The 108,448-nt window shown below is 42.9% G+C and overlaps 5 protein-coding genes and 1 pseudogene across 7 annotated transcripts; 2 read left to right on the forward strand and 4 right to left on the reverse strand.

Moving 5' to 3' along the window:
- LOC111954103 (nuclear receptor coactivator 1-like) overlaps positions 1-27,044 on the reverse strand; it is a 109,776-nt pseudogene extending 82,732 nt beyond the window's left edge.
- Positions 27,045-39,676: 12,632 nt separating this feature from the next.
- LOC111954504 (ribosomal protein L7-like 1) lies at positions 39,677-42,151 on the forward strand. Its single transcript, XM_023974287.1, has 6 exons — positions 39,677-39,783; positions 40,310-40,418; positions 40,535-40,698; positions 40,903-41,040; positions 41,185-41,294; positions 41,469-42,151. The coding sequence occupies exons 1-6, from the start codon at positions 39,764-39,766 to the stop codon at positions 41,675-41,677; spliced, it is 750 nt and encodes a 249-aa protein (XP_023830055.1). The 5' UTR covers positions 39,677-39,763; the 3' UTR covers positions 41,678-42,151.
- A 1,434-nt stretch (positions 42,152-43,585) lies between these two features.
- On the forward strand, positions 43,586-79,502 carry slc5a6a (solute carrier family 5 member 6a). Of its 3 annotated transcripts, none has more exons than XM_023973872.2 (16): positions 43,586-43,676; positions 65,885-65,979; positions 66,716-67,185; positions 67,572-67,637; positions 67,768-67,819; positions 68,004-68,071; positions 68,189-68,343; positions 68,480-68,620; positions 68,740-68,869; positions 72,309-72,397; positions 72,582-72,694; positions 72,967-73,034; positions 73,242-73,328; positions 73,517-73,704; positions 73,887-74,112; positions 74,241-79,502. In XM_023973872.2, exons 3-16 carry the CDS (start codon positions 66,838-66,840, stop codon positions 74,406-74,408), a joined length of 1,899 nt encoding a protein of 632 aa, XP_023829640.1. In that variant the 5' UTR covers positions 43,586-43,676; positions 65,885-65,979; positions 66,716-66,837; the 3' UTR covers positions 74,409-79,502. The 3 variants fall into 3 exon arrangements, with proteins under 3 accessions (XP_023829640.1, XP_023829638.1, XP_023829639.1); XM_023973870.2 differs by having other exon boundaries at positions 43,616-43,897; XM_023973871.3 differs by lacking the exon at positions 43,586-43,676 and adding an exon at positions 64,384-65,551.
- Positions 79,503-81,687: 2,185 nt separating this feature from the next.
- LOC111954633 (transcription factor 24) lies at positions 81,688-83,228 on the reverse strand. Its single transcript, XM_023974501.2, has 3 exons — positions 82,888-83,228; positions 82,184-82,474; positions 81,688-81,908 (listed from the first exon to the last, which is right to left on the reverse strand). The coding sequence occupies exons 1-3, from the start codon at positions 83,020-83,022 to the stop codon at positions 81,771-81,773; spliced, it is 564 nt and encodes a 187-aa protein (XP_023830269.1). The 5' UTR covers positions 83,023-83,228; the 3' UTR covers positions 81,688-81,770.
- Positions 83,229-84,050: 822 nt separating this feature from the next.
- On the reverse strand, positions 84,051-92,233 carry ephx1 (epoxide hydrolase 1, microsomal (xenobiotic)). Its single transcript, XM_023974101.2, has 9 exons — positions 91,665-92,233; positions 88,828-89,018; positions 88,528-88,708; positions 88,098-88,316; positions 87,825-87,954; positions 85,838-86,052; positions 85,017-85,125; positions 84,760-84,882; positions 84,051-84,538 (listed from the first exon to the last, which is right to left on the reverse strand). Exons 1-9 carry the CDS (start codon positions 91,747-91,749, stop codon positions 84,331-84,333), a joined length of 1,461 nt encoding a protein of 486 aa, XP_023829869.1. The 5' UTR covers positions 91,750-92,233; the 3' UTR covers positions 84,051-84,330.
- A 160-nt stretch (positions 92,234-92,393) lies between these two features.
- On the reverse strand, positions 92,394-94,188 carry srp9 (signal recognition particle 9). Its single transcript, XM_023974103.2, has 3 exons — positions 94,021-94,188; positions 93,511-93,579; positions 92,394-92,952 (listed from the first exon to the last, which is right to left on the reverse strand). The coding sequence occupies exons 1-3, from the start codon at positions 94,090-94,092 to the stop codon at positions 92,839-92,841; spliced, it is 255 nt and encodes an 84-aa protein (XP_023829871.1). The 5' UTR covers positions 94,093-94,188; the 3' UTR covers positions 92,394-92,838.
- Positions 94,189-108,448: the final 14,260 nt, after the last annotated feature.

Consider the following 108,448-nt stretch of genomic DNA (forward strand, 5'->3'; position numbering starts at 1 on the left):
CGTACAGTACTGTATCCTGTGCATGTTCTTACCCTACAGTACTGTATCTCTGTGCAGTGTCTCTGTGCCTACAGTACTGTATCCTGTGCAGTGTTCTTACTACAGTACTGTTATCCCTGGCAGTGTTCTACTACAGTAAGTATTCTGTGCAGTGTTCTTACCTACAGTACTGTATCCCTGTGCAGTGTTCTTACCTACAGTACTGTATCCCTGTGCAGTGTTCTTGCCTACAGTACTGTATCCCTGTGCAGTGTTCTAACCTACAGTACTGGATCCTGTGCAGTGTTCTTACCTACAGTACTGTATCCCTGTGCATGTTCTTGCCTACGTACTGTATCCCGTGCAGTGTTCTTACCTACAGTACTGTATCTCTGTGCAGTGTTCTACCTACAGTACTGTATCTCTGTGCAGTGTCCTTGCCTACAGTTACTGTATCCCTGTGCAGTGTTTTACCTACAGTACTGTATCCCTGTGCAGTGTTCTTACCTACAGAATGTATTCTGTGCAGTGTTCTTACCTACAGTACTGTATCCCTGTGCAGTGTTCTTACCTACAGCACTGTATCCTGTGCAGTGGTCTTACCTACAGTACTGTATCCCTGTGCAGTGTTCTTACCTACAGTACTGTATCCCTGTGCAGTGTTCTTACCTACAGTACTGTATCCTGTGCGTGTTCTTACTACAGGAATGTATCCTGTGCAGTGTTCTTACCTACAGTACTGTATCCCTGTGCAGTTTCTTACCTACAGTACTGTATCCCTGTGCAGTGTTCTTGCCTACAGTCTGTATCCTGTGCAGGTTCTTGCTACAGTACTGTATCCCTGTGCCATGTTCTTGCCTACAGTACTGTATCCCGTGCAGTGTTCTTAACTACAGTACTGTATCTCTGTGCAGTGTCTTACCTACATACTGTATCCCTGTGCAGTGTTCTTACCTACAGTATGTATCCCTGTGCAGTGTTCTTACCTACAGTACTGTATCCCTGTGCAGTGTCTACCTCGTGTACCATGTATCCCTGTGCAGTGTTCTTACCTACAGTACTGTATCCCTGTGCAGTGTTCTTACCTACAGTACTGTATCCCTGTGCAGTGTTCTTGCCTACAGTACTGTATCCCTGTGCAGTGTCTTGCCTACAGTACTGTATCCCTGTGCCATGTTCTTGCCTACAGTACTGTATCCCCGTGCAGTGTTCTTAACTACAGTACTGTATCTCTGTGCAGTGTCTTACCTACAGTACTGTATCTCTGTGCAGTGTCTTGCTACAGTACTGTATCATGTGCAGTGTTCTTACTACAGTACTGTATCCCTGTGCAGTGTTTTACTACAGTAATGTATTTCTGTGCAGTGTCTTACCTACAGTACTGTATCCTGTGCATTGTTCTTTACCTCAGTTACAGTTATCCCTGTGCAGTGTTCTTACCTACAGTACTGTATCCTGTGCAGTGGTCTTACCTACAGTACTGTATCCCTGTGCAGTGTTCTTACCTACAGTACTGTATCCTGTGCAGTGTTCTTACTAGTACTGTTCCCTGTGCAGTGTTTCTTACCTACAGTAATGTATCCCTGTGCATGTGTTTACCTACAGTACTGTATCCCTGTGCAGTGTTCTTACCTACAGTAATGTATCCCTGTGCAGTGTTCTTACCTACAGTAATGTATTTATGTGCAGTGTTCTTACCTACAGTACTGTATCCCTGTGCAGTGTGTTACCTACAGTACTGTATCTCTATTCTGTGTTCCTACCTACATTACTGTATCCCTGTGCAGTGTTCTTACCTACAGTAATGTATCTCTATTCTGTGTTCCTACCTACATTACTGTATCTCTGTGCAGGTCCTTGCCTACAGTACTGCTATCCCTGTGCAGTGTTCTTACCTACAGTACTGTATCCCTGTGCAGTGTTCTTACCTACAGTACTGTATCCCTGTGCAGTGTTCTTACCTACAGTACCTCTATTCTGTGTTCCTACCTACAGTACTGTATCCCTGTGCTGTGTTCTTACCTACAGTACCTCTATTCTGTGTCCCTATCTACAGTACTGTATCCCTGTGCTGTGTTCTTACCTACAGTACCTCTATTCTGTGTTCCTATCTACATTACTGTATCCCTGTGCTGTGTTCTTACCTACAGTACTGTATCTCTATTCTGTGTTCCTACCTACAGTACTGCTTCGGTGCCTGCATGCATCCAACTCACTGAGTCCACTAGCAGCATGCTCTCTCAGCCAAGGTAAATAATGAATGGTAGTGCCAGTCAACGATCTGATCTACAAACAAATAATGATTATCACTATGAAAGCAATCACCCAGGACTAACATCCATGAGGCAAATCATGAATCAACTGTGATGTATGTCACTTTCATCTTCACTTTCATGCCAGGTTCAGCCGTTCCAGCTCTATTGTGTATTTATGACTAGTGTAAATTGTGTCAAATAATTCTGCATTAGCTGCCATTAATACTATGTAATGTCACCTTATTATTGAAGTTAAAATAAACCATTCCCTCTCTCTGATTCTAGATCTGTGGTTTGGGGCAACGTTCCGTTCAGGCTCAGCTTTGCTCCTGTCCCCTCTAGCATGGCTAGTTACCTGGGACTGTGATAGCTGCTGTCCGGGTCTGGAATGTGGGTGGGTTGCTCAGGCTGGTCCTTGAAGGAAGACAGTCAGCAACACCTTTGCACTGCACTAGGCTAGGCCTTATGGCTTGGTTTCGCTCACCTATAGATGCGGTAGAGTTCAATGGAATTCGACACAAACAATGGAAATGCCATGCAAACGTGTGGGGGAAAGATCCCGAATCTCCTCATCCCCAGCAAAAAACAACTTTGACTTCTGTATGCTAGCTATGCAACCAGCTTATATGATTGGGAGTTAGCATTTAGCAGTCACTTCTTCTAAACCTGAAAAGGAACAACTAAGTGTTATGCAGTGAAAACAGCCAAATATATCCAAATGAGCCAATTATTAACAACAGCCTGCCATAAAATGAACCGTATGCAGTCCTGCTTGACTAACAGTGTTCTGGTACTATGCTTGAATTGCTTATTCATCTCACCAAAAACAAAATCACACATTGCTGTTGGGAATCCATTACTACACTTTTTAATAGGTTTACTCTGTTTAACACCAGAACCGTGTATGTTCTCTTTGATTAATGATAAGTGAACTATTGCCAGCTTGAGGTGGAGGGTCAGGGTCTCTACTAAAGGAAGACTGACAGTCCTAGCTCTCTCATAAACACAATCCCATATTGAACTCACTGATTGAACTGAAAACAGGCAAATACAGGCGAGGGCCGAGGCAAATATACTGTTCTGTATGTAAACAGCCACACAGGCTACAACAACATATTATTTTCACAATGGAGAGCAACCATGTAGACTGGACTTGGGACGCACGAACACACAAACACATAGCTAAGCAACCTACGAAATGGTATTAATGGGTGATTTTGTTTAGATAAAAACATAAAAGTGAGATCCAGACAGTTAGGACTTTGTTGGCCAATGTAAATGTGGGCCTATACATTTGTGAAATCCTGATAATCTGATATTAAGGTGACATTTAGCTAAAGTTATCTTGCTGGCTAGCTAGTCATTTAGCATAAACATTTTTTTTTTTTTTCACACTTATTAAAGGATAAATGTATCCAAAATCCAGAAACTCCCAAGTGATTCCATACATTAAAACTAGTTTGCCCTCTCCCTCCCTGTAGTGCTGTACTGAAACAGCTGCAAAAAAACAGGTCACTGGACTCATGACGTTGCTGGATGCAGGCCTCGCTCTGCTCCGTTGCCAGTGAATTCATTATTCAGTGTGGACAAATTTGATGTTTATTGAAAGTGTTCGGCCGAATTACTTATTAACTATCGGTTTAGAATTAACTATCGGTTTAGAGTCAGGAAATGTCTACTTTTCCACCTCAAACATTTGCGATTATTTTATATAATTATTTTTTGTAGCCGACTGTCACAGCAGCAGAGATGGGTAACAACTGCAGATGTGCACTTGGGGGAATCCCTGAAATGTAGAAACTTCATAATATGCCCATATAAGGACCTTAATGTCACAGACAAAACACATTTTGACGGACAAGGGGCTGGTGCGAAAGTTGATAAGGGTTAGGCATATCGCAAGTAAAGTGAGTTACGCGAAGTGGATAAAGAGTTGGCAGCAAGAGCAAGCTGGTGTTCGGTCCCTATCTGCACTTTATACAGGAAAGCAAGGGAAGAAGGCACCAAATTTTACAGTTTTCCGATAAAAGATACGAGAGACGAAGATGGTTGGTAGCAATTTGAAATAGTACTTATGATGTACACTACCGGCCAAAAGTTTTAGAACACCTACTCATTCAAGGGTTTTTCTTTATTGTTTTACTATTTTCTACATTGTAGAATAACAGTGAAGACATCAAAACTATGAAATAAAACATAAGGAATCATGAAGTATCCAAAACACTGTTAAAGAAATCAAAATATATATTTTTTTGAGATTCTTCAAATAGACACCCGTCACCTTGATGACAGCTTTGCACACTCTTAGCATTCTCTCAACCAGCTTCATGAGGTAGTCACCAGGAAAGTATTTTATTAACACGTGTGCCTTGTTAAAAGTTAATTTGTGGAATTACTTTCCTTCTTAATGCGTTTGAACCAATCAGTTGTGTTGTGACAAGGTAAGGGGGTATACCCGAAGATAGCCCTATTTGGAAAAAGTCCATATTATGGCAAGAACAGATCAAATAAGCAAAGAGAAACAACCAGAGGTTTGGACTCGAGTCACAAATATGCTGACTTGCAACTGGACTTTGACTTTAACACCAATGACTCGTAACTTGACTTGGACTTGAGCCTTATGACTTGACCTGACTTAATACCCTCCAAGCCCAAATATWAAAAAATTTGCTAATAAAAAAAAATGTGCAGCGCATCAACTCTTCATTTAACGGATTACAGTTTGAATCGGACAGCAGCCAATCAAATTGTGCCAGCTGAGAAAAAGTTGTCTGAAGCATTCCACAGGAACGTCGGCGGGTGAATTCAGATGGAGCCCTTGGAAAGATGATACCCCAAAATGTTATTTTGGGATATAAAGACTACGCTGTATCAACAAAAAACAGACTGCAACTTGCAATACATGCGGGAAGAAAATTACAGAGGCGGAACAATTTCCAACTTTGTTCGACATTTGAAGCTGCACAAAGAACGGTAAGTCGTGGCTAATATAGCCAACAGCTATATATTTTATTACTTTACTAGTGTAGGCTAACATAACGTTAAATCAATGAGCCTCCACACAGTCAGTCAGTGAGGGAACGTGATCATTGCACACAAGATTGAGCTACAACTGGCTAGGCAGTTGGTAGCCTAAATCCTGCCTGATGTTACTGCTGTTCCTAAAACTATTGACAAACGTTAGCCTACTGTAACCACACAGAGAGAGTGTGTGTGTGTGTGTTAAGATTGGGCGATTGTGTACAAGCATACATTGCCCGATTGCGCCCCATAGCGATCCTCGATAGTCGATCACTATTGGGGGGGGGGTGTCTTTCTCATGGCTACCCATGTATTTCCATGGAAATATAAAGTTTATTTGGAAAGTAAAAAATATATAGATATTTTAAAAGCATTCATGATTTACATAAATGTAATATACTAACTTACTCCTGTTAAAAATATGAAATGTTATTACATTTGGTGAAGAGCACATTATYACTTGTTTAGGACTCGAAACTCAAAGTTTAGGACTTGAGACTTGACTTGAGACTTGACTTGGACTTGCCTGTCTTGACTTGGGACTTGAGTGCTAAGACTTAGACTTACTTGTGACTTGTAAAACAATGACTTGGTCCCACCTCTGGAAACGACAATCCATCATTACTTTAAGACATGAAGGTCATTCAATACGGAAAATGTCATGAACTTTGAAAGTTTCTTCAAGTGCAGTCGCAAAAACCATCAAGTGCTATGATGAAACTGGCTCTCATGAGGACCGCCACAGTAAAGGAAGACCCAGAGTTACCTCTGCTGCAGAGGATAAGTTCATTACAGTTACCAGCCTCAGAAATTGCTGCCCAAATAAATGCTTCACTGAGTTCAAGTAACAGACATATGTCAACATCAACTGTTCAGAGGAGACTGTGTGAACCAGGCCTTCAAGGTCAAATTTCTGCAAAGAAACCACTACTAAAGGACACCAGTAAGAAGAAGTGACTTGCTTGGGCCAAGAAGCACGAGCAATGGACATTAGACCGGTGGAAATCTGTCCTTTGGTCTGATGAGTCCAAATTTGCGATTTTTGGTTCCAACCGCCGTGTCTTTGAGAGACGCAGAGTAAGTGAACAGATGATCTCCGCATGTGTATTTCCCACCGTAAAGCATGGAGGAGGTGGTGTGATGGTGCATTGCTGGTGACACTGTCTGTGATTTAGAATTCAAGGCACACTTAACCAGCATAGCTACCACAGCATTCTGCAGCGATACGCCATCCCATCTGGTTTGGTCTTAGTGGGACTATGATTTGTTTTTCGACAGGACAATGACCCAACACACCTCCAGGCTGTGTAAGAGCCATTTGACCAAGGAGAGTGATGGAGTGCTGCATCAGATGACCTGGCCTCCACAATCACCCGACCTCAACCCAATTGAGATGGTTTGGGATGAGTCGGACCGCAGAGTGAAGGATAAACAGCCAATAAGTGCTCAGCATATGTGGGAAATTCAAGACTGTTGGAAAAGCATTCTAGGTGAAGCTGGTTGAGAGAATGCCAAGAGTGTGCAAAGCTGTAATCAAGGCAAAGGGTAGCTTTTTGAAGAAACTTAAATATAAAATGTATTTTGATTTGTTTAACACTTTTTTGCTTACTACATGATTCCATGTGTTATTTCATAGTTTCGATGTCTTCACTATTATTCTAATGTAAAAAATAGTAAAAATAAAGAAAAACCCTTGAATGAGTAGGTGTTCTAAAACTTTTGACCGGTAGTGTAAATACTCCTGAAGCTGCGTGTAGCAAATGCTTCAGTGATAAAGGCACTTTTGAAAAGACAAAGCGCACGTGCGGAGGTATTTAACCTGATCCTTGAAGTTCCCGGCGTTCTTGTGTTATTGCCATTGCACCATATCATGTAGACATATAGGCCTAGGGTCTCTACAGGTTAGCATATCTGCCTTATGTATTTATGAAAAAGGGGGTTGGAGAGACAATAATTTTACCTTACATTGCAGAATCGAATAAAATTGAAAGTGTTTAAGCATTCTGCTCGCTTTCTTTCATAAAATCAGGTTTGCGTCTCCAATTCCTTTTTTGAGAGACGGAAAAATGTTTCAAGGACAAGGGAATTTGTGTGGGCCGCAAAATCCCCATGGTCGCAAAAGAAAACAAACTGTTTCTCATCATCATTACGTTCCTCCATTTCTGTGTAGTCATGTATTAGAATTCTCTGCAGCAAAAACGCAATTGCCACAACTGCGCCACCAGTCTGTGTTGATCCTGGGGATGGGTTATGGCTGTGGCCCAGCTGCTGCAGCAGCTAGAGCAGCGGTGACCATCTGAAGCTCCATTTGCTTAAATTCTTCGTACGAATACTCAGGCTCAAAATGAATATGGTTAGATGACACCATTGTCAAAAGACAAATTTGTAGGTTGTTTGCTTTGTATAACTAATGTTTACCGCTGTCTTCACTTCACTGCTGAAAAAATAAGAGCGTGATGTGCCGTTACTAAATAAGGATTCCTCTTGTTACCAATCTCCGCTGCTGTGGCAGTCGGCTACATAAAATAATTATGTTACCAGTCAAAAATTTGGACACACATACTCATTCAAAGGTTTTTCTTTTTACTATTATCTACATTGTAGAATAATAGTTAAGATGTCAAAACTATGAAATAACACATATGGAATCATGTAGTAAGCAAAAAAGTGTTAAACAAATCAAAATATATTTTATATTTGAGGTTCTTCAAAGTAGCCACCCTTTGCCTTGATAACAGCTTTGCACATGCTTGGTATTCTCTCAACCAGCTTCGTGAGGCAGTCATCTGGAATGCATTTCAATTAACAGGTGTGCCTTGTTAAAACCTCTACCGCTTCTCTCTCCCGGATCCGGGATCCTCCTCATCAAAAAAGCTGACTAGCATAGCCTAGCCTAARGGGACAGGGATATCATATAATATAATTTTCATGAAATCACAAGTCCAATACAGCAAATGAAAGATAAACATCTTGTGAATCCAGCCATCATTTCCGATTTTTAAAATGTTTTACAGCGAAAACACAATATGTATTTCTATTAGCTAACCACAATAGCCAAACACACAACCGCATATTTTCACCATGTTTCCACCGCATAGGTAGCTTTCACAAAACTGACAAAATAGAGATAAAATTAGTCTATTTAGATTTGTTTAACACGGTTTTGGTTACTACATGATTCCATATGTGTTATTTAATAGTTTTGATGTTTTCACTATTATTCTACAATGTAGAAAATAGTAAAAATAAAGTAAAACCCTGGAATGAGTAGGTGTCCAAACTTTTGACTGGTACTGTATATAAAATAATCACAAATATTTTGGTGAAAAAGTGCATATTTCTTGACTCAAAACCGATAGTACTTAACAAAAATAGCTAATTTAGCCAATACGCTTTCAATAAAACAATGAATTTGTCCACGCTCCGCTGACTTTTGAATCCTTAATTCACTGGCAACAGAGCAGAGCGAGGCCTGCATCCAGCAACGTCACGAGTCACGTGACCTCTTTTCAAACTATCAGTTACAGTAATGATCCCATGTTCTAGCACTTCCAGGTTTGTGGCTTTGCTACCACTTCTCTCTCTGCATCATTTCCCATGGGCCTTTCTCTCTTTCACTGGGTTCCATATCTGCTTTCCCCGAACCTGGCTATCGCCTACTGTTTGTTTTTGTTAACTGTCCCTTGCCATCGCCACAACAGGCCCTAACACGGAACCCAAACCGGCTGTGCGCGTGCGCCATCGTGCGCCATCTTGCATAAATGTATTTTGTCCCCACACACCAAACGCGATCACGACACGCAGGTTAAAATATCAAAACAAACTCTGAACTAATTACATTCATTTGGGGACAGGTTGAAAAGCATTAAACCTTTATGGCAATATAGCTAGCTAGCTAGCTTGCACTTGCTAGCTAATTTGTCCTATTTAGCTAGCTTTCTGTTGCTAGCTAATTTGTCCTGGGATATAAACATTAAGTTGTTATTTTACCTGAAATGCACAAGGTCCTCTACTCCGACAATTAAGCCACACATAAAACGGTCAACCGAATCGGTCAACCGAAGTTTCTAGTCATCTCTCCTCCTTCTAGGCTTTTTCTTCTCTTAACTTTATATTGCGATTGGCAACTTTCATAAATTAGGTGCATTAGCATCACCGACCTTGTTCGTCTTTCAGTCACCCACGTGGGTATAACCAATGAGGAGATGGCACGTGGGTACCTGCTTCTATAAACCAATGAGGAGATGGGAGAGGCAGGACTTGCAGCGCGGTCTGCGTCAGAAATAGAACTGACTTCTATTTTAGCCCTTGGCAACGCAGACGCTCGTTGGCGCGCGAGCAGTGTGGGTGCAATAATTGAATAATATAGATTTCTAAATTTATTTTGTGACGCGAGCGGTGTAGTCAGCCTGTAAGCCCTACTTCCTGTAAGCGAGCCCAGAAAACACATACGCAGTGGCGAACTCACTCAGTCACTGGGTTATCTCCTGGCCTGGCGACAATGGGCAAATTACACTGCTCTATTGCCACTTTGTCACCACAACACATTAAAGGAAAAGGTGATGTGCATGAAAATTGTGGCTGAGCGGAGCCACTTCACCAAAACGAGGTTGAGATAGATGGTATACAGCTACAGACAAATTTACCATTGAACTACCGCGAAAGTTTTGACCTTTTGAAGCCAGAGGAGAGGATAAGTCGGATTTCACTGTTAGTTTTCCACACTATTTAAAAAAATAAATACTGACACAGTTTCCGTTAATAAAACAGACCATTGTGTATTTTTTCTGAAAGTACTGATGAGTGTACTGTTGCTTGTATGCATTGTATGCGTGCTTACTGTGACTGTCACCCCCTGATAGTGGCTACTAGCTACTTCCAAAGCCATTGCGAAACAATAGTGCTTGGCAAGCGAGTGTGTGGGACACTGTGTCCCGGTGTTGTTGCTGTTCATGCTCTCCCCATTAGTAGACTATCACGGTGACATCGAGATGGTTACAAATATTAGTTTTTCACGTGTAGGCTACATTAAATAAAATCCTGATAATGCCGGTGACACCATGATACAGCTTCCTAGTGGGAAGCACCTCACGTCGGGAAGCACAACGGTGCACTGGTCATTCGCACCGGCTTGCCTTGTCGTCGTGTTAACAGAGGGCAGAAACATTAGCTAAGTGACATGTCACTGGACATCCATATAAACACTAAAGTAGCTGTCATCACATATGAATGGGGAAACCAGTTAGTTAAAGTATATTTGTGGTCATCGCCTAGGGACTCTAGCTAGCTAACTAACTTAACTCGCTAGCTATCTGTTGCCATAACAACGAGAGAATGACTTCTGTCCAGAGCTGTATACCATCTAGTCATAACCCCAGAACAGCCCTTCCTGTCTGTGTATTGGTCTGCCCATACGGCCACAGCTGAAGTGCTCTCTCAGTCACACAACATAGAGCATGATGGCACCTGTCACAAACCACTAAGCTCGCATATATGTGTTTTTCTCTCACAAACACAAGGCTAGGCTGCTTTTGAATGGCCACATAAAGCCTTGTTCTTCACYTGAGTAAATTACAATAATTTTGTACTGGTATGCAGGCTCTGTGTACTATTTAGGATTTTTCTTAAAAAGATATGTCAACATGGTCTACAACTTCATAGACTATAAGCACATTTCAAGCTGTGTCCTCAAAATTTGAGGACACAGCTTGAAAGGTCCTTCCCATATTCCTCCTAAATTATCCTTTTAATTCGAATTGGTTTTAACACTCCCTAATGAAATCTAAGCCACTTTCCGAATCAGTTCCCCCTTGCATTACAATTTGCCATTGTCAAGTTCAGCTTTACAGCGTAAAATCCCTCTCGCAATCAATAATCGCCAGTGTGACGATGATGTACGTAAGTCACAATGTAGCCCAAAGATATAGTCCAGTACAATAATACATAGCACTATAATAGATAGGTTAGCTGAACGTCACGAAAAAAGATGTGCATAATTCAATGGGGCAGAAGACTGAGTTGTTGTGATTCTGGATGGCCAGATAGCTACCAATAATGACAACAAACTGCCATCGTAAGTGACTCGTTTCAGCTAGTTTCATCTTAATCTTGATACCATGTCTTGTTTTGAGGTGTTTTGACTGATTTCACGTCAATGCTAATATGGCTAAAATTCGCTAGCTAGCTAACCAACAAATGTAAGAGACAATAAGTGCTCATTTGTGCAAATGTATTTATGTTTTCAATAAACATTGGAGACAAAATATAGTTTACATGTCAATCTATGCCAACCAGTCTGTTTTGCACACATCGGTTTTGTTGCTAAACAACTAACCCATCTATTAGGTGGATGAGTCATAAGTATGTAATACATAGGCTAGTATGAGCTAACTGAATAACATTTAGACATCTGAATTACATGACAAAAATGCAGCCCATGTGACGGCCCCTGAAACCACATGGTCAGGGGTAGAGCTGAGCACAAACTCAACATGCTGTGGAGTGGGGGAAAAAAGAAAAGCTAAATCCAAGGTGGGTTTAAAGACACACACACACACATAGATATTGGAGTAACCTTTGCAAGTCTCACAAATCCCTCTCTCCCCACCTAAAGCTCAATGCTGGCTGAGAAAAACTAAAACACACCTCCAACGACACACTGCAAAACATGTAGCTACCTACTCACTAGTTCCGAAACACAAATAGCAAGAGGCCCTTTGCCCCACCCCCCCTACTCATTATTCAGAAGAACACACACACACACACACACACACACAAAAACAACAGACCACATACACTGTAACTTAAAGGTAAACAACCAGCTCAAGCCAAAAGTAAAGAGAGAAAGTGAGAGAAGAGAAAATAGGAGCAATCCAGTAAGAGATCCACGCACCTGAAGCCCAGCTCAGCTAAGCTCGGCCTAGCGTTGGCCTATATGTGTATGTGTGTGTGACGTAGAGGAGCCCGGCAGTCAGTCAGTCAGAGGAGGAACAAGCAGGTGCCAGGCAGCAGCCTCACGGAGTGGGCTGAGAGCAAAAGAAGAAGCTGCAGTCCACGACCAGAGCACTAACTCGTCCAACAGCATGGGCTTTGGGAGAGGCAGAACACCGCCACAAGCTCTCCATTCCACAGGCTGGCTGCTATCTCCATGTCTCCTCTCTTTAACTGAGCTCTCCAGGCCTCACTCGTTCGCTCACACCAGGGTACTCTAATCACCTCCCTCACAGACAGAACAGCAATGTATGGCAATAAGAGAGAAGGACAGCCCACCACGGAGAGAAAAAGAGGGGGAGGTGGTTATGAACTCAGTCCCCAAGCACTGTGAATGGAGTGAGGGAGACTCTGTGGCAGCGAGAGGACAGTTCACAAGGAGAGACCCCTCGTGGAGGAGCCTTGGGGAGCTTAACCGCGCACGCTTTAGGAACGGACTTATCCCCCATGCTTTACTGCACACAGGGCTCCCCCCCCCTCCCCCTCACCCTGGCTGAAATGGTTTGCTCCATGAGAAGCTGCTCAGTCACTGTTGCCGAGTCCCTCCTCCCTGAAATATAGGACACAGCAGGAGAATGTATACGGTTTGCCTGAATGCAGTAACACAGGCCTAGCTGGGCCTGTATGTATGACTCAAAGCACCGCTTTATCTCCACTCCACTGTATCCTGAATGGTTTGCAAACAACTTGTTTCAAATTACAGCAGTAATCAAAACGGAGGCATTTGTAGAATTAAGGCCCATCCACATACGTTGTGTGAATTTTTTAAGGGACCTCAAAACGTGGGTCAGCACTGTAAGACAGAGACACAGATCATGTCAATTTAAAATAGCAACAGTAAACACAGAATTTCAACCATTCTGTGTATGTTTCATGCCTCATTTGGCCACGTCTCCATAGAAAGACACACTTCCCCCGGGGTGTCACGTTACCAACCTGATCCTCCTCATCGTCGCTAGAGCTGCACCCCGGTCTCTCGCGTTTGTTTCTGTCTGAAAGGCCGGATTGGACCAGAGCCCTTCACCACCCAACAGACCCCCAGGTCTCATGTCTCCCTCTAACAGGCCCTCATTCTTCAGCTAGTCCCCCTCATTAATCAGCCTGCCTGGCTGTCACACACACACACACAGTACCTGCTCACACTCACAGACCTGCCCTTCTTCAGACCCCAGTCTGAGACATCCTAGTTCCTGATTTAAAATTAGGAGAAGTCAATTCTCCACACCACTAATATTCTCACCCGCTCTCTCTCGCTCTCATACTTAAATAATTACTCAATGCCTGGCGTACCGCAATCTCCTACTTAATGCGAGCATATGTTATTTTCCAAATCACGTAAACATTTATCTGATGATTTTTGCATACATACATACATTGGATGGTAACCTCATTGATTGTGTCCCAGCTTATAAATGTCTAGGCATCTGGATTGATGATAGGCTTTCCCTCAAAAAGCATGTTGATGAGTTACTTAAGAAATAAAAATGTGATTTATAGGAATAGGTCATCCCTTTCATTAAATAGCAGAAAACAAATAATTCAGTCGACATTCATTCCGGACGTAGACTATGGCGATATCATCTATAAGAATGCAGCTACCACTGTATTGAAGCCACTGGACGCAGTTTATCTTACTGCATTACACTTTATCACGGGCGATAGTTTCAGCACACCTCACTGCATCAGAAAGTAGGCTGATCCTCTTGGAAGTCTCGTAGATTGATGCATTGCACGTTTCTTTTGTTTATAGAGTCCTTTGTATAAACTACCACCGTACCCCACTTCTCTGTTAACCTACAGAAATACAAGATATCAGACACCGTCTCAGGCTAACTCTGGAGATCCCTTTGATCTCAACAGAGTTAGGTAAATCTGCCTTTAGCTATTTTGTACCTTGCTTGTGGGACAGTCTACAGAGTTGGCTGAAATGGGAGAAACTGGTGCCTCTGAGACAGTTCAGCTGTGTGAGGACCTTTTTAACTAAGAATGATTCTTATTAGTCTATGCTTTTTTTTTTGTGTGTTTGTGTTTTTTGCTTGCTTATACATTTTGTAGGCTAACTACGTAATTAAAAAWWWWWWWTTTATAACTTTCCCCAGGTTGTTGTTGTAAATGGGAATGTATTTTCAGCCAACTCGCTTGGTAAAATAAGGGATACAAATAGTAATGAGTCATGGATATAGTGCCATGTTGCTCTGTGCAGCAACACGTGTGTATGAACATAGCGGTGGATCATAAAGCATTCCCTGCGGGCTACAGCTAAGTGAGGGGTCAGACAGGTGGCAGCTAGGCCTATGTGATGGCCCCTACCTGCAGGACAGGCCTAGCACCTGGGGCGGGGATGGAGACAGCCCGGGGGACAGGGAGCCCAGACTGGCCCTCTACCCTCCCTGCCCCTCAAAGTATTGCTCCACACTCTCGCCGTTTACACGATTTTGGATGTTTACCCAGAGGAGGAAATGGCCTGGTGCAGTCAGAGTTCCTCAACACTGCTACAGTACAGCAGCAGTCCTCTCCTCAAGCTCCTAGGTGTCAGGCCCAGCCCAGCATAGGATACTACAGCAGCCTGCCTGCCAGAATGTCTAGGGGACACAGCCAGTTATGGCTACAGTTCTGGTTGGCTGAAGCTTATGGCCGGGGATGATGCAACACATTATACTTGGCTAAAGCTTATGGATAATGGTACTGATTATGGCTATGGTAACTGTTGTGGCTGTGGCGTGGGCATGGGTTTGGGCTAAAGGAAATGGTCATGGCGTGATTGGACACTTATGGCACCACTTAAAACTGCCGTTTTGGCTTTACATACACTTTAGGCAACAGTTATGACCATTGTTATGGCAACAGCTAGTATGGCTAAAATATGGTAGAGCTCTGACTGCGCCAGGCTGAGGAAATGAATACGGTGTGGCGATTTCTAAACTTTGACAGCCCTGGTCTAAAGGTATGGCTTTTTACATCACAGGATCCCTGCAGTACAGAACAAGTACATCAGTGGCATATATCCTGCATCTAAACCCACACTCACTCTGCATGATAACAAGCCAGGTATATAAGCAGCATTGCTCAGTCCCACTGACTCCCAATACTGGAATTCAGGCTTAGCTTAATGATGAGACTGAGGAGCAGATAAGAAAGTAGCTCATCAATACAACGCTCAGATCCTTGTCAGACACCTGGTGAGCTGTGAGTGTGACCCGCCTAGGTGATTAGAGTAGATCATTCTGCTGTGTTGTGAGACTCGGAGCAGTTTTGGACACACACACACGCACACGTGCAGAGCAGCAGGACGAGGGTGAGAAGTCACAGGCCCGAGATGCAAATGGTGGCAGTGTGTAAGTGTGTTTGTGTATGTGCACCATGTTGTGTTTGTGTGTGTGTGTGCGACATATCACACTGTTTCATTAGTGCTTTAGCCCTCAGAGAAAACACAAATCGTTTGGGCTGAACTAATAGGCTCTCTTAAAATTAGATTGAAGACCCATTAAATGCAGAAAGAGACAGACCCATCTTATGGTGAGGTAGTGAAGCCGTTAATTCAGCCACTTTTCTAAGCAACCCATCCACCCTGCAACATCTTGAAAGAAGACTGTATTGATTCATTGAGTCACTTTAAATGGGAATGGCTAATCATATAGCCATGAATAGCCATGAATGTGTAGATAGTACTCTTTAGTTCAGGGATGGGCAACTTTAAATGGGGGGTGGGGGCCACAAAAGATATGAACACATCATGAGGGGCCTCAGTGGCTCATGGGTCTGCGTACCCACCTCCACACATACAGTCAGAGCCAGCCCTAGCCTTTTGGGGAACCTAAGTGAAAATGTTTTGCACCTTGGGTATTATGCTATTTTAACCATCAACAGTAGCCTAAGTTGGGACCCTGACTGATTTGAAGTCATCAGCGTAAGGGCATTGTCTTTTTTCTCTTAACTTCTTTGGAACTGGGGGGCAGTATTGAGTAGCTTGGATGAATAAGGTGCCCAGAGTAAACTGCCTCCTACTCAGTCCTAAAAGCTAGAATATGCTTATTATTAGGATATTTGGATAGAAAACACTCTGAAGTTTCTAAAACTGTTTGAATGATGTCTGTGAGTATAACAGAACTCATATGGCAGGCAAAAACATGAGGAAAAAATCCAACCAGGAAGTGGGAATTCTGAGGTTTGTAGTTTTTCAAGTAATTGCCTATCGAATATACAGTGTCTATGGGGTCATATTGCATTTCCTAAGGCTTCCACTAGATGTCAACAGTCTTTAGAACCTTGTTTGATGCTTCTACTGTGAAGGAGGGGTGAATGAGAGCTGATTGAGTCAGGGGTCTGGCAGAGTGCCACGAGCTCAGTCTCGTGCGCTCCCGTGAGAGTTAGCTGTGTTCCATTGCATTTCTACAGACAAAGGAATTCTCCGGTTGAAACATTATTGAAGATTTATGATAAAAACATCCTAAAGATTGATTCTATACTTCGTTTGACATGTTTCTACGYACTGTAATATGACTTTTCGTCTGAACTTTCGCCTGGACTTGCCCGCGCCTCCCGAGTTTAGATTTATGTACTAAACGCGCGAACAAAAAGGAGGTATTTGGACATAAATTATGGACTTTATCGAACAAAACAAACATTTATTGTGGAACTGGGACTCCTGGGAGTGCATTCTGATGAAGATCATCAAAGGTAAGTGAATATATATAATGCTATTTCTGACTTCTGTTGACTCCACAACATGGCGGGTATCTGTATGGCTTGTTTTTGTGTCTGAGCGCCGTACTCAGATTATTGCATGGTGTGCTTTTTCCGAAAAGTTTTTTTGAAATCTGACACAGCGGTTGCATTAAGGAGAAGTTCATCTATAGTTCCATGCATAACAATTGAATCTTTTAGCAATGTTTATTATGAGTATTTCTGTAAATTGATGTGGCTCTCTGCAAAATCACCAGATGTTTTGAAGGCAAAACATTACTGAACATAATGCGCCAATGTAAACTAAGATTTTTGGATATAAATATGAACTTTATCGAACAAAACATACATGTATTGTGTAACATGAAGTCCTATGAGTGTCATCTGATGAAGATCATCAAAGGTTAGTGATTCATTTTATCTCCATTTCTGCTTTTTGTGACTCCTCTCTTTGGCTGGAAAAATGGCTGTGTTTTTCTGTGACTAGGTGCTGACCTAACATAATCGTTTGGTGTGCCTTCGTCGTAAAGCCTTTTTGAAATTGGACACCGTGGCTGGATTTACAACAAGTTTATCTTTAAAATGGTGTAAAATACTTGTATGTTTGAGGAATTTTAATTATGGGATTTCTGTTGTTTTGAATTTGGCGCCCTGCAATTTCACTGGCTGTTGTTGAGGTGGGCTATAATAAATCCAATGACATGGTGACATTTTGGTGTTCATTTCACGTTGAATTCACATTAGTTGACAACTCAACCAAATGTAAAACCAAACTAYACATTGAACGGACATGTGTGCCCAGTGGGTTAATTCATGATGAACCAGTTTTCTAACAGGACTGTGTTTGCTATACTAAAAGTGGACCTTCAAGATTTAAGGTATAAAGGAAACCCAAAGAAAATACAAGACTGCACTTAAAACTTTTTTATGTTATCCACTTTAAACATGTGTTACATAATCACTGTTAATGTTAGTGTCATATGATGAAACTTGACTTGGTGTTATTCTAAAGGAAAAATACTAAACCTTTGCCAAAGGAAATATACAATATCATGGAATCAATTTAAATGTACATTTGTACAAATGATTCAGTCATGCACCGACATACTGTAAATGATTCAGTAGATTTCATTGCGTAGTGCAATACAGTAGATAAGAGCAGGCTGGGTCAGATTTCATGTTTCCATGGCAACAGCTGAGGAGCTGTTATTAACTACCGAAACACAGCTAATCTTTAAGCACAGACAGGTGAGGGGGGAGGGAGGGTGACGCCTTGTAAAGGGAGGGGGGGTTAAGTCAGTGTGTTTGTGGGGGGTTTTTAATACCAGTTTTGATGAATCTTCTGTTGAGAAAGAACTATGCAGTTCAAACTCCATGTATAATCCCTTTCGGGAGGAATTGGTGCCTCAGTCTAGGGCATTTCAGACAGTTGTTAGGGCACCTTTTTACTGAAGAATGTGTCTGTTTTTATGATTGTGTTTTGCTTTTCATGTATTGTTGTGTATAATAAATGTATATTTGAATGTGCATATGAATGTGTAGTTTAATGTGTTTATTGTATTTTGATGTTTATTGTGGTGCTATACAGGGCTCATCTGGAAAAGAGACCTTGGTCTCAGCATTGACTCCCTGTCAAAAAGGTTAAATAAAAATAAAATGGAAGAAGCAGTATTCTCCAAACGGAAACAAATGTCACAATGCTGGTTTGGTTTCCCAGTGCCAGAGTATGTTATGGAGCATATGACTCCTATCAGTATATCATGGGTTTCTGATGCCTTGCTACAGTAATGTGATTACATGTGACAGGCAGCAGCATATAGATAGATATATGCTGCAGAGACCTAGCAGTGTTGTGCAAGGACAACAACCCCTCCCTCAACTTGGGCAAGACAAAGGAGCTTATCGTGGACTACAGGAAATGGAGGACCGTACATGCCCCCATTCACATCGACGGGGCTGTAGTTCAGCGGGTCGAGAGCTTCAAGTTCCTCGGTGTCCACATGGCTAGGGACCTATCATGGTCCAAACACACCAACACAGTCAGGAAGAGGGCAAGACAACGCATCTTTCCCCTCAGGAGGCTGAAAACATTTGTCATGGGCATTTAGATCCTCAATGTTCTACAGCTGCACCATTGAGAACATCTTGACTGGCTGCATCACCGCTTGCTATGGCAACTGCTCGGCATCCAGCCGCAAGGTGCTACAGAGGGTAGGGCCAGTTAGGGCTGTGGCAGTCATGACATTTTGTCAGCCGGTTATTGTCATGCCAAAGACTGCCGGTCTCACAGTAATTGACCGTTAATTAACATAAACACGTTTAGCATCTCCAGGCCTCCACATATACAAGCCGCTGATGTGAACCTTTGGAACATCTACATTTAAAAATGGCTAACAAATAATTTAATATACACCATCACAATAAACCCATTCTTTATTTTAGGCAGGTATAAAGAAACATTATGTAATGAAGAAAAAGTATTTCAGGAGTATGAGTTGACCTACTATATGCCTATGTTATCTGGCTATGCTCCATGCTATAGGCTCTAGACTTGTTCATTTAGCTGACAAGATATGCTTATAAGTACCGTATCATTATTTTATATGATTTTATAGTAAGAAAAATATAATTGAACTTACCTGAATGAAATAGAAAGGATATTTTTCCCATTACAGAACGAGTGCACATATGAAGTGGCTGTTGAGCGTAAAAGTGATCATTTGAAATAGGTCCAATATGCTAGATTTAGAGTTATTTGGCAACTTTAGTTGTGAATGATACAAACCTTAGAATGTCTGAGAAATCAAAACATATATGGGCTGCATGATGTGACTATAGGCTATTGATGATTCCTTGCCTCAGGCTGCACAGCTGTTCTCTCATCAAGTGACTATTCTCAATTTAATCTCGTCTTTACTAATATGTAAACATTTGTTTCGACTTAGAAGAATGGACCATTATCAAATGGGCAGGAACAGGGGCAAAAACAGGGGCAGGAGAAAAAAAAACATGTAATCTATATGCACTCGAATAGCGAACACACGCTTTCGGTTTTATACTGGAACATGTGCTTGATATGAGCAGCTGAGCACTTACTCCACTCCACACATCAACCACTGTATGAYGAGCATGCTCTCGCTCCGACAGGTGGTATTCCGCCCAAACTCTGTATGTCATTGGCCCTCCAACCTTGTTCCTGCAGCTACCCAGTGCTTATTTTAGAAAAACAAGTGAAATCTGTTGGGGAACATTGATAGTAACATGTTTTCGCAACAAAACATATTTCACTAAACGGTTGACAGCCCATCTGCGTGCTCGTTAAAGGACTGAAGGAGAGAGAGAAGATGGAAACACATGGTGGTGAGATATTCTATATAGCTAATGTGTCACCAAATTAATTATGAAAATATTTTTTAAATCCCTATTCAAAATCAAATACAAATTCACTAATTGTAGGCTATCAATAAACCAACAGCATCGCCTAGGGCTATACATTCTCTCCCAGATTCATGGATAGATATTTTGGAGTGTCGCATAAGGTAACCAAGTCCATTATGCATAATACAGTCCACACTCAAAGACAATTACTCTAACTTGTTTAATTTTGGAGTATAGGCGAAGACCAATTATGTACCAAAGACATCTTAAATTAGTTTTAGTTTGATGTTTTTCTGCCAAGTGTAATATGCGGCAGGCTATGCATTGTATAATGGCACAACCACAATTTTATTCAGGGTTGATTTCTGGGCTTGGGCTCATAAGCCTATGCATAAACTCGAATGTGTGTATGGGTGCTTTGAAACAACATCCACAACAACCATGCTTTACACTGTTTCAACCTGTTGCTGAACTTCTTTCTTCAAATTGATCAGTCACAGTGAGGTGAGTTTTAAAAGCGTGATTTACGATCGCATTTACATTGCTGTCAGGGTGGTTGAGGGACAATAGATCCCTGAGTACCAGAACATTAGGACCTGATGGAGGGACAATAGAGCCCTGAGTACCAGGCCATTAGGACCTGATGGAGGGACAATAGAACCCTGAGTACCAGGTCATTAGGACCTGATGGAGTGACAATAGAAGCCTGAGTACCAGGCCATTAGGACCTAATGGTCGTTAGCAAGTTGGCTACTACCAACGCATGTCCAGAGTGCATAAGAGGAGATTACCGTGACTCATCGGTCACATGGAAATTTACTGCGGTCATGACTCATGACTGCCAATGTGGCAGTAATACGGTCAACGCAACAGCCCTAGGTACATCACTGGGGTCAACCTCCCTGCCTTCCAGAACCTCTATACCAGGCGGTGTCAGAGGAAGGCCCTAAGAATTGTCAAAGACTCCAGCCACCCAAGTCATAGACTGTTCTTTCTGCTACCGCACAGCAAACGGTACCGGAGTGCTAAGTCTGGGACCAAAAAGCCAAAAGACAGCTAAATAGTTCACCAAATAGCTACCGGAACTCTCTGCATTGACCCTTTTAGCACAAACTCTTTTTGACTATGCACACACACTGGATTCTACCCACACACTCACACATATTGACACTCCAACACACAAACACGCTGCTGCTACTGTCTATCCTGTTGCCTAGTCACTTTACCCATACCTACAGTGGGGAGAACAAGTATTTGATACACTGCCGATTTTGCAGGTTTTCCTACTTACAAAGCATGTAGAGGTCTGTACTTTTTATCATAGGTACACTTCAACTGTGAGAGACGGAATCTAAAACAAAAATCCAGAAAATCACATTGTATGATTTTTAAGTAATTAATTTGCATTTTATTGCATGACATAAGTATTTGATACATCAGAAAAGCAGAACTTCATATTTGGTACAGAAACCTTTGTTTGCAATTACAGAGATCATACGTTTCCTGTAGTTCTTGACCAGGTTTGCACACACTGCAGCAGGGATTTTGGCCCACTCCTCCATACAGACCTTCTCCAGATCCTTCAGGTTTCGGGTGTGCAATACGGACTTTCAGCTCCCTCCAAAGATGTTCTATTGGGTTCAGGTCTGGAGACTGGCTAGGCCACTCCAGGACCTTGAGATGCTTCTTACGGAGCCACTCCTTAGTTGCGCTGGCTGTGTGTTTTAGGTCGTTGTCATGCTGGAAGACCCAGCCACGACCCATCTTCAATGCTCTTACTGAGGGAAGGAGGTTGTTGGCCAAGATCTCACGATACATGGCCCCATCCATCTCTCCCCTCAATACGGTGCAGTCGTCCTGTCCTCTTTGCAGAAAAGCATCCCCAAAGAATGATGTTTCCACCTCCATGCTTCACGGTTGGGATGGTGTTGTTGGGTTGTACTCATCCTTCTTCTTCCTCCAAACACAGCGAGTGGAGTTAGACCAAAAGCTCTATTTTTGTCTCATCAGACCACATGACCTTCTCCCATTCCTCCTCTGGATCATCCAGATGGTCATTGGCAAACTTCAGACGGGCCTGGACATGCGCTGGCTTGAGCAGGGGGACCTTGCGTGCGCTGCAGGATTTTAATCCATGACGGCGTAGTGTGTTACTAATGGTTTTCTTTGAGACTGTGGTCCCAGCTCTCTTCAGGTCATTGACCAGGTCCTGCCGTGTAGTTCTGGGCTGATCCTCACCTTCCTCATGATCATTGATGCCCCACGAGGTGAGATCTTGCATGGAGCCCCAGACCGAGGGTGATTGACCGTCATCTTGAACTTCTTCCATTTTCTAATAATTGTGCCAACAGTTTGTTGCCTTCCTCAAAGCTGCTTCCTATTGTCCTGTAGCCCATCCCAGCCGTGTGCAGGTCTACAATTTTATCCCTGATGTCCTTACACAGCTCTCTGGTCTTGGCCATTGTGGAGAGGTTGGAGTCTGTTTGATTGAGTGTGTGGACAGGTGTCTTTTATACAGGTACGAGTTCAAACAGGTGCAGTTAATACAGGTAATGAGTGGAGAACAGGAGGGTTTTTAAAGAAAACTAACAGGTCTGTGAGAGCCGGAATTCTTACTGGTTGGTAGGTGATCAAATACTTATGTCATGCAATAAAATGCAAATTAATTACTTAAAAATCATACAATGTGATTTTCTGGATTTTTGTTTTAGATTCCGTCTCTCACAGTTGTAGTGTACCTATGATAAAAAAATTACAGACCTCTACATGCTTTGTAAGTAGGAAAACCTGCAAAATCGGCAGTGTATCAAATACTTGTTCTCCTCACTGTATATGCACATATCTACCTCAATTTACTCGTACCCCTGCACCTGGTACCTCGTGTATATAGCCAAGCTATCATTGCTCATTGTGTATTTATTCCTTGTGTTTCTACACTGAACAATAATATAAAACGCATGCAACAGTTCATATAAGGAATTCAGTCCATTGAAATAAATTCATTATGGATTTAACATGACTGGGAATACAGATATTCCTCTGTTGGTCACATAACTTTTTCAAAAGGTAGGAGCGTGTGACCATCTGCCTCATGCAGCGTGACATATCTCCGTCGCAAAGAGTTGATCAGCCTGTGGAATGTTGTCCCACTCCTCTTCAATGGCTGTGCGAAGCTGTTGGATATTGCAGGAAACTGGAACACGCTGTTGTACATGTCGATCCAGAGCATCCCAAACAAGCTCAACGGGTGACATGTCTGGTGAGTATGCAGGCCATGGAAGAACTAGGAACATTTTCAGCATCCAGGAATTGTGTACAGATCCTTGCAACATGGGGCAGTGCATTATAGACGTTGACCGATTAATTGGTATGTACGATTAATTAGGGCCGATTTCAAGTTTTCATAAGAATTGGTCATCGGCATTTTTGGATGCCGACTATGGCCGATTATATTGCACTCCACGAAGAAACTGCGTGGCAAGCTGACCACCTGTTACGCGAGTGCAGCAAGGAGCCAAGGTAAGTTGCTAGCTAGCATTAAACTTATCTTATAAAAAACAATCAATCTTAACATAAATCACAAGTTAACTACACATGGTTGATGATATTACTAGTTTAACTAGCTTGTCCTGCATTGCAAATAATCAATGTGGTGCCTGTTAATTTATCATCGAATCCCAGCCTACTTCGCCAAACGGGTGATGATTTAACAAGCGCATTCGCGAAAAAAGCACCGTCATTGCACCAATGTACCTAACCATAAACATCAATGCCTTTCTTAAAATAAATACACAAGTATAATTTTTTTAAACCTGCATATTTAGTTTGGAAAAAAATCATGTTAGCAGGCAATATTAACTAGGGAAATTGTGTCACTTCTCTTGCGTTCTGTGCAAGCAGTCAGGGTATATGCAGCAGTTTGGGCCGCCTGGCTCGTTGCGAACTGTGTGAAGACCATTTCTTCCTAACAAAGACCGTAATCAATTTGCCAGAATTTTACATTACTATGTCATAACATTGAAGGTTGTGCAATGTAACAGCAATATTTAGACTTATGGATGCCACCCGTTAGATAAAATACGGAACGGTTCCGTATTTCACTGAAAGAATAAACGTTTTGTTTTCGAAATGATAGTTTCCGGATTTGGCCATATTAATGACCTAATGCTCGTATTTCTGTGTGTTATTATATTATAATTAAGTCTATGATTTGATAGAGCAGTCTGACTGAGCGGTGGTAGGCAGCAGCAGGCTCGTAAGTATTCATTCAAACAACARGTTCCTGTGTTTGCCAGCAGCTCTTCGCAAAGCTTGAAGCACAGCGCTGTTTATGACTTCAAGCCTATCAACTCCCGAGATTAGTCTGGCAATACTATAGTGCCTATAAGAACATCCAATAGTCAAAGGTATATGAAATACAAATGGTATAGAGAGAAATAGTCCTATAGTTCCTATAATAACTACAACCTAAAACTTCTTAACTGGGAATATTGGAGACTCATGTTAAAAGGAACCACCAGCTTTCATGTTCTGAGCAAGGAACTTAAACGTTAGCTTTTTTACATGGCACATATTGCACTTTAACTTTCTTCTCCAACACTGTGTTTTTGCATTATTTAAACCAACTTGAACATGTTTCATTATTTATTTGAGATTAAATTGATTTTTATCTATGTATTATATTACGTTAAAATAAAAGTCTTCATTCAGTATTGTTGTAATTGTCATTATTACAAATAAATAAATAAATAAAAATCTGCTTTTTTGGTCCTCCAATAATCAGTATCGGCGTAAAAAAAATAAAAATAACGATTTTTCAAATCGGTCGTCCTCTAGTGCATTATCATGCTGAAACATGACGTGATGGCGGTGGATGAAGGGCACGACAATGGGCCTCAGGATCTCGTCACGGTATCTCTGTGCATTCAAATTGCCATCGATAAAATGTAATTGTGTTCGTTGTAGGTACCTTATGCCTTCCCATACATAACACCACCGCCACCATGGGGCACTCAGTTCATAAAGGTGCAAACGATCCCACAGCTGAAGAAGCCAGATGTGGAGGTCCTGGGCTGCCGTGGTTACACATGGTCTGCGGTTGTGAGGCCGGTTGGATGCACTGACAAATTCTCTAAAACTACATTGGAGGCAGCTTATGGTAGAGAAATTAGCATTAAATTGTCAAGCAAAAGCTCTGGTGGACATTCCTGCAGTCAGCATGCCAACTGCACGTTCCCTCAAAACTTGAGACATCTGTGGCATTGGGCTGTGTGACAACTGCACATTGTAGAGTGGCCTTTTATTGTTCCCATCACAAGGTGCACCTGTGTAAAGATGATGCTGTTCAATCAGCTTTTTGATATGCCACACCTGTCAGGTGGATGGATTATTTTGGCAAAGGAGAAAAGCTCACTAACAGGGATGCAAACAAATTTGTGCCCAACATTTGAGAAATAAGCTTTTTGTCCATAAGGAACATTTCTGGGATCTTTTATTTCAGCTCATGAAACATGAGACCAACACTTTACATGTTGCATTTGTATTGTATTATTGTTCAGTATATTTTTATACTGTAATAAAATTACTGTTTTTATTGTATTCTGCATTGTTGGGAAGGGCCTTAAGTAAGCGTTTCACTGTTAGCCTACACCTGTTCTTTATGCAGCATGTGACAATTAAAATGTTATTGATCGATTGATTTGACCGGTCTCTGTGTCCCCCTCACTGATCTGAAAGGACTGTCTACCAAGGTGTAATATAATATAATAGTGACTAAGTCAATGTAAAGTCAAGTTTCTGCCATATTATTCTATCAACTTTCTGATGATCAGTGACAGAAAAAACAGATCATAGCGATGGCATTTTGAAGTATTGATATTTACTCTTTCACGGCACTGTAGGGGGGAAGAGTTTGAAGAGGAGAGGTAATTGAGCAATCAATCCAATTTCCTTCTTATATATTTACGAATGAACCTGGCCTATAGGGCCCTTTTCAGTACACGACACAGTGACGTCACTCACGGATGTGCGCGACTTTTGGATGCAGAAAGCAGGAAGTTACCCATCGTCAGTGAGCACCACGAAGAAACATTAATAGGTTGTTGTAACCGGAGCCATATATTTGAGTCGTCATACAATACACTTGCAGTGTTGTTTTGAACAGTCGCTAAGATTATTTTGGTCGTGATCTTTGCAAAATACCTATTTTGGATGCAGCGGTCGTTAGCTAGAATGCTAACGCTCATTGACATGGGCTAATAGCAAAGCTAGTCAAAGAGCCATTTTACTGGTTGAAGTTTTTTTTTWAAGTATAATGCAGTTGATTTGTGATGACAAACATACTAAGCAGGACATTCATATGAGCTTTAAAATCCAATTACAATCCAAAAGTAGTGTGAAATGCACTCATTAGCAACCTGTAAATGGAGGCTTTTTTTTTGAGAACTCCCCCGTGTCCAGTTGCCAATGGAGGCTTTTTTTGAGAACACCCCTGTGTCCAGCAACCAAATTGTGCGCATCGCAAGTTAAGGGGACAGGCAAGGAACCCCACCTATGAAGCAAGAAACATAGACAGCAACCAGGGGATGCACTTGAGGTAAGTACAGTATATATAAAAGGGGAAGACAGGGTCCACACATACTTGATCTAGGGCTCCACAGGGTGACATGGGGGGGGCTGCTGTGGCAGTGGTCCTCTGCTCTGAGGGGGGTGGTGGTGTGGCTGGCAGGATCCAGGAAAGGGGGCTACGGCGCCATGGCCTCCCCGTCATGTAGCACCATCCCACTTGGGGAGGGGCGAGCGAGCTGGACCTGAAAGAGAGAAACTTTAGTGTTTACTGGAGGCCAATCTGGGACACCAAAATGTACATTTAAGCTATATCAGTTCATTATAAACAGGGCAAAAGAGAAGCTATATCAATTTAAACACCATTAGAATGTTGTTCAGACTTATTACAGCTTGAGTGTCAAAAGATGTTAGGTTCACCTCAATACTATGCAATTAGGCCTACTAAATTACCAAGTAACAACTTAATATAATGTTGTTACTAGAGTAACACAGTGTAACAGTAACTTTATGATAAATATGAGAACTATGGTTTCAAATCGATCTCTAAAGTCGAGCCCTCGCGTCATGGCGCTGTTGAGCAAGATGAAACATAATTGAGTAAGCGCAGAGGATGGGTCCCGCAAGCACACAAGCCAGTAGATAGCGCATAATGTGGTGGAGCAAGCATAGGATGGGTCCCGCGAACGCAGAGGCAGCAGGGGACACGCAAATAAAACTTTTAAACTTGAGTTGAAAGTGTGACTTTGAGCGAGCAGAACATCATTACCGCACGCAAAATATGAATTAGAGAGCAGAGATTTTTGTTTTATTGAGATACTTACTACATGTCAAGACTTTGAAGTTACTGCGCTCACAAATACACAGCATCCCCACATGTATTTCTGCTCACTGGCAAGTCTACTCCCGCTCCGGCGCTCAACGTTGCCAGTCTACTAACCACCGGTCCTGACAACCCACATTACGCACACCTGCTCCCCATCGTTAAGCACACCTGGACTTCATCACCACCCTGATTACTCTCCCTTCATAAAGACCTCTGTAGCCTCAGTAATAAGGCAGTATTTGTTTTGGTTATGTTCAGTACACTTCTCCTGTTTTGTATTATCTTCATGATTATTATTAAACTCACCTTCTGCACCTGTTTCCTGACTCGCTGCATATACGTTACAGAATACTGCCTCTTCAAAAATGGAAGCAGCAGAAGATAAGGACATCTCCCAGACGGTCGACGAACAAGGACACCATGATCAGCTGGCACAACTATGAATGAGGGCTATGGCCATCTGGGAGAGAGGAGAGGAATGGATGGGTTCCTACGAGAGGTTCATGGCTCTGTTCAGGGCGGTCTTCGACCATCCACCGGAGGGCAGACATGGAGGTTAGCGACTACTCCAACTCCGGCAGGGTGCCCAGACCGTTGCGGAGTATGCCCTCACCTTCCGGACCATGGCAGCCTCCAGCGGATGGAATGAGCCGGCGTTCCGCACCCTATTTCGAAGAGGACTGCACGAGGAGGTCCAGACAGAGTTGGCGTGCCGAGACGACAACCTTTCCCTGGCCGCACTCATCGCGGTGGCCATTCGTCTGTACAACCTTCTTCGGGAGCACCGACGCTCCCCTCGCCCTCTTTTGGACGTCCTGGGGCAAATCCTGAACCCATGAAGATAGGGGTCACACACCTCTCCGCCGCAGAGCGATGTCGCCGGTGTCCCTATTGCGGCCAGGAGGGGCCCCCGACTCCAGGGGTGTTGTGTACGTCCCATCCCGAAGTCCACTGGGGCAGAGGGACGGCCCGTGATCATCAGTCTCCCAGAGTAACATCATCGTTTTCCGCCAAACCCTTCCTGATTTCCATTTCACTTGCTGGCTGTCCCTCAGATGTTGTTTTATTGTTTTATTATTATTTATTATTTATTTTATTGACCAGGCCTTCGTCTGCGTACCTGCAGTGTACCCTCTCTCCTCTCCTTTTCCAGTCCAAGCCCTGGATAAACTACCATTGGGATCGAGCCCRATCACACACATCACAGCACCACTCACCCTCACCGTGGGACCCATGCACCAAGAAATCCTTCCCTTCCTCATCATCACTGCTCCTGTACACAAAGTCATCCTCGGCTTTCCGTGGCTCCAAAGTCATGACCCCACCATCTCCCGGTCGAGGATGAAAATCACTGCCTCGGCATGCAGATGTTGGAGGACCTGCTTTCCCTTACCTTGTGGTTCCATGTCACTTGAGAGTCCTGTGAGTGTCCTCCAGACTATCATTCCATCCTCCCATATCACTGGCCACGTGTTTTTGGACGTAGATGTGGACATCCACCAGGCTCTTGAGAGGGAACCCGTGCCTGCTACCTGCCCTCTTGAGCGCACCTACATCCCCACGGAGATGAGGGATCGGCTGTTGTATCACCCGCACTATTCAATCCATCGCCGAAAAGTACTGGTAGCCCACTTTTGTCAATTCATGCTCTGCATGTGTCCAAACAAAATCTCCCCAGCATGGAAACTCCTTCCCGTACCTCAGAGGCCTTGGTCCCATCTGTCCATAGATTTCGTGACTGATCTCCCTCCATCTGATGGTTTCACCACTATTATGGTGGTGGACAGATTCTATTATGGTGGTGAACAGATGCTGTGGACATATTCTCTAAATCCTGCTGTTTTATCCCTCTCTCTGGTCTCCCTACCACTCTCCAGGTCACTGAGGCACTATCTCAGCAGGTCTTCCGGCCCTATGGCCTTCCGGAGGACATCGTCTCTGACCATGGCCCCCAATTCACGTCACAGGTATGGAGAACCTTCACGGAGAAGTTGGGGGTCACGGTCAGCCTCACATCCAGGTACCGGCCTCAGTCTAACGGGGAGGTGGAGAGGACCAACCAGGAGCTGGCGAGGTTCCTAAGGAGTCATTGCCAYGACCAGCAGGGGGAATGGGCCCAGTTCCTTRCCTGGGCGGAATACACCCAGAACTCACTCTTCCACCGGGTTGACTCCCTTCCAGTGCGTCCTGGGATTTCAGCCGGACCTGGCTCCGTGGACTCCGAGCCAGYCCGAGGCCCCTGCAGTGGACGAGTTGTTCCATTGCGTAGAGGAGTTGTGGAACGCTGCCAACGTGAGGCTTCAGCGTGCTGTCTGCCATCAGAAGGATCAGGTGGACCGTCACTGCAGTCCATGCTGATGCTTGCGTCTAGCTCTCCACCGGGAACCTCCCGCTCTGTCTGACGGAAGCTGAGCCCCCAGGTTTGTGGGGCCCTTCAAGGTCCTCTGGAGGGTCAACGAGGTGACATATAGATTACAGCTCCCCACTAACTACCGGATCTCACCTTCTTTTCATGTTTCCCTCCTCAGGCCGGTGGTTTCTCGTCCCCTGGCTGATGCCGTTCCCCACGACACCCCTCCGCCTCCCCTGGACATCGAGGAAAGCCCCGCCTATGCCGTCAGATCCCCCCTGGACTCCCAACGTTGTGGGGGTCGGCTCCAGTACCTGGTGGACTGGTACGGTCCCGAGGAGCGGAGTTGGGTTCCGGTGGACGACATTCTAGATCCCAACATCATCCGAGATTTCCACCTTCGCCGTCCGGTCCGGCCTGCTCCTCGCCCTCGAGGCCGTCCCCCTGGCTGGCATCGTCCTGCGGCTGAAGCTGCGCATCGGGGGGCACTGCCACTTCTACTCCCGTGACGTCGCCGGTCTAACCAACCACTGGTACTGGCAACCATCATTGAGGACACCTGATCCCCATCGTTAAGCACACCTGGACTTCATCACCACCCTGATTACTCTCCCTTCATATCAGRAAGCCTCAGTCATCAGGCAGTATTGGTTTTGGTTACGTTCAGTACACTTCTCCTGTTTTGTATTATCTTCATGATTGTTATTAAACTCACCTTCTGCACCCGTTTCCTGACTCCCTGCGTATACTTTACACACACCAAAAAAATTGTGCTCTCCCAACTGCAATCTTTTACTATAATTTTATTACAGGTGAAAGTTCTAGCCAATGAACATAGCCTGTAACATTCTACTGAAACGCAAAGCGTTCATTAGACAAACTAGCTAATCAACTACGATTTCAATATTGAAATAGGTAGTTATTTGGTCTTCTGTTATTAAAGCAGGCTATTGAATTGGCAAGGTTGGTTAGCGTCAGCTACCAGCTAACGAGCTAGTTAGTTAGCATGCTAGTTAACGTTTAACCACATTTAAAAAGTTACCAGTATTTTTGGGTCAACCAAGAGCATTGTAGCTAGCTAAGATAACAAGGGGTTAGTAGAGAAGGACTTGTAAGACCAGCATGACTGGGAGGGAGTGGCGGAGGAGGCAGATGCAGGGAGAGAAAAGACAGTGAAGGGCTTCACTGAGGAAAAGGCCCTTGATTGAGTTGGGGTGAGGGGTAGCCGTGAGAGATCAAACTCCAAACTAAACAGACAATGTGGGTGAAAACGCACGTTGGTGACGAAATGTAACCAAGACAAATATGATTATTACTGTTCTGAATTGTTCATAGGGGTCTTTCTAACATCATTAACATTATATTCAAAAAGTCAGATTTCGTAATAAGCACAGAGCTCTGTTGACATAGCAGTGTAGTTCTCATAACGTTTGAGGATTTTACATTTTGTTGTTATCTTCAAAGTTGTTCCCCTGGTTGAAAAAAGCTAAATTAGCATGACACGAGCTGAAATACATGTAAAAGGCTTTGAAAATAAAAAGCTTGGTATACGCTCAGTGCTCCGTTGACATTTCACAGATASGCTTGTTTTTGTGATAAATCTTCTGATAAGAATTTCAAATTAATATGAAAGGCGTATCATAAAATATGAAAATACTACATCATGTCTCAAAATCGATATTCATCTTACCTCTATATTAAAATATGTGCCGAATACAACAAGTGTGGACGTTACCGTGAAATGCTTACTTACAAGCCCTTAACCAACAATGCAGTTAAGAAAATAGAAGAAAATATTTAGTAAATTAACAAACGTTTAAAAAAAGTAACACAATAAAATAACAAGGCTATATACAGGGGGTACCGGTACCGAGTCAATGTGCAGGTGTACAGGTTAGTCGAGGTAATCTAGGTAATTTGTACATGTACACTACCGTTCAAAAGTTTGGGGTCACTTAGAAGTTTCCTTGTTTTTGAAAGAAACGCAATTTTTTTGTCAATTAAAATAACATCTAATTGATCAGAAATACAGTGTAGACATTAATGTTCTAAACAACTACTGTAGCTGGAAACGGCAGATTTTTTATGGAATATCTATATAGGCGTACAGAGGCCCATTATCAGCAACCATCACTCCTGTGTTCCAAAACACCAGTCTCAACATCAGCAGTGAGGAGGCGACTCCAGGATGCTGGCCTTCTAGGCAGAGTTGCAAAGAAAAAGACATATCTCAGACAAACTAATAAAAAGAAAAGATTAAGATGGGCAAAAGAACAAAGACACTGGACAGAGGAACTCTGCCTAGAAGGCCAGCATCCCGGAATCGCCTCTTCGCTGTTGATGTTGAGACTGGTGTTTTGCGGGTACCTGTCAAATACAGGTAGCCTAGTCAAATAATTAACATCGAATCACATTAACCGTTAGTCTTCACTCTTGCACAGACATTTAGAAACGAAACATGACAGTTTGAAAAATAAGCCACAGGACTTTTTTGAGCAAGAATAAAGACGACTTTCGAGTAGTAAGACATGTATAAAAGCAACAGATAAGAGGCTAGAAGCGTCTTATATGGTGAGCTACCGAGTGGCTAGGACAGGCAAGCCCCATACCATTGTGGAGGACTTAATTCTTCCACCTGCCGCAGATATGGCTGGGACAATGCTGGGGGCAAAGGACAAAAAAAACTATACAGACAATGCCTTCATCAAACAACACTGTTCCACGACCCATCAGTGACATGGCAGGAGATGTTTTGAAACAATTACTGCTTTGCATACAAACCAGTGAAATATATGCGTTACAGCTGGATGAGCCAACAGACGTGGCGGGACTGGCACAGCTCCTGGTATATGTCCGTTATGATAATGGGGAGTCAATTAAGGAAGACATCCTCTCCTGCAAACCAGTACAACATGAGAGGATATTTTTTAAGTACTGGACAGCTTTGTGAAATCAAATGGACTTTGGTGGTCAAGATGTGTTGGTATCTGTACTGATGGCGCAAAAGCCATGACAGGGGGACATAGTGGTGTGGTAACGCGCGTGCAAGCATTTGCTCCCAACGCACTGCAGAATCCACCGAGAGGCTCTTGCTGCCAAGGGAATGCCTGACTTAAAAGACGTTTTGGACACTACAGTGTATATATACACTGCTCAAAAAAATAAAGGGAACACTTAAACAACACAATGTAACTCCAAGTCAATCACACTTCTGTGAAATCAAACTGTCCAATTAGGAAGCAACACTGATTGACAATAAATTTCACATGCGGTTGTGCGAATGGAATAGACAAAAGGTGGAAATTATAGGCAATTAGCAAGACACCCCCAAAAAAAGAGTGATTCTGCAGGTGGTGACCACAGACAACTTCTCAATTCCTATGCTTCCTGGCTGATGTTTTGGTCACTTTTGAATGCTGGCGGTACTCTCACTCTAGTGGTAGCATGAGACGGAGTCTACAACCCACACAAGTGGCTCAGGTAGTGCAGTTCATCCAGGATGGCACATCAATGCGAGCTGTGGCAAAAAGGTTTGCTGTGTCTGTCAGCGTAGTGTRCAGAGCATGGAGGCGCTACCAGGAGACAGGCCAGTACATCAGGAGACGTGGAGGAGGCRGTAGGAGGGCAACAACCCAGCAGCAGGACCGCTACCTCCACCTTTGTGCCAGGAGGTGCACTGCCAGAGCCCTGCAAAATGACCTCCAGCAGGCCACAAATGTGCATCTATAATTTAGCCCAAACAACTACCTCTCCCCCTACTGTATTTATTTATTTATTTAGCTCCTTTGCACCCAATTATTTCTATCTCTACTTTGCACATTCTTCCACTACAAATCTACCATTCCAGTGTTTTACTTGCTATATTGTATTTACTTCGCCACCATGGCCTTTTTTTTTGCCTTTACCTCCCTTATCTCACCTCATTTGCTCAAAAGGTGGCCAAATGAAGAATAAGTATGTAGACTTATTTTTCTACTGTATTAATGACTGTATGTTTGTTTTACTCCATGTGTAACTCTGTGTTGTTGTATGTGTCGAACTGCTTTGCTTTATCTTGGCCAGGTCGCAATTGGTTAAATAAAGGTGAAATAAATAAAAATGTGAACATGGCGGACCATTCACTAAGGACAGCATCATCAATGACACCTCCATAGAGTGAGGAGGGTTTGTTTGTGTGAGAGAGATTATGAACTCGGTTGTCGCCATAAAAAGTCAATGACACTGAGGGGGCTAGCGTGCCAGGGTGAGATAATTCCTTTGTACTGCTTCCAAACCAGTTTTTCCTTGAGATTTATAGCCTGCCAAGTGCACCCAGGCACTTACGGTATTGGCAAAACAATTTGAGTGCTTGAGTAACCACACTTTAGTCACCTGCATTTCTGCTGAACAAAGACAGGTGTAGGGCTCTAGGTGAAATGAAGACCAGGTTAAAGTTACTAATTGGAGGTGAGAAATAGTGGCAAATAATTGATTTTATATTTTACCTCTCAAAATAGGCTCAACTCGCTTGTTGATGCAAATTATGGCTTCCTTATAATCACCATCAATCCCAAATTATTAGAAATGTATTTCATACACAGAGAGCGCTGTCCAATATGCTTTATTACGAGCTGCTATGACCTCTTTCTTGATTTATAGTCGCTGGACCAAATCCAAAGAGGCATGACGTTATGGAAAACTAAATTCAATTCGTTATAAAGTGAATCTAAGACACTTGTATGTTTCTGTAAACTTACAGTTCTTGCATAAAACATGGTTGAACTTTAGAGACTAGRATGACACAGCCCAGATGGGTCAGTGGCAGGTTATTTCAGGATTAAGTGCATGCTAAACTCATTTGTCGTAGTTTGTTTATGTCAAATATTTCTCTCTTGACCAATCTCTTCTTGTTTAACCTATCCAAGGCAGCCTACTCCAACTAACACACTAGTTTTACAGTCAAAAATAAACATAATGGGGATTAATGTGTAGACCTAGGAATATGTAGTCCATATGGTAGTCTAGCCCTGGAGAGGTGCAAGAGTTTAGCCATGACACCTCTAGTGACCAAAACTCAACCTAAAATGTAAAAATACACCAACCTCACTGACGTAACTGAACGCTAGCCAGTTAAAAAAAACATGACTTAGAACATTGCAAAACAGTTTAAACTCCATCTTAATCATGCAGCTCCATATTCAAGGTCATGGTTATCGGAGAAGAGAACAGCCGAGGGAGGGGGGAGGGGGCAATAACTCCTTTAACCTCAGCCTGGGGTGACAGTTGTAGGGGAATACTCTCGGAGAAATCAGCAACCAAAAATATCCAACAGGTACAGAGAACACAAGACAGGCACCGTTATGCGATAGCAGCCAATAGCCTAAAGCTCATCTCTCCATTGTGAGGAAATATTATATAACTGACAGGCCATACATTGATCCCCATCTGGGGAGCTGAACAAAAAACAACAAGCCTTATCTTGTTCCTCTCAAACTGAACCGGTTACAACATCCTGTACTTTAAACTTTGGGGTTGAGATTTTCACTACCGTTTCTCAAATCTGTTAAAATGACTCCTGAGGGCACGGATCCAGTCAGCAGATGCTACTGTAGTAGAGAAAAGTCCCCCCCCCCTCTTCACCACAACAAGTTGAAGGGAGGGCCATGGGAGTCAGTCACACTGCCTGCCAAACCCCAGGCAAGCAGCTCCCTCCCACAGCTCAGTCCCACTGTACAAACTGTTGTCTCAGTTCTCTTCCTAGCGTGCACCGATAAGAAATGGGACACTGGGATCTGGTTCCTCAGCTTGCTCTGTGTGTGCCACAACACTCTCTTCCTTCATTCTCTCTCTCGCTCCCTATATTTCCTTCCCTACCCCCACAAATTCAGTCTGCTGCACAAGCTTTCTTTCCAGGGAGAGGAAAATGTAGGTCAGCTCTCTGACGGCTGGGGGGGCACAGCTGAGCGCCCCACTCCGTTCTTTTCGCTCGCAGCAGCGGCGGAAGTGTGTGTGTGCCTCGCGCCGAAACAGGGCGAGAGAGAGTTGAGGGACACAGCACAACACACACCCACAAATCTGATCACCCTCACAAGGGTTTGGATCATGCATTAAAAATATTAATGCAATATCAATGGTACCATTTAATCATAAAGGCCAATTTTCACTATAATATTGACTAAATAATTTATCCTAACTTCTTAGGCTATTACATTCACTGGATATTGTCATTCACAATATGAACCACTTTGCTAAATGCACACCTGAAATCCTTAGCCTACTGCATGCGCCTCAGGGTTAAAAAACAAATTACTCACTAAGCTTGTGAAAAGGAATGCTTTAAACATGACAACTCTGAAAGGGCTGTTGAGAATGGTTGTGCTTACATTTTAGGCAAATCTTAAAAGATCTGGTCTGACATAGCTCCCCCCACATCTTCTCCCCCTTTATGAGCATACTGTAATATCGAATGCTCCTACAAGTAAAAATAATGTCACAAAAAAGTATTCATTAATTAAAGGGGGATACGTAGTCAGTTGCGCAACTGAATGCATCCCACATGTAACCCAACCCATCTGAATCTAATAGGTAGGGGGCTGCCTTAACCGTCGTCATCCGCGCCCAGGGAGCAGTTGTTGTGGGGGTTAACTGCTTTGCTCAAGGGCAGAACGGCAGATTTGTCCACCATGCCGGCTCTGGGATTCAAACAAGAAACCTTTTGGTTACTCTAACCTTGACCATCTTCCTCCTCTTTGCGACACAGGAAAACACAATAACTGTGTCCAACAGTCATATCTCCCTCTCCTGATGAATGCTCAAATCAATGCATCTGCTACTATATTGGAATGTTCCTGGTAACACAAGGGTGTGGATTCTTGCTTCATATTGTTCATTTCACAAACCCACCCGCCGTCATAATTCTTCCAGTGTGATACATATCTTACTTTCCCTTTGCATGCAGAAAGAAAATCAGCGAGGGAGAAGAAACGGTATTAATGTAACGGATGTGAAATGGCTAGCTAGTTAGCGGGTACGCGCTAATAGCATTTCAATCGGTTACGTCACTTGCTCTGAGACCTGAAGTAGGGTTTCCCCTTGCTCTGCAAGGGCCGCGGCTTTTGTGGAGCGATGGGTAACGACGCTTCGTGGGCAACTGTTGTTGACGTGTGCAGAGGGTCCCTGGTTCGCGCCCGTGTCGGGGCGAGGGACGGTTTAAAGTTATACTGTTACATTATCATGTGATTAAGTTGGGCAAACTGGTCGTCAAATATGAACTTTTTGTTCCGTAGCTTGATAGTTGTGCGACAGCCGATAGCAAATACAAAATGCTTGTGAAGTGATTACTAACTTTGACCTGCATTGCTGAGGCCTGATTGCATTGACTTCCGTCCTTGAGGTCTAGGCTCGTAGCCTATAGCCTATACACAATACACTTTTCGCTAGGCCTAGTCTACTTGCACTGCACTTACAACCAAAAACGCACATAAAGAAACAAGATTTTAAATGGATTCATAAATCCTCCCCCACAAAGCTAATAACAATTCAATAAAAGTACAATGCTGTAAAGTGCAATAAAAGACAGTCTACAACTTTTAGGTTAACATGACTACTGGTGTTTGAGCTGAACGAAATGCCTCACTCACTGGTGGTGTGGCCAACGCAATAATTTCATAATTGAGCCTCACCCTCCATTCCAATCACGCCATTGGTGCAAACCTATCAATCAATTTATCGTCYTCATAAATGTATCCCTAATTGATTACCTAGCTAGACCTATAAAAATATGCCCAATTCAACTGGCACAGGTGGCTAGCAAAACATTTGAACTTTCCAGCGTGGTACTGAACAAGATACAATACAATTTTGATTAACCAAAGAGGGTTAGTTGCACTAATGAAAACAACGAATTGTATCGATAGAATATGGCCTTACTGCCAAAATGCACACATCCACTAGTTTAAGAAGGATTAAAATGCCTAAATCAAAATACCTGGAGCGGATGTTAAGATCCTCAAACAAAAACTTGTTTGCAATCTCACATGTTATATCAAATACATTGCTGTAATTGAATGTGATATTGATTGGCTGGCTAATGTTCTCTGGGTAACTTGTCCGCTTTATCCTCCGCTACTAGTTACTAGCTGGCTAGCTCGCCATCAGCGGCCAAATAGGGTATTTTAGTCCAAACTATTTTGCTGCAATTTTGCAAGGTGTTGTGCTTAGTTAGCTAACTTACCTGTTTCTCAGGCCCCTTATAAGTTGATTGGTGATTCTCTTCTGTATTTATTCGATTTCAATGCAATCTAGCTATCAGAGTTGTCACGTTAGATGCGCAATTACTATGCATTAGGTGGCTAATTTAATGTAAATATTTGTCAGCTAAAGCCGTGAGTTAGCCAACCAGCTAACATTAGTTCGGTTGCCTTGATTTTCTGATCCGCCGCTCCGTAAAAGTCTCTTCCACACGCTATGGACAATGTGATCTGGTGCTGTAGTTTGGCACTGGTAAGGGAAAAGTTGGTTGGTGGCTAAACGTCATCTAATGTTGACAAACAAACCTGCGATAAAAAAAAAAAAATCACACTATTGAAACTAGCGAGATTAGCAACGCTAGCTAATTCAAAGCCAGTTTCAAAACCAATTCGATGTGTTCAACTATACTCCATGTCTCTCCTTAAATTAAGTTATTCCGAAATAGAACTTGCGTTTGTTTTGAAATTGTCATTCACGGTTAACTAATATTTTAATTGTCGCGTTGGTCTCTATACTCCGCCATTTTCAACATCTCGCTACGCAAACAGTTTAGCTCGTGCACGTACAATGACAGAAGTTCAGTACGATGCTCGTTCATGGGGAGAGGGCAAAGAAGCAAGCTGTGCTTTGCCTCTGTCTGCCCAGTGTGCTATAAACTTGCAATATCACCATATATCTGAAAAGCGGTTGCACGAACAGGCTCTTGTGAATGGTTTATTTTTCAAGCATGCGTATTGAAGGCTACCTCGGAAATCAAGTTCACATAGCTAGTTAGTGGGATAGCCTTGTATTAGTGGCACTGGCACCAGTATATAGATGTTTGCATCAGTGTGAGAGAAAATTGTCTGTTTTACCAAGAAGTCAGGGTCCACAGTTCAAAGAACACATTGTACTATACATAAACATCACAAGAGGCTGCCGAGGGGGCGACAGCTGATAATAATGGCTGGAATGGAATGATATCAAACACATGGAAAACATATGGTCTTAATGGCCATGTACTCATCTCTACCTAGCACAGCCAGAAGAGGAATGGCCATCCCTCGGAGCCTGGTTCCTCTCTAGGTTTATTCCTAGGTTCCTGCCTTTCTAGGGAGTTTTTCCTAGCCACTATGCTTCTAAGTCTGCATTGCTTGCTGTTTGGGGTTTTAGGCTTGATTTCTGTATCAGCACTCTGTGACATCTGCTGATGTAAAAAGGGCTTTATAAATACATTTGATTATTTAATGTGTTCCATCCATTACTATGAGCCTGTCCTCCCCAATTAAGGTGCCACCAGCCACCCGTGATAAACATTGTCACGTAGGAAATATATTCAAGACTGACTGCACAAAATACATATATTTATTTTTTGAGGAAGAGAGCGGTTATTGTTTTTCGCTTCGTACTCCACTCCACAAGGTGGCAGATTGAGCAAGGCTGGGGAGTCTTTTATGACGTCATTTGTCTGCGCCGGCGCACGTTTTCACTCACACGTCGGGATTCGTGATGGCAGAGCAGGAGTCTGAGTACGTATTTGTTTACATGTTCATCTAAGTCCATCCTTTGCTAAATTTATAATTTTCCAAAAATGTCTATAGCATAAATGTGAAATTAGACTAATAGGTTTCCGTCAAGCCATGTATTTCTATGATTTGTCTGAAAGATGCTCATTATAGAGAGCTAGAAAATTGCGTCTGTTTCACAGAGGCATGATATTCCATTAGCCATAACGCAACGCCAACTTAAATAATGACATTTTAATGTTTCGACACAAGTAACACGAAACAAAATCTGCTATCAAATAATTATGTAATGTGGCCAGAATGCCAGAGCTAAATTTGTGTTATTTTGGTTTGCCTTCAAAGGTAATTTATAATAACCAAGTTTGCTAGCTACTGTTAGCTGGGTAACTTCATTTAACTCAGATCCGTGTCATGGTTTTTGTTGCAGATGGATATGGGAATAATCTTGTCGATAGTTCTGTAGACTTTGTCCTTATCTCACCATTGTATTCTCTGTATGATATGAGTGTTTATTCAATTTTGTGCTAAGAGTGAAGAGGGTGATAAAGTTGGTTCCTGAGAACCTTCTGAAGAAGAGGAAAGCATACCAAGCCATCAAAGCCACTGAGGCCAAACGTGCACTTCTTGAGAAGAGAAAGGTAACAAACTGGAGGGGTCAATGTTTTACCATGGTGGCCTTTTAATCACTTACCTATGATTGTTTTGATTTTTATAAAGTTGTAGGCCATCAACAAGTGTAAATGTTTTCATTTAGGTATCTAAAGGGAAACCCTTGAAGTTCAAGCGCTTGGAGGACTTCCTGAAGGATAGCCATAGAAAGCATCGCGATGAGACCCGTATCAGGAGAGCAGATCACAGACCAGCTCCAGCCATGCCCCCTGCAAAGAACAGACTGGCCTTCGCTGTCCGCATCAGAGAGTGAGTGACTGAAATCTGTAGTAACATGATGTGATTCTAAAAGTGGTGCAAATAAAGCTTAGCGAATCTTGCCTGACTATTCTATACTCACAGTAAGTGGCTATGCAGTCACAATCATCTGGAATTACAGTATTCCTTCAGCTCCTCTTTAGTGGTCTGGCTGAAAACTGGGGTAACATTTGCATCTGTTGTCTCTCTGTGCAGGATCAAAGGAGTCAGTCCCAGAGTTCAGAAGGTGATCCAGATGTTACGCCTGAGAAAGATCTTCAGCGGTGCCTTTGTCAAAGTTAACAAGACTTCTATGGCCATGTTGAAAATGGTTGAGCCCTATGTAGCATGGGGGTAAGTGAGAATGGGGGTCAGACTTTGGGGACCTAGGGACTGAACAGCAAATCTACTTATTGAGATGAATCCACCCTGACGTGTAGAATCAACTAGTTGTACAATGTATTGTAATAACAGTGGCAAATAATTCAAATTAAACAGGTTTCCCAACTTGAAGTCAGTTCGTGAGCTGATCTTGAAAAGAGGACAGGCCAAGATTGCCAAGCGAAGGGTCGCTCTCACAGACAACACACTCATTGAGCAGCATATGGGTGAGGATCACAATTTATAATGTGTATTTGTTTATCAGCGTGTGGAGTTACAAGTCTTGTATGTGCATGTCAAATTAGTAGTGTAGCAAAGTTGTCATGCAGATAATTTACCACCGTGATTTTCATTGAGATACATGTACATTACAATGTTTACATCATACCCTCTCCTCTCAGGCAAGTATGGTATCATCTGTCTGGAGGACTTGATCCATGAGATCTACTCTGTGGGGAAGAACTTCCGGGTGGTCAGCAACTTCATATGGCCGTTCAAGCTGTCTGTGGCTCGACACGCTGCCAGGGACAAGGCAGGTCTTCTGAAGGACATAGGCAACCCAGGACCCAGAGGAACGGACATAAACTCGATAATCAGGCAGCTCAACTGAGGCTGCACGAGACAATTTCACGTCAGACCTTTTCTTGGGGCCAATGATGAACTTTTTTCTTTCGTCATAGCCTACTCATTGGTTGTAATTGAATTCCTTCCTTTAATATCAATACTCTGAGTTACCCGGTCTGGCATGAGAGAAGAGATCCCTTACAGATTCATAAGGATTTAATTCATCTTAGGACCCCTGGGTCCCAGCTGGCACAATTCATATTAGACCTGATTAAAATTGAACACCTAGTCAGACAGTGCCTTTCTGGATTATGTTGTGATTAGACGGCAGTAATTTACCCTCCCTTTTTTGAAATATTGGTATTCTCAGTATGTTGCCACCTCTCTAGTTGCAATAAGGCCATTCTATGGAGATGCTAATTGCATCACTACTTACTTTGTCCCTGTGGTGTTCAGAGGGATGTCATTATGCTTACTATGTATGTTTGTTTATGAAATAATAAACTGAAACAAGAACTTGTTTTGTACTTCGGGGTGCATCAAATGTTGCCACATGATTTGTAATGTCAAAAAAGTCTAGCGATGATAAACTGAAGCAAATATTTTCTTGCGGCCAGTCTGCAGGATTAAAGGAGTCAGTCCCAGAGTTCAGAAGGTGATCCAGATGTTACGACTGAGAAAGTGTACATGGTTAGGCCTGATGTGATTGGCCATTGCCTGTCCAATCACTTAGCACCAAGTGTAGTAATTGAGGGGGTGTCTGCTATTTCTGTAGCAGTTGCATTAGTGTATATCATTTTTTCCTTCCGGTTTTCCTGCTACTGGCTGTGCAGAATAACAATCAATTTAGCTAGATGTGACTCATCCAGCCCAGTGGAGGGGGAGAGACCTGGGAAACTGCAACCCAGGGTGCTGCAATGGAGGGACACGACACAAGCTATTTGTGGCAGCAACATTTATACTGAACAAAAATATAAACAACATGCAACAATTTCAACGATTTTACGGAGTTACAGTTCGTATAAGGAAATCAGTCAATTGAAATTAATAAATTTTTCCCAAATCTATGGATTTCACGTGACTAGGCAGTCTGGGGGGAGCCAAGCCCAGCAAATCAGAATGAGTTTTGTCCACAAAAGGGCTTTATTACAGACAGATATACTCCTCAGTTTCATTAGCTGTCCGGGTGGCTGGTCTCAAGACAATCCCGCAGGTGAATAAGCTGGATGTGGAGGTCCTGGGCTGACGTGGTTACACATGGTCTGGTTGTGAGGCCGGTTGGACGTGCTGCCAAATTCTCTAAAATMATGCTGGAGGCAGTTTATGGAAGAGAAAGGGTCATTAAATTATCTGGCAACAGCTCTGGTGGACATTTCTTTGGTCAGCATGCCAATTACACACCTTCAAATCATGAGACATCTATGGCATTGTGTTGTGTGACAAAACTGCATCTTTTAGTGGCCTTTTATTGTCCCCAGCACAAGGTGCACCTATGTAATGATAATGGAGTTTAATCAGCTTCTTGATATGCCGCACCTGCCAGGTYMATGGATTATCTTGGCAAACAGTCCAGCTGGTTTGCATCATATCAGGGTGGTCTGGTCCGATATTTGCATATCAAAGGGGCAAGGAAATCAATCACTGTCTGAGAAATGAAGATTGCATCACACATTGGGCATAATGACAGACAGATCAGTCTGTGCAACACTGTCTGGCGTGATATACAGTGTTGATGCTGGACTAAAATAAATGTATATATTTGGTCAATTCCTGTGTGTCCTGTATGATCCATGATTTTTAAGGTAAATATGGAATTGGTGGTAACTGGTAAACATTTGTGGACCTCCAAATAAGCCTTTTCTGCTATTATTCAAGATGATGCACATAATTTGTGACGGAAGACTATTATTAGCAGTAGTAGTCGCATGTTAGCAGTGTGTGAAGAAAGCGAGCTGTCAAGGAAAATGGGCGGTTCGTATGGCGAGCATGACCTCGGTCTCCTCCATAGTTAGCCGAATGAAAAGAGACGCACGCGTCTGATCACGGTGAGATGTTTATTTACTCCCTTCGAAACAGAAAAGTACAAGAAAATAGAAGCCGATGTGTGTTGATTTGACATTTAACAAGCCATTGGGATCATGACACGCTCTTGAATCTACATTAGTACATTTCCATTGGTTCAATGTAACCTCGCGCGGTAGCTTTTCTGATGAACCGCAGCACGACGATTTGAACATTCGCTTCGTGGAAGGAGGACCACGCGGACGTAAGCTCATTAATTATATAGTTTGTTAACATACTAGCGAGGGAGAAGGTATTTTGCTGTCATTGATATTTATTTATGAAATACAGCTTGCTTGTTAGTTAGCAAGCTAATGTAACACATTTAGCCAGCGAGTGCTATGTAAAAATCGCTGATGACGGTGATGTCTATAATTTATCTAAATATTCATTGTTTCAAATGTTGAACCAAACGTTTCGGTTGCTAACATTTAACTTGATTTTTTTTTAAACATTGTACACTGTTCAAAAATAAACGCAACATGCGACAATTTTAAATATTTGACTGGGTTACAGGTCATAAAGGGAAATAAATTCATTGAAATAAATTCATTAGGCCCTAATCTATCGATTTCACATGACTGGGAATACAGCTATGCATCTGTTTGTCACAGATGCTGTACCTTAAAAAAAAGTAGGGGGTGTGTATCAGAAAACCAGTCCGTATGGTGTGACAACCAGGGCCGGTCCTTGCAGTTCTGCCACCCTAGGTAAGACGAAAAAATGCCGCCCCCTGTAAAACTAGAATAGTCCCATTAAGCAAAAGGATGTTGAAAATAGGTATTTTCCAGATGTTGATATGTATTTTCTGGATGTTAAAATAAGGCACATTTTCTGGTTCTGAATGAAAGTTGTAAATATGTAATTTATGGATGTCTATATTTGGGCTAAATGAAGTCTGGACAAAATCTGAACCAAACAAACGTATATGATTGGTTCAGATTTGGTCCGGACTGGATCAAAAACCAATGTCTGTGGATGTGGAAATCAAGGCAGGTCTGGACTGCGCCAAATAAAGGCGTAGGCCCGTGCCTAATGAAGTGTTGCCTGAAATTGAATTTTATTAATGTTCATCTATGTGGGAAGCCTACTGTTTAGTAAAACACCAACAACAACAAAAAAGACATTTGGACAGGACCAAAATAAGACGTCCAAACGATGTTGGCTCATGCTTACTGGGGTGTAGCCTACGACCTCAGCCCACAATGGAATTTTGTGAATGCCCATCCAGGTCATAGGCCCACCATTTGTAAAGCAGGCATTGGCTTTATTAGTCCTGATTCCTGTGACTAATCAATTTGGCTGTTTAAGCTCAATGTCAGCTCTACCAACTTTATCAGGAGTTATCGTGAGTCTGTTTGCAATGTGTTTACACAGCAGGAAATGCAAAAGTATTTTATTTTTCGCTATTATTAGCTTGTCTAAAATGTACAGATACAAACTTGAAACCACTGATCATTACAATGGGGTGAAACTCCTGGACAACAGTTGTGATTGTCCATTTTACTTTGACCTGTCCTGTTTTTAGAATATGTTAACATGACAATGCATGTTTTATTTCATTGGGCATCATTTAGGTTAGGKTATTTGATCGGAGAAACCTGCATGATTTTAAAGTGTCCATCTCATGACATTGTCATACATTTTATCTCCAGCCTGTAGGCTACAGAAAAGACCACATACTCTTTTTACCGTATCCTATATCTGCTACATGATTTGTTAGATAATGTTTTTTGACGGAATGTTGGTGGAGCGCTGCAGCTATGCGTCTCCAACAGAACCCTGTAGAGGCGCGCTGGGAATGGACAAGATAAATATTTTCGGGGACAAAGTGGGCACRGCTGATCACAGGGCGGCATCAACGCTCACCTAAAAAGCAGTGGTTGAGAGAGATTGTCATTGTTTAGGGGGCAGAATTATGTGAGGTTTAATGTGTTGTTGGCGGTGCATCTTGGTCAGTTTAGCTTAGAAAGGTCGCCTTCGTCAATCTGTCGCCATAGGTGGCTACCTAATCCTGCCTAATAAGCAGGCCGGCCGTAGTGACCACCATTTGCCTCATGTAGCACAAAACAGCTCCTTTTGCATAGAATTGATCAGGCTGTTGATTGTGGCCTGTGGAATGGTGTCCCACTCTTCAATGGCTGTGCGAAGTTGCTAGATATTAACAGGAACTGGAACACGTTGTAGTACACCTCGATCCAGAGCATCCTAAACAAGCTCAATGGGTGACATTTCTGAGTATGCAGGCCAAGGAAGAACTGGGACAATTTCAGCATCCAGGAATTGTGTACAGATCCTTGCGATATGGGGTCGTGGATTATCATGCTGAAACATGAGGCGATAGCGGCGGATGAATGGCACGATAATGGGCCTCAGGATCTCGCCACGGTATCTCTCAATTTAAATTGCCATCGATAAAATGCAGTTGTTTGTTCTCCGTAGCTTATGCCTGCCCATATCATAACCCTACCACCACCATTAGGCAACCTCTTCACAACGTTGACACCAGCAAACTGCTCACTCGCACGACGCCATACAAACTGTCTGCCATCGGCCCGGTACAGTTGAAACCGGGATTCATCCYTGAAGAGCACACTTCTCCAGCATGCCAGTGGCCATCAAAGGTGAGCATTTCCCAACTGAAGTTGGTTACAACGCAGAACTCCAGTAAGGRCAAGACCCTGGTGAGGACAACAAGCATGCAGATGAGCTTCCCTGAGATGGTTTCTGACAGTTTGAAGAAATTCTTTGGTTGTGCAAACCCACTTTCTTTTTTAATCAGCTGTCCGGGTGCCTGGTCTCAGACGATTCCGCAGGTGAAGAAGCCGGATGTGGAGGTCCTGGGCTGGCGTAGGCACACATGGTCTGTGGTTGTGAGGCCTGTTGGACTTACTGCCAAATTTTCTAAAATGACAAGGTGGTTTATGCTAGAGAAATGAACATTCAATTCTCTTGCAACAGCTCTGGGGGATGTTCCTGCAGTCCTTCAAAACTTGAGACGTCTGTGGCATTGTGTTGTGATAACTACACATTTTAGGTTGTGTCTAGTTCATGCAGCTTTTGTATTCTGATAATGAAGTTCTGATCATGGAATTCCGATCACGTCAGGCGTTTACATTTAAATGTGTCTACCATGTCCACATTGTGTCCTTTTCCGCGCTATATTAAAATGCCAGTAAGCATTCTACAAACGATGAATAGGAAAAATATAGCACAACAGCTGATGACTGTAGCTAACTACTGTAGCTACAGTTGACGTCGGAAGTTTACATACACCTTAGCCAAATATATTTAAACTTAGTATTTCACAATTCTTGACATTTAATCCTAGTAAAAATTCCCTGTCTTAGGTCAGTTAGGATCACCACGTTATTTTAAGAATGTGTAATGTCAGAATAATAGTACAGAGAATTATTTATATCAGATTTTATTTTTTTCATCACATTTCCAGTGGGTCAGAAGTTTACATTGACCCAAGTTAAACAATTTAAAGGCAAACGTTTTGGATAGCCTTCCACAAGCTTCCCACAATAAGTTGGGTGAATTTTGGCCTATTCCTCCTGACCGAGCTGGTGTAATGGAGTCAAGTTTGTAGGCCTCCTTGCTCACACACACCTTTTCAGTTCTGCCCACATTTTCTGTAAGATTGAGGTCAGGGCTTTGTGATGGCCACTCCAATCCCTTGACTTTGTTGTCCTTAAGCCATTTTGCCACAACTTTGGAAGTATGCTTGGGGTCATTGTCCATTTGGAAGACCCATTTACGACCAAGCTGTAACTTCCAGACTGATGTCTTGAAATGTTGCTTCAATATATCCACATAATTTTCCTGCCTCATGATGCCATCTATTTTGTGAAGTGCACCATTCCCTCCTACAGCAAAGCACCCACACGACATGATGCTGCCACCCCCGTGCTTCAAGGTTAGGATGGTGTTCTTCGGCTTGAAAGCCTCCCCCTTTATCCTCCAAACACAACGATGGTCATTATGGCCAAACAGTTCTATTTTTGTTTCATCAGACCAGAGAACATTTCTCCAAACAGTACGATCTTTGTCCTCATGTGTAGTTGCAAACCTTAGTATGACTTTTTTTATGGTGGTTTTGGAGCAGTGGCTTCTTCCTTGCTGAGCGGCCTTTCAGGTTATGTCGATATAGGACTCGTTTTACTGTGGCTATAGATAGTTTTGTACCTGTTTCCTCCAGCATCTTCACAAGGTCCTTTGCTGCTGTTCTGGGATTGATTTGCACTTTACGCACCAAAGTACGTTCATCTCTAGGAGACAGAACGCATCTCCTTCCTGAGCGGTATGACGGATGCGTGGTCCCATGGTGTTTATACTTGCGTACTATTGTTTGTACAGATGAACGTGGTACCTTCAGGCATTTGGAAATTGCTCCCAAGGATGAACCAGACTTGTGAAGGTCTATAATTTTTTTTCTGAAGTCTTGGCTGATTTCTTTTGATTTTCCCATGATGTCAAGCAAAGAGGCACTGAGTTTGAAGGTAGGCCTTGAAATACATCCACAGGTACACCTCCAATTGACTCAAATGATGTCAATTAGCCTATCAGAAGCTTCAAAAGCCATGACATAATTTTCTGTAATTTTCCAAGCTGTTTAAAGGCACAGTCAACTTAGTGTACAGTATGTTAACTTGTGACCCACTGGAATTGTGATATAGTGAAATAATCTGTCTGTAAATAATTGTTGGGAAAATTACTTGTGTTTTGCACAAAGTAGATGTCCTAACTGACTTACCAAGACTATAGTTTGTTAACAAGAAATTTGTGGAGTGGTTGAAAGACGAGTTTTAAGGACTCCAACCTAAGTGTATGTAAACTTCCGACTTCAACTGTAAGTAGCTAGCCAGCACGCTAACATAGCAAGCAACGCTAAGGGATTGCAAAGGAGTTACCATAACTCTAGTCAAACACTTTTTATTCAAAATTAGCTAGCTGGCATTTGAGGCGTGTTTACTGTACATGCTAGGCACATATTTCCTCCAACGTTATAATGAAAAGGTGCCTCTTCGTCCCAAAACACAAGTTTGCTGGAGACTTGTGGGAGGAGTGCTGATAACGTCGCCCGCTGTATGCGCTTTCAGTAGCCTGATTGCTTCCAGACTAAGGAGAAATCCGCACACAATGCGTCCATGACCACCACCACCTGAAGTGGTCAGACCGATCTCAACACAATCAGACCACAAAGCGTCTTTTGTGTGTCTAGACCCGTCTTTTCAATGCGAGCTTKGTTTTCTGATAGCAGAAGTCGCATGTAAGTGTCAAGTGTACACACAACCTTAGTGACCTTTTATTGTACCCAACACAAAGTGCACCTGTGTAATGATCATGCTGTTTAAGCAGCTTCTTGATATTTCACACCTGTCAGGTGGATAGATTAACTTTGCAAAGGAGAAATGCTCACTAACAGGGATATAAACAAACTTGTGCCCAAAATTTGACAGCAATATGATTTTTGTGCGCATGGAAAGGTCTGGAATCTTTTATTTCAGCTCATAAAACATGGGATCAACACTTTTTACATGTTGCGTTTTATAATTTTGTTCAGTATATTTAGATTGTTATTTGCAACCTTTGCATTTCTGTAGTGTTTTATGTATCAAGCTCTTATGGGCAGGTTACAACGTTCCAAATCTCTAGACTGATTCCATGTTTCGAGGTTCACCTGTCAAACAGCACGTGCCATCATAGACGATTCGATTTCAATGGGTGCCTGACCATTTCAGAGGCCACATTCTTTCTAGCCATTGACCAGAAGAATTGTGTAGATCAGGGCTCCCCAACTGGCGGGCCAAATTGGCCCCCAAGTTTTCTGAGCKAAAACAAAAAGTTGGGGAGAGAAAATGTGTTTAATTTTCATTGCTGGACATAAAAAGACTGTTAAAAAAACAACAGGAAATCAGTTCCAAGCATTTTAATTTAGGAAATCTGTTCCCAAGTATTCCCACACATAATAGAGAGACGACGTGATCGTGTACAAATGTAAGCAAGGTTTGAAATTATTWTYTTTTAGTCAAACATATCTGTTTGGGCTTCTTGCTGTCTACAAATTACTGCAGTTCTACAAATGTCTTTACTACAAATGATTTGTAATTATGTTCTGGCCTCCCAACTATCCGCTCAATAAAAAAATCGGCCTGTGGCTGAATCTAGTTGATGATCGCTGGTGTAGATAATTATTGACTAGCGTATCTTTATCATTCTTCCACTATCTTTTATTGATTTGTCAGCTTTCTCCATGTGGTAGTGTAATGAAATTATCATGGCTCATGGCCACCTTATCACAGAACTCCTTCAGTAGATAAAAACCCTCAACTCTTTTGGAAAGCCAATAACCTTGGAACCTTGGTACTCAAAAGAACTTCAGGATTTGTGCTACACAAATCTTTGCCAACTGTGGTTATAGTGACAGCTCACTGCTACTATATCTCACACACTATGATTCAGAATATTTGTATACCCCTCCCAGTCTTACTATAATCAGGGAGGGTTTAATGATTACTCAGATTCTTGCACTTTTGGGTAGCCGTGATTAAATTGTCTGAGGCACATGATGGTGTGAACGGGTTTACCACTGTATGCCATGACTAGGTGAGGAGTCTTGAGATGCTACCTTGAGAAGATTCGGTGCCTGTAGAGGTGTATGTTTCTTACAATTTGAGACTGATTTGTCCGCACAGCTGAACGGTTGTCTCTGTTGAAGATTACGTGACCTGACCCAAAACATTATTTGTTCTCCTGAAATTAATAATGTTTGAATGTATGTCTAAACTGTTAATTGTATAGGCCTTCTAATCTTTCCTATGGTGTATACTAGCACTAAACAGGTCTGATACTGCAGGGTCGGTCGGTTTCAGCTGCATCCCTTCCCATTATTATGTTCTACTCCCCCTGCCAATGTTGAAGGTAAAATGGATTTCTATTTTACACAAATTACACTGAAGGGGGTTACGTCAAAGCAGGGCAGGCTGCGTTTCCCAAGAGCATGTACAATGTTCGGCCCAGTTGCCAGGCAACAGTGGCTTTCCATCCTGGTCTTTAGCGTGTGAAAGCGGCACTGATGTCTGTCTAGATGTCCTTCCTTCCCATGCCCTCTCTTGACGCATCCTAAAACTAGGACTTTGGATTGGGCATAGTCAGAATAGTCATTAGTACTACTGTAGCTAAATGTTTTTATATCGTCAGACTCTTTAGACATCACATAGAAGGCAATCAAGATGTAGGCCTAACTTCGTCACACCGTACTGGTGCAGAAAAAGGTTTTTGCGTTAGGACACTTTTGTTGTAACGGGCAGGCTAATTAAGATATTCCTATCTCCTCCAGGGCTTCCTCCCACTAGTGAGTTAATAGTTCCCCCCTCCGTGGCGTGTCTACACTGCATGGCTGGTGTCAAGTTTCCATCCATGAAATTTGATTTAAGTGATCCCAAAGTTGTAAGCAGAGGGAGTCTAGCAAAGAGCCAGAGGACACTGTAACTGGCCGTTGACCTTTGGGTATGATCTTATTTACCACGTGGATTAAGTTCATGCGCCCCCACCTCAGTCACGGGAGGGTAGTTGACAGCCAGCTTATGGGAGTTCCTCATAGGAAAGATTATTGTATATGTATACTATATATATTATTTATCATATTACCATCATGTTGTCATCATATTACCACAAGAATATCCCTCAAAGGTCACTTAGATTTCTGCTCTATATGGTCTGTTCTTGCACCGCATGCATTCAAGAACACTCCAAAAATGACCCATGTAGTCAAATCATATTTTATTGGTCACATACACATGGTTAGCAGATGTAAATGCGAGTGTAGCGAAATGCAAAAGTAATTAACAATTTCACAACAACTACCTTATACACACAAGTGTAAAGGAATGAATAAGAATATGTACATATAAATATATGGATGCGCGATGGTCGTGCGGCATAGGCAAGATGCAGTAGATGGTATAGAGTACAGTATATACATATGAGATGAGTAAACGTTTACATACCCTACATTAAAGTGACTAGTGATACATTTATCACATCCAATTGTTTATTATTAAAGTGGCTAGAGATCTGAGTCAGTATGTTGGCAGTAGCCACTCAATGTTAGTGATGGCTGTTTAACAGTCTGATGGCCTTGAGAGAATGAAAAACAGCTTCTATCTGTCTCAGCTTTGTTGCACCTGTACTGACCTCGCCTTCTGGATGATAGCGGGGTGAACAGGCAGTGGCTCGTGTGGTTGTTGTCCTTGATGATATTTTTGGCCTTCCTGCGACATCGGGTGGTGTAGGTGTCCTGGAGGGCAGGTAGTTTGCCCCAGGTGATGCGTTGTGCAGACCTCACTACCCTCTGGGGAGCCTTACGGGTGTGGACGGAGCAGTTGCCGTACCAGGCGGTGATACAGCCCGACAGGATGCTCTCAATTGTGCATCTGTAAAACTTTGAGTGTTTTCGGTGACAAGCCAAATTTCTTCAGCCTCCTGAGGTTGAAGAGGCACTGTTGTGCCTTCTTCACCACACTGTCTGTGTGGGTGGACCATTTCAGTTTGTCCGTGATGTTTACACCGAGGAACTTACAACTTTCCACCTTCTCCACTACTGTCCCATCGATGTGAATGGGGGGGTGCACCKTCTGCTGTTTCCTGAAGTCCAGGATCATCTCCTTTGTTTTGTTGACGTTGAGTGTGAGGTTATTTTCTGAACACCACACTCTTGAGGGCCCTCACCTCCTGCCTGTACGCCGTCTCGTCGTTGTTGGTAATCAAGCCTACCACTATCTCTGTAGTATCGTCTGCAAACCTGATAATAGTAGTGAAACCAGATAATAGTAGATAATTACATTTGTGCGGTGCCTTTAGGCCCGTCTAAAATACATTTTATTGCGGTACAACTGAGTTGATCTATATTGTAAGAAGGCAATATAGATCAACTCAGTTGTACCGCAATAAAATTTATTTTAGACTGGCCTAAAGGCACTGCACAAATGTAATCTCTACTATTTTTTTGAAGTAGCTTTCCCTCTTTCCATAAATACCTCTGTCTGTACTGTAGCTCTTGTTCTACCCTGTTGGAGACACCCACAACACTGACCCATGCTGTAGCCTTAATGCCTTGTCACCAGACCAGCAGGTTCTCTCAGTAAAGGCAGCCATGTAAAGCAACCCTCTGATTAATCTGTCGCGACACTGGGCAGTGGGCACAGTGTTTGTCTCTCTGTGCCTGCCTACTGTATTCTAGTCATGGCTCATTCTATATAACTACTGCTATTCACCTTTTCTATTCACATACCGTCAATCCTATACACACCACACCATTCACATGCATATATATATTATTTATATTATGAACTCTGGTCCGGAAGCCAATTTCCTTCAATTCTATCCATTTTGCTATGTGGTTTTGTACTATGTATTTATATACTGTATTCTCTACATAGCTCATTCTAATATTTCTACTACTGTATATTGCATTTTAGTTATACTGTTTATACACACCACATTTATTTTATTTATACTGGATTCTTGAAATGGCTCATTATCTACTGCTGTACATATCATTTCTAGTATATCTTGTGTAAATTCATCTGGTGTAGATGCGTATAGATTTGGATTACTGTTAGTGCTATTTGTGTTGTTAATTGGATTCATTCCGCCATTTAATTTCTTTCTCTTTACTTTATGTATGTATTGCTAGGTATTAGTACTGCACTGTTGGAGCTAGAAACGCAAGCATTTCGCTGCACTTGCGATAACATCTGCAACTCAGTGTACGCGACTGTTGTGCTAAATTATTGTTTTTGATTTAGAGGTTGGTTATGTTTGGGTGTGGCTTGCCCTGATTGGAATCATCCTCGTTGGTCAGGATGTTGCACCTGTCACCTCGTTCGTTAGTCAGTCGTTAGTTTCACCTGTGCTGGCACAGGTGATATTTAAGAGCGGCTGGCCCACTGGTCCAGTTAGCGTGAGAAATGTTTGAAGTGCTTAACTGCGGTTTAGCGCTACCTCTGAGGTGTGATTAAAGCATTTGTGGGGAACCCTACTTGGGAGATACTGGATATATGTACGAAGGCTAATCTGATCATTGCAAAGCATTTTGACATCAGAGTAACCTCTGCCCAGTCAAAAGCAGTAGTTAATTGCTCGATGCTGCTTTGGTGGTGAAGGGAATCCCCCGGAAAGGGAGGATGATGAAAAGGGTCCTATGGGTGGTAGAGTACACCCTGTAGATGTGCAACTGCAAGAGGTAGAACTAAATTCCAAATGGAAGCAACAGAAATTAGAGTTTAAGCACAAGGAAAGGGAATAAGAATGTGTGGAGTAGAGGTTGACCAATTAATCGGAATGGCCGATTTTAATTAGGGCCGAATTCAAGTTTTCATAACAATCGGTAATCGGCATTTTTGGACACCGACTATGGCCGATTACATTGCACTCCACGAGGAGACTGCGTGGCAGGCTGACTACCTGTTATGCGCGTGCAGCAAGGAGCCAAGGTAAGGTGCTAGCTAGCATTAAACATATCTTATAAAAAACAATCAATCTTAACATAATCACTAGTTAATTAACTACACATGGTTGATGATATTACTAGTTTATCTAGCTTGTCCTGCGTTGCATATAATCGATGTGGTGCCTGTTAATTTATCATTGAATCACAGCCTACTTCGCCAAATAAGTGATTTAACAAGCGCATTCGCGAAAAAAACACTGTCGTTGCACCAATGTGTACCTAACCATAAACATCAACGCCTTTCTTAAAATCAATACACACGTACAGTGGGGAGAACAAGTATTTGATACACTGCCGATTTTGCAGGTTTTCCTACTTACAAAGCATGTAGAGGTCTGTAATTTTTTATCATAGGTACACTTCAACTGTGAGAGACGGAATCTAAAACAATAATCCAGAAAATCACATTGTATGATTTTTAAGTAATTAATATGCATTTTATTGCATGACATAAGTATTTGATACATCAGAAAAGCAGAACTTCATATTTGGTACAGAAACCTTTGTTTGCAATTACAGAGATCATACGTTTCCTGTAGTTCTTGACCAGGTTTGCACACACTGCAGCAGGGATTTTGGCCCACTCCTCCATACAGACCTTCTCCAGATCCTTCAGGTTTCGGGTGTGCAATACGGACTTTCAGCTCCCTCCAAAGATMTTCTATTGGGTTCAGGTCTGGAGACTGGCTAGGCCACTCCAGGACCTTGAGATGCTTCTTACGGAGCCACTCCTTAGTTGCCCTGGCTGTGTGTTTTAGGTCGTTGTCATGCTGGAAGACCCAGCCACGACCCATCTTCAATGCTCTTACTGAGGGAAGGAGGTTGTTGGCCAAGATCTCGCGATACATGTGATACATATATATGACAAAAAATGTGCTTTAATTTAAAAAACAAGGACATTTCTAAGTGACCCCATACTTTTGAACGGTAGTGTGTGTGTATATGTACATTAGTACCAGTGAAGTTTGGACAACTATTCATTCACAATTTTTTTTCTACATTGTCGAATAATAGTGAAGACATCAAAACTATGAAATAACACATATGGAGTCATGTAGTAACCAAAAATGTGTTACACAAGTAAAAATAGATTTTAGATTCTTCAAAGTAGCCACTCTTTGCCTTGGCGACAGCGTTGCACATCTTAGCATTCTCTCAACCAGCTTCACCTAGAATGTTGGAAAAGCAGTCTTGAAGAGGTCCCACATATGCTGAGCACTTGTTGGCTGATTTTCTTTCACTCTGCGGTCCAACTCATCCCAAACCATCTCAATTGGGTTGAGGTCGGGTGATTGTGGAGGCCAGGTCATCTGATGCAGCACTCCGTCACTCTCCTTCTTGGTCGAATAGCCCTTACACAGCCTGGAGGTGTGTTGGGTCATTCTCCTGTTGAAAATCAAATGATAGTCCCAATAAGTGCAAACCAGATGGGATGGCACATCGCTGCAGAATACTGTGGTAGCCATGCTGGTTAAGTGTGCCTTGAATTCTAAGTAATCACAGACCGTGTCACCAGCAAAGCACCCCCACACCATCACACAACCTCCATGTTTTCATGGTGGGAACCACACATGCGGAGGTAATCCGTTCACCTACTATGCGTCTCACAAAGACACGGCGGTTGGAACCAAAAATCGCACATTTGGAGTCATCAGACCAAAGGACAGATTTCCTTCGGTCTAATGTCCATTGCTTGTTTTTCTTGGCCCAAGCAAGTCTCTTCTTCTTATTGGTGTCCTTTAGTAGTGGTTTCTTTGCAGCAATTTGACCATGAAGGCCTGATTTTCATGCAGTATCTTCTGAACAGTTGATGATGAGATGTGTCTGTTACTTGAACTCTGTGAAGCAGTTATTTGGGCTGCAATTTCTGAGGCTGGTAACTCTAATGAACTTATCCTCTGCAGCAGAGGTAACTGGGTCTTCCTTTCCTGTTGCGGACCTCATGAGAGCCAGTTTCATCATAGTGCTTGATGGTTTTTGCGACTGCACTTGAAGAAACTTTCAAAGTTCTTCAAATTTTCCTAATTGACTGACCTTCATGTCTTAAAGTAATGATGGACTGTCGTTTCTCTTCGCTTATTTGAGCTGTTCTTAATATACTATGGACTTGGTTTTTTACCAAATAGGGCTATCTAATGTATACCATCCCTACCTTGTCACAACACAACTGATTGGCTCAAACGCATTAAGAAGGAGGAAAATTCCACAAATTAACTTCTAACAAGGCACACCTGTTCATTTTAAACCCATTCCAGGTGATTACCTCATGAAGCTGGTTGAGAAAATGTCAAGGGTGTTTAAGTTGTCATCAAGGCAAAGGGTGGCTACTTTGACAAATATAAAATGTATTTTGATTGGTTAAACACTTTTCTGGTTACTACATGATTCCATATGTGTTATTTCATAGTTTTGATGTCTCCACTATTATTCTACATTGTAGAAAATAGTCAAAATGAAGAAAAACCCTGGAATGAGTAGGTGTCAACTTTTGACTGGTAATGTGTGTGTGGTGTGTGTGAAATGTATAAACTCAGCAAAGAAGAAACGTCCCTTTTTCAGGACCCTGTCTTTAAAAGATAATTCGTAAAATCCAAATGACTTCACAGATCTTCCTTGTAAAGGGTTTAAACACTGTTTCCCATGCTTGTTCAATGAACCATAAACAATTAATGAACATGCACCTGTGGAACGGTCATTAAGACACTAACAGCTTACAGACGGTAGGCAATTGTCACAGTTATTACAACTTAGGACACTTTCTACTGACTCTGGAAAAACACCAAAAGAAAGATCCCCAGGGTCCCTGCTCATCTGCTTGAACGTGCCTTAGGCAGGCTGCAAGGAGGCATGAGGACTGCAGATGTGGCCAGGGCAATCAATTGCAATGTCCGTACTGTGAGACGCCTAAGACAGCGCTACAGGGAGACAGGACGGACAGCTGATCGTCCTCGCAGTGGCAGACCACGTGTAACAACACCTGCACAGGATCGGTACATCTGAACATCACACCTGCGGGACAGGTACAGGATGGCAACAACAACTGCTCGAGTTACACCAGGAACGCACAATCCCTCTGTCAGTGCTCAGACTGTACGCAATAGGCTGAGAGAGGCTGGACTGAGGGCTGGTAGGCCTGTTGTAAAGCAGGTCCTCAACAGACAACACTGGCTAAAATGTCGCCTATGGGCACAAACCCACCGTCGCTGGACCAGACAGGACTGGCAGAAAGTGCTCTTCACTGACGAGTTGTGGTTTTGTCTCACCACGGGTGATGGTCGGAATCACGTTRATCGTCAAAGGAATGAGCGTTACACCGAGGCCTGTACTCTGGAGCGGGGTCGATTTTGGAGGTGGAGGGTCCGTCATGGCCTCGGGCGGTGTGTCACAGCATCATCGGACTGCGCTTGTCTTTGCAGGCAATCTCAACACTTTCCGTTACAGGGAAGACATCCTCCTCCCTCGTGGTACCCTTCCTGCAGGCTCATCCTGACATGACCCTCCAGCATGACAATTCCACCAGCCTTACTGCTCGTTCTGTGTGTGATTTCCTGCAAGACAGGAATGTCAGTGTCCTGCCATGGCCAGCAAAGAGCCCGGATCTCAATCCCATTAAGCACGTCTGGGACCTCTTGGATCAGAGGGTGAGGCCTAGGGCCATTCTCCCCAGAAATGTCTGGGATCTTGCAGGTGCCTTGGTTGAAGAGTGGGGTAACATCTCACAGCAAGAACTGGCAAATCTGGTGCAGTCCATGAGGAGGAGATGCGCTGCAGTACTTAATGCAGCTGGTGGCCACAGCAGATACTGACTGTTACTTTTGATTTTGACCCCCCCCCCTTTGTTTAGGGACACATTCCATTTCTGTTAGTCACGTCTGTGGAACTTGTTCAGTGTTTCTCAGTTGTTGAATCTTATGTTCATACAAATAGTTACACATGTTAAGTTTGCTGAAAATAAATGCAGTTGACAGTGAAAGGATGTTATTTTTTTTGATGAGTTTATATACACACACAGAGTGTCTGTCTTGTATGCGAGAATGACAGTTAACACCATGTTTATATTGGAGAAGGCGATGCATTTAAGTTGATCGTGATGTGAAATGGGTGTTGTTGGTTGTGAGCAAACTTGTCAAACAAAAATATGGGTTATATTGTTATCTTGGCTTGCCCTGGAATCATCCTCGTTGGTCAGGATGTGTTGCACCTGTCGCCTCGTTAGTTTCACCTTTGTTGGCATGAGAGATGTTGAATGTGATTTAGCTCTTTCTCTTTGTTTTGATTTAAAAACAAGCCTTTTATTTTGTGTTCCCCACTCTTTGGGTTTGTTCCACATTATAAGTTGGTGTGTGTTTTTAGTTTGGTTTTCCTTTTCTAAGGCAAATTTAGTTGGAATTTATAGTGGATGTCTTTTAGGACCCAGATTGTTGTTGCTTGTCCACTTTCAGTGGACACCCCCTGTTGAGCGAAAATATGAGGTTTTCTTATTGGGTAATGTAACAGTGACCAATAAAGGTTGATTTGATTTGTCACAGGGCCAGTGAAGCCCCATTAAGACACCACTGCTGTTTCAACAGCTGTACAACATCTTTAATAAAATCAAACATGACTGCAAGTGAGTAGGTTGATTTCAATATGCCCTAGACCTGTTAACCAATTACTGTACCTAGCCTTTTTGTTGATTCTGGACTAGTCTCAGTTGACCTTATTTTCCTAACTGCTGGTGCTCAATGCGTGTGTTTTGATTTTACTGTAGAGGTGACGCTGTGGCATAGGCTGCTCTTGCTAGTAGTCTGTACCTCAGGTGATGACTCGTAAGATGTGATAATGGGTCAGACGCATTTGGGTTTGATCACACAGGCTCAGGAGAATCAGACAGTCATGGCAGGCTTCCACCGTTTTGATCAGCAGAGGCCCTATGACTGGCAGAGATAATTAATTCAACAAACCACTGTTTTGAGAGATTACAGTCCTGGTAAACCTGACTTCTCACTTAAATCATTCTCTCGTTTATAGACTCTGACTCAGCTTTTTCCCATCTTGTAGCCTACTTGTTGAAATGGACAGGTATGGTATATGTTCGCAAGTTAACTATTTCACCACAGTGCAGTGGGCTCTAAGCATTTAGCTTGTCAGAAATTGTCAAGCTATGGTAGACATTTTTGTACTCTTTTACCTTACAGAAAGGGTAAATGCTCATGTTTAAGTGCATACTTTAAGGACTCWATCAGGAAGAAACCCAAGGTGTTGAAATTGGATTTAGACACTGTAAAGACAACATTCATAACCTTGTTTATCCTTTAGCAGATAAGAAAACGTCCCCCTCAACTCTTTTGGAAATGCTAGTAACCTTCCCCATTCAGTATGATACAGTATCTCTGTATAGCAAGTCTGGTTTTTCTTAATGTTCCTGTACCTTTCACAATAATACAGTATCTCTCTCTTTCGCCCGCCTGGTTTTTCACAGGAACAGAACATATCTGAACCTCTTGATCCACAATCTTTACACTGATCATCCCCTGAGAGGGTACTTATTTTCATTACCTATAATATGAGCCCATTAAGAACAGCTCAGTATTGTCAGGCATGAGGAAATCAAATTAGCTGCCATAATTATCCATAATTATAATTGGCACAGCCTAGGCCTATACGTTAAAGTCAGTCACGATGACTGCTATGAAATGCAGTCACATGGTTTAAGTAATACTGCAAAAAAATGTAATGGATTTGGGTTGTGACRCAGTGCCTGTAAAGGACAATGCTGTGTTTTATAATGCTCTGGAGATGAGTCAGTTAGAGCCCCTCCCCCCAGTCTATCTGTCGCTCCCCATCTATCAGAGGAATGGATGCCGTCTGAGCTGGTCACAGCTATTGTGCTCCAGCTGGTAGCCTTTGGACATTTCCATGTAAAAGGACCAACATGTGAAGTTCATAGGAGCATGTCAAATGAAAGCTAAGAGTCTATATTTTTAAGAAATTATGTACATGTTTTCAACCATTTTCCATCCTAAAAATGAGTAAAGGCGTCTTTAGAAAACATCTACCAGAAAGTCTTAAGGTATTAGAAACGCATCAAAACACAGTGTTGGTCCATTGTTGTTGTTTTTTACATCCCTGTTAGGGAGAATTTTTCCAAAGTAATCATCCACCTGACAGGTGTGGCATATCATGAAGCTGCTTAAACAGCATGGTCATTACACAGGTGCAGCTTGTGCTGGGGACAATAAAAGGCCACTCTAAAATGTGCAGTTTTGTCACACAATGCCACAGATATCTCACGTTTTGAGGGAGCGTGCAATTGGCATGCTGACTGCAGGAATGTACACCAGAGCAGTTGCCAGAGAATGTCAAGTTAATTTCTCTACCATATGCCGCCTCCAGCGTTGTTTTAGAGAATTTGGCAGTATGTCTAACCGGCCTCACAAGCGCAGACCATGTGTATTGCATTGTGTGGGCGAAGGCTTTGCTGGCATCACGTTGTGAACAGAGTGCCCCATGGTGGCGGTGGGGTTATGGTATGGGCAGGCATAAGCTATGGACAGCGAACATAATTGCATTTTATTGATAGCAATTTGAATGCGCAGAGATCCTGTGACGAGATCCTGAGGCCCATTGTCGTGCCGTTCATCCGCCGCCATCAACTCATGTTTCAGCAAGGTTCTGTACACAATTCCTGGAAGCGGAAAATGTCCCAGTTAGTCCTTGGTCTGTATAATCAGACATGTCACCCATTTCAGCATTTTTGGGATGCTCTGGATCGACGTGTACGACAGTGTGCCAGTTCCTGACAATATATCCTGTAACTTCGTACAGCAATTGAAGAGGAGTGGGACAACATTCCACAGGCCACAATCAACAGCCTGATCAACTCTATGCTGCACACTGCCCCAACCACACTGCCACTGCCCTAACCCAAATGGACAAGAGGAATACCTATGTGAGAATGCTGTTCATCGACTACAGCTCAGCATTTAACACCATAGTACCCTCCAAACTCGTCATTAAGCTCGAGACCCTGGGTCTCGACCCCGCCCTGTGCAACTGGGTACTGGACTTCCTGACGGGCCGCCCCCAGGTGGTAAGGATAGGTAACATCTCCACCCTGCTGATCCTCAACACTGGGGCCCCACAAGGGTGTGTTCTGAGCCCTCTCCTGTACTTCCTGTTCACCCACGACTGCGTGGCCATGCACGCCTCCAACTCAATCATCAAGTTTGCGGACGACACTACAGTGGTAGGCTTGATTACCAACAACGACGAGGCGGCCTACAGGGAGGAGGTGAGGGCCCTCAGAGTGTGGTGTTCAGAAAATAACCTCACACTCAACGTCAACAAAACAAAGGAGATGATCCTGGACTTCAGGAAACTGCAGAGGGAGCAGCCCCCTATCCACATTGACGGGACAGTAGTGGAGAGGGTAGTAAGTTTTAAGTTCCTCGGCGTACACATCACGGACAAACTGAATTGGTCCACCCACACAGACAGTGTGGTGAAGAAGGCGCAGCAGCGCCTCTTCAACCTCAGGAGGCTGAAGAAATTCTGCTTGTCACCAAAAGCACTCACAAACTTCTACAGATGCACAATCGAGAGCATCCTGTCGGGCTGTATCACGCGCCTGGTACGGCAACTGCTCCGCCCACAACCGTAAGGCTCTCCAGAGGGTATGAGGTCTTGCACAACGCATCACCGGGGAAAACTACCTGCCCTCCAGGACACCTACACCACCCGATGTCGCAGGAAGGCCATAAAGATCATCAAGGACAACAACCACCCGAGCCACTGCCTGTTCACCCCCGCATATCATCCAGAAGGCGAGGTCAGTACAGGTGCATCAAAGCAGGGACCGAGAGACTGAAAAACAGCTTCTATCTCAAGGCCATCAGACTGTTAAACAGCCACCACTAACATCGAGTGGCTGCTGCCAACATACTGACTCAACTCCAGCTCACTTTAATAATGGAAATTGATCAAAAATGTATCACTAGCCACTTTAAACAATGCCACTTAATATAATGTATATGTATATACTGTACTCTATCATCTACTGCATCTTGCCATCTTTATGTAATACATGTATCACTAGTCACTTTAAACTATGTACTTTTATGTTTACATACCCTACATTACTCATCTCATATGTGTATATACTGTACTCTACCATCTACTGCATCTTGCCTATGGCGTTCTGTACCATCACTCATTCATATATCTCTATGTACATATTCTTTATCCCTTTACACTTGTGTGTGTATAAGGTAGTAGTTGTGGAATTGTTAGGTTAGATTACTCGTTGGTTATTACTGCATTGTCGGAACTAGAAGCACAAGCATTTCGCTACACTCGCATTAACATCTGCTAACCATGTGTATGTGACAAATAAAATATGATTTGATATGCGAAGGAGATGTCGCGCTGCATGAGGCAAATGGTTTTCTGATCCACACCCCTACCCAAAAAAACAACCGATGCATATCTGCATTCCCAGTCATGTGAAATCCATGGATTAAGGCCCAATGAAATGTATTTAAGTTGATTGATTTCCTTATATGAACTGTAACTCTGTAAAATCTTAAATTGTTCCATGTTGCGTTTTTATATTTTTGCCCAGTATATTATCAACACATATTTAGTTCTGGAGAAATGATTTGCCATGTGTAAGTTTAAGAAACATTGCCCTGTGCTTTGAAATTTCATTACCAAAACCCCACAAGATCATTTCAAATTTCTCTTCCTCATGAGGAAGGAGGATAATGAAAGTTTACAGAAGTAACAACTGAAGGTAGACCTACCAATTAGTTTGTATTTTACTGATATCTATTTGGTTTCTGAATTATTAAGTGATTAACTCAAATTACTGAAATTGAATTGTCTACAATGGGAATTCAATAGTAGTCACAAACCACAGTTGGGTCACGCTTCAGTTCTCCCACTGGCATGCTGCATAATGTTAATCTCAACTGTTTTCTTTCTCATTCTGTCGTCTGGTGGTCAAAGCAAGTGCGAAAACAGCATGGACAACCCCTCCCTCTCGCTCTTTGCCTCCTCTCTCACTCCAGTTGTCACCTCTCCCGGCTCTTGCTGCCACCTACCCATGAGTCCCCTCTTTCCATTTACTGTGACCATAGAAATGTATAGAGATCGCAACATTGTATCTGTCCCATTATGGTGTCGTAAGTGCACAGGCAACGCTGTTGAGGCCGTCTCCATTTTGAAGTAGTCAATCTTCTTTTTCTGCTACATCTCAGTTGGTACACAAACTGAAAGGGTTTATACTGCCACCTGGTGTGTTTGAACAGGTATTATTAAGCCAAGATTGTCTATTTACTGCCTGCCACCTGCAGTTATGGAATCGCTTATCTCCTGATGACCTGGATGGAATTTTGTGATCTTTCCTTAACCCATAGGAAGTCTCATCCAGTTGACTACWTCAAAATGGTGAAAGACCTCAATGGTGCTGCCCATGCTAAAACAGGCTTTTGGGCACTAAAGGCCTCTATATACCCACTGAGCACGAACCGACACACACCAGACGTCCATGGATGTTGAAATTTGGTCGGTCTGCCCTTGCTGTGAGATTTCAACATCCACAGATGTCGTTTTTTGGTACAGTCCAGACTTTAATTTCAGCGTTCACAGACAGATTTTTGGTCCTGACCGGCCTTGAATTTGCCCAAACATAGAAGTGGATGATTGGTTCAGATTTGGTCCAGTAGAGTACAGTAAAATAACAGTTCAGTAAAGTACTGTAAAATAGTGTAGGAGAGTTTAGTACGGTAGAGCACACTAGAGTGGAGTACAGTATAATGTGCTATACTGAGCTCTACTGTACTTTGATGTCCAAACTCGCAAAACATAATGTCGTCTGTTATTGGTTCAGATTTGGTCCGGACCAACCAAACATGGTCTTGTTTGGGGGTGGAGCTCATTAAAATAATAGCCAGTGTAAATAATTCCCAAATATGCTGTTCGGTTCTAATTCTCAGAGTAAAAAACTCAACCAAGTTTATTATTCTGAGAGGATCAATACAGCTGCATTAGTCTTCTCCTACACATCTGTACAAACATTGTCTTTACTGCTAGGCAGGACACAAAGTGATACCGACCATAAACTTTTATTTCTCCCTTAACGTGACCTGATCTCGACCCCCCCCTCATCACTAATCAATGGCTCTCTCCCCTTATCAATGCCTGCCATGTGATCGCTTCCCTGCACTAAATATTTCAATAGGATACCTGATATAATGTAAATGTTATACATTACCCTCTCTCCCTCAGTGACATGAATAAGTATATTTCATATTCTCAGAACCCAACAATGCAAAAGAGGATAATGCATAATTGTACCTTTTTTGTGTACCTATTCAGGCTCTAACGCTATGAAGAGAATGATATTCATATCCAGAATGATGCATTTCTGTATAGTACAGATCCAAATCTAAATCCACTTCATTTACTGTAGCTCAATAACCAACAGATTTTTTTCAAAGTCAAGGTGTCATGTCATTGCTGACACCCCATTCTTTCATCTTTGAATTTTAATTTGTAGTAGATATTTGGAAAATGCGAAATTCTGTTACCAAACTTTGCATCTACACAGTTTTTCCAGTAAATGTGTTTTTGTAAAATGTTCAGTGTAAATTGTTAAAAGTAGTCCTTGTGCGTAGTTGTAAGGTTTGTTAAATTGAATTGTGTAATCTATTGTATGGTCATATAGAATAACTTTGGTATGTTTTAGATTTTTATATTGGTCATTGCTGAAACCAAAGCTGAAGAATGCAGCAGCAAATGGCCATTATTTTTGGATAGAGGTTACAGTTTACTCCTCACCTGTCATTGTATTGTATCATTGACAGTGAAGTTGTTGCAAGACACTTGGCTACTCATACACAAGTGTCATATACCCAACCCATAAACATGCAGTAGGCATGTGTGTAATCTAACCCTGAAACCTTGGAACGGCATGCACTGATCGTAGTGTTGGAAACGTGAGAGGATTTATTTGTCAGTCATTCTGTGTCGTCCTACTTTGAAGTGTAACCTGGAGTGAATGAGTTGAAGTCGGGTAGTTCATTGCTTGCACACAGCCAGAGTTTTAAACCTCTGCACCCCTGGAATGAAGGTATTTGTTTATATAGTTGCACAATGTAAGGTCTAAAGTTTGCATGCCATGGCACCTCCATGACCCCTCACGTGCACTAGCTCACTCTCTCAGACACTCACACATTCGCGTAAACACATGACCGCTGGCTTTGAGGACTAATCGAAATGGAGCGCTGTGTCTCACAAAGCTGCTCTGCAGGAAGCTGCCAGTTACCAAGGCATGACAGTTCAGATCAGCTGCAGTTGGTGTGTTGTCAAAACAAAAGAGAGATGGATAGTATTACATGTTTTAAATGGTAGAGGAGTGAAAGTGATGAAGAGTGCAGTGGGGAGTTCAGATGTGTTTTGACACTTAATAGTACAAATATTGCAAGTAATTGGAGACTGTAAATGATAGTTTGCTTAGCGGCAGTACAAATGATGAAGTATAGGATGATGTTTGTTTTTATGATGTGCACTTATACTTTTAAAACAAGAACCTAGTTGTATTAGATTTAAATTATTTATTTGGTAAGTGTTATTAAAAACGTTTTGTATTATTTTTGCATTTCTTCCCTTTGCCTTCCACGGTGGTTTAAGATGGGTGCCTATGAGGAAGACACTCCCACTGCTTGACTATTTAAGTCCTAGGTTCCCTGGACCACCATTCACCAGCCAGCCCAACCACTGGCACGGTAAGACCTGCTTGACACTTATTGATTCTCTCTGTCTTTCTGTCTGTCTCTCTCTCTTCAAGGCCTCTTACTTCTTTTGCAATCAATGTTCTCCCAGCCCTGCTGATTTCAAGGGTCACCGGTATCACAATAGGACGGTGTCCTTGCATCAGTGAGGTGATGTAAACTGCATACTGTAGGTGTGCCCCACTTTAGTGACTGTCTGCTCGCTGAGGGTGTGAGACAGGCTGTGAAGACCTCGGACACTCCTGGTAAATTCACTGCCAGCCATGTTGTGAGGTGAATTTATCGTCATCTGATTAACCTCTAACTATCTGGCTGTTGTGATGTTTAGGCGTTAGGTCAGTCTGCCCTGGCTCACACTCACTGTGGTATATGTCAATAGACCAACGTCCAGGAGCCTTGAACTAATGCCAATTCGATTAGCACTATTATCAGGACCGGCAGACATGCCTACTGTGGAGTTATGTTGTGGTTTCAATGTTTAATTAACTTCTAGCATTGCGCTTACTGAGACCTCTCAATGCTCTGAAATGGTAGAATAACCAAATAGAAAATGATTAGGTGTGAATGAAATTTTAAGCAATTTGGTTCTAGTGGTGTAAAATGTTTCCATCTAAGCACCTATTGTGTTCATTACATGTATCTAGCTCCTCATGCTTGAAGAGAAACTAAGGTAGCCAGTGATGAAGATAACTAACTAGTCTCTCCCTCTCCCCTCTTTCTCTCACTACAGCATTTTATCCATCCCCTTCAGTGTCTAATTAGACATCGTCTTGATCCACCTGGGCTGCGCCACCTACGGCTACCGTCCCCCCCAACCCCGCCTCCGTTCCGAGCCTCTCACCCACTGACATCATGGGGGACGTAGTACAGATGCACTTCACCACGCCGGACTATGTGATCTTCGCCCTGCTGCTGGTGGCGTCCACGTGCATCGGCCTGTTCTACGCCCTGTCCGGCGGGCGCCAGCGCACCACACAGGAGTTCCTATTGGCCGACCGTTCTATGAGCTGCCTGCCCGTGTCGCTGTCACTGCTCGCCACCTTCCAGTCAGCCGTGGCCATCCTGGGAGCGCCCTCGGAGATCTACACCTATGGAACGCAGTACTGGTTCCTGGGAGTCTCCTACTTCCTCGGTCTGCTTATCCCCGCCCACGTCTTCATACCTGTCTTCTACAGGCTCCGCCTCACCAGCGCTTATGAGGTGAGCTATAAGCCATTACCTTACCTAGAGAGAGAACAGTGTCTGTGGATTATGAGGAGGAGTTTGTGCACCTGAGTATCTCTGTGCGTCTGTCTTGCTAGAACCCTGGTAAGGAAGTCTAGTTGAATGCAAAAAAATTACGTTCTCATCATGTCTGTTAATTTTGAAACGATAGCTAAGTGTAAACCAGAGTCCGTCTCTCCATTGAGCATCATTGTACAGCAGATGAGTGTCGCTAACAAAAGGAATGTGCACCAAGTCTTCACTTGTATTGTCTTGAGAATAGACACATTCACAGATGACTCTTGCTTTATGATCTGCGATGGGCTTTAACATCCCTTTCCTTCTCCTCTCTCTAACCTTTTCTGTCTTTTCTTCCTCTATAGTATTTGGAGCTGCGCTTCAATAAGACGGTGCGCATTATGGGGACCGTGACCTTTATCTTTCAGATGGTGTGTGTCCTTTACACTGGTGTAGTTATGTCTGTGTATATGCTTGTGTAATGTGTGTGTATTTTAATCAACCCCCTATGTTACCTCTGTTTGCTTCCCTCTGAATGTTGAAAATGTTTTGTCTCCGCAGGTGATCTATATGGGGGTGGTCCTCTATGCCCCAGCACTCGCACTCAATGCAGGTAAAGGGATCTGTCACATGTATTTACTACGTCATATTTTATCAAGTGGTAGAATAATAGTTGTACGGATTACATTCAGTGAGGGCTTTAGTACCTTTTCTGGCTTTATAGACGGTCAATGACCGGTGTGCTGTCATTGTGACATCTGTTGGTGATGTGTGCTGTTGATACTGTCCACCTGCAGTGACTGGATTTGACCTCTGGGGGGCAGTGCTGGCCATGGGACTGGTGTGCACCCTGTACACAACACTGGTGAGTGTCTCTTTTCATCAGTGAGTTTTCAATTCAGTCATCTATCTCCCTACAACTCTGAAGGCAATTATGATATATATGTCTGGATTTACAGTATGTATCTCTTGTGTTGGTCAGGGAGGGCTAAAGGCAGTCATCTGGACAGATGTGTTCCAGACCATTGTGATGTTTGCTGGCCAGCTGGCGGTCATCATAGTGGGGGCCCACCAGGCAGGGGGCATGGGAGAAGTTTGGCGGAAGGCCATGAACGGCAGCCGCATCGCTAGCCTGGAGTGAGTCTTCTCTAGTTCACCTAAAGAGACTTTACGGTCCCTGGACCAGTTACGGACGATATTGGAACTGGTCAATGGCTCTGTGTGTAGGAAAAGTGTTGTAACCCTCCTCTCCTTTGACCTGCGCTCTGTGCAGCCTGAACCCTGACCCGACGGAGAGGCACACGTTCTGGACGCTGGGGGTGGGCGGGGTGTTCCTCATGCTGGCGCTGTACGGGGTCAACCAGGCCCAGGTTCAGAGGTACCTCAGCTCCCGTACTGAGAGGGAGGCGGTCATGTAAGCATCAACACTAACACCTGGTTGAACTGGATTCACATTAAAGAGCATGTTAAAAATTAACAATTGCTTAGGTGTGTAATGGTAATGTTAATATATGTTGTGGTGTGTGTCTCCAGGTCGTGCTACGTGGTGTTTCCCTGCCAGCAGGTGGTGTTGTGTCTAGGTTGTCTGATGGGCCTGGTGATGTTTGCTCGCTATGGTGAGGAAAGCCCGCTTGATAAGGGCTACGTCAAAACCAATGACCAGGCAAGTAGGACTACTTCCTCCACAACAACTTTAGGATTTACTACCTTCACAACAACCTTAGGACTAGCTACCTCCATAACCACCTTAGGACTAGCTACCTCCATAACAACCTTAGGACTAGCTACCTCCATAACCACCTTAGGACTAGCTACCTCCATAACCACCTTAGGAACTAGCCTACCTCCATAAAACCAACCTTAGGACTAGACTACCTCCAAAACAACCTTAGGACTAGCTACCTCCATTAACAACCTTAGGACTAGCTACCTCCATGAACCCCTTAGGACTAGCTACCTCCATAACGCCTTAGGACTAGCTACCTCCATAACCGCCTTAGGACTAGCTACCTCCATAACAACTTAGGACTAGCTACCTCCATAACAACCTTAGGATTAGCTACCTCCATAACAACCTTAGGACTAGCTACCTCCATAACAACCTTAGGACTAGCTACGTCCATAACAACCTTAGGATAGCTACTCCATAACCGCCTTAGGACTAGCTACCTCCATAACAACCTTAGGACTAGCTACCTCCATAACCGCCTTAGGACTAGCTACCTTCATAACCGCCTTAGGACTAGCTACCTCCATAACAACCTTAGGACTAGCTACCTCCATAACAACCTTAGACTAGCTACCTCCATAACCGCCTTAGGACTAGCTACCTCCATAACAACCTTAGGACTAGCTACCTCCATAACAACCTTAGGACTAGCTACCTCCATAACACCTTAGGCTAGCTACCTCCATAACCGCCTTAGGACTAGCTACCTCCATAACAACCTTAGGACTAGCTACGTCCATAACAACCTTAGGACTAGCTACGTCCATAACAACCTTAGGATTAGCTACCTCCATTATTTATATAGCCCTTCTTACATCAGCTGATATCTCAAAGTGCTGTACAGAAACCCAGCCTAAAAACCCCAAACAGCAAGCAATGCAGGTGTAGACGCACGGTGGCTAGGAAAAAACTCCCTAGAAAGGCCAAAACCTAGGAAGAAACCTAGAGAGGAACCAGGCTATGAGGGTGGCCAGTCCTATTCTTGCTGTGCCGGGTGGAGATTATAACAGAACATGCCAAGATGTTCAAATGTTCATAAATGACCAGCATGGTCAAATAATAATAATCACAGTAGTTGTCGAGGGTGCAACAAGTCAGAACCTCAGGAGTAAATGTCAGTTGGCTTTTCATAGCCGATCATTGAGAGTATCTCTACCGCTCCTGCTGTCTCTGGAGAGTTGAAAAGAGCAGGTCTGGGACAGGTAGCACGTTGGTGAACAGGTCAGGTTCCATAGCCGCAGGCAGAACAGTTGAAACTGGAGAGCAGCAGCACGGTCAGGTGAACTGGGGACAGCAAGGAGTCATCATGCCAGGTAGTCCTGAGGCACGGTCCTAGGGCTCAGGTCCTCCGAGAGAGAAAGAGAGAATTAGAGAGGAGCATACTTAATTTCACACAGGACCACCGGAATAAGACAGGAGAAGTACTCCAGATATAACAGACTGACCCTAGCCCCCCGACACACAAACTACTGCAGCATAAATACTGGAGGCTGAGACAGGAGGGGTCAGGAGACACTGTGGCACCATCCGATGATACCCCCGGACAGGGCCAAACAGGCAGGATATTACCCCACCCACTTTGCCAAAGCACAGCCCCCACACCACTAGAGGGATATCTTCAACCACCAACTTACCATCCTGAGACAGGGCCGAGTATAGCCCACAAAGATCTCCGCCACGGCACAACCCAAACAGGAAGATCACGTCAGCGACTCAACCCACTTAAGTGACGCATCCCTCCTAGAGACGGCATGGAAGAGCACCAGTAAGCCAGTGACTCAGCCCCTGTAATAGGGTTAGAGGCATAGAATCCCAGTGGAGAGAGGGGAACCGGCCAGGCAGAGACAGCAAGGGCGGTTCGTTGCTCCAGAGCCTTTCCATTCACCTTCACACTCCTGGGCCAGACTACACTCAATCATATGACCCACTGAAGAGATGAGTCTTCAGTAAAGACTTAAAGGTTGAGACCGAGTCTGCGTCTCTCACATGGGTAGGCAGACCATTCCATAAAAATGGAGCTCTATAGGAGAAAGCCCTGCCTCCAGCTGACAATTAGGAGGCCTGCGTCTTGTGACCGTAGCGTACGTGTAGGTATGTACGGCAAGTTTAGGACTAGCTGCCTCCATAACAAGCTTAAGACTAGCTGCATCCATAACAAGCTTAGGACTAGTTGCCCACATAACAACCTGAGGATTTACTAACTTCATAACAACACACTTAGTGGACCCTCATATATTTAGTCATTTCCTGCACTCATTTGAGATTTCCACACTGCCACATAGGGCTACACGATATAGGCAAACAATCTTTATTTTTAACCAAATGTTGCAATTGCGATTTCACTTGCGATTTAGAGCAAAACACTTGGGTGAACTGTTGGAATCATGGAAATATAATGATTATTCTAATTGTAATGTTAGAATATAATAGGGGGCTCTTTGAACACAGTCTAGTTTGACAACGAATGAAAATGCCAGGGAGGAGTTAGTGTGACAGGGTAGGAACCAAAAGTGTTGATAAGTGTTTCCTAGGGGACCCTATAATCTTTGGCGACATTTTAATGTCTTCTCTTAGCTACTTCATGTAGCTAACATATTCTTGCTTTGCGTATTCCTTTGATTTAGAAGATACTGTTGCACAAACAAGATGCTGATTTAAGTCTAAACCAGGCTGTATAGCTAATTACGTTTGCTCTGACTCCGTACGTTTATTAGCTAGTTAGCAATTAGCAGCTAACAATTATCGCCTAACAAGATTTAGTAACAGCTTGCTATAAAAAGACAAGCTAGCTATTTGCAGATGCAAGAAACACAAAATAATAGTGTAATTATAGAAAGCTAATGCATTTATAATAAGAAGCTAAGTGCAAACAGCATTGTTGTCATGAACCCTGTTGCATGTGCTGCATTGACCATATAGACTGAATGCAAGTGTCTCTTTTGAGGAACAACAAATTAGTTCCTTGAGTGACAGGGGGCAGGGCTAGGTCTGTGGAAAGCGGCATGGGGAGAGCGTAGAGCGATGACTCAAGGAGCGACGTGAACTATACAAATGGACGTTACACATGGCGTATTACATTTCACAAACCAAACTTTCAAATACCGTTACAGAAGGTCAAGTAAAAACACAAACCAGTCCGTGCATCAATACCGGTATATCGTAAAATAGGGTATACCGCCAAGCCCTACCTCACTGCACTGGCGTCCTGATGTGACTGGCTATGTTAATGTCTCTCTTCAGATCATTGCCAATCAAAGGCTTGATGTTTGAGTTGAGGCCATTGTTTGGTTAAGCTCTCCCATAACTGTAATTTGTGAGGCTTCATTTTGGCGCTGTTGATCCAGTCTAAGTGGCAGTTTCTTCCTGTCTGCAGATGGTGCTGTACTTTGTGATGGATGTGTTCAGGGACCTGCCAGGCCTCCCAGGGCTGTTTGTAGCCTGCCTGTTCAGCGGAGCTCTCAGGTACTTTACTTAACTGCCTCTGGCTCTCATGTTCGGTCTGTAGTACTAGTCAGACCTGTTTCTCTGCTACATTAATGTCATAGTGTTGTGGTACACCACTTGAGGTTGTATTATGAATGCACTACACCATGCAATTTAGCCACAGGACATTACTCACTCAGCTTCCCTCCCTCTTGCGTTGCAGTACCATCTCATCAGCGTTTAACTCCCTAGCGACGGTAACCATGGAGGACCTGATCAAGCCCTACTGCCCGGCCATGACGGAGGCCAAAGCAACGCTGCTCTCAAAGGGCCTGGGTGAGCTGCTGTTCCCTGAGTGGCCACACAGTGGCAGTTTTTCTAAACAGTGGCAGCAGTCTTCATGATTGATGACAGTAATGATGATTTTAGAGCTTTTTGTTAAGTAACGTTGCTGGAGTGTAGAGCCCACAAATCAATTTTGTCTTCACCATCCAAATACTGTGGAGTGTTTTTTTTCTRTRTTTTTTTTGTAACTTGTGGAGCACATTGAATCAGGACTGTACTGCTATGGTCCTGACCTGTGTTTCTCTTCCCCTCTGTTTTCCCAGCGTTGGCCTACGGTCTGGTATGTCTGACCATGGCCTACGTCGCCTCTCTCATGGGCTCAGTGCTGCAGGTGAGGGACTCACACATTTCCCCTGCTGACTTTTGCTTTAGTTAATGGGTACTCCTATACCCCACTGAATTACATTTAGCAACTTGCACTCATACACCCCCCAACCCCCCCCCCCCCCTTACACCTACTACTATCATTCAGTGGCTTCATAGGAGTTATTCAAGAATTATAAACCTCTTTTTCATTCACTTCCTCACTCTCCTCCAGGCAGCATTCAGTATCTTTGGGATGGTGGGTGGTCCTCTCCTCGGCCTCTTCTGTCTTGGAATGTTCTTCCCTTGGGCTAACTCCACTGTAAGTCAAAATGCAGCCTTGTTAACACGGGGGTCAAGTTGGCTAGCATTGAGGGATATTAAATCAGAGGACACCGTTTTTTTTGTTTTTACTGCACAATAAAATATATAAACTTTTATCATATCTGTGGTGAATTGGAGACATCTGTCTGATTTGATCGAGCTGTTCCCGTCTCTCTCTGTCCACAGGGTGCAATAGTAGGGTTGGTGGCAGGCCTGGCTATGGCGTTCTGGATTGGCATTGGTAATTTTGTGTCTCGTATGGCCGTGCCCACCCCTCTGCTCCCCATCATCAACGCCACCACTATGCCCCTCCACGGCAACATGACTACTGCTGTCATGACAACCCTGATTACTTCAATCACCGCTAAACCAAAGTACATTCATTTTTTTTCTCCTCGTTAAAATGATGCCATTTGAACCATTACAGCACTATCAAACATAAAGTGCTTGATTTGTATCCCATTCTATCCCACCAAATATTGTAAATGTTTTAAGGATGACTGCATAAGAATGATGATATGAATCTGACCAAGTATCTGTGTTTTCCTCTCTCCAGGCCTACAGGTGTGCAGGCCCTGTACAATCTGTCCTATTTGTGGTACAGTGCTCATAACTCCACCACTGTGGTGATAGTGGGACTGATAGTCAGCCTGTTGACTGGTCCTATGAAGGAGAAAGACCTGACCCCAGGGACTGTGTACCCTGTCCTGGGCAACCTGCTCTTCTTCCTGCCTGAACGCTACAGGGAGAAGCTGTGCTGTGTCACTCCACTGTCACACAAGGTAGCCCTCAGATCTATCCAGTGAATTATTTTGTTAGCCACACTCTGTTTTTAATATAATTGTAACAATGTTTACTTTGATTACTTAATTACCATGTTTTTTTGTATGTGTGTGGGAATGTTGTGCAGCCCAATGCTATCAACACGCAGCCGTACCAGATGGCTCAGGAGAGCAACGGCGTTGCCCAACACAAAGAGGAGGAGAAAACAGAGGAGAAGGATAAGAAGGACGAGGAGAGGGCCACCCCTCGGCCTTCCTGCCGACTGGCTCACACAGTGCAGGAGACGGCCTTGTAACAGACCCCCCACCCCCCCCSCKCACATGCCCCACCACTTCCACAACCCCCCCCCCCCAGCTATCTCAACTCTTGGGGAGAGGACCCATGTGGGGCCGGAGAGGCAGCGGAGATCCAGTGTGCCTGGACATGACCATCAAGAACCACAGGGTCAATGTGGAGAAACAGGGAGATTCACCCCTGACCCTTACTCCCTGGAAAAAACTGATACACCACAAATATATGGTGTTTTTTAAGAGTGCCAGAGTCCTCTGCTATAATGAAGAATAGTGCACTTACACACGATTTGTGGCTGGGGGGGGTCCAGTTGTATCTTCAAATCATTTAACGATGGCACTGGTCACAGTTTCCCTAAACTGAAGTAACTACTTATGAGCCTGGAGTTTTGAGAAGAGCCAAAATGTCTGAATTGAGGTGGATTCCTGGATGGAGAAATACTAGCACAACACAAGTGGCAATCATGCTCCGTGCTGAGGAGAAGTCTCATTGTTGTCCAGTTAGTAGATCTAAGAGCCTGGACTGAACAAAAGGGCTGTGATTGTCATTCTGTTATTTTGTTAAATTTATGATTGAAAGATTGTGGACATACACACGCACTAAGTTGTTCAAATGACTGTGAAAATGGACCTAAGTATTTTGTTTCTCAGAGAATCGGGTAGAGAGCAGGTAGCCTAGTGATTAAGAGCATTAGGCCAGTAACCGAAAGGTCTCTGGTTTTTATCCCCGAGCCGATTAGGTAAAAAATCGTTCTGTGTTCTTGAGTTAGGCACTTAACCCTACTTGCTCTTGTAAGTCGCTTGGGATAAGAGTGTCCGCTAAATGACTAAAATGTCAAATAAGCAGGCGGAGAAGAGGTACTTTAGATTTAACTGTCATTGCATATTATTTTTATAGAAAAGATTAAGCCGGTACGTCAGATGAACTATAAGAATTTTAAAAACAGAGTGGCTGCGGTCCGAGTTCTCTTGAACGCTTTTCCCAACAGCTAAAGGTTTGAAGCTGCGCATGTGTGTGATTTTCTACTTCACGCACAGTCTGTATTACTCCTTCGGCTGCCCACGGTGCCCAGAGAACAGGCTACTCTAGTGAATTGGTGCTTGTTTAATAAAGTTAGATCAAAGCTGAATCAATGTCTGCAAGACCACATAATGATAGTATTCTACATAACAGAACCAAATATAATGGCATAGTGTAACATTATAATGCTGTAAGACAAACAACCTCATTTTTAGGACGATTGTGCGACGGGTCGCATTTTTCTCTCAAGTGGCCGAATCTCAACAACATGCTCCACTAGGCAAAATATGTGCTTGATTGAAACCAAACACAAGCATGCTACAGCTTGTTAGCACCATCTACTAAATAATTAGCTCACTACATCGTTCAAAACAACACTTTAGAGATCTAAATGCATAACCCTATTAAACTGAGATCAAATGGTTAGCATGCAGATGCTGCATTTACGTTTACCAATAAAACTTCCACAATTACCATTAATGATTGACTGTGAGAAATGTGACGGGAGGTTGACCACAATGTGCGTAAGGTAGATTGTGATCTTACAGAGATTGATTCCACTTTGATCCAACTTTATTAAACCAGCACCATTCACCAGTGTAGCCTGTTCTCTGGGCAGCTGAACGAGTAGAACATAGACTGTGTGAAGTACAGAATCCCACACATGCGCAGAATCTTCAATCCTTTAGCTATCGGAAAGAGGGTTCCAGAGAACTTTGCCTTATAAAAAACAAATCCTTTATGTCCCTGTAGAAGGTTCCCAAAGCTCCGTATGTCTGTTTGCTTTACATGGCCTTATTTGGCTTGCTATAGTAAATTAATAAAGAGGTAGATATCCTTAAACACTCTTAACATGCCATACAGTTATATATTCAAGATGGAGCTCAAGACATCACCTCATTTGCCATTAACTGGGATCACATTTTCAGGTCATTGAGTCGGCTCTACTGCTTTGAGAACCAGGTAACCTGCTGGTTAGCTAGTGACATTAATGCATGTAGAATACCTTATCCTCGCAGTCCATTCACACTGTAGATCCCATAGTTACTTAAGGTGCCTCATTAGTAGGCAGTGTGTGAATGTAGTTTTAATTTTGATTACTGATCAGTGTGTAATTAGGATTGTGATACAGTATACTTATACTGCATAGTACATGTATAATTATTCTCCATATGTGTCTTCGATGTTTGTTAGCTTTACATGTATGACCTGTGTCTCGTCCACCCCACTGCTCTAACAGAGCATATTTACAGTGAAGGGAACATCTCTGGTTCAAACTGGAAAACTGCAGCCATTTTGATGGCTCAACAGAGTTCAGTACTCAGAAATCTTAGGGTAGACTAATATATGTGATGTTCTTTGGTTGTATCTTTGAAGGACTTGGTTTCCTTTTGGCACTTCACTGTTTATTGATGTTCAATGTACCAGGGGGAAAATTCCAATCATTTTAAAACGAAAGAAGTGCAATGTTTTATAGCGTGTTTTTGTAAGTGGCCACTTTATCTAATGATGTAAATGTTTTTCCATAACAGTATCGGCGGTTGATTTAACATTGTTATTATGAAGACATTTTTTTTTTTTTTGGTCATTCGATGAGTATGAAACCTGCAGGGCAGATGTTGAATTTTAATTGTCATTTGTCAAATGTTTCATATTCATGTTTCAAGGTCCTTTTTGCAATCTGAAGAATTCTCATGTCATTCTCTGTTCAAAATCTTCATTTTGTACTCCTCCCATCCACTGGAATACCTAACCACACTACAGAATTCAAGTCAGGGTAATGTGGTAGTACTCTGTTGAGATTATCTGGTTTGTGGTGACCTTGTGATTCCATATGGCCTGTTTGTCCCTCAAACAGGGAGTCTACTTGTGTGTGTTTGTCTCTGCGGTTGTTTCTGTAGTTGGGGACTCGAGTGACATGCCTGTCCATCTGTCTTACTGTGGTTTGGGTTGGGATAACTTTTGATTGGTATGGGCTGAATGAGTCACTATGTAGTCAATCTGCTTTACTTGTTTCCAAAGAGTTTTTACATAAAAATTCTGTAGAGCCACTTTCTACCTGTCTTTTTACCCTGTCTACCTTTATGGGGAATAAAGAAACTCTGGCTATGGATGGGCAGATAAATACAAATATATCTATTTATTGTGGGGCCCAATGTTGTGACACTACTGACTGAATGCCATGCTATTAGGCTACTGACACCATTGTTATCAATGACATACAGGCAAGTTTTGCATTGGATCCTATGGCTACAGTCCGATACGAGCAAGGAATGTTGTTCATTCATCCCCACTGAAAAATACCTCTTCTCATTCAAAGCATATAGAAAATGATGTCATCGCTTTGTTTTGATAGTTTTATTACCAAAAGAGAGAATATATTTCCATTGACTTCATTACCATTTGTAGCAAATGGAACTATGTTGTGGAATTTTTGAGTGGCGGCAGGTAGCCTGGCGGGTTGGAGCGTTGGGCCAGTAACCCGAAAGGTAGCTGGATCGAATCCCCGAGCTGACAAGGTAAAAATCTTTCGCTCTGCCCCTGAGCAAGGCAGTTAACCCACTGTTCCCTGGGCGCCGATGACGTGGATGTCGGTTAAGGCAGCCCCCCCGCACCTCTGATTTAGAGGGGTTGGGTTAAATGCGGAAGACACATTTCAGTTGAATACATTCAGTTTGTACAACTGACGAGGTATCCCCCTTTTCTATGTGCAAGTACCATTAAAATTTTTGTGAATGGAGGGCAGAAGTGGTCAAGTAGTTATTGTTATACTATTTCTGTGTGTGCACAACAAAGCAACTTCAAACTAGCGTTTTCTGTATGTTAGTACGTAATGAAATTGTTAGGGCTATCCCTTGTTGTAACATTCACAAACATTTCTATCGTTCTTAGAGGTTTTTTAGTCCTTTTTTAATTGACATCCTGTGACTGACAAAGTTGATATTTTGTTGATAAAGTTGATTTGATAGTCTGATAAGATATGACTGAATTGATTCCTTTTTCATCATACCTGAAATTACTTGAATTGTTTATCTGTAACGCTAAACTTTAAATTAAGTGAAAACCACCCCTTTCCAGGACATGTTTTGGATGAATTTACAGTCCGCAGTGCTGAGATATTGTTATTCAAGATGTCAATTTACCCAATGTGAGTTTAGGACTGTGTTTTAGTAATGCTGACATCTACGCAGAGCACAATCGAGACCTATTCTGTTATCTTATTTTGAAGTTGGCAGGGACAACTATCTAGAAAAGATGAGTTGTAGAGTGACACGTGAATATGAAGGGCTAAACGGTTGTATTGAGTTGCTTGCACCAGCTAAATCATAGATTGGACTAAGACAATTTACAGCCTGAACCGTAAAGTAGAAGATCTGTAAACCATTGCCTCCTAAAAATGATCAATCCTGAATAGCTTCTATCCATACCAATTTACTATGAGATGTGTTTAGTTTAGAGTTCATTTAAAATGCACTTGGCCGTGAGAGAGAAGCATGGCACTTGGTAATTTCAAAAGATAATAAATATTCTGACTCAATATTTATTATCAATATTTGTTCTCCCATTTGTATGAATTCTTCCTAGTATGCATTCCAAAAAACCATAAGCAGTGGTGTTTGGTCAACTACACTGCTTTGGCTGTGCCTTCATATGATCTCTGTATCGTGATTATTTTTTCATATTGTTGGATGTCATGGAAGTTGATTAGCTCGTACTAGGAGCACACTACAAAYGGGCAGCTGTGATAGGGTGGAGTTGAACTCTCATTTACCAAGTAGAATGAGATCTGTGTCCTGATCATTATGTCAATGGGAGCCAAGGTTTTGAAAAACAATGGAATTTAGCTTCCCTTTTGGAAAAGCTCAAGTGGTACCTTTTTTCAGTTTGCAAACATTTTCTGTTTTGGACATTACTGAACACTCCCTAGGTCTGTGAGCGAAGTCTTCAGTAGTGGCTGTATCTGTGTCTGACCACCCTGGTGGGCATGATTTCTCAAGGTTAAATGTTTGTAAGTGAATGAATTGCGGTAACATAATTGTTCTTGCTCTGTTTTTTTTAAATAAAACGTTGGATTGGACATGTGCTTTGTCAGATGTTTTGTCTTGTGTCCTGTCCTCCGGTAAGTATGCATATGGACACTGGATATGTCTACTAAACCCATTATTGAGGAAATATCTTGTAGGTCAATTTGATAAAACAAACATTTGAGGGCTTGATCAGCTTTCATTTTGAGGTTGAGGGAGTGAGAGCCTTCCACTGTGTCATTCCTTTCCTATCCCAAGGGAGGGCTGTTATCACTGCAGTATCCTTTAGCCTTCATTCTCCCTACTACTCCTAGCTCTTCTCTCTGGTGGGTCATTGTGACTGTGTCACCGGGTCACATGCCACTCCTGTGGCGTCTCTCCGCATGATGTTGGAACACTTACCATCCCAGCTTTGTGCCAAGGACCACAAACCCTCTGTTGCCACAACAACCTCTGCTGCTGCCACACCAAGCCCCTCATTCAGCCCAACTACAGCTCTTCCTTCTGGTTATATACTAATTCAAGTGGTAGACTCACAGAAGGAACGCTAACTTTTGCCAAGTATGGTTGTCTTTCAGACTGGAACCTCGACAGACTTTGGGTTTTACTCATTAGGAACCTGTCTTGGGCATCTCTCTGGACCGAGCCATCAACCAGTCTCGTACATTAAATACTATTTTTCTTATTGACAAAGTTGTTGAGTTGTGTCTTCCTCCCTACTTTTCTTCCCTTCCTCCTTGTCCTCCCTCTCTCCTCTATTCCTCTGGTTAGTTCCAGCTAGGCCAGGCCAACGAGGGGAGGCTGGACAGAAAGCTTAATAAATTCACTCAGCAATCAGTGTGTACTGGATATAATGAGCTGGAGATACAGAAACTATGTTGATTATCTCCTAACATGAAGGGAGATCAGGGTTATATGGGTTTATTGGCACAAACATCCACATTCAGACACACCTAGAGATCTATTTGCAGTTCAAGCCAAAAGGGCCTTTAAATCAAGTTTTGTTTAGTTGATGACCCTCACTTTGAGGTCACTTGGTACAGAAATAATGCCATTGGAAAATCCATGTCCTGGCATACAGTATGGGCTTGCCATTAAAATGAGAATGTGATTGTTTAAATATATGCACATACATTATATTGACCAGTGCAACAGAGCCTCTATTGGCCAATATGCTTTATCCTCTGTGATCTAGACTAGAACGTAAACTCAGTGGGAATGCTGGAATGTTGTGCACCACTGTCTGTCTCACATTGTTTCACCAACATTTCTGCCCTCTCCTTTCCCTCTGTAACCCCTGCCTCAGTAGCACGTCTCTGGCATGTCCAAATTAGCCATTAATATGAGAGGGGGGTTTATCAGACCCCCCCCGACAGATTTATAGAGCTAGCCTTGAACGCTGTACCGTTTCTCGTGGACCTGAGCCCATGTTGCTCAAGGGGTTCTGTGGTCTCGTCCACGTTACAGCCAACAAGATCTGTCTCTGTCTGCCTGAGCACAAATACTTTAAGCAGCTTAGCAATACAGTCTGTTAAAGTGTGTTTCTTGGTTAATATCAGAATATGAAATGTGTGTCTACCAAAGTCACATGACTTATGTCATGGTAATGTATATTTTCTGGAAGATAACTTTTGCTAGGAGACAAGAAATGATACGCACACACACCAAAATACTGTAATATGAAGTAAAGTCTTTAAGATCACTCAACAGTGCAAGTATGTCAGATAGCACATACAAAGCCATAATGTGTAATTTACATCAACTTAGCAAAGTTTGCTGTGTGAATAAATGTTTACTCGCAAGCGAGCATTATTACACAGATATGGACTAGTACTCAGGGCTCCACAGCTGAATACATGGTTGCCAAGTGTTCTCACAACAATCCTCCCCTTCTGTTAATCTGTCCATCCTTTCACTCCCACCCCAAACACAACTACAACACTAAAAATAAAACAAATCCAGGAGACAGGGATAAAGATCAACTTTAATTAATCTTAAAGCTAAAAACACAATAAGTCACTGAAATGGTCAACATTGCTTTGAGACCCTCAACAAAAAAAAACATTGCACTCTTTGATCATAACAAATTATTTTACACACTTTTAGTGATTTATGTTTTATGCAGTGTAATAAATAAGTGGTACAATGTGCTAAGCAAAGCGATCCTTTGGTTTTGTATTTTATATCTTAATCACTGTATCTAATCCCCTGGACATTGTAGGAGTTTCTGTGTTCAGCAAGTACATTACATGTACGTTGCAATTCACTGCAGTTTCATAAGCAGCACAGTTGGATATATTGGTATTTCATCGCTCCTAATACTAAATGGATCTGTCCATGTTGACCTCTGGGTTAGAGGTCAGTGGATGTGTCTCCTTCTCTCCTGACACTGGCGTCTGATTGGCTGACAGCAGTCCTCCCACACTCCCACAGTACAGCAAGGAGCGCATCGGCCACTTCTGTCAGGACAGGAGACATGTTCAACTGTAGTTAGTTTGTATGCTTATAATAAATCCTAACAAATTTTAGATTATAGTCATAGAAATAATCTAAGTATTGATCCCTACTATATTCCTAATATTACGCTACAATTCACGTCTGATATTAACTGAACGTCTGGACAGGAATTTATGACATGAAACACAAAGAGATAATGAGGAACAGATAAGGGTTATAAGCTATGATGACCAAGAAACTAAAACGATAAGCACCCAGCTAGTTTGATGTCACCAACCTTGACTGGGTGGAGGTAGCCCCCTGCCCTGGGGGGTAGTGGGAGTTCAGACAGAGGCCCTCCCTGATCCAGGGTCTCAGTAAGGTGGGCGATGTAGTCGGTGGCCAGGACCAGCACGTCCAGCTTGGAGAGCTTGGTGTCACGGGGGACGGAGGGCAGGGCTGCCTGCAGGCTGTGGAAGGCCTGACGGAGGTTACGCACACGGCTCCTCTCCCTGGCCGCGTTCTCTGGGGAGTGATGGGACTTCATGGCCCTGCTAGGCTGCACCCCATTAACACACCCAGACCTCACCTGGACCACGCAGGAGGGGCAGAGACACATATACGATAACATGGTAAATAAGCCGTCTTTAGATGGAGATAGGAAATGAGAAAATAATGTTATAACAATGAATTTCAAATGACAGATTTAAGTTTGTAAACAACATCAGAGTGCACGATAACATCTGTTTCCATACCACAAGATCTGATGTGTGAAGTTGATTTAGCAAATATTTAACATGAAGGGTCTAAATATTGTGTAAATATTGACAGTGAAGGAGTTTGTTATTCAGAAATAATAATTGTAGAGCTAATTAACATAAATAGAAGCAAGTACAGCTGAGATGACCTGTCTACTTTTCAATTACTTTTTCAATTACTATGTCCCTGAAGTGCCCACTGCTCTACTTTATTCCCTCCAGATTATGTAGAGGTTTTACTTACCCACTTCTTAGGATCCCTACGTGTGGACTGTCTGTGTCCAGGCTGCGGTGTTCTCAGACTGAACTGGTTCTGTGAATACATCTTGGTCTGCTCTGCTGGGATGGACTTAGGATCCTCCAGCTGCTTTTCAGCCATGAATACTTCAGGACCCCCAGCCACCTAACTGAAGACCAACCAGCCCCAAACAGATACCCAGCCACCCTAACGAAGACCAACAGAGACCCAGAGCTCGACTGCTCTTGACCGCAGCTCCTCTAACAATCTCCAATCACAGCTTCTCCGCTGCGCATCGTGGTCCTACGTCCTCCCTCTCCAACCATCCCTCTTTCTCAGTCTCTCTTTCCCTCCCCTTGACTTAACTGGTGAGGTAATGCGGGGATCTTCAAGCAGCCCTCATCTCCCCCGCCGCCCCCACGCCTCCCCCGGGTGTGCTCTGCCAAGGGAAGCAGCCTCAGAGAGGTGGTGGGGTGTCCCAGGGCAGGATTCAGAGCTTGGGAAACACCAGGACCTGGCAGCAGCTGGAGGTACCTCTGGCCCCACAATGATGGACAACTAGAAGGATGGTACTGCACCTGGTACCATCATCATACTATTTTTGTCATAAAACCTGGAATGTCCCATATATTGCAGGTGTGCCCAAGACATTAGCAGAAAAACAGTACACTAATTTAATTTAAATGTTTATTAATATGTATAGATCAGGATATTAGTGTTTGAAATACAAAGTGCTATTCATGTAATGCTATAACATTGTAAATAACTTTGAGTAAATAACAACAGAACAGGTGTTCAAAGTAAAATACATATCACCTGATATTTTATGCATCATTTGATAACCACTCGGGCCTAGACTATACCAGTAATCTGAACGAAGAACTGCCTGTGCTCTCCTCTTCAAAATTCAAGAACAACCTAAACAAAATGATCTTCTATTCACTCATCCATTGATCCATTCATAATTTCCTAACTAGAGAGTACGTTTTCTACTCCACCTCATTTGCAGTAGGCATTGAGAGGCTTTACCAGGGTTGGGGTCAATTCTATTTCAATTCAGGAAGTACACTGAAATTCAAACTCGAATTCCAATTCTCTTCAATGCTTTTCAATGAGTAAAATATGGAATTTGATTTACTTTCTGAATTGACTGGAATTGAAATGGAATTGACCCCAACCCTGAGCTTCACTGTATTATATTAGCCTGGTCACAGACCAGACTGCACTGTTTGTGGTTGTCATGCCAAAACAGCACAAACTGATCTGGGAGCTGGCTAGTATTATATGCTCATGGGTGTAAAACAGCCAGCTATGGCAGAGGTCTCTCTCTATGCGTTTATCAGTAAGTAACTTCTGGCACATTTCAGTGCTATCATAACACCAGTGCTAGCTGATCTAGCAACTGGTGCTGTTTGGTAAACAAGGAAGGCTGACGTGCGGACTAGAGGATCACTTCATCCTCTTCTCCTGCATCTTGGTGAAGTTCTGGATGTCCTGGGCCATGAGTTCTGGCTCCTCCATGGCGGCGAAGTGTCCTCCTCGGGCCATGGGCGTGAAGGTCTTCAGCTTGCAGTACTTCTGCTGCACCCACAGCTTGGGGGTGTGCATCAGCTCGTTGGGGAAGCAGGCAAAACCGGTGGGCACGTGCACTGGCATCCTGGGTAAAGAGGAAGCGAAGAAGTGTATTAGTTTACTGAAACATAAAATTGGTTTGAGTCCTTTCCACTTTAACAGCATGACTTATCAGGACAACGTTTTTTATGTTCTGAATGTGGAGTGCCTCATGCTAGCTAGACTATTACATCACATACATACAGTAGATATTACAGCACATGCAGTAGATGTTACATAGCTATTCCATAGCAACAGTCCTCTCACTTTGAGTGTGGCTGGTCAAGACCCTTGCTAAAGTTCTCCTTGTAGAAGCGCATGGAGGAGATGATGCAGCCAGATGTCCAGTAGATCATCACGTTGGTCAGCAGGTCGTCCAGACTGAACTTCCTGCAAGGAAAGATAGGTGCTAAAAAACAGAAGCCATAAACATGGCCATGGTCATTTGACAAAGAAGCCTTTGAATACTAATTAACTATGCTATTTTAGACCAAAGGCTGTGGTTCAGGTCTAAGACGTTCTACCTCGTAAGTCCTCCGTCATCCAGGTTCCTGAAGTCATGGTCAGTCCAGGTGGAAAACTTCTCCAAGATATAAGCAGCAAGACCTACTGGAGAATCATTCAACCCTCGACCTGCAGGAAGAGAGCAGACACATATAGAACCAGATAAATATTACAACACAGATACTTATTCCTGGTCCTGGTCTATACAGAAGCAGCAATTAAAGCTGTGTGTAGCCCAGAACGCTTCCCCTTCAAAACTGGTTCCTCTCTTACCTCTCTTACTCAGTGGTGTAAAGTAAAAATACTAGAAAGTACTACTTAAGTCGTTTTTGGGGTACCTGTACTTTACTTTACTATTTATATTTTTGACAACTTTTACATTTACTCCTCTATATGCCTAAAGAAAATAATGTACTTTTTACTCCATACATTTTCCCTGGCACCCAAAAGAACCCGTTACATTTTGAATGCTTAGCAGGACAGGAAAATGGTCTAATTCACACACTTAAAGAGAAAATTCCTGGTCATCCCTACTGCATCTGATCTGAAGGACACTGCTTTGTTGCAGTGTGCCTCTGGCTATCAGTAAATTTAAAAAACAAAAAATCGTGCTATTTGGTTTGCTTAATATAAGGAATTTGAAATGATTTTMGATACTGAAGTACATTTTAGCAATTACATTTACGTTTGATACTTAAGTATATTTAAAACCAAATACTTTTTGACTTTTACTCACGTAGTATTTTACTGGGTGACTTTCATTTTTACTTCAGTCATTTTAAGGTATCTTGACTTTTACTCAAGTATGAAAATGGGATACTTTTTCCACCACTGCTCTTACCCACAGTGTCAGGCTTGGTGGCCTGGATGTGCATGTATCCTGACTCCTTGACAGACTCCACCACTAGGTTCTGCACAACGGGGTAGATGCGCTGGATGTCGTGCTCATTGAAGCCAAACATCTTGGGGAAATGGCGGCCCAGCATTATAGACAGAACCATGGGCAGGCCCGGTTTGGAGGGGGGAGCAAAGTTGAGATGCAAGCCTTTGATTATTCTGGGGTGACAAAACCAGAGAGCCGAGATGTAGTACAACACAGAATCTGAATCAAACTGCGAGGCTTTCTGACTTCATATCATTCACAGATGACAACATCTGAATTAATAACAGTAGATAATACAGTGCCTTCAGAAAGTATTCACACCCCATGACTTTTTCCACATTTTGTTATGTTACAAAGTGGGATAAAAATTTATTTAATTGTCATTTTTGGTCAACGATCTAAAAATAGTGGTCAAAGTGGTAGAAAAATTCTAACATTTATAAAAATATTATGAAAAATAAAACGCCCATATATCTTGATTAGATAAGTATTCACACCCCTGAGACAAAACATGTTAGAAACACCATTGGCAGCGATTACAGCTGTGAGTCGTTTTGGGTAAGTCTCTAAAAACTTTGCACGCCTGGATTGTACAATATTTGCCCATTATTCTTAAAATAAATTATAAACCTCTGTCATGTTGTTTCTTGATAATTACTAGAAAGCCATTTTCAAGTCTTGCCATAGATTTTCAAGCAGATGTAAGTCAAAACTGTAATCAGGCCACTCAGGAACATTCAATGTCGTCATGGTAAGGAACTCTAATGTAGTTATTGTCCTGCTGAAAGGTGAATCGTCTCCCAGTGTCTGTTGGAAAGCAGACTGAGCCAGGTTTTCCTCTAGGATTTTGCTGGTACATAGCCATATTCCATTTATTTTTATCCTAAAAAAACTCCCTAGTCCCTGCCGATGACAAGCATACCCACTCATAACATGATGCTGCCACCACTATGCTTGAAAATATGTGGTACTCAGTGAGTGGTACTCAGTGATGTGTTGTGTTGGATTTGCCCCAAACGTAACAACTTGTATTCAGGACAAAAAGTTTATTTCTTTGCCACATTTTTTGCAGTATTACTTAAGTTCCTTGTTGCAAACAGGATGCATGTTTTGGAATATTGTATTCTGTACCGGCTTCCTTCTTTTCACTCTGTCATTTAGGTTAGTATTGTGGAGTAACTACAATTCTATTGATCCATCCTCAGTTCTAATATAACAACCATTAAACTCTGTAACTGTTTTAAAATCACCGTTGGCCTCATGTTGAAATCCCTGAGCAGTTTTCTTCCTCCCCGGCAACTGAGTTTGGAAGGACGCCTGTATCTTTGTAGTGATCCAAACCCTAATTAATAACTTCACCATGCTCAAAGGGATATGAAGTGTCTATTTTCACCCATTTACCAATAGGTGCCCTTCTTTGCAAGTCATTGAAAAACCTCCCTGATTTTGTGCTTGAATTTGTGCTTGAAATTCACTACTTAATTGAGGGACCTTACAGATAATTATGTGTGTGGTACAGAGATGGGTTAGTCATTAAAAATCACGTTAACCACTATTATTGAACACTGAATGAGTCCATGAAACTTAAAATGTTATTTGTTAAGCACATTTTACTCCTGAAATGATTTGCCATAACAAAGACATTGAATATTTATCGACAAGACATTTCAGCTTTTTATTTTTCTACAAACAAAATTCCACTTTGACATTATGGGGTATTGTGTGTAGACACAATCTGAATTTAATCAATTTTAAATTCAGGCTATAACACAATGAAATGTGGAAAAAGTGAAATGGTGAGAATACTTTCTGAAGGCACTGTAACTCATAAAACATGCCCACGCATTCTAAATACCCGAAATGAGGGATCAAACATAATATTGGCTATGTCTCCCATGGCCTAGGCTAAGATCTGGCCATATCTCTGTGTGTTTGTCTGTCTTACTTGGGCTCCAGCTGGGCCATGTTGGTGGTGATGATCCATCCCCAGTCTCCTCCATGAGCATAGAACTGTTGGAAACCTAGTCTCTTCATCAGCTTGTGGAACACACGGGCCGCACACACCGAGTCAAAACCTGAAACATCAAAATAATCATTAATTAGGGAAAATAAATACTAAGTCACCTGATATAAAGCTCATCTTGCAGACACTCTTTTCTAGATTCAAAGGGCTAGGCATTTGTGACCCTTGACCCCAGCCAGGCTTCTAACCACTTACCTTTCTTATGTGGAGCCTCAGAGAAGCAGTACCCAGGGATGGAGGGACAGACCACCTCAAACACGATGTCGTCTGGGTTGGAGGGTTGAGTCAGGAGGGGTATCATCCTGTAGAACTCGTAGAAAGAGCCTGGCCAGCCATGCACCATGAGCAGAGGCACAGCAGTCACGCCCTCAGGGAGGTTCTTGGGCCGCACATGGACGTAGTGGACGTCAATGCCTGATACATGGGTCAGAGAATGCTTGAATGAACCATGAACCAAGTGCTTTCCTGGACTCAAATTATTTTTAATTTTTTATGCAAAGTTTGACGTTGACTTAAAGTTACGTAGTATTTACTGGCAGCCAATACATCTGCTTGCTCAGTTTCATCTTGTTCTAAATGACAGCTGATTGGCACATCATTGATCAATCTCTACACACTATCTCACCTTCGATGTTGGTTTTGTAATGTGGGTATTTGTTCAGTTTCTCCACCTGTCTCCTCCAGTCAAAATCATGTCTCCAGTAGGAGACCACGTTCTGCAGATACTGGGAGTTGAAGCCGTAGGTGAACTGGCTGTCCTCTAGAGAAGGGAAGGATCTGGTCTGGTCTAGTCTCCTGTACAGGTCCTGGGGGGAGCAATATGAGGTTCAACTAATCAACAACTAAACACTGTTGCATAAGCCTTAAATCTCTAAGAGCAAGTTCGGCTCTCCTCTAGGCCCATAATCCCTCCGCGCAATCTCACCTCCAACTCCTCCTTATCCGTCCGGACTGTGTACGGGCGAATGCTGACATCTTCTTCCCTGTCCGGGGGAGTCCCCTCTCCCCACCAGCCATCCTCACTCTTCAGCTGATGCCTCTTACTCTTCTGTACCAGAAAGTAGATCACTCCTCCTACCACCAGGGCTAACAGAACCTCTGTAAACATGGTGCTTTCTGGGTGAACAGGAGAAACAAATCAGGGATAGCAGACATGTTACAATCGATGCCCTTTATAATGGCATTCATGGTTCTTATACAGTCAAAAGTTTGGACACACCTACTCATTCCAGGGTTTTTCTTCATTTTACTATTTTCTACATTGTATAATAATATTGAAGACATCAAAACTATGAAATAATACATATGGAATCATGTAGTAATCAACAAAGTGTTAAACAGATTCTTCAAAGTAGCCACCCTTGACAGCTTTGCACACTCTTGGKATTCTCTCAACCAGCTTCATGAGGTAGTCACCTGGAATGCATTTCATTTAACAGGTGTGTCTTGTTCAAAGTTCATTTGTGGAATTTATTTCCTTCTTAAATTCCTTCTTAATGTTTGAGCCAATCAGTTGTGTTGTGACGAGGTAGGGGTGGTATACAGAAGTGGTAAAAGACCAAGTCCATATTATGGCAAGAACAGCTCAAGTAAGCAAAGAGAAACAACAGTTCATTATTAATTTAAGACATGAATGTCAGTCAATCCAAAAAAATGTAAGAACTTTGAAAGTTTCTTCAAGTGCAGTCACAAAAACCATCAAGCACTATGATGAAACTGGCTCTCATGAGGTCTGCCACAGGAAAGGAAGACCCAGAGTTACCTCTGCTGCAGAGGATATGTTCATTAGAGTTTCCAGCCTCAGAAATTGCAGCCCAAATAAATGCTTCACAGAGTTCAAGTAACAGACACCTCTCATCATCAACTGTTCCAAGGAGACTGCGTGAATCAGGCCTTCATGGTCGAATTGCTGCAATGAAACCATGACTAAAGGACACCAATAATAAGAAGAGACTTGCTTGGGCCAAGAAACACGAGCAATGGACATTAGACCAGTGGAAATCTGTCTTTTGGTCTGATGACTCCAAATTTGAGATTTTTTGGTTCCAACCATTGTGTATTTGTGAGACGCAGAGTAGGTGAACGGATTATCTCCGCATGTGTGGTTCCCACCGTGAAGCATGAAGGAGGACCTGTGATGGTGTGGGGGTGCATTGCTGGTGACACGGCCAGTGATTAATTTAAAATTCAAGGCACACTTAACCAGCATGGCTACCACAGCATTCTGCAGCGATATGCCATCCCATCTYTTTTGCGCTTAGTTGGACTATCATTTGTTTATCAACAGGACAATGACCCAACACACCTCCAGGCTGTGGAAGGGCTATTTGACCAGAAGGACCAGAAGGAGAGTGATGGAGTTCTGCATCAGATGACTTGGCCTCCACAATCACCCGGCCTTAACCCAATTGAGATGGTTTGGGATGAGTTGGACTGAAGAGTGAAGATAAAGCAGCTAACAAGTGCTCAGCATATGTGGGAACTCCTTCAAGACTGTTGGAAATGCATTCTAGGTGAAGCTGGTTAAGAGAATGCCAAGAGTGTGCAAAGCTGACATCAAGGCAAAAGGTGGCTATTTGAAGAATCTAAAATCTAAAATAGATTTTGATTCATTAAACACCTTTTTGGTTATTACATGATTCCATATGTGTTATTTCATAGTTTTGATGTCTTCACTATTATTCTACAATGTAGAAAATAGTCAAACTAAAGAAAAACCCTTGAATGAGTAGGTGTGTCCAAACTTTTGACTGGTACTGTATGTAAATACTTAGTGAGTGAATTAATAGTTTTTGTTTGTAGGATACATGCGTTGCATGTGGTTTACAGTAGAAAAAGAATCGTCAATACCTGAAATGTATGGTTACAAGCACTACAGATTTACACAGACACACATAAGTCTACTTGACTGTTTTGCAGAATTTTTTGGCAGAAAATGTGATAAATAGAACAAAGTAGCACTGTTGTTGCACAGCATTCCTTTCTGAAAGGATTAGGTAAAGAATGGAGTGGACAAGGCCCCATAGTCACAATTCATGGTGGCCAAAATGCATGACAAAGCATTTCTCTGGCCGGCCTTTGATACCACAACAACTTTCATCAAGAATTTAGAAACACATCAATCCGATTTCTTTGTGAGTATCTCTTTATTGATATACTTACAACTGACTTAATTTTCTGTCAGGTGAAAAACAAGTTATCCATATTTATCCATACAGCAATTCTGTTTCCCTTTGGATCTTGTGTTTACAAACTATAAAATGAAAGTACTGAGCCCTGGAATTTCCCTCTATGAGGACAAAACAAGCTTTTTTTTCTGGAACAAGCAGATGGCAACCCGCAAAAACAGGCCTGGCATGACATATCACATCAGTCCTGACATTTAATTTGATGTTTCTATATTTCAGATAACAGTTATATAAACCTACAATGGATAGGCTACAAAGTTTTAACCTACTTGAAATATAGATGGCTGCTGCTTTTCCAAAATTGTTATCAAATCACCCAAAAATGTACAATTATTATTTTATGAAAAATATTCTAGCCTTCCAGTTCTATTGATAGACCTGACCGTTATCTCATCACAACAATCCAAAATTCACAGCTTTCAATTGGATCAACTTGCAACAATGTTTTATTAACCTACAATCCGTAGGTATGAGGAAATATCGATTAATACATTATCGATAAGAAATATTGACCAACAATACTTTTGGAGCTATTATTTTGGATTGTATTACTTGCTAGAGGAGTTCATCTCACCTGCTGRTGGTTCGTTGTTCCACAATATGCAATGACAATTCTGCCCTCTGCCACAGTTGTGTCGAAATGGAGACCAGTGATTCATGGGAAATGTAGTTCTTGTCTAGCTGTTAAAGATGTCCTCTAGTGATTTTTTTACTTTTCCTGTTGAAAAGTGATATCCCAACTATAAATACAGTAAAGTACATGCACTAAAMTTTTTTTTTTTTTTTTTGGCAAAATAATGTTTATTTAGACACAACTGCAAACTTTGAGTAGTGCATGCAAGGAGTTGGTTTGATAGAAAGTCTCGATGCCATCGGCCTCTCCCCTTGCTTGAGGAACAATAGAGGCGCAATAAAGAACACGAGTAAAGTCCCGTCCCCCACCCCGTGCCATGTCTGACTTACCTGGACCACCTATTGAGATGTTAAGTAAATCAGGCGTTAAATGTGGTGAAAAGGAGACTGGAGTGCTACTTTAAGACGCAACTGTGCAAACGCATAAGAGAATGAACAGATGCTTCTCCAAGCGTGGTACTGACCTGGTTTGAGGAGAAGTTATTTTCAAATCAATGGAGGGTGTCAGAAAATCAGGCATTCTTGATTATTAATAGGGAACATTTGAAAACATTCAGCCACTGTGTGCTTATTAGTATGGTAGCTTGAACAAAAGCAATATGGGGAGATATTGAAATGGAATCATACAATGCTTTAAATCAAAATCTTTGAGTTATTGAGAGATGTTGGCTGTTATGGGGGTATATAAACATTTATTGAGTAACGCAATTATTTTTTAGAGTTGACTAAATTACATTGGAGGCATGTTTCTTCTTTCACTAAAATAGCATGTGCTAATATCAAAAAGGTCATGCTTCATTCATGTTCACTTAAACATGTTCATGAACGTTTCCAGATGTGAAAAAAAACAAAAAACATACATAAATAGACATGCGTCTCTCCATCTGTTTTTAGTCCATCTTAAAACTGAAAATAAATAAAAGCTCTTTAAAAGAGCTTCAGCAAATCCCTCTTTAGAGCAGCGAAGGTTATGCTCTCCATTTTCATTTATGATTTCCCCTCCCTTCCCTCTCATGATCCAATGTCGTCATTCCAGCTCCGTTCTCTTCCGTTTGTGCTATTGACACCACAGTCTAGACTCAAAGAAGAGTTAATACAACTGTGTGTAAGGCTGTTCAGTCCATTTCCATGGCACCACTTTCCTTGGACACCATAAGCCTCATCAGTTTGCCATGGAGTTTCTCTATCTTCTTCACGTCCTGGGCCTGGTCCGTCTTGTATTGTAAACACTGCAATGGAATATGAGAAGGATTTGTGGATTAGGTAGAGGGAAACAGAAGAATAGTTCACAACATGAGGCCAAAATTGGTTGTAAAAAAAAAATCTACACGTCAACAAAGTCTTGCAAGCAACAGATTAGTGTAGCTATGTAGGATATGACAATAGTATCTTCTGACTGGGGGAGTTTTATTAAGAGCCTCGATGCTTGCTCTAAACATGTTTAAAAGTAAGACTGACACCACAAACGTGTTGTCACTGAAAAATACTGTCAGCTGTAACTGTGTTAAAAACAGTTAACAGTGTACAGTAAAGTGTGTATTTTGCATTTGTGAAATTATGTTGATGTGATATGAAAGTATAGCGATTCATGTTTTTAGAACCATACCACAATTGAGAATCGATTCAGGTTTAGGTGGGAGTATTTGGATGTTTTGGCTCCAGAGCATGTAAGGTCCCTGGACTAGGAGTTACATCAGCCTCCTTTAGTCCATTATTGGGCTATGTACGATACAAACAGATGTGCAAAATCTGAGCAAAGGGAGCAGACAGTCTTCTCTTGAACTTACCACTGCATCATCGGTGACTTTGATGCAAAGGTTACCATCACAGTGTCTGTATTTGAGAACCACCCTGACCTGTATCAAAAGGAGAGAGAAGAAAGCACAAACATAACTGAAAACGCTTAGCCTATTTATTGAAATAGGCAACAGCCATCGCTGCATGCATGCATGTATTACACCATGGTTGATTATCTTCATGATGCTCACACATATTTCAAAAGTTGACTAGCATTAGTTAGGCAGTCGTTTTCCTTCCAATTCACATTTGCCAGCATATTTAACGTTAACTACTGTTAGCTAACAGCTGGCTGCATTGCTTTTAAAAACGGCTAACAGACTAGCTAGCTATCCTGCACCTAGACTCCATCCCTCTAACAATGATAGTTATTATTGGCTATCACATCTATTTGTGCTGTAAAATAACAATTTCTAAATACATTTTGCTCGCTAGCTAACGTTAGCTATCAAGATTTCAAGCTTGCTCTCAACAGAAAAATGTCGTAGTTAGCTAGCTACCTTCATTGGATCTGTCAAATATAGTTTTTCTGCTGCACGAGCGAACTCTTCCCATGTTTGATAATAAGGCATAATCCGTGTGAATAAGAACTAAAATATAAGAGACAAACTGGTTAAATTGGCCTGTTAGGTTTACAAGCTAACTTCTTAAAAACCACATCAGCGAACCACCAGACAGAAAAGACCGATGTATACAAACGTCTGTGATTGGACGAGTGCTGTGCTGACCAATCACAGAGCACAATACTGTGGAGTTCACGGTATGTCGTAATTATAGCAAAGATTCTACTTAGCTACGAGACATAATACTCCTCCAGAGTGAAACCCACAATCTTTGGTATTCAACCATGGCGGCCTTCACACATCAGCCAGTAGGTGGCAGAAAGAAAGAGTTTACGGTATGTTTTTCAAGAGCGCAAGAGAGAGAGCTTTCATTAGAAGAAAGTGAACGGAACAGAAATTAATAGAATTAGGTTTCATTCTTCTTGACAAAATTCTTATTCTCAACAGAATAAAACATACAGTATAAGAAATTCGACTCAATATTTCAATATTTATTTCCACTTTTAATTAAATAATGGGGGGGTTAATGACAACAAACCAAAGAGATTTGACAAACAAGAGCAGTCCATAGACCTATATGATTATTGATTTAAAAAAATCATATATARATAATATAATATAGAAATATATTAATAATATAAATAATATAACCATATGAATTTTACAAACAACTTCCATTTCCACCTCTGAATTTAGTGAAGCAGACCTGGACATGAATGTACATTTAATTTGACAAACATGAGTTTTAGCTAGTGTTCATCCTCCTCTTTTTAGGGAACATTGAACAACTGGTATTATGCACTTTACATTTGATACATATTTGAAAGATTCACTCATATTCTATTTATCTGTATCATAATCATCACCCTTGTTACATAGGCTACTAACATGTTAATATGTCACTAGTGGTCCGTTTTAGTGATGGTGACATCAGTGTGGCATATTTGTTTCACACAGTGATTTATAGATTAGATTGATGGATGACAGTGAAAGGGCTGTCTCCCTGATTTAACCCAGCCACAAGTCACAAGGTCAGGCCACCTGTGGCAGGACATCATGTAGAAATAGGCTCCTCACTGACCTCTGTCACTGTAACAGCCACATAGGCCTATAATACACCCTTAAAGTCATTGGAATTCTGGGTGTATAGTAGGAGGATTGGATATGGAGTAATTTTTTTCTCTAGAGTAAACATTTGGCAACGCCCCGGACATATAACACACTTTATTTGTTTTATATAATAATTAGTTTAAATAGCTATTTATGATTTAACTACATTAATTGTTGCTGCACAGACCAGGTGAAAATGAACTTGAATAAGAAATCAAATAGCCCACTGAATCTCAAGGCCAGTATCATAGGTCTATATCAGCTTTCATCTCAGTCTCTGAGATGCTCTGACTCTCCTTCCTGTTCCAGGAAGGGCAAAAAAGAGCATAATGTATAGTTTTCATGTAGCCTATAATTAATCCTCAATATGAAACAAGTATTGGTGGATTTACCATTAGGCAGAAGATGCCATTGCCTCAGGCCACACATCATCAAGGAGCCTTATGAGCTGGGCATAATAATTTTTTTTAACAAAATGTATCTGCTTGAGGCCCCCCCATGCTCCACTCGAGTCATAGTAAATAAATAAATCCCCATCAAAGTCTGTCTGTTTAAGGTAAATATATCTGTTTTTCATGGGTTGCGTCTCAATCCACCACGTCCGCCGATGTCAGCTTTCCGCATCTGCGGTAGAATGTGGCAGAGCTACAGCGGGGTTTGTCAGACCATATGACATCTCTAAAGTGTCACGGGACTCGTCTGAAGGTAACCCAGTACCAGGCCGAAAAATGAATGGAAGTGATAGGGCATTTCCACGTCAAAGGTATAAAGGGAATTCCACATAATTCCGCACAATCTTTTCATTTTCCTGAGCTTTCTTATATCTTTCAGATATAGGACAGACCCTTCAAAAAACATACTTGCTTTCGATAACAGTTTTGCATTTTTGACCGTTTTTTACATGTATGAATCTGTTATTCAATGCGTTTCTATGGGCTAATAGCAGTAAGGCCAAATTCATTTTTTTTTACCTACAGAGGACCTAAAACTCCAAATCAAATAGCTAAATTATCGTTGGTATGACCATCTTAAAACAATTCCATATGTTAGCTTAGTAGAAGTCTTGTGCTGCCATACTTCCATAATCATGTCGCTGTTACTCCTCCCTTGGAGGTCTGGAGAATTTTGTATTGGCTGGCTCCAAGACGCAAGATTTTGATTAGATGTTACATTTCAAGAWCCCTCCCCCCACATGCCTGTTGGTGCTAGTGTTATGTTCCTCACAGTTTTGTTGACCAGGATGGACACATTTTGCAGGGAGTTGTTAAATATGCTATTTTGCAACATTGCAAAAAATGAAAGATAACCTGGATGAAAAACTGAATTCTGTTTTGTCAGAAGTGTGCTCTATACACAAAATCAACATATTTTGATGGGGTTTTAATCTGCGATTAAGAATGGTCACGCACTGTTGCACCTACGACACTAATCTAGTGAGTACTATTGGAGCTCATGTAAACATGCTTCCATTGGCAATAAAGCCCATTGAATTGAATGGTGMAGAGGGGGAGGGCCGGCGGGGTGTGTGAGCAGTGCTGCAGCAGAGGCAGCTGAGTCACGGAGACAGAGCAGCACGCGCGCACGTCGTGACAACTTTTTACCAGTTGTAGGTAGGCTAGATAGTTTGGTTATTATCGAGACACCCTTTTTCCATAAAACACATTAACGCGCTAGAACTGATATAATGGCGACAAAGCATTGGAAAATGACTTTAGGCGGACTAGAGGTATTTATATCAATTCGCTCAGAGGTGGTTTAAAGTAAACTGCATTCTAATGTCAACTTGTATCAATCGAAGGGTTTTGCGGGCTGCGCGAGTGGAAATTTGAAATGGAAGTTGTGGAACTCCCTCGCGAGCTTGTGTTATGGGAAAAAGTCCCCAATGAAAATTACACTAAATGTGAAGATGATAAGCTAAATTTGCATATGGTGGCCATCAAGTCACCTATTAATTTATATGCCATTGCAGGATACTGTAGCCTACCATTTGATACAATAAATATATAATGAAATGAAGATGTCACTGGAGTCATTGCAAATCAAAATGTGCCACTTGTGTATCCTACCTGGAGCTGGCAAACATATTTAATAAATAGCTTATAACTCAGTTTGTTGCTGTAGCCTTGTGTTATTATACAATAATTAAATTGGAAGTTATCAATTGTGATCATGGTCACAGCTCTTTCGCAAATGTATCATTCTCCACATTTAATGTCAGTTTCATTGTGGACTTCTCCCTGAAATGAGATGTTGGCATGTTGGCCTGTCAGGGGTTATAGGCTACCTGCATCTTGCTCAGCAAACAATGGCTAKATTTAATTGCAATTATAAACCTAGATTTTAGTCAGTAGCCTATGCATATTGAAAAAACAAGTCAATCTCCCAAATAGGCCATTTAAACCGGGTTGTAGTCTTAACATCTGGCACATAATGCCAGAAAATAGCCTAACATTCGGTTTTTGAAGTTTGTCCAAGTGTTTCATATTATATTTATTTATTTATCTTGCTCCTTTGCACCCCAGTATCTCTACTTGCACATTCATCTTCTGCACATCTACCATTCCAGTGTTTAATTGCTATATTGTAATTACTTCACCACCATGGCCTATTTATTGCCTTACCTCCCTTATCCTACCTCATTTGCGCATACTGTATATAGACTTTTTCTACTGTATTTGTCACGGCCATTGAATGAAGAGGACCAAGGTGCAGCGTGGTAGGCGTACATATTACTTTATTTATATGACGCTGACAAAAACAATAAACAATCCCCAAAAAACGTGAAGCTAAAGGCTATAGTGCCAACAAACAAAGACAACCTCCCACAAAGACAGGTGGGAAAAAGGGCTACCTAAGTATGGTTCTCAATCAGAGACAACGATAGACAGCTGTCCCTGATTGAGAACCCTAACCGGCCAAAACATAGAAATACAAATAATAGAACATAGAATACCCACCCCAAATCACACCCTGACCAAACCAAATAGAGACATAAAAAGGATCTCTAAGGTCAGGGCGTGACAGTATTATTGACTGTATGTTTGTTTATTCCATGTGTAACTCTGTGTTGTTGTATGTGTCGAACTGCTTTGCTTTCTCTTGGCCAGGTCGCAGTTGCAAATGAGAACTTGTTCTCAACTAGCCTACCTGGTTAAATAAAAGTTAAATAAAAATGAATAAAAAATCMAATCAAATGTTATTTGTCACGTGCGCCGAATACAACAGGTGTAGACCTTACAGTGAAATGCTTACTTACAAGCCCTTAACCAACAATGCAGTTAAGAAAATACCCCCCCCCCTCAAAAAAGAAAGTAAGAGATAAAAAGTAAAAAATAATTAAAGAGCAGCAGTAAATAACAGTAGTGGGGCTATATACAGGGTGTACCGGTACAGAGTCAATGTGCGGGGGCACCAGTGTCGAGGTAATTGAGGTATTATGTATATGTAGGTAGAGTTATTAAAGTGACTATGCATCGATAATAACAGAGAGTAGCAGCAGCGTAGAAGAGGGGGTGGGGAAATGCAAATAGTCTGGGTAGCCATTTGATTAGCCGTTCAAGAYTCTCATGGCTTGGGGGTAGAAGCTGTTTAGAAGCTTCTCGGACCTAGACTTAGCGCTCCGGTACCGCTTGCCGTGCGGTAGCAGAGAGAACAGTCTATGACTAGGGTGGCTGGAGTCTTTGAKAATTTTTAGGGCCTTCCTCTGATACCGCCTGGTATAGAGGTCCTGGATGGCAGGACGCTTGGCCCTGGTGATGTACTGGGCCGTACGCACTACCCTCTGTAGTGCCTTTCGGTCGGAGGCCGAGCAGTTGCCATACCAGGTAGTGATGCAACCCGTCAGGATGCTCTCGATGGTGCAGCTTTAGAATATTTTGAGGATCTGAGGACCCATACCAAATCTTTTCAGTCTCCTGATGGGGAATAGGTTTTGTCGTGCCCTTTTCAGACTGTCTAGGTGTGCTTGGACCATAGTTTGTTGGTGATGTGGACGCCAAGGAACTTGAATCTCTCAACCTGCTCCACTACAGCCCTGCCGATGAGAATGGGGGTGTGCTCATTCCTCCTTTTCCTGTAGTCCACAATCATCTCCTTTGTCTTGATCACATTGAGGGAGAGGTTGTTGTCCTTGCACCACACGGTCAGGTCTCTGACCTCCTCCCTATAGGCTGTCTCATCGTTGTAGGTGATCAGGCCTACCACTGTTGTGTCGTCAGCAAACTTAATGATGGTGTTGGAGTCGTGCCTGGCCATGCAGTCATGAGTGATCCGGGAGTACAGGAGGGGACTGAGCACACACCCCTGAGGGGCCCCCGTGTTGAGGATCAGCGTGGCGGATGTGTTGTTACCTACCCTTACCACCTGGGGGTGGCCCGTCAGGAAGTCCAGGATCCAGTTGCAGAGGGAGGTGTTTAGTCCTAGGGTCCTTAGCTTAGTGATGAGCTTTGAGTGCACTATGGTGTTGAACGGTGAGCTGTAGTCAATGAATAGCATTCTCAAATAGGTGTTCCTTTTGTCCAGGTGTGAAAGGGCAATGTTGAGTGCAATAGAGATTGCATCATCTGTGGATCTGTTGGTGCGGTATGCAAATTGGAGTGGGTCTAGGGTTTCTGGGATAATGGTGTTGATGTGAGCCATGACCAGCCTTTCAAAGCATTTCATGGCTACAGACGTGAGTGCTACAGGTCAGTAGTCATTTTAGGCAGGTTACCTTAGTGTTCTTGGGCACAGGGACTATGGTGTTCTGCTTGAAACATGTTGGTATTACAGACTCAGGCAGGGAGAGGTTGAAAATGTCAGTGAAGACACTTGCCAGTTGGTCAGCGCATGCTCGGAGTACATGTCCTAGTAATCTGTCTGGCCCTGGGGCCTTGTGAATGTTTACCTGTTTAAAGGTCTTACTCACATCGGCCGCAGAGAGCGTGATCACACAACCGTCCGGAACAGCTGATGCTCTCATGCATGTTTCAGTGTTACTTGCCTCGAAGCGAGCATAGAAGTTATTTAGCTCATCTGGTATGCTCGTGTCACTGGGCAGCTCTCGGCTTTGCTTCCCTTTGTAGTCTGTAATAGTTTGCAAGCCCTGCCACATCCGATGAGTGTCGGAGCCGGTGCAGTACGATTTGATCTTAGTCCTGTATTGATGCTTTGCCTGTCTGWTGSTTCGTCGGAGGGCATAMCGGGATTTCTTATAAGCTTCCGGGTTAGAGTCCRTCTRCTTGAAAGCGGAAGCTTTCCGGAAGAATCCCGTGACATATTCCAGTCTGTGCTAGCAAAACAGTCCTGTAGTTTAGCATCTTCTTCATCTGACCACTTTTTTATAGACCTTGTCACTGGTGCTTCCTGCATAATTTTTTTGCTTGTAAGCAGGAATCAGGAGGATGGAATTGTGGTCAGATTTGCCAAATGGAGGGCTTTGTATGCGTCTCTMTGTGTGGAGTAAAGGTGGTCAATCATTTTTTTCCCTCTGGTTGCACATTTAACATGCTGATAAAAATGAGGTAAAACTGATTTAAGTTGCCTTGCATTAAAGTCCCCGGCCACTAGGAGCACCGCCTCTGGATGAGCGTTTTCCTGTTTGCTTATGGCGGTACACAGCTCACTGAGTGCGGTTTTAGTGCCAGCATCGGTCTGTGGTGGTATGTAGACAGCTATGAAAAATACAGATGAAAACTCTCTAGGTAGATAGCGTGGTTTACAGCTTATCATGGAATACTCTACCTCAGGCGAGCAAAACCTCGAGACTTCCTTAGTGCACCAGCTGTTGTTTACATATATGCATAGGCCTCCGCCCCGTGTCTTACCAGATGCTGCTGTTCTATCCTGCCGATAGAGTGTATAACCCGCCAGCTGTATGTTCTTAATGTCGTCGTTCAGCCACGACTCTGTGAAACATAAGATATTACAGTTTTTAATGTCCCGTTGGTAGGATATATGTGCTTTCAGTTCGTCCCATTTATTTTTCAGTGATTAAATGTTAAATGTCGTTAAATGTCTTTGTGAATTGTTTTGGGATTCTCCTGGCTCCAGCGACACAACCCACTTATCAACTGGTCTACGGTGCCATCATGGTCTGGAGTCCGTTCTGCCCGTTCTGAAGTRGGCGAAACCTGCTCCGAGACATCTTCCTGCGTCCTCGGAGGTGGTTCCGGATCTCTCCGCCATTCCCGCGGAGAACCAGGATCTCCGAGAGGTGTTCTGCAAGTCCCGGGCCACTTCCCTTCCYCTGCACCGCCCCTATGACTGCGGGATTGACCTTCTCCCTAGCACCACGCCACCCCGGGGGCGTCTGTACTCGTTGTCGGGACCTGAAACCAAGGTAATGGAGGACTACATTMGGGACTCCCTAGCTACTGGATTTATCCATCCCTCCTCCTCTCCAGCTGGTGCAGGGTTCTTCGTATTGGAGACGGACAAGACCCTGTGCCCGTGCATTGACTAACGGGGACTCAACGACATCATGGTAAAGAAACGTTATCCGCTACCACTAATTTCCTTTGCATTCGAGCCTCTCCAGGGGGCTACGYTGTTCTCCAAGCTGGATCTATGCAAGCCTACCACCTGGTGCGGATACAAGTGGAAGACCGCCTTCAACACGGCCAGCAGCCACTACGAATATCTGGTCATGCCCTTTGGCCTTACCAACGCCCCTGCCGTGTTTCAGCCTCTGGTGAATGACGTCCTCTGCGACATGCTGAACCGGTCCGTCTTCGTCTACATTGATAACATCCTCGTCTTCTCCCGCTCCCCCCAAGAACACGTGCTCCATGTCCGGCAGGTTCTCCAGGACTGGAGAACAACCAGTGAACGGTGACCGGTGAATGCTGACCGGTGAACTGGTTCTCCAGGACTGGAGAAGGTTATGGTCTCCAGGACTGGAGAACCAGTTATTCATTAAGGCAGAAAAGTGRGAGTTCCATCGCTCCACCATTCCCTTTCTGGGCTACATAATGTCTGCTGGGAGCATCYAGATGGATCCCGAGAAGGTGAAAGRGGTGGTGGATTGGCCCCAGCCTACGTCCAGGGTGCAGCTGCAACGATTCCTGGGTTTCGCCAACTTCTATCGCCGCTTTATCCGGGGTTACAGCACCCTGGCCTGCCCCCTGTCTGCCCTCACCTCTACCAAGGTTCCGTTCACGTGGTCCACAGCCGCTGACCAGGCATTCCGGGACCTTAAACACCGCTTCCGGACCCTTCCCGTTAGTTCGTGGTGGAGGTCGATGCTTCGGATGTCGGAGTCAGGGCTGTTCTGTCCAACATTCTGCCCTGGACCTTAAGCTGCATCCCTGCGCCTTCTTCTCCCACCGCCTCACCGCCACAGAGAGAAATTACGATGTGGGGAATCGGGAGCTTCTCGCGGTGAAAATGGCAATGGAGGCACTGGCTCGAAGGGGCGGAACATCTGTTCATTGTGTGGACTAACCACAAAAACCTGGAGAATCTCCGCACCGCCAAGCGCCTCAATTCCAGGCAGGCAAGATGGGCCCTGCTGTTTACCTGGTTCAACTTCTTCCTCTCCTACCGGCCGGGGTCCAAGAACGTCAAGCCGGATGCCGTGTCTTGCAGCTATAACCCTACGGCTACCACCCGGAGCCCAAGACRATCCTTCCCACCTCGTGCCTGGTGACGGCACTCAGGTGAGGTGTCGGGAAACAGGTCCTGGAGGTGCAGCGGTCTCAGCCGAACCCTGGGGGGGGGCAGATAACCAGATGTCCGTGCCTGACGCTGTCCGCTCCGCTTGCCTGCAACCTGGGCTCACGGCGGACCCTGGCGTTTGTGCTACGACGCTTTTGGTGGCCCACCATGGTTCCTGACGTCACCGCATTCATCGCCGCTTGCACCGTGTGTGCTCAGAACAAGACTTCTTGGCAAGCTCCGGCTGGCCTTCTGCAACCTCTGCCTTTCCCTCACCGTTCATGGTCCCACATATACCTGGATTTCGTCACGGGTCTCCCCCCGTCTGAGGGCAACACTGCCATCCTGACGATCATRGACCGGTTTTCCAAGGCTGCCCACTTCATTCCTCTCCCCAAACTAACCTCGACCAAGGAGATGGCCCAGGTTATGGTGCAGTACGTCTTCCGGAACCATGGACTGCCCATGGACATGGTCTCCGACCGGGGCCCTCAGTTCTCGTCCCAGTTCTGGAAGGCATTCTGCGCCCTCATTGGGTCATCGGCCAGCCTGTCTTCTGGGTTTCACCCCTAGTCCAATGGCCAGTCGGAGTGAGCCAACTCTTCGCTGCCTGGTCTCCGCCAACCCCACCACCTGGACCCAGCAGCTTGTCTGGGTGGAATAGGCACGCTACACTCTTCCCTGGTCTGCCACGGGCCTTTCGCTTTTTGAATGTTCCCTGGGGTATCAGCCCCCGCTCTTCCCCYAGCAGGCGGAAGAGGCCGGCGTATCTTCTGCCCAGATGATTGTCCGCCACTGTCGTTGTACCTGGAGGAGAGCCCGGTCGGCCCTCAAGACCACCTCCAGGTATCGATGACAAGCGGATCAGACCCCGGCTCCCCGGTATCATCTGGGCAGAAGGTATGGCTATCCACCCAGGATCTGCCCCTACGGGTTGAATCCCGCAAACTGTCCCCCAGTTTATTGGCCCGTTTCATCTCTAAAATTATTAGTCCCTCTGCTATTTGTCTTCTGCTGCCCCGACCCTTCGTATACACCCCACCTTTTTTCATGTTTTCCGAGTTAAACCTACAGTTGAAGTCGGATAAGTTACAGACACCGAGCCAAATATACATTTAACTCCGTTTTTCACACATTCCTGACATTTAATCCAGTAAAAATACCCTGTGCTTAGGTCAGTTAACGATCACCACTTATTTTAAGAATGTGAAATGTAGAATAATGGTAGAGAGAATGATTTATTTCAGCTTTTATTCTTTCATCACATTCCCAGTGGGTCAGAAATGTACATACACTCAATTATATTTGGTAGCATTGCCTTTAAATTGTTTAACTTGGGTCAAACATTTTGTGTAGCCTTCCACAAGCTTCCCACAATAAGTTGGGTGAATTTTGGCCCATTCCTCCGACAGAGCTGTGTAACTGAGTCAGGTTTGTAGGACTCCTTGCTCGCACATGCTTTTTCAGTTCTGCCCACAAATGTTCTTATGAGATTGAGGTCAGGGCTTTGTGATGGCCACTCCAATACCTTGACTTGTTGTCCTTAAGCCATTTTTCCACAACTTTGGAAGTATGCGGGTCATTGTCCTTTGGAAGACCCATTTGCGACCAACTCCTGACTGATGTCTTGAGATGTTGCTTCAATATGTCAAGATATTCCTACTCATGATGCCATCTATCTTGTGAAGTCCCCAGTCCCTCTCGCAGCAAAGCACCCCCGTGCGTCATGGTGTGGGATGGTGTTCTTCGCTTGCAGGCCTCCCACTTTTTCCCTCAAACATATGATGGTCATTATGCCAAACAGTTTATTTTGTTTCATCAGACCAGAGGACATGTCTCCAAAAAGTACAATCTTTGTCCCCATGTGCAGTTGCAAACTGTAGTCTGGCTTTTTTATGGCGGTTTTGGAGACAGTGGTCTTCTCCTTACTGAGCGGCCTTTCAGGTTATGTCGATATAGACTTGTTTACTGTGGATATTGATACTTATGTACCTGCTTCTCCAGCATCTGCTGTTGTTCTGTGATTGATTTGGACTTTTCACACCAAGTACATTCATCTCTAGGACAGAACGCATCTCCTTCCTGAGCGTATGAGCATGACGGCTGCTTGGTCCCATGGTGTTATACTTGTGTACTATTGTTTGTACAGATAAACGTGGTACCTTCAGGCATTTGGAAATTGCTCCCGAGGATGAACCAGACTTGTGGGTCTACAATTTTTTTTTCTGAGGTCTTGGCTGATTTCTTTTTGATTCCCATGATGTCAAGGAAAGAGGCATGAGTTTGAATGTAGGCCTTGAAATACATCCCACAGTACACCTCCAATTGACTCCAAATAGATCGCCTATCAGAAGCTTCTAAAGCCATGACGTCATTTTCTGGAATTTTAAACTGTTTAAAGCACAGTCAACTTAGTGTATGTAAACTTGACCCACTGGAATGTGTACAGTGATTATAAGTGAAATAATCTGTCTATAAACAATTGTTGGAAAAATTACTTGTGTCATGCACAAAGTAGATGTCCTAACCGACTTGCCAAAACTATAGTTTGTTAACAAGAAATGTGTGGAGAGGTTGAAAAACTAGTTTTAATGACTCCAACCTAAGTGTATGTAAACTTCAGACTTCAACTGTATGTCTCACAGCCCTTTTTCTCTTCTTTCCAGACCCACCCCTCTCGCCTATCTCATCGTCAGCCAACCGGCTTACACGGTGAGGCGTCTCCTGAAGGTATGACCTCGGGGCAGGGGGTTCCAGTACCTGGTTGACTGGGAGGGTTATGGCCCGGAGGAGAGATGCTGGGTCCCCGCAAGGGACATCCTGGACCCAGGCCTCATCGCGGATTTTCAACGCCGACACCCCGGTCAACCAGGTATGCGCTCAGGTAGGACGCCAGGTGGCACCCCTAGAGAGGGGGGGTACCGTCACACCCTGATCTTTTTCACCTGTCTTTGTGATTGTCTCTACCCCCCCTCCAGGTGTCGCCCATCTTCCCCATTGTCCCCTGTGTATTTTTACCTGTGTTTTCTGTCTGTCTGTTGCCAGTTCGTCTTGTTTGTTCAAGTCAACCAGCTTTTTGTGTCTCAGCTCCTGCTTTTTCCCAGTCTCTCTTTTCTCACCCTCCCGGTTTTGACCCTTGACTGTTCTGAATTTGAGCCGGCATTCCTGACCACTCGGCCTGTCCTTGAGCCTGCCTGCCGACCGGTACCTCTGCCSCCCTCTGGATTACCAATCTCTGCCTTACCCTGAGCCTGCCTGCCGTCTGGTACCATTGCCCCACCTCTGGTTTTCTGACCCCTGCCTACCTTGACCTGTCTATTGCCTGCCACTGTTTGGAACATTAAACTATTGTTTATTCAACGTGGTTTGCATCTGGGTCTTCCCTTCATACCTGATGGGACAGTGGTTTCATTGCTGTAGCACATTCAGAGATCGATTTATTGCCAGTAATCTAAAATTATTCAAAGATTTCAAAACATTTTCTGTTTGTCACAGACTAGATTAAACATTTTATTGCAGGCTAAATCAGGGTCCCAGTATTTCTGGGTAGTCTTAAACAAATCTACTTTGAAACAAAAGTATACACCTCACACACATGGTGATGGTGTCACGCCCTGACTGTAGAGAGCTGTTTATGTCTCTTTTGGTTTGGTCAGGGTGTGATTTGGGTGGGCATTCTATGTTCATTTTTCTATGTTTTGTATTTCTCTGTTTTGGCCGGGTMTGGTTCTCAATCAGGGACAGCTGTCTATCGTTGTCTCTGATTGGGAACCATACTTAGGTAGCCTTTTCCCACCTGTGTTTTGTGGGTAGTTATTTTCTGTTTTGTGTTTCTGCACCTGACAGGACTGTTTTGGTTTCGTTCATTCTCTTTGTTATTTTTGTTATAGTGTTTGTTTAAATAAAAAGCATGAACACTTACCACGCTGCGCTTTGGTCAGATTATTCCTCATCCGACGACGACACCCGTTACAGATTGGTTTAAAAAAAGAGGACACTTGTACCATGTCAGATTAAGAATTGAAATGTATTCAATTTTGAGTTTGCATCCCAATATTACACTTTATATACATCCTAGAAGACTGATATATAACAAAACCGTTTGACATAAACACCGGAATTTCGGGGGGCTTTTGTATTTTAAAGTACTAAAGTAGTTTTTTGGGGTATCTGTACTTTACTATTTATATTTTTGATTACTTTTACTAAAGAAAATAATGTCCTTTTTACTCCTTACATTTRCCTGACATCCAAAAGTACTCGGTACATTTAGAATGCTTAGCAGCAGAGGAAAATTGTATAATTCTGTCACGTTGTATAATGATTGGAGACAGGCAGAGGAATACGTAATAGTTTTTWAAATTTTCTACACCCAAACAAAAGAGCGAGGTGTAAACCTCTAAATAATACACGGGGCGAGACCCGTAAAACAAGTGCACAATAACACGTAGCATGGAAGCCGATACAATGGCACAGGTACTCACATGACCAACGGACATAGTGACAATAACCGACAAGGACAATGGTGAACAGAGGGAACATATATACAATTACTAATCAGGGGAATTGGAATCAGGTGTGCGTAATGAGACAGTTCAGTGARGRCTAGAGGCCGGTGACGTAGACCTCTGGAACTGGTGCACGGAATCCAGACATTCTCTTGACAAATTCAGGCACTTATCAAGAGTAAATATCCGTGACAAATTCAGGCACTTATCAAGAGAATATCTGTGGTCATCCCTACTGSCTCTGATTTGGCAGACTCACTAAACACAAATGCTTATTTTGTAAATTATATCTGAATGTTGAACTGTGCACCTGGCTATCCGTAGATAAGAAAACACGAAGATCGTGTTGTCTGGTTGGCTTAAARATAATGAATTTGAAATGATTTTTTACTTATGATACTTAAGTACATTTAAAACAAATACTTTTAGACTTTTACTCAAGTAGTATTTTACTGGGTGACTTTCACTTTTACTTGAGTCATTTTCTTTTAAGGTATCTTTACTTTTACTCAAGTATGAAAATTGAGTACTTTTCCACCACTGACAGTAAACAGGTTGTCAATTAGTGACAATTATTCAAACATATGTTGCATGGATTGAAAGAGGCAAAAAAAATTCTGGTCCTTATGGAAAACCTGTTTCTGATGAGGAGATGCATATACTGTATGTACAAAATAACATGACTGTAGCTCAAATGGGGCAGGAGATACCTGTTTACAAACACAGTGCTGCTGCTGTCACTCACACAGAAGCTAGCAGTGTGTTCACAAGGCTGGAGCCTCTGGAGGGTTGAGGCTGCACGRAAACTGATTTTCTCCTCAAACACATTCTGTATGACATGTTTTTCTTTCAGTTGCCATGTCATCGTTTTGCAGTCTCATTCCGTTTATGTGGAACCTGTTTGGTTTGTTTCTGCTTTTTGATTGAGTTATGATCCTTCACACCTGGTGAGTGCAGAGGGAGTACACATGGTGCAGTTTTCACTGGCTGTGCTGGCGAACCGGGGACACTGTGCGTAGAGCTGGCGCAGGATAACCCGGGCCGAGGAGACGCACTGGAGGCCAGATGCGCTGAGCCGGCACCATCCCTCCTGGCTCGATGCCACTCTAGCC

This window comes from Salvelinus sp. IW2-2015, linkage group LG28 (genome assembly GCF_002910315.2).
Source record: "Salvelinus sp. IW2-2015 linkage group LG28, ASM291031v2, whole genome shotgun sequence".
NCBI lineage: Eukaryota > Metazoa > Chordata > Actinopteri > Salmoniformes > Salmonidae > Salvelinus > Salvelinus sp. IW2-2015.

Excerpts from the sequence above, each read along its gene's own strand:
- LOC111954504 (XM_023974287.1), top strand. The coding sequence starts at position 39,764 with ATGGCAGAGCAGGAGTCTGA. Across the intron at positions 39,784-40,309 it reads ATGGCAGAGCAGGAGTCTGA|AGTGAAGAGGGTGATAAAGT; the intron begins GTACGTATTTGT and ends TTTTGTGCTAAG. Across the intron at positions 40,419-40,534 it reads CACTTCTTGAGAAGAGAAAG|GTATCTAAAGGGAAACCCTT; the intron begins GTAACAAACTGG and ends GTTTTCATTTAG.
- slc5a6a (XM_023973872.2), top strand. The coding sequence starts at position 66,838 with ATGGGGGACGTAGTACAGATGCACTTCACCACGCCGGACTATGTGATC. Across the intron at positions 67,638-67,767 it reads TGACCTTTATCTTTCAGATG|GTGATCTATATGGGGGTGGT; the intron begins GTGTGTGTCCTT and ends TTGTCTCCGCAG. Across the intron at positions 67,820-68,003 it reads AGCACTCGCACTCAATGCAG|TGACTGGATTTGACCTCTGG; the intron begins GTAAAGGGATCT and ends GTCCACCTGCAG.
- LOC111954633 (XM_023974501.2), bottom strand. The coding sequence starts at position 83,022 with ATGGCTGAAAAGCAGCTGGAGGATCCTAAGTCCATCCCAGCAGAGCAG. Across the intron at positions 82,475-82,887 it reads GTAGGGATCCTAAGAAGTGG|GTGAGGTCTGGGTGTGTTAA; the intron begins GTAAGTAAAACC and ends TGCGTGGTCCAG. Across the intron at positions 81,909-82,183 it reads GCTACCTCCACCCAGTCAAG|AAGTGGCCGATGCGCTCCTT; the intron begins GTTGGTGACATC and ends CTGTCCTGACAG.
- srp9 (XM_023974103.2), bottom strand. The coding sequence starts at position 94,092 with ATGCCTTATTATCAAACATGGGAAGAGTTCGCTCGTGCAGCAGAAAAA. Across the intron at positions 93,580-94,020 it reads ATTTGACAGATCCAATGAAG|GTCAGGGTGGTTCTCAAATA; the intron begins GTAGCTAGCTAA and ends CTTTTGATACAG. Across the intron at positions 92,953-93,510 it reads AAGTCACCGATGATGCAGTG|TGTTTACAATACAAGACGGA; the intron begins GTAAGTTCAAGA and ends ATTCCATTGCAG.